At 45.0% G+C, this 123,790-nt stretch overlaps 5 protein-coding genes and 1 long non-coding RNA gene across 9 annotated transcripts in view; 2 read left to right on the forward strand and 4 right to left on the reverse strand.

Moving 5' to 3' along the window:
* Positions 1-4,241, reverse strand: part of CLNS1A (chloride nucleotide-sensitive channel 1A) — an 8,776-nt gene extending 4,535 nt beyond the window's left edge. Inside the window, exons 1-4 of one of the 2 annotated variants that reach the window (XM_035330013.1) lie at positions 4,067-4,241; positions 2,570-2,706; positions 1,225-1,329; positions 370-480 (exon numbers count right to left, since the gene is read on the reverse strand). In XM_035330013.1, coding sequence (XP_035185904.1) covers positions 370-480; positions 1,225-1,329; positions 2,570-2,706; positions 4,067-4,185 — 472 coding nt within the window. In that variant the 5' untranslated portion in view covers positions 4,186-4,241. Of the gene's footprint in view, positions 1-369; positions 481-1,224; positions 1,333-2,569; positions 2,707-4,066 lie in introns of both variants that reach the window. The other variant, XM_035330004.1, reaches the window with a different exon arrangement.
* Positions 4,242-10,572: 6,331 nt separating this feature from the next.
* Positions 10,573-67,559, reverse strand: RSF1 (remodeling and spacing factor 1). The gene is made up of 16 exons (XM_035329955.1): positions 67,337-67,559; positions 47,953-48,044; positions 44,226-44,318; positions 43,737-43,942; positions 41,597-41,754; positions 36,539-38,271; positions 34,201-34,398; positions 32,855-32,959; positions 31,163-31,242; positions 27,146-27,200; positions 25,684-25,793; positions 22,747-22,814; positions 21,419-21,626; positions 19,985-20,208; positions 17,412-17,603; positions 10,573-15,882 (listed from the first exon to the last, which is right to left on the reverse strand). The coding sequence occupies exons 1-16, from the start codon at positions 67,521-67,523 to the stop codon at positions 15,308-15,310; spliced, it is 4,284 nt and encodes a 1,427-aa protein (XP_035185846.1). The 5' UTR covers positions 67,524-67,559; the 3' UTR covers positions 10,573-15,307.
* A 1,998-nt stretch (positions 67,560-69,557) lies between these two features.
* On the forward strand, positions 69,558-75,800 carry AAMDC (adipogenesis associated Mth938 domain containing). The gene is made up of 4 exons (XM_035329992.1): positions 69,558-69,746; positions 71,065-71,215; positions 73,986-74,081; positions 74,775-75,800. The coding sequence occupies exons 2-4, from the start codon at positions 71,084-71,086 to the stop codon at positions 74,913-74,915; spliced, it is 369 nt and encodes a 122-aa protein (XP_035185883.1). The 5' UTR covers positions 69,558-69,746; positions 71,065-71,083; the 3' UTR covers positions 74,916-75,800.
* A 2,765-nt stretch (positions 75,801-78,565) lies between these two features.
* LOC118169089 lies at positions 78,566-79,721 on the forward strand. Its single transcript, XR_004751917.1, has 2 exons — positions 78,566-78,974; positions 79,442-79,721. It is a non-coding gene; the product is annotated as an uncharacterized LOC118169089 (long non-coding RNA).
* A 449-nt stretch (positions 79,722-80,170) lies between these two features.
* Positions 80,171-110,881, reverse strand: INTS4 (integrator complex subunit 4). Of its 2 annotated transcripts, XM_035330024.1 has the most exons (24): positions 110,713-110,880; positions 109,987-110,181; positions 107,432-107,549; positions 106,955-107,061; positions 106,216-106,401; positions 105,185-105,235; positions 104,049-104,137; positions 103,663-103,783; positions 103,083-103,154; positions 102,074-102,248; positions 99,180-99,385; positions 97,903-98,045; positions 96,736-96,851; positions 95,349-95,482; positions 94,420-94,577; positions 91,548-91,641; positions 88,901-88,981; positions 87,400-87,530; positions 86,831-86,890; positions 84,049-84,208; positions 83,528-83,671; positions 83,216-83,336; positions 80,461-81,155; positions 80,171-80,319 (listed from the first exon to the last, which is right to left on the reverse strand). In XM_035330024.1, exons 1-23 carry the CDS (start codon positions 110,764-110,766, stop codon positions 80,962-80,964), a joined length of 2,910 nt encoding a protein of 969 aa, XP_035185915.1. In that variant the 5' UTR covers positions 110,767-110,880; the 3' UTR covers positions 80,171-80,319; positions 80,461-80,961. The 2 variants fall into 2 exon arrangements, with proteins under 2 accessions (XP_035185915.1, XP_035185925.1); XM_035330034.1 differs by lacking the exons at positions 80,171-80,319; positions 80,461-81,155 and adding an exon at positions 82,557-82,707 and having other exon boundaries at positions 83,177-83,336; positions 110,713-110,881.
* A 2,317-nt stretch (positions 110,882-113,198) lies between these two features.
* KCTD14 (potassium channel tetramerization domain containing 14) lies at positions 113,199-117,420 on the reverse strand. 2 transcript variants are annotated; one of them, XM_035330043.1, is made up of 2 exons: positions 116,892-117,420; positions 113,199-114,775 (listed from the first exon to the last, which is right to left on the reverse strand). In XM_035330043.1, exons 1-2 carry the CDS (start codon positions 116,958-116,960, stop codon positions 114,104-114,106), a joined length of 741 nt encoding a protein of 246 aa, XP_035185934.1. In that variant the 5' UTR covers positions 116,961-117,420; the 3' UTR covers positions 113,199-114,103. The 2 variants fall into 2 exon arrangements, with proteins under 2 accessions (XP_035185934.1, XP_035185942.1); XM_035330051.1 differs by having other exon boundaries at positions 116,901-117,408.
* Between the last annotated feature and the right edge of the window lie 6,370 nt (positions 117,421-123,790).

Below are 123,790 nucleotides of genomic sequence, written 5' to 3' on the forward strand. Positions count from 1 at the left end.
GTTGGTCTATTCTCTCACGTGCCTGGTGTCAAGATGAGGGGGAATGGGCTGAAGTTGCGCCAGGGGAGGTTTAGGTTGGATATTAGGAAGAACTTCTTTACTGAACGGGTTGTTAGTCACTGGAATAGGCTGCCCAGGGAAGTGGTTGAGTCACCATCCCTGGAGGTCTTTAAAAGACGTTTAGATGTAGAGCTTAGGGATGTGGTTTAGTGGAAGATTTGTTAGCGTTAGGTCGGAGCTTGGACTGGGTGATCTTGGAGGTCTCCTCCAACCTAGACTATTCAATGGTTATGAGATCAAAACCTAACAAATACCACAGAAGAAGTTCCACATGTCCCAGGGATTCTGAAAGAAACAACTCTTACGAACCGTGTGCCTCAACGTCATACTCCTCCCCTTCGTAATCATTGTCCGAATCCTCATCTTCTGGGTCGGGGTGCAGAGCCTGGCATTCGCACATCGCTGAGAACATGGCTTCCACTGGGGAAATAAAGCAGAACCACCTTGTGAGCACGGGGCCGAACGAAGGATGCTGACAGGTCCCCTCCAGTTGGCTGCCGTGAAAAAACCTCCTTTGTTTCTCCACCAAGACCCCACAAGAAGCAAGAAGTCCTGGACTGAGGGATCAGAGAGACTGAGAATATTCCTTTACCAAAACCCACTGAGTTTGTACTTAATAACATCATCCAACAAGCAACCAGGCTAGGAAGAAATCAGATTTCCCAGATCCAGCCAAGTGCAGTCCCCTTAACCCAGATCCAGCCAAGTGCAGTCCCCTTAACAGCACTCCTCCTTTCCTTCACTGATGTAAAAGGTTAGAGAGGCTTATATCTGGACAACCCCGGCTGTGGTTATCACCTCGGCTATTAGATTCTGAAAGGAACCCTAAGGTTCTTAAAGCTTGGATACAACAAGCTCTGCACCAGACAAATACATACACAGTTGCAGAGAACTTGTGAGATTCTTTGTGTTGTGTTTATACTCAAAAGTCTCAGTTACGAAGCACTGGAATTCTCCTTGCTGCTCAAAATACTCCAGCTTCGAGCAAGTTAAAACACTTTGCTTGCTCCTCTCAGCAGAGGGGAATGGAGCAATTCGACCAGGACACTACAGAACCACGTCATTTATCTCTGTACCCCAGCAGCTTTCACTTGGAGCCAGCACTAAAACTTCAGCCCAGCAATCAGACCTCAAAGTTAACACACGATTTCCCTCTTCACTTACGGGCCGATTTGTCGCTCGGTACAAATCTGAACTCCGCAATTGGTTCAGCATCATCGTCGCTGTCTTCCTCCTCCCCTTCGGCCATGGGAGCCTCTTTCGTCTCCTCTTCTTTAGAGAAAGGCAGATGTTAGAGAAACGTGTTTATTTTGTCCAGAAGAGTCGGGTTTATTCTTTGTAAAGGATAAAACCAGAAACCTGGACACAACCCGCGAATGGCACAAAAAACACACTCCCACCCGCACTGCAGAAAGGACGCTCAGAGCCAAGGACAACTGAGAGTAAAACCTCGCTTCCTGACCTCTGTGCCCCACGTACTTGAATAATGGAGCAACAAGGTGGTGTTCTGATTTCTGTACATACAAAATCCATGCAGAGGATGGCTACAGCTCATCGCTTCGTGGCTGCGGTCACGGAATGACAGCTTCAAAATTGCCTTCTCCAGAAAAAGGAGCATACAGCGAGGCCGTTCCACAAAGAGTGGCTTTTATCACACACAAAATTGGCAACGCCAAGCGCATCGAGAAGCCAAGAAGCTGCCAGCCTGTACCCCAAAAATAAAGCACCCAGGGAAGCTCCCCAGCCCTCGTCCAACTGACATCCACAGGCTCAGCTCGCTGCTGCTCCGTCCAGCGCTTTGTTTTCAGGGAAGCCAACCCCCGACTGCCTTTTTCTACGAACAGCGTGAGGACAAGGCGTATAAACACACAGGGAACTGCAAAAACTTTCAGAGGAGGAACAAAATGTACCCTGCCCAGCTACGAAATCGAGACTCCTGCAGCTAACGAAGTGGAGAGGTTGGGATTTAACTCGGCAGCTAAAAATTACAGGGCAGGGAGAGATTTGAAAACTAAATGTTTGGGTTTCTTAGTTTGGGAATATTAGTTGTAATTTTTGTAATAATAGACTGACAGAATATTAGCAGCACGACAGAAGCAAATAACGAGAAGTATTAATAGCATACAAACAGCTGCAGCTGTTTTCCTGGAGAGGGAAGCAACAGTGGCAGAAATTCACTAAGGCACAACTGATGCGTAAGCACTGGAATCACGGGGAGACAGCAGCCAAACAAAATTGTTTCAAATCAGCGTGAGAGAGCAGAGAACCAGGCTGCAGTGGCTCTACCTGCTCCTAGCCACGTGCCGAGATGCAGAATACAAACTGACTGCACACAACGAGAAAACTTTCCTTTAAAACAATCGCCCTTCAGGGAAATGAAAAGGGAAGTAGAAAATACCCCCTGAACGAAGCAAAAATAAATTACATTTGTTTTAAAACCCAGATGTCTCCCATCTGGAGGATGGGATGGCACCGCTCAGAGCGGGCAGGAGCCCTGTCTGGGGCGCACCTTCAAAGTTGGCGTTGACCATGACGTACAGGTGCTCCCACGGGAAGGCGCTCAGGTCCCTGGAGACGGCGTGCAGGCTGATGTTGGGGTAGTCCAAGGAGAACCCGACGCCAGAGTTTTCCACCCAAGACAGGCGGCTAAAAAAGGGGAAAGAAAAAAAAGGAAGTTAGAAAGTGATAGAGGAATTGAAGGTACTTGAGTCCCACCTGCAGAGAAGCAAAATGACACCACAGTAATTGAGAGATCCCACAGCATAATGTGCTGCTCAAGCTCTCAAATGCTCTAGGGTTTTTCTGGGGGGTAGAGAACACCCTTTTTGTGGAGCCAGCAGCTGACTCGATGGTCCCCGTGGGCCTCTTCCACCTTGCGGTATTTTAGGATGGAGTGAGCGAACAGAAGTATGGAGCAGCAGAAAACGACAGGACAAAAACCAATGAGAATGCCACAGAAGGCTCCTGGTGTCAGGAAACCAGGCGGAAAGCAAGAGCTGGTGAAGTGGGGGCGAGGAATTCCTCCCCCTCCTCAATCAGGGAGCTTTCCACGCTCCCAGCTGCACCCTGACGAGGCAGCACGAGCACCCAGAGGCTCTTTGTGCTCTGGGCTCTGGTTCTGCCCATGAGGCGCTCCTGCAAGTGCTGGCATCTTGGGATGCTGGTGGAAGCTTCGTGCCGTGCCCTAGACACACGGGAGCTGGCTGGGGGACTCGCAGGTGCCTCACGTGAGGTTTTGAGATCCAGTTCGGAGGAAACTCGGTGTTATAAGTACTGAGAGCAATCTCTCTGCAAACAGAAGCCCTTCTGTCTGCGGGCAAGCAGCTGAGCACAGCAGCAACTGGAATTCCGGGGAGATTCCTCTCCTGGAGGAATGCAACAGCACCAAGTGCTGGTGGCTTCCAGCAGGGGTGGTTCGGAGTCAGAGTCAGGAGGCAGCTCACTGCTCCGTGCAAGTTTTAGGTCAAAACTGGCTTTCTTGAAGTGTATGACTTGGGGTGAGTTTAAAAAGAATTATAAAGAGGTTAGAGAACATGGAACCATTAGGGTTGGAGAAGACCTCCAAGACCACCTGGTCCAACCACCCCCCTACCACCAATGTCACCCACCAAACCATGTCCCCAAGCACCACGTCCAACCTTTCCTTGAACACCCCCAGGGACGGTGACCCCACCACCTCCCTGGGCAACCCGTCCCAATGCCTGGCCGCTCTTGCTGAGAAGAAATGTCTCCTCATTTCCAGCCTGACCCTCCCCTAGCACAACTTGAGGCCATTCCCTCTGCTCCTATCACTGGTTACCTGTGAGAAGAGGCCGACCCCCAGCTCCCCACCCCTTCCTTTCAGGCAGTTGCAGAGAGCAATAAGCTCTGCGCTGAGCCTCCTCTTCCCCACCCCAACCTCCCCAGTTCCCTCAGCCGCCCCTCACAGGACTCGCGCCCCACGGATCCCGTTAAATAACGCCTGCCCCGTACAAACACACCAGTACCCCCCCGGGTCCCCGCGCACCTCTCGGCGATGTATAGGGTGCCGGCTCCCAGGGAGCGCCCCGCCAGCAGCGCCTCGGTGTCAGGCTGCCGGTGCCGGACGCCCTGAGCAGGCGGCGGGAGCCGCTTGAGGAGCGCCATGGCGCCGCCACCGCCTCCTCCTCCTCCTCCCTCAGCCGCCTGCGGAAGCGGAAGGCGCGGCGCTGCCGGGCGCTGCCGGGCCGCTCTGGGCGCCACCCGGTGGTGCGGGAGGGAGCGGCGCCGCCGCCATCTTGGAGTCGTTCCCGCCTTCGCTGAGGGGAGCGGGGCTTCCCCTCAGCGCCCGTGTGGGGACGAAGCGGCGTGGCGCCGTGCCAGGCACCGTGGCACCGTGGCACCGTGGCACCATGTCGGTCACCATGGCACCACGTCAGTCACTATGGCAGCGTGTCACCGTGGCAGTCACCGTAGTGCCATGTCAGTCACCGTATCACCGTGTCAATCACCATGGCACCGTCCCTGGGGGTGTTCAAGGCAAGGTTGGACGTGGTGCTTGGGGACATGGTTTGGTGGGTGACATTGGTGGTAGGGGGATGGTTGGACCAGGTGATCTTGGGAGGGCTTTTCCAACCCTAACGATTCTATGATTCCATGTCACCGTGTCACCATGTCTGCCACGTCACCATCTCAGTCACCATGTCACCATGTCCATCACCAGTTCACCATGTCACTGTGTCAGCCACCATGGCACTATGTCACAGTGTCACCATGTCACCATGTCACTGGGTCAATCACCATGGCACTATGTCACCATGTCAGCCATCATGGCACCATGTCAGCGTGTCACCGTGTCAGCCACCATGGCACCGTGTCACAGTGTCACCATGTCAGTCACCATGTCACCGTGTCACTGTGTCAGTCATCACAGCACCATCTCACTCACCATGGCACCGTGTCCATCACCATGGCACCATGTCGGTCACCATGGTACAGAGCTGCTTCTCAGCAGCCATCCCTGCATGATTTAAGGGGAATTTCAGAGGGTGGCTGCACTGCAGTGCCTGAGCGAGGCACATGAAGAAAAAAGTGAAAGGGGCCAAGTACCTGAGCTGCAGGAATGGTGTCGCGCCAACCTTCCCTCAGCTGGGTGGTGGTGTGGGTGCAGGGCTGTGCTCAGGAGCCACCACAGGGCCACAGTCAGTGGCAGTGTGTTTCCTGGGGTGCCTGGGGTGTTCAGGGCTGTGCCCCCTGCTTCTTCCCCTGGATTCACGCTGCTTCTGCAGAAAGCTGCCTTTATGGCTTGTGCTACTGCTGTGAAAAGCAGGGCTCACAGCAGGGCAGAGTGAGTAAATATGCAGTGGCTGGAAAGCTGTTTAGAGGAAAAGGATCTGGAGGTGCTGATGGATGCTCGCCTGAACATGAGCCAGCCATGTGCCCAGATGGACAAGAAGGCCAATGGCATCATGGCTTGTGTCAGTAGTGCAGCCAGCAGGGCCAGGGAGGTGATCGTCCCCGTGCTCTGCTCTGGTGAGGATGCATGTCGAGTGCTGGGTTCAGCTTTGGGCCCCTCACTACCAGAAGGACATCGAGGCCCTGGAGCATGTCCAGAGAAGGGCTACAAAGCTGGGGAAGGGCCTGGGACACAAGTCCTGTGAGGAGTGGCTGAGGGAACTGGGGGGGTTGGTCTGGAGAAGAGGAGGCTCAGGGCAGACCTTATTGGTCTCTGCAACTGCCTGAAAGGAAGGGGTGGGGAGCTGGGGGTCGGCCTCTTCTCACAGGTAACCAGTGATAGGACCAGAGGGAATGGCCTCAAGTTGTGCCAGGGGAGGGTCAGGTTGGAAATGAGGAGACATTTCTTCTCAGCAGGAGCAGTCAGGCATTGGGACGGGTTGCCCAGGGAGGTGGTGGAGTCACCGTCCCTGGGGGTGTTCAAGGAGGGGTTGGACGTGGTGCTTGGGGACATGGTTTGGTGGGTGACATTGGTGGTAGGGGGATGGTTGGACCAGATGATCCTGAAGGTCTTCTCCAACCTTAACGGTTCTATGATTCTATGATCACAGCCTTCAATCTGCAGCAGTGGAGTCATCTCCATCTCTTGAAAACTGTCACTGAGGCAGAACCGCTTTGAAAGTCTCTTCTCCCTCAGCACACGAAGCTCTTCAGGTTGGCAAATCCATCAGCTGCAGCAGGGCAACGTGTTGAGGAAGAACCCCTGCAAGTGTCAGCCTGCTACCATGGTTTGTAGCCTTCACTTTCATCACTTTAAGGAGTTAATTACTCACGTGTGCAAACCCAGCATCTCACAAAGAAATCATTAACACAATTAGGTCTTCAACTTGAGGATAGGATAGGATAGGATAGGATAGGATAGGATAGGATAGGATAGGATAGGATAGGATAGGATAGGATAGGATAGTTCAGTTGGAAGGGACCTTCAAAGATCAAGTCCAACTGCCTGACCACTTCAGGGTGAACTGAAAGTTATCCAAATCCTCTTGAACACTGAAAAACTTTTCCTTCAAAACACTGAACATTTTTCCTTCTCTGGACTTTTCTAGTCCTAATCTTGGACAGCAAAGAGGCGAAGCGGCATATTCTGGAAAAAGAAAATGTGTGAAGAAGCCAGTGGGAATGAGAACATACGCAGCTCTTCTACGCTGAGTCTTTTGAGTGCTTTGGAAAACTCCTCAGCCACTCCTACCCATTTTGGACTCTAATTATGCAGATAGCTGTAATTCATACAAATAATCACCTTGACAGAAATCAAAGAAATGTCCACAATGAGGTGAAATTTAAACATCGCTAGAATAGATTGAATAAAATGCCAGCGGCAGTAGGAGATGAGGAAAACAGAAGTTTCTCAACCTTCTTCAAGTTCGTTGTGCCAAGACATTACCAAAGTGCTCATCTGGAAGTGAAATCCTACAACTTGTCCACAAACACAGACCAGACTGCAGCAGGTGTTAGGGTGAGATGGAGTGTGTGAAAACGCCCATTCACCACACTTGGCAGTTATAAATGAACATTTCTGCTCGTGCATCTGCTGATTCCTGCCTGTATCAGCCACGGAGAGTCCTCAGCTCTTCTCCAGCCAGCTGGAAATCATGTGACAACTCCTTCAGATGGCTTTAGGTTCATTTTTCTGAATAGTTCAGGTTGAATTAAGGCACTGCAATGGAGCAATACAGAGTTCATTTCTCCTCCAGCACACCAATGTGAGTTGCTCTCATGTTGCAGACCACTCCTCCAGAGGAAGACAGGACGAAGCATGGTTTAAGCCGATTGGGAAGCTGCTTTTGAGTCTAAGGGCTTCAGGAGGAGCAGAAAGCCACATTCTCCTCATTTACAAGATCCAGATACTCTATACCCCAGTGCCAAGTCTTGAATCTAAGAGAAGTTTGGGGTGAGTAGGCAGATGTTCCTTAAGTTCACAAATTAACTGGTATGGCAACCCTTTTCCTCAGCTGTAAGAGCTTAAGAAAAGCACCTTGGGATCCACCTCCACGCTGCTGTCTGAGCACTGCTTGTCCAGGAGTGGTTCAGGCAGCCCGGGCTGTGTTTAGAGCCAGCGGAGAGAGGCAGGTACCGGCCCAGGGCGGTGAAGGACATCTTAGGACACCATGCAGCACTTGCCCCCTGATGGAGCCCGCTTCTCTCCCCGGACTCCCTACACGGCACTGCCTGCTGCGGGGTGGCCGGTTCAGACGTTAGCTTTTACTGCAAGATGATCAGAATCACACTCAGAGGCTGCTAAAAATGCAAATGTAAAATTTTGGCATTTCATTTCCAGCAAGAGGATTCGGTTCACAGCAATTTCTCATCGCTACAGGGATATACGGTAGCTCAACTGTAACCAGACGCTGGAAAAAATATATATATTTACGGGCTTCAGTGATTAACACGGAGAGAAGTCATCCTTTTCCCAATTCACACCTATCTCCCTGATTTTTTCATGTTATCAGTGTTCGCTGCCATAGCCACGTGTCAGAACATCGACGTTTTTAGTGCTTCTCTGCAGGCATTTAGTGGTTTTACACGTCTCGGCCTCAACAAACGAGCCCAGCTCGTAAGAATTCCCCACTGCAGCGTTTATGTCGCTCCACCGCAAACACCAAACTCCGTCCGGGCTGCTGTCCGTTGTCAGCCGCCTGCAACATCATTGAAGCTGGATGTAAAAACCACGGAGCAGAGAGCAGACGCACGGGAAATCATCACCACTGCACAAACAAGTCCATCCGACCTTCCCCGTCGTCAGGGTCAGAGAAAGGAAAACTCAATTTTAACGAAATTGGGATAAAACACGAATTCTCCGTTCCCGTGGCAAGGACAGGCAGCAGCTTCAACACACATTATACGTTGTACGTCGAGTTATTTCAATTTTTGTTTTTATTATGACAATTTACATGTCATATTTATATGAAAGAAATGACAGTAGATATTATAACAAAAACATTATGAAAGAAAAGTTACACAATTAGGCCTACAAGCTATAAAATGGCTTCAGGCCCAGCTTATACACAAAGAGTTCTGACCAGAAGACTGTAGTGAGACAACGCGGAACAATTCATTAACAAAAATATTGGCACCAGCCTTAACATTTTTTTTTTTTTTACTTCATTTACAAGGAATACAGTATTTAAACAGTTGTGTACTGCAAATCTAAAAACATTAGCTGTTATTAAACTGCAGTTAACCCTTTGAGCACTGAGGCCACCGTGACTTCGGTTTCGAGAAGTTTTAATTCTGCGTTTCGCGTGCGTGCGGTGTTAGCGGTGGGAGGGGGGGGGAAGACAGTGAAAGCACCACCCAATTTACGTGCAACGAGAAGAACGCTTCCAGTTTGTTTGTTTGTTTGTTTTCAGCTCATCTCCCCCCCTCCCACACACGCAGCGTGTGTCCCCTCAGCCCTTTTTTCCCAAGCCACGACCGAAGGGATTTAACAGCGAGGTTCGGGACTCGCGAAACGCACGGGTTAAACTCTACGAAGAGCTCAGCCTGTGGGACGTTACCGTGTCAACTCTAGAGAAAGGAAACAAAAACGAGGCCGACTGTGAACGAGACCGTTTTTAAGGAACCCAGGGTTTCTTCGCGACAGCACGCAGGAGTAAGACAAAACTGTATTTCGTGTAATTATCTCTTAAATTCCTTAATAACCTTAAATTTTAAGAGACCTATCTGGCAGTTTGCATCTAATTCTCACCGGAGGTTGGAGGATCATCCTACAAGCAGGTAACCCGGTCCGTGCCGTCAGGGGCAGCGAACACACCCAGCGTTTGTCCAGCAGCTGTCGAAACCTCTGCGCTACTCGGGACCCACCGTGCACGCTGAGAACGGCGGCGTTGTGCCTTTCAGACACCACCTCGGGGCTGCTGCGGGTCTTTTAGGGAGGGCTGTGCAACACAGGGGGAAACCAGCAACCCGCTTGGCATTCAGACCCAATGCAACGAGGGGGGGAATACCATTTTAAGGAGCATAGCATAAGACACTGTACAAGATTTTAGAGTCCACGTAAAGAGTATGAAATGGAAAACTAAACGAGGCGTTATGATTTGATCTCCTTTTCTACCACTAACTCGAGCAGCAGATTAGTATCTATTACGGACTTTTAATTGCTCTAACTAACAAATGGTGCACTGGTAACTAGGCCTATTGTGTTTTAGTAGGACTTTATCCCCTTGGAGTCACTGAAGTCAGGTTCTGATGGACTAACCTACGCATCGCTGATCAGTTCAGCTGTGCGGGACACGAGAAGAGGAGCAAACAACAAAGCAAACTGCGCAGCCTCCGACCAGCGTCCCCAAAGGCAGCCGCCGCCACGGTTCTCTGCGGACCGATCCTAATTTCCTCCGCATCCACGCTGCGCTGGCGGAACGGTTCCCTCGAGGGAAGAGGCCATGAGTGGATTTTTTTTCTGTTGCTTTGAAGGTCAGGGTGAGAAGAGGAGGACGTTGGGATAAGTCTCTCAAACGGAGACCTTCCATTTGAAATAGTCTTTAAAGGACAAGTCAGAAGCAGATCTGGGGCCTGTCCAAGACCCGTCTTGCAAATTGCGGGGGTTTGCATCCACATTTTTCTGCTCCGCTTCCCTCCACCCATTCCCCACCTCCTGCTGCCGCGGGAAGAGCACTCCGGCAGCGGGAGAAACCGACTCGGTCTGCACCTGGGGAACCAGTGAGACTGACTATACACAAAGTGCTGCAAAGTGCACGAGTAAACCAACCGAAGGGCTGGAGCAGCTCCGCCCTTCGGTTTTCGTTAGTAACCTTTGGGGTTATACGTAGCAATAGGAGATACATTTGCAGACACACCTGCCTTCGTTAAGCATGTGTCCTCTCTAACTGCTATACTGTCCCCTCTCCTGCTCATAAGCTCAGGGGCAGGGCGCCAGCATTTACAAAATGATAGTCAAAAACCCAAGTGGTAGGACTTACTTTTAATCGCAGTTACATCTGGAGCCTTTACACCGCATAACTCAATTATAAAAACTTCTCATCTACTTTAGAGTGTTCTAGTCTCTCCTCCAGAAGCTGTACACAATCTTTTTTCTCTGTGTCATACTAAGCAATATACATCTCTTGCAATATACAAAATAAGTTAAATTACTCTGAAGCGCTGGGACAATCAATTCCCAAGCACACGTTTTTGCCGTTTGGAACTATCTCATTTAGTTACACCTACTCTAAAATAAGAGCTCGATAAGTGATGCACGGTTTCAGAAATGACAAGTAACCTTCAACACCCCAGTTGCCGGGTGTCCAGCTTCAGAGATCGTTTTCAACTCAGAAACATTTCTGAAGCCAGAGCTTTCCATGAGGGCTCAGATTGGGTACCCAACTCTAAAAAGCATCAAAAATTAGTCATTTAGAATTTTTTCTTACATCGGTATATGCTGGAAAAAAAAAAAATAAGTATTGTTTCTGATGTGTTTTTTATTTCCTGTCTTACAGCATACGAAGTGATCTAGTCCCTGCCCCACCTGTTACAGAAGGGGAGGAAGAAAAATAAGACAACCGGGAGACGTGGGCTTGATCCTGCACATCCTGATTTCAGACCACAGTCCTAAATGCTCCTACAGAGGTTTTAAATGCTCTCAGAATTGCAGAACTGTGCTCTTCTCACACGAATTGCTGGAGTTTCCCTCACCATACTCAACACGTTTTGTTTTCCAGAAAGTTACTGTACTCAGGTATTTGCTATTTTCTCTCTGTATTTCTGCGTTAGAGGATTTTACATACCCAGTGAATTGGAAGCACACTTCAAATGCAAATAGGTACCACGGGTGCGCACTGCACATTACATCCACAACACGAGCCTCTGAGCAGTAGTCACTGCACATCGACCACACCAACCCTCAGGGCCCACCTCGCGCTGTTTTGACCTAGATGACACAAAACTCTTGCTCGGATCGAGTCTGGGGGCTAGCGTTACTGCCGTCAATCATTTAAATGACTGTGTACAAAGTGGATTAAAAATGCCACAAAAAAAAAAAAAAAGAAAAGAAAAAGAAAAGTCCTCGTTTACTTTTCAGAAAAGAAGTTTGTGAAAATACGTAACTTGAAACAATTACTTGGAAGCTGAGACCAGGCCTTCCTACTGAAGAGCATCGAACACCAAGCTGTAAGTGCCTGAAAAGAGAGGTAAGTAAGGGACACCCTGACTGAGAACTATTAAAATCATTAAATGATTGCAGCATCCGGATAGCAATAGCGTTCAAATGATGGATATTCAGATAAATCGGAACAAGTGCACCACCACCATACAGTTTTCTTTTGGGAACATACATTTTTGCCTTGAGGTTCTTTGAGGAAGACCTCTCACAAAGCGTTCAGACAGCGATTAGAAATCAGGAGTGAACAGACAGGCCCCCCCAAGCCTTTAGGTCCCGCTGTACGAAGAGTAACTGAAACATTTTAATCCAAAGAAATCTTGAAGGTGACCAATTTAGAAAAAAAAACATCTGTTTCTCTCAGGTGCTGGTAGAACAGAGCGATCCTTTCATTAAAAACATGAGGGAGATGCTGTCATTTTACAACAGAATTAATATCGACGAAGGCAAACTACGGAGGAGCTCAGAGCTGGTTGTTCAGCGCCGATCTTCCTACAGGATTGCATCACCAAAGGGCTTTTGGTAGCTTGGTGATGTTGCTTTCCATTTTTAAATTAAGAAGGTGCTCGGGTTTAGGAGATTCGATAACTAAAGACAGCAACAGCGGTGAAGTTTTGAGCCCTTAATTCTGCCACCCTTCTGGCGCAGTTACCGCCCCGCATTCCTTATTGCAGGGCTGCACCACGCGCTTTCTGTCTCACACCCCATGAGCTGTGTACGGGATGACAACTCGCCATCGCGCTTTGTGGCACACGACGCCGCCCGCTCCCCACGCATTTACAGTTCCTTCTCCTCTCCGGTGCTACTTGAAGCTCAAACTTCAGATATTTAACTTCTGATCGCAGGACGAGGACAGAAGAGACACCGAAACACCCGGAGGACGACCCCACACACGTAACGCAACGGCACGAACCCCGCGTGGCAGCCAGCTGGCCTCAGGCCTGAAAACAGCTTCCCAAACAGACCGCACATTTCCCACCAAGCAGGAAGCCTCAGAAAGGAGAGAAAAGGTAAGTTTTAAAACGTTAGCCTTTCTAGGACTTTTTGGCAGATTTTACTGGCACAACCTAGCCGAAGGGAGAACTCTGGATCCTGGGGGACGAAGCTCTCTCAGGAATCAAAGGTGGCTTCTGAGAAGACCGAAGAGTTGGTTTTCTTAGCGACCTACAGACAGTAAAACCTCGTGACAAGTTGTCTTCCCCCATTTATAAAACTCGGCGCTCCCAATGTAAGCTTCAATGCTCCACTTCTGCTTCCTGGGCTCTCCTGCTTTTACACCGCTCCCTAACGCAGCGCTCCATTTTTTCCCGGTTGGTAAATTCGGTGGTTTAACTCCTCGGTGTTTTCCCACAGGCACAATTACTTGCTCACTAATTATTTAACATCTGGGCTGCCTCTACAAGCAAGAATGTTCGCTACAGCACCGATCGGACACTAAAAGGCTCCGTCTGGCAGCAGAACAGATTACGGCACTGCCAAAAGAAATGAGAAATCGCTGGTTGCTGCACGGGAATCAGACAGTTTGCACTGCAAATATTAAAACCGCTTAGCAATTATTAACACTAAAAAGTGGAAGCCATCTGTTCTTGCTTGTTTTAAAACATGGGTATGTTAGAAACGCAGAAGCGCTACATTTAGGCATCGCCTAGGCAAAGACGAACGCTCTGGGAGCCCAAATGCTACAAACGCTTTTAAGAACGTTCTGACCTCCTGTGGCTTTTCACCACCCCGTCTTAATGTCTGCTTGTAAAAACTGTTAAGAGTTGATAAGGTGGGAAAGTATTTCATCTTAATGGCATTGAATTCATTTAGAGAGCGATTTCTCTGACCGAACTCGTGGAGAGGGAGGTGGGTAAGAGAAAGAAGACTCCCAGGACCAGAAGGCAGCTGTTCGGGACCTAGGTTTTCTAGAGAGGTATTTAGTAAAGGCCTAATGCCGGTTTCAACACAAGAAAACAGAAGTGCTCAATGACTGACTAGTAAATACAATACAGTGGAAGGGAATCAGGTGGGGCAGGAAAGGAGAACTCACTCCTCAGTGGCAGCAGCAGTTTTGGTGCATCCATTGCCGGCAACGGACATAAACACCAGTCAAAAATCCAAATCTCAGAGCGAAAGGATTAATAGATGTGACCCTTTTGGATTTCAACGCTTGGCAGATCTGTCTGAGCTGTCTGTGTGCTACAACATGTACAAATGCTACAGCCTGCATCTTAAATCAGAACGAAGAGAAAACTCAATGCTACCCAAAACAAATTTCAGCTCTGCTCTTTCTTATGTGCCCCATGGTGGTTTTTTTTTTTTTTCTTTTGTAGTTTCCATTTTTTTTCTTTTTTTTTTTTTTTTTGGTGAATAAAAGCACATATCACTTCACGCCCACTCAAAAGGTGATGAGATGTCTTGGAGTCAAGCGTTTTCTCTCAGGAACACTGCCTTCTTGAAATCGGTTGGTCACATGGCAATTATTAAAATGTATTTTAAGAAAATTCTAACGGCCAAAGGCCAACACTACATTCAAAACCTGCTAATACATCCAGGCAGATAAGTAAAATCAAAACAAAAACACACACAAACCCCAAACAGAAAACCTCCAAAAGGAAAACTGTTCCATTTGTTTACTTCAATTTGAAGTAGATATTAAGGACATGAATGGACCAGTCACGGTTTATTTGAAAATCCCTCAATCCTTTGATGCGCTGTAATTCTGTGGTCAACGCAGTTTGTACAAACACATTTCGTTCAGAATACTCCGACAGAAGGTGAAACTCAAGTGGCCAGGCAGCTACTGCAGGGTTCTTTTCTCTGTCAACATTTGCAGCACGTCAAGATGCCTTCCAACTTACAGACTAACTTCGTATCAACGCGTCCTCCCTCTAGACACCGTGCATCGAAGATCGTCTGACGGGCTATGCGTGAGATCGCCTCATAAAGTCATCGCTAGCGTGTTTCGACTGTCAAAAACTTCATTACAGTACACTTTACTGTACAAACACTTTAAAGGATGTTTATTAGGAAAGTCTGCAAGTCATAATGGATAGCAGAGTTCTTGTTTATGGTACCTTCTTGGCCTCTAGTAATTCTGTTTGCCTCCAGTATTAAAATCAAACTGCTTCCATGAAGGTGATTACTAAAATGAGCTATGGTATGTTAACCTACAACTCACAAAATGCGACAGTACAGACATTAATTTTGAGACTGTCTGTTAAGTTGTAATCTAAGTTGTGAACATTTAAATATAATATATATCTCATATGAAAAAGCTAAAGCACAAGTGCTTCTGCATCCCCCCACCCCGTGAGCCAAACCCACCCCAGTTCCGGTTTGGGCCCTGACCGATTTGGAATGCTTTCTTAGGCCACCCATTTCCACAAATTTGTACGCACTCAGGAAATATAAAGTCAAAAATATACAAATCTCTTGTTGTTATAAGGTTTTTGTGAGTGAAATTACCCAGGACCATGGACTTGGAAGGAGAAGGGGGGGAAGAGGGAATTTACAGCAATTCTTCTTCAAAGTTCAAAACTGGTCACTTCACAGAAAGACTGCAGGACTGGTGAAATTCTTGCTTCTAAAAAGTGATACTGTAGTGGAGAATTTTCTAGGAAAAATAAAACAGCTTTAATAACTGGCCCGCTGGTATGAGCTACCGTGGAATAAATTAGCACAAAAATGGAAGTCTTATAACTGTTCACTGTTACAGACGTAATCAACAAGGTCAGTCACTCTCAAAAGTTCATCTTCGTCTTCCTCTGGCCCTACCGCTTCCTGCCCGCTCCCCGTCCCGTTGGGCGCCAGGCTGGCGCTGGCTGTGCTGTCCTTGGGGGCCTGGGTCTTCTCACTGGGTTTGCCAATCAAGTTCTCAATGGTTTTCCCTGGGCTCTGTCCGTTGGTGGAAGGCAAGTCCACCAGGCTGTAGTCCAAAGGGCTCTCTACTTTCCCTACGTTATCAAAGTCATCTTCTTCGTCGCTTTCTATCCGGTAGCAGTGCTTCTTGGCGTTGTCTTGAGGAGCCTGGGGTGCCGGCAGCTTGTTTGCAGGAGCGGGGTTCTCTGCGTCGTCGTTCGCATTCTCGCAGTTGTCTTCGTCGTCCGTTTCGATCCGGTTTAGCCGTTTGCGGACAGGCCTCTCTTCGTCTTCCTCATCCTCTCCTTCCTCCTCGGAGTAGTCGTCTGTGCTTCGCCGACGTTTTCGAATCAAGCGCTTTGACTCCTTTGTGGAATCGTCATCTTCCGAGTTCTTGGATGTGTAGCTCTCTGCAACGAGCAGCAGACTTAAAGCCGTTAGCAAAGGGGGGCATGCACAACAGCCACGTGTTCTTATTCTCTCATCTTTCACCCTCAACGAAAAGCCATCCCTCTCTCACCATGCACATTCAGTCTCCTTCCTCAGTCCCCAACCCCAGCAAAATGCTTGCTTGCTTTTAAACTTCAGAGAAACTGCCCAAATAGCAAAGCCCAACAAGCTGTTGCTGTTCTGTTTCAGGTCTGAGAAGTACCAGAGGCTCTGGAGGCCGGTGTCAACACCCCCAGGTGGAAACTGCACGTCAGGAATGACACACAACTGCATCCCTATCTCAGGACACCTTTTTACACCTTTCCAGAAACTGAGGGCCCAAATAATGGCTGTACTACCTTCAAAATACATAAAAATATATATATACATGCATACTGCTATACTATCCCCATACACAACTTCTTTCCAAGTCTATGAACACCGCTGAAATGCCCCCAGAAGGCTGCTGCCCTTCAACGGGAGGCCTTTGCAAACTTAGAACCGTGGGAAACCACCTGAGTGGTACTAAGTGGTGTTGGGTTTAATATGCTGAAAGCCAGTACCAAAAGTAGCCGAGGAAAGGGGCTTTCGCGTAGGACAGACACCATCAGTCAGGCACGGTTTGAAGTCACGATGCAGGCAGCAAAACGCTCAGCCACCACAGAGCTGACAGATTTTTAGCAGCCAACCTGCACATCCTATTTCTGAGGGCAGGCTGCATATCGAGGATGGAGTTTTCGAGGCATTACGTCCTTATTTTCCGTCAGGGAAGAGGATCCTGTACCACGCTGTAAACTCAGGCTGGCACTTCCCAAACTTACCTACAAGTCAGAGGCACTCAGCCTGCCGAGTGTGGTGGATTTTCTGAGGAGCCCTGGCATCCACCGCAACCCGCAGGGCTCGGCGTCTCTGAGCACCAGACAGGAGGTGTCTCACGAGCGAGGTGTCCAGAATGCAAAGGCCCCAAAACCAGTGGTTGTTTTGGTAAGAGATAACAGGGCAGCTAAATGCACACCGGGTGCCCACGAGGTGATGGACATTAGTGGGAGCAGGCTTCCTCTGTAGCAGCACCCGGTGATATACCAGCGCTTGGCACAGCTCCTTCAAACAGGACATTGAGTAGGGACTGAAGAAGGCTGAGCTGCCAGGGAGAAATGTAGGGTGGCCCAGATACAAGCAGTACCAGCCTTTCTCTTACAAAAGAGAATCTTTACATACCCAGAGGAAGACGTTTTGTGACCTCTTAACAGAAAAGTGGCCAGATAGTTACATTAAAGATAGTGTCGGAATCCCAGCAGTCCTTGCCAGACACAGAAAATCCCACCTGGAAGGTAGGAGTGGGGCAGCAATGGCTTTGAGAAGTAACTGTAACAGCGTGTCATAGTGGGCTGTTTCAGAAGGAAACAGTTTCTGAGAAACATCAAGGGAACTAGCTGAATTACACCGAGTTTTCTCCTTAGGCTACCGCTGCCATACACCAGCTCCTGCAATCACAGACTGCTCATTTTACCTTCGCTGTCCGAAGTGGAGAGCCTGCGTTTATGAACTCTTCTCAACTCCTTTCCATATCGGACACTTTTCTGGGAGCCATCGCTTTCTGAATCTTCCTTGTAGTTAACTTGTCTCTTCTGATTCCGTCTGGATCTTCTCCTCCTGGTTTCCAGGTAATCGTCGTCGCTGTAATCTGTGTAATCGCCGCTCTCTGTGCAGGAGGAAACAGCCAGGCCCGTTACTCCATTAAAGCAAAACTCTGCTATTTAGATAAGCTTTAGACAACAGCAATAAAATCACGCACTCTTCCAGCACGGGAGAGTCTCAGCCAACACGCCTCATTACCCTGACCTGTTCCAGGCTCACTCACCAGTTCCCCCCCTCACTGCCAGTGCAGAATTGCTTACTTTTAAAATCTCCTCGCAAACCTTTCTCCATCAAACTCCTCCAGAACAGGTCTGCTTCCTGTGCTTTTGTTCCCCCTACTGGTGCCAAAGCTGCCTCCTCTACAATTCCTGACAGCTGCAGCAACCGGCGTGAATCTGAGTGACGACACACGCATCACTGCTTCCACTGGGAAGTCCTTCCTGGCTTTTACATTTAAATTCAGTGTGCTCTACGCAAACAATTTTCAAGATAGGTAGATGAAAAAATAAAACAACAATGACACGGTGAGAATCCAGGTAAAATTTGACTTTGAAATATTAAATCGTCAACAACAAAAATCAGGCTTAAAAGTTTGCTTACAACAGAAGCTGTAGAGAAGAATCTTAAAGCCATTCCCAGTTGTTCCTGCCCCAGACTACTGCACCTACTGTCTCTAAGAATTACATTGATTTAGATTTTCAGTACTTGACAATAGTTTTTACAGCGACTTTTGCTGCTTTTTCACTGAGCTGTGCCAGAACAATTATTCTGAGGTCACGGCACATTTCTATGTGGGTCACAAAATGTTCTTAAGTTGCTGACTGGCATCAGCCACAGGTCAAAGTAGCAATTCTCTTTACCTCCTACAATGTTAGAGAAAGGATCAGAGCAAATCGGCAAAAACAACCACCTTCAGAAAAAAATCTCCATCTCTGGAGACTGAAAACAAAGCCACTCACGGGGCATATTACTTCTTTAGATCAAAATAGGGTTAAGGCAGGATCCTGAGGGACAATAACAGGGGTAAAGAAAAACACAGTTAGGAGCGATATTGGAAACAGTGAGGCAAAGCTCCACCAACGGCATTTTGCCAGAAAAGTTAAGAGAACTTTATTTGTATTTAGTGTCTCCTTTTTCTGCTCTTTTTTTTAACAAGATGCTTAGGGAGGTTGTGGAGTCTCCTTCTCTGGAGATATTCAAGGCCTGTCTGGATGCCTCCCAGGGAAACCTGCTCTAGGGGACCTGCCTTGGCAGGGGGGTTGGACCCGATGTTCTCTTGAGGTCCCTTCCAACCCCTACAATTCTGTGATTCTGTGATGGTACAGTGCAGGGTGCTGATTTTCTCACAGATACGTGTCCGCAAGCAAACAAACAGATCTGCTCGCAGGCATTACCAAGTAGGTGATCAATCTCTTTAGATCCTCTAGCTTCTGCAAATATCTTCATTAATAACAGCTTATGTTTAGGGCCCTGATGCATTTGGGACAGGGAGACAGCAGGTGGATGCAGCTGCCTTAACCTGCCCATGCATTAACCCTCCTTCTGGATACCAGTACCTCAAAGCCGCCTACTCCAACACCCTTGTCTATATCTGAGAGACAGATAAACCACTGCAAAGGTGACACTCTGTACGACAAGTTAACACCCCAGCGTACTTACTAGCTTAAATTCACAATAAAATAAGCAAAGGTGATTATGTATCTGGCACTTTCTAGTACTGGATCTCCAATGAAGCAGAAACACGGAGGGCGGTCTTCAGAGAACGACGCAAATCACCAAAAGGTGTGCATGTTGTATAGATATTATTCACACGCCTTACACTGTGCAAACAGAAACTGAACTGCCTGAAGGACAAGCAGAATGAATTATTAGGTGTGACAAAGTCTTTAGTTACTACAGATCAGAAAGGATAAATGCAGAAGAGACAGATTCAAGGTGTTACGGTCCGCTTTCATGCCTGCCGGAGAACACAGCATGCCATACAACGGCTCACTGCAGCTGAAGGAATTATTTGTCCATACAAAGTGAGGGAAAATGTTTCTTTCAGAAGAAGCTTTTTCAATTTATACAGAAGGTCTTCAAACAGATGTAAAGAAATGTGTATATTTGTCTCCAACCTCTGTTCTCCCTGCAATCATGTTCCAAACAGGAAGGTACAGGATAGCTGAAGCTGTACGCAAAGGACATACCGTGACAGAAGCATCCATTTAAATACGTATTTATTTAAAATGCCAAGAAGCCAGTACTCTGGAGTAGTTTCCTTCAGAATACTCACAGCAGAAGAAGCAGCAAGCTGCTTTACAGACAGGGAGCAAAGATGACATACGACTTGACCAAAGCAACCAAACCCATTAATGTCAAAGTCATGACAGGAAACTGAGCCTTCCACTCCTCCTCTCTCCAGTACAAAGTATTTAATGCCTTTAGAGGACTACTTATACTCACCAGATTCTCTGCTTGAATTGTCTTCAGAATCTTCCTCTTCATCATCTTCAGAGTATTTTTTCTTGACTGTTTTCCTTCGTAACCGCCGGCTTTGCCTCATGGGCCTGGAGAGGTGTCGCCGGGATATGCGGGCGCAGAACTCGGAATCGCTGTCCTCGTTTGATGGCGGGTCGTCTTCACTTTCATCCAGATTTTCCTCAGATATAACAAACTCGTCCTGAGATCTGTTCAGAGAGACCACAGACAACAGAGATATCTGAAACAAAGGATCAAAACACGGCCTCCATTTTATGAGCAAGTCATAAATGCAAAGCAAGCGTTGTCTTTAATAAACATGCACAAATCTTATAGAAATAATGTGTACTGAAGATCCAGAGAGAGCAAACTGCTGTCACTGGCATTAAGTTTCAGTTGTATACCGGGGAGGTAGCTTTACGGGGTGTGACATTACAGAGCAGATCAGAACAGCAGGTGACTTTGAACACAACATCAAACTGAGACTCCACGTGGCCGCCAGCTGAATGTGAATTCCAGTACAACATTCAGAAGGCGTTCAGCAGAGAACTGATTTGAAAATGCATGAGCACACTTTAACAGACCGATGTGCTGTTAATTCAGTGAGATTTCTGAACACTACATTGATTGATTGGAAATTTCCAGCACATTTTGCTGAACTATTCAGGGTGCCGCTGAAAACTCCTCATCACATGTAAAGAAAAAGCTCAAGAGACATTTGCATCTGTCTTGTGTAGGTTATCCATAAACTTAGTAAATTGACCATATGACTTTATGACCGTAAAACCATATGACCATATGACCGTAAAACTTTAAAAGTTGATGGTAAAGAGACTAAACCTCCATTATGGTTTTCTATTGAGGCATAAAAGGGAATCTAAAATTATTAATAATCAGTTAACTTTAGGAATTTCCCAGTCTGAAAGATGAGAAATGCCAGGGAAAGAGAACTTGGGTCAGCTAAAGCGATATTCATTTAGGGCCTACACCTTCGCATCATTGTTTTCTGTAGTATAAACCTCTTGCCTGTGTTCAAACTCTACCTTTTAGAAAGCAAAAATCAAGAATTGATTTCAGAACCCCCGTGTCAGGGTGGAGAATTTCACTCTTCTGATTTCTAAATGGCAATCACGCCAAATAAAAATCCCACAAAACATGACATTTTCAAAAGGAAAGAGCCTGCCTCATTTCAGCTACGTCTTTGTTAAGGATACGTTTTCCTTAAAATGCAGGTTGGATGATTGCAGCAAATGGATTTGGAGTGCAGTTTTTCCAGCACAGTTATGCTCTGCTAGGCCAGGAGTACTTTTTGCTCCTGGCCTAGTGGAGTACACACACCCCTAATGACCATTTTAGGGGCACTGCAGAGTCACAGAAACCCATAGCAGCCAGGGAGTGGAAGCTAAACTGCAGACCTACCCATCGCTGATCTTAAATTCATCCTCACTCTCCTCTTCATCCAGGTTACTGTCACTATCCAGGTCGTTTAGTCGCCGTCGTTTCTTGCGCCGTGCTGCAGCAGCCCTTTGTGGTCGCTTGTTTTCTTTCCTTTCTTCCTCTAGGATTGTGGAAATGTCTTTCCCACGGTGACCCGTGATGTTAGACATGTCTTTGCCTCTGCCGATGCCTGAATTCAGTGAGAGAAAGGGGAAAATAAGAACAAGTTTATTTTTATTTAACTTCACACACATCTTTCTTCCACATCTGTTTATTTTCTGTAACACAGAATATTTTTTGTCACGCAAGACACTGGCGGGAGTCTTGTTCCTGACACACACAGCCCCAGCTGTGGGCACTTGGAAATACTGAAGTCAACGTAGAAGAAGCAGGTAAATGTCAGCATTCTGATATGATCCACATCATTCCCAATATGGGTGCTTTTTGAGTAGGGCAGGTATCAAAAAAATACATCTCCATAATGCTTAATACCCTTCCGGGGAGATGTGGTGTTTAAGTTGTTTGACCAGTGAGTAGAGTTTCAGACAAGCTGATTTTACTGTTGAGAAGCTTAGTTACATTTATTTAATGTGTGTAACACACCACAGACACCTGATTTTCAGACTGTCTGCATACAGCCACCGGCCTTCTGAGAACTGCTGTCTTTATGGAGATGCCAGAAGCTGTGCAACTGAGGAATTAAGTTTCACAGCAGTTCTCTCCACACAAGTTAAGGTGATGTAGGAGCACAAATCCATCTATCTCAGATACTCCAGAAGATCTCTCTTTCTGTCCCCTGCGGTGTCTTAACAAGCAATAATGATTGTAACTTCACGCTATTCATTCTAACTGAGAAATGCTTGCAGATCTGGATGAATAATTTCAAGACAACAAATGTATTTGTAGACCCAGTCTTCAGAGCATCCAACTGCGGACAACTTCATGAACCCAATTTTTACAGGTGTCAGCTGCCAATTGCACTAGCCGCCACTCCATTCGGAAACTCAAAACTTAGCAAATGAATTTTAAAAACTTTCTCGTAACGCTCATTCACTGTATTCATATATCAAAGCATGTACAAGCTGAATTTAACTATCAAGACCAAATACTTGTTGGTACTCTTTGGCAGCCTGGAATGGCCATTTCCAAGGGAAGTTATTTAGTTTGACTCTAGAAGAACAGTAGTAAAAACTGTAAACTATGTTGTTTTAAGGGAGAGGATTGTATTTGTTGCCTGTCATATCAAAAGAGATTTGGTCTTAATCCTCTTACCCCGCTGCAATGAAAAACAAATAAAGTCAGAAACATACCTCCTCCATCAGCTTCCTTGATATCATCTTCAATTGCCTCATCAATTGCCTCATCAAATTCATCAAACCTAAAAGCAACATCTTTCATTTATGACTTTATTGGATATTATGAAAACATACCTCAAAATCTAAAATTGCCTTAAGGAATCACACTGCATAGGAAATGGGCTGGATATACGACAAAACAGAAAACAGTGGGCCAGATATATGATAAAATAGCAAATTTTTAAAAGGTGTGGTTATTATTTTGACGTGCTAGCAGAATATTTATCATTGCCAGGCTGTATTACTATTGATTTATAAGAATAGAAAACCACCTTCATTTTACATGGCAGGATTCAGCAATATATAATTCCCAAATCATTTTAAATGGTATCAGCATTTTTCAATCAGTCATTTGTCACACCTTTTATCTGGATGACAAATCCACTGAAAATTGGCAAAGCAGATTTTCTGAAAAGCACCTGAGAAGTTTAATTATTCACCCTAATTTTTCCTTGAAAACTTATTCCACATAGCTTCTTTTCTCCTCTTTAAAGCTCACAGTAATCACATTTTATGGATCTGCAACATTCTAAGCCGAACAGATAAAATATACCATAAGGACTTCATAATTACATACAAATAGACATAATGTGATGCTAGATTAAAAAAAAATAGGAAAAGCAAAAGCAAAATACTGGAGTATGCTTTTGTAAAACTCCACAAAACCCTGCACACTGCGTAACTCATTTAAAGGGAACTGCAAATGGAGGAGAAAGGATCCAGCCCTTTTACATGGAAGATGACTTCTTTGCTCTGTTTCTTCCGTTTTGAGCCCAAATCTTGCAACAAAAGACTGTTACCTGCATTACTAAAACGATGCCTTGAGATATTACATGCAAAAAGTAGAGATTTTATTAATTATATAGAAAAACGTTTTATTTTTTTTTCTTCTCATTTGTCTGTTTTTTTAATACAGATGACTAGTGACTGGACAATACTTCCATAAAAAATTCAGCTTGCCAGTCACTGAAGATTACAGCTATGTTTATCTCAGTCCTCCATTGAGAACTCCATGACAACAAGATGAAAATAAATCTGGCAATTGCTCTGTGTTCCAATAGTAACCATAAAACTCTTCTTTAAAAATAACATGATTGATTTCTGGTCTCCCTGTACATCTAAGAACAACCGTATGTCATGTTTAAGGCAGCTTTACACAGTAAGAAACTAACTCTGAAATTATTCCATCAATAAGATTTATTCCACATTACTCAAACGCTATTTTCCCTCTGCAGCACTAAAAACACCCTCTTTAAAATGTGAGAAATCACTTAAGGCTTTCAAAACACTGCTAACAAGTAACCTGAAGTCAAGCATGAGCTGATAACTGCTTGTCCGTGAGGTGTAATGGAACGTTTTTCCTTCTGCTGCTGCTTTATTTGTACGGCAGATATTCGCTAACCTGCTCAGGAGAGGAAGACACAGATGACTCACGGCACAAAGGAATGAACCTGTCTTTGGAGAAGCAGAATGCTGCACGGTACAGATTTGTCTGTGAGCGGAATGAGATATTTAGCATTTATTTCCCCACTCTGAAGGAATGCATACACAATTCTCACTGACAGCGGTCAGACTTCACTGCAGACACATCAGTCTGAAGTGACACACTGACACGTGTAATATTTCCACCAGCTCAACGTTTTGTGTACGACGGAGTCCGTAGGAAAGACTGCCATGTTGTATCAGAAGACTGATTTTCAAGAGCAGCGTTGTATTAAACATTATTTCAGATAAAAATTCCTGTCTTTGTACCATGTGTGCCCTGCTGAAGTCACGCCAGATATCCTGCAGGCACCGTTTTTTTCTCCTGGTCAGCTGCTGCCTGACCTGTCACACACACACAGCAGCAAATCTATGTCATGGTGCCCGTGGCATAATGTTCCTTACAGAAATACCTGATTTTGCAAACCAGCAATGACATTTTCCTTAGTGGGGCTTCTGCTGTTGATTTTAAAAGTTGCTGAAAATCACCAGCTAAGTGAGGTCAGGCTGAGTTTTCTGAACAGGCTGGAAAACTCACCAGACACAAAGGCTATGCCTCTCGTCAACCAGACTGAGTTTAATCAGGGTTATTCCTGGAGGGTTTTGGAAATTGTAATGTTCTGATTTTTTATGATAAAGGTCTACACAGAACAAGTACTGAGGGAAAGGCAAGATTTTTTTATATATATATATTCTTAATGCAGCTGGGACCGAAAGCACGAGCTCTCAGGCAACCAACCACAGCCTTCTCTAATCCCCTGCTGGCCTGGGGAGGATACTGGGCATATCTCAGGGTACTGTTTAGAAAATCGTTTATAAAACACTCTGATAGTACACGGAGAACAAAAGATAACATGAAGATTGTGCTGAATTTTGGAAACCTTAGTGGCTCGTTCTACTTTTACTATCAGAATGCAGAGTCTAAATGCCTTGGGTTTTTAATTTACTAATTGCATTTTTATCATCACAATTACTCTGCAGAGGTATCCTCTTCTAATTGCATATTAAGCTTCATGCCCCTTTTGTGTAAAGTAGCAGTAAAGGGGAAAAAAAGAGGGAGAGGAATTTCAGGCCTTCACACAGAAACCTAAGTTTCTCTTTCAAGAGAAAGGAGGGGCATAATTGGCCTGCTTTAATTTGCTGCAGAAACTGCAGTAACACCAAAATCTCCTCCGATATTCCTGAGCAAAGAAAGTACCGTGTGCATTTTATATTTCTTACGCATCTGCCCTTCACTATGCTATAAAAATATATCAAGCATCAGCAGTATTCAGAGGAAAGAACAAAGACACTTCAATTTGGTTGCTCTTTTAAATGTAAATGTCTGCTTGAGAAGCTTTGGGTTGCTCGAGAAAGAAAATGACAATGACTTTTTTGTTGTTTTACAAGCTATTTAAACGAGCTGCCTACCTGTAGCTTATGCATTTCCGGGTTCTGGTAGACCTCCTTTCAAGTAGCTTTGATTTGGGCTTTTTGGAATCTTTCTTTTTTTCTTCCTGACCTTCAGGTATTTCTGGCTCCTGTTCACATAAGACAGAGTGTCAAAACGTTTTCTCTTCCCTCCCTCGCTCCAGACTTATTATGACTGACCTCCTACCATGCAGATTTTTATGTAAGATAGGAAGTTTGTGTGTCCAACACAACACATCTCGATTTCCAATGCAACGACTCGTTACAGCGCAGATTTCATGGGAAGGCTTGCTGACAGTGCCCTTACGGACAGCCTAATTCAGGTTATTCTATCGCTGTGTTTACACTGCAACACTCAGGTGATCCTCCCAGGATTGTAAGCAGCAGCTGAATACATCGTTGCTTGCGTAAGTCGCTACCTACTAAGCACAGGGACTCTGCATCTGTGCCCCCGCACCGGTCTCTGCCTCCAGACAGCTAACGGCACGGGTGGTTTGCTCAGGGGCTCCCCTTGGTCTAAGCCATCACAAACACCTTTACCCGGTGCAGTTTCGATGAAATTCCAATGAAATTCCACGCAGTTTAAATTTCAGACATCGTTTTGAAGTTATTAAGTTAAACAAACAAACAAAATCTGTCCCTGGGTAGATATTTTTTAAATGTTTTTTTTTTTTAATATTTGCTCTCAGCCAGAGAGTCTTTTGCAGGTTTGTAAAATCTGTTATCATGTGTCTGAAATCCACAGACCTGGGGAGAAAATTAGCTTTACCACAGCCAGAATGGAAAGTTTGTATTTAAAACAAACTGAAGTTTCATTTTAAACTTTAAAGCAAGGAACAGATTATATAGTTTTGGATAAAGGCATTTGGTTATGACATGAAGAAATTCACTTTAAAATGTATTCAAGAAGTGAAAAAGGGCGAGCACCAAATAAGTAAAAATATTTCTCCTATTCTGCAAAGGGAAACCATGCACAAACTCTGCTTATAGAACACTAAATGCCTATAGTTTTTCACCAAACTTCGATATGAACTTGTTGTAGGCAAAGGAGCTGCATAACCTCACCCCCCATAGGCCAGAAACACCGATTTCTCTCCATCAGCTCTAAAGGCTGTAACGATTAGCTCAGAGGTGACTGTAGAGCAGACAGCAGAGTTAATTGCACTGAATCCCACCTTTGCAACTGACAGAACGGCAGAGAACTCTGCTCAACACCCAAGTGTGACAGGGGGAAGGTAATCCTGCGATCTTTACTGACAGAGGACTCTGCGTAGCACCACGAGGCTCTAATAACCAAGAGACAGCTCCCTTGGCTTCAAATTCAAGTCCAGTCTAAACTGAAGGCCACAGATTATTTCTGTCCTGAATATATGTTGATTTTTCTTTCCAAGATGCCACTAGCTCTCTTAACACACCATTGAGGAAGAATAAAGAATGCTACAGCCTAGATGCAGTGACTTACCTGCGGTGGAATGATGTTCTCAATACTGATGCCCACGTACACCAACCGCTCTTTCCTTTAGGAGAGAAAAAAGAACATAAGAAAGACAGTGGATATCTAAAATAATGCTGCAATTAGCACCATTTGAAGGTCTTACTATCACTTACAGGAGCATCCAAAGAAGGGGTTCCAACTGAAAACCGTTACTATAGTTGGAATCTGAATACTTAATATCTAAATACTAAATCTCATGTGATTACATTTTCCTGTATGCATAATTTAGGTGATTTCCAAAGAGTTCTCACAAACAACATTTGAAGGTTGCAAGCACCCCAGAAATGACTGAATTTGGATACAAAAAGCAATTAAAAAACAACTAAAAAACCCCTAATGTTGTGATAAAGATAACTCTACCAAATCCATAACCACCACCGACCTTGGAGGCAGTGGAAGATAAAATGGGAATTTAAACTCACACTGAACTGGAAAAATGAGATGAAGACAGGATGAAATTCAAACAGGACAAGTGCCAGATTTCAGATGCGGGCAGGAACAATCAGCTCCAGAAACAGCAGGGCCCAAACAAGTGCCTGTGTAGCAAGTCTTTGCAAGAGGAGGACAGCCCGAGCAAAGATCACCGGAGTCAAGCTGCTGCAGAAATGACATTCCACAAGGACACACGAAGGGAGAACAGCCTACAGGACAACTGAAGAAAGCCTTCCGCAGCAGTCAGCACCATCCACAGCACGCTGGAGTACTCGGTGCCATCTGGGCACCACAAATACATCAAGAAAGATGTGAGCCAGCCGGTAGGAATTATTGGAGTACAGCGGATGTGCCCTGCTGAGAAAGGCTGAAGGAGAAGGGACAACTGGTCTAAGAAGCACAAGCTCAAAGGTCGGAGAGAGAGCAGTGCTCAAATATAGGAAGAACGCCTGGAAGGAGAAGTAGGCTGTCCTTCTGGACACCAGTAGGTAAGAGGATTAAATCAAAGTGAGTAAAATTGAGTTGAGGGAGCAGCAGCCAGCTTAGCTTGCTTCTGAGCATCTTCTGAATTGCCCTGGACACAAGTCTAATGCCTGGCCTCTGCTTGCTGCTCCAGCCCCACCAGGAGATGCCTCCAATATCCCAGCACCTCACCGAGCGCACAAGGTGCTGACCTCTGGGCTACCGAACCCAGCTATCTAAGAGCAGTCTCTGGTCTTCTTTCTATGAAAACAAGGGATAGTTTCGATAAATGAAGATAGCAAAGAAAGCTGGTGGCATTTACTGGATCCTGCAAGGACTCTAAAAGCAAGCCACGTCCCTACAGAATTTAAAATTAATTTGACTAACAGCAGATTTGAACATACACATCACAGACCAATCCTGCGTGGGGACAAGGACGAGCTAGACATTCACCAGCAGACGTCCAGCTTTCAAGGCCCAGTGAAGCTCCATTCTAGTTGAAAGAAAATCGTGCAGGAACCAATGCTGACTTCTTCTGATTTTCTGAGATAACAATTCCCAGTCAGTCAGCCAGAATCAGACCTGTGCAGTCGCACGGAGCAGCTGTACTGAGCCCGTGTCCTGGAGTCACAACAGGGTGCATCAGGTGCCCAAGGACACAAAGGTCTAAGGTGCATATTCACTTGAGATGCCTTTACTTCATTATTCTATGCTCGCAGTTACAGGCTTCTATGAGTCAAAAATTAGTTCCTAAAACTTTGATTGGTTTATAAAGAATCTAAATAAATTTTACAACCGCCTTCTGACCAACCTTCTGCATTTTTATCCCAATAACCCTCTGAAGAACTGTCTGCTGAAAGAATTGAGCAGAATGTTCTTAAATGACACAGACTAGCATAGTTCCTAAAGTAATACTGACAGAACGTAGAAATTTTAGAATGTTTTACAGCCAAAAAGACCATGAGCTTTGACAACTCTGTATGATTAGACCTAAATTGAAAAGTCTGGCTTTGTATTAAAGTCATTGTTTGTGTCTCCGACTATCAGCTTCCCAAAATGAGAGCTCAAAAGAAATTGTCTTTGTCCATCTGAGCACCATGAGATGGGTAGGGTGAGAGGGATTTTCTCATACATTGTGCAAAGTCACAGTGTTCTTACAAGTAAGTTTAAATAGCATCTTAAGGCAAGGACTGCAACTCCTCAAATCAGAAAATGTCTTTTATAGTCTGTCTCTTATTTCTTGTAGTGCAAAACATCAAGAGATGGGAAGAGATGAGAAAAATTCAACTGGTTTTAAATGTTCTGGGGGTCTGCTTTACCTCCCTCTGGTTTTCATAAAAAATCCGTGATGTGGCATCTGGGGGATGTGTGAGGATACAGCTGAACAGCTGAGTCAGTTTCAAGCAGATTCTCGAGAAGCAGAGAATAACCAAAGCACAACGGTGTCACTAGTTCAAAAAGCACGATAACAACACCAGTTCAAAGAGCTGTGTGTGCCCGTGATGAGATAACTGTTTGTCTTCTCTTTCCCAAAAGGGCAGATAGGAGATACTGTGATGTTACAGAAATGGTACATTAAAACATTTCTGTGCCCTAAACAACCTACTTCAACTTGTACACCAAGCTGTAATTAAAAAGGCCAGCATTTATTGTAGCATTATAATTCTTGTTCTTTTCAGCCTTTTTATCTTAGAATTTCCTAAAATATACCACCACGAAGCTGAAGAACTCTCTCTTTAAGAGACTTAAGGAAAAAAAAAGCCTCTTACGGTGTACAACAGAAAACTTTAGGTTAATTTGATGAGGTACGAGGATCAGACTGCAAAAGGGCTGTTAAACATCTGTTTCAGCCCCTGAAAAGTGCTACGGTATCGATTGCACGCTCTCCTGTAACAGTTAGGAGGCCGTACTCTCATGCAACACCAGTGATTGCAAGGAAGCAAGACAGACTGGAAAAAAACCTGGCACTCCAAGTAACGGTTGCCAGCAGAATATTTACCAAAGTAGGTCCAAAAATATTGTTCACCAGCAACGAGGCTTCCCACCACAACCCAGAGCAGCAGACACAGTTCCTCTGTGTCCCATACTCCTGCACAGATGGAGTAAGCTGAGCTCACTCGTAAAAATAGCTAATTGTTTCATTCCCAAAGCTACAAATGCACTAGAATTGGCAAGCCGAGGGTAATTTTACCACAGTGGGATCTAAATCCATTCCGAGCAGAAGCGAGGAGCAGTTGGTACCCGATCTGTCACTCTCGTTGCTGCTGCTGCAGCGATAACAAACGGATCTGAAGGAAGCCGAAGGCAGACAGGGATTGTGCTCCACTCCTGAGCACCAAACCACCACACCCCGTGTGGTATTACTGCGGGTGCGAGAAATACGAGCCTGCTCCACCACTGCCTTTGCAGGGGTCTCACCTTCAGGTGAATTTTGCCGTTTATTGCACAGTTCATGCAAAGCTGTGTTTAATAATGCACGCAGATGGTATTAAACGTTGCAGAGTACTCGGTGAATGCCCTAAAGCTGGCTGTTATGCAGATTGTGTTTCACGTTCCTCATTTTCAGGTCTGAGAACTGCAGATAGGATGTTCCAAAGAGTAAGGACGTTGGCCCTAAGCACAGCAAACTGGTTTGCATTTAGCCTTTGGTAACAGCTGAGGTGAACCCAAAATTTCACTCCAAATCGTGACTCAGCTGCGCTACGGTAATTGCATACCCCTGGAGAACAAGCGAAGTCTAACAGAATCTAAAGTAACAAGACTCAAAAACACATTCATCTGGATTACCTTTGTAACAAAACCAGGACTTCACCTTGTTTATACCAGGAAATTTATAGGTGGCTGACAGCATTATTAACACAGCTCAACCTGTGCTGAAAACCATTTAACTACAGCTATGGCAAGCCATAATTGTCCTCAGACACCCTGGCTAATTACTGGACTTCTCCCTTCTTGCAAGCTCTCCCAGCACTGCACCACCAAAACCTCCGTAACCAGTGGGAAGACAAAGCTGGTCTCACCGGTTTCCAGTTTCTTTTATCCCTTCCTCCCCAGTCCCGGGTTCGTCAATGCAAGTTCAAAGAGCAGTACCTGCGTTCTGCACGCTCCTTCTTTTTTAAGACAACATCCAGATCTTGCAATTGTTCTTCTAATTTCTCACAGAGTAATTTCTAAGGGAATGAAACACAGCATTAGCTTCCTTCGTAACCATTTTGGTCTACTGTTCAGACACTTCATTCACTATTTCTGTGTTTGTCAAACTGATATCTGGAGGAAGGGTGAATGCTTCTACACTGGAGGCTCTTTGATGAACAAGGCTCAAAGCAAAGACTGTCTTCCTAAAGCACGTGTGTGCTTGGGCACGAATGTCTTTAGAGAAGCATCCTTCCAGTAACAGCGATTTACTGTAGGAAGCAATGCACCTAAAACAAGTATTAAAGACGTTTAACATAAACATACTTCCATATTAGTATCACATTTTGTTGGTATTTATAACACAGCCTCAGAGAAACCTAAAGATTTCACAGGCAGACATAACAGACAGACGTGAAGCTGAGTGTGCAAAGAGTGATTCTGTTTGTCACTGAGTCTCTGGACAGCACGCGAGTCTACGGGCACCACAGGAAAAAAGTAGGGGCACATTTCAGCATCACTTTCTCACCAAATATTCCAGATCGCATTTAATAAGCAAGGAGCAATATGTAAAAATGACTTTTTATGGACAAATTGTGCCTTGTTTTATGAACATGGCCTTATTGCGCTATGTCCAAGGATCTTCACTCTTTCACAGATTTGTTATTTTTCATATTAAAAAATACCAAGCAGCAACAAAGCAAGGAGATGTTTTAACCACAAGCTGCAATAGGAAATCGTGTAAGGAAAACATTATCACTATTCCAAATCATGACTACTTAAATAAAAACACTTCTCAGAAGAGAACTGAAATATCATGCCATGGTTGGTGTTGCTTTTTGTAGGGCAACAGCCCTTCTGGCAAAGGACTTTTCCTCTGCAGATGGGCAGATTATGCTGAAAATGCGCACAGGATGGTTCCCCATTAATTTAACAAGAACAGCATCACACATTCTTTGGCTTATTCTTCCAAGCATCGTCACTGCAAATCTTGCTTTTTATTTTAGATGCATTTTTATTTTAGAAACTGGGCATGTACACTACTTTTTGTTTTTTGTTTGTTTTTTTTTTTTTTGTTTTCCTTTTTCTATTTTTTTTTTCAAAAGCAGTTTCTAACCTTCAAAAAAGTGGCCATTACTTGACAGGGACAACACGGCCTTTCTCAGCAGAAGCTAACTAGATTGTGAAACCCATCAGAAAGCAGCTTTCTCTACCAGCTTTTGAGCAAATGTCTCTGGAGAGCAGCACATCAAAAAGAGCTGCTTGCTGTGGTCACTTTATTTTATATATATATTCCTTGATGCTTACTGCTCCCCCTCCCAGTTGCCAACACCATGTTTCTTTTGGGAAAAAAAATAAGATATTATATTTTTAGTGTTATATTATTCTCGTTATTTAACAAACTCTAGGAAAACACAGTGTGGCTGGAGTAAACACCAGCTACATGCAGTCATTCATCACTAACAGAAGGAAGAAAGGGAAGGGGAAAACACCCCACAAAACTCAGTTTTACTAATGGCAAAGGGGAAGATCATCACACCATCATAGTCTACTTTAAAACAGAAAGAAGATGAAAGAAGGAAACTTGTTAAACTCCCAAGAACCCTCCACAAGCGCAAAGCTGAAAGGGAAGTCGAAGAGGGTCCGTACGTGCTGGCAAGGTGGGCAGAACCATTCTCCGTCAGGAATTATCATCAAAGGAGGGCGAAGGCAGGCTGTATGGTATCCGCTGTCACAGGAGTCACATAACAAAATCTGTTGAAACAAAACAAATCATGAGTATCTTTTGGCATTCATAGCACGTAACAAGCTCCAGAAGTGATTTCCCTGCCAACACAGAAGCGCTTCATAAATGCTTTGGGCTGTGCCAAACCCCCCCCCCAAATCCTCTGTCGCTTATTACTACATGTTTCCAGGGCCAGGAGTGGTTTTTATGGGTAAGTTTATGTATCACAGTTTTCCACTTTAACACCAGATTCTGTCTCGTGTTGTGTTTGCAGGCACTTTGCACTACTGGGCTACGCAGAGCGTGTGCCCGTACTGTGGAATCTGGTAATGCTTTCCAGACCCCGGCCTAAGTGGAAAACTACATCTGGACAAGATGTGGTGTGAGCTGCTTTCCCTGCGCGCTCACGTCTACACGAGGGAAACCTGGCCATGTGGAGGGAGCCTGAGCAATCTGAGGCAATTTCCTCAGACAGGATGATTTTATGTCCAGGATGGTAGAGATAAAAGCTAGAGATAAAGCCTCGCAGGCTCTCAGGGATATACAGAACTAGGCAGCTATTAGGATTGCTGTTTAGCCGGGTAAAAAAATCTCTGGAGATCCCATTCCGTTAGAACTGACGTAAGCTGTGTGAGTATCTATTGCAATATTTACCTCGAACATTCTAACGTTCTAACTTTGTCTCAGCTATACTAGGACTCTGTCACACACCTGAGAACATGTTTATTTTGTGGAGTCATAGCAAAACCGCACACTGTGATTTCCCAGATAAACAGAGGAATTCATGATGGTATCTACTATCGACGAACCAGAACCACAAACATTAGAAACGGTGAAAGCTTGTTGTGCTCTTTCTTCAGGTGATTTTGCTGTATCCAGTCCTCAGGATGATGTACAGCTTTATCCAGCTGAAGCAACTACGTAGCTCCAACCCCGTCACAAGACACTGGATTCATGCATTGCACTGCTTTTTTTTTAATGTTGTCTTTTCTGTATTCACTGAAGTTGCAGGAGCAACCTCAAGCTTCACCCAGCTTAATTCTCAGTGTGCTAAGTTGTGTTGTAGCTCGTAAAAGACATTTCAGAGGTGGTAAACAAAAGAAGTCATGTCCTTCTCTCCTTGTTAAAGGTTAACTCATATTTCATCATGGCTTTTTTACCTAAAACCTAGAGGGTATTCCACATACAGACACCCCAAAGAATGATGTGCCTTCAGATACTCTTTTAGTCTACCACAAACACTCAAGAGAAGCTTTCCCCCAAAGCCTACCAGCTCAGGGTGATTGGGAAGGCCACACTTCTTGCACGGCTCATCATCATCAGCAGGTGCAGCTTCTTCTTCCTCTTCTTCTTCCTCTTCCTCCTCCTCATCAGAGTTTTTTTCACTCTCTGAGTCCTCACTGTCTTCATTACTTGAGTATTTCCACCTGCCACGTGTCCGTGTACCCGTCCACCGAACTTTGCTTCTCTAGGAGCGACACCATTTCAAAGAGAAAACACAAAGGAAACTTACAGTTTCTTCCCAGATCCTAAAAAAATATTAGGCTCAATAGTGAAGTGATTCATCTCAGTCACAAGAGTTTTAAATTCACAACAGAGCATTTCAATGAATGATTACCATTCCAAGAGCCTTAAAGTTCAACAGGATAGCGAAGGGAGAAAAATACTATCTACCTGTGGAAAGAGATTTGCAAATGAGGTTTAAAAATAGGAAGACAGATTGGTGACTCAGCCTCTTTTCTCCCACTTTGAAAAAGCAACCTTGTTTGTGCACAAGGTAAATTCCACATTTAAAGTTTCTTAGTTTTCCCTCAATCCAGAGTATTTGGTCATTTATTTTTTCTTCATACAGTTTCTATCTTTCACTTTACTTTAGGAAACATGTTTGCACTCTAAAAAGCGTACCAATTGAAGTGCTTTTCATGCATTTTTCTAAGAAAGGCACAGTTTTCTGAAATAAAAGCAGTGCACCATCCAAGTACATATTTATATAATTTTGTACGAGTTCAAACTACATTCTACAACCAGGATATTTTAACTTTAAAACAATGTAAGAAAAAAAAAAAAAAAGAAACTTTTCTTGCAATTAACTGTCTTGTTTCTCATAAACATGCTCTCACAAATATATTTTACTTCCCAGACATTGAAAAAGGAAAATAACTTTTTTAGGTTTTTCAGTTCAAATCATTTTTCAGCTTTCACTAAACTACTCATTGATCTGAACCAGCTAAATAAACTGAAATGTACAAAATATTCCAGTTCTCCTGCAGGATGCACTTATTACATAGCAGTTCTTGTCATATTGGTCAAGTTTCAGTTTGGGTTCTTAACATTCATTTCCTGATCTTAAGCGATTTTTCTGTTCATTAAAGCTTAGTGGCAAATTGTGCTCTAAATCCATGAGAGTATTAATTTAATTTTAGGCTTCCTCATATGTCACCATCACTTCAAATCTCTTTTTCAAGAGCCTTTTTAGAAAGAAAAGGAACACAAAATATCCAATTAAAGATTTGGGTATTTTCATAAAATGACAGAGGCATAGTATTATCAAGCTTCTTCCTCTGTCATGATTTTTTTAAACTCTCTACAAAATTAAGCATTCTCTGTATCCTGAAAAAAAAAAGATCAAATTATCAAATTATAGCAAGAGTATTTTGAAATTTAAACTACTTGTAAAACTTAGAATCACTACTATCGTCTTATTTTACTTTCATTATTTCATTTAATTATTTTGGACATACGACAGAGTTTTTCAGTATAAATGTTATTCACAGTAAAATGAGCTGTTCGTTTTAGGAAGGTTATTCAGCATTGCAGTATGTGAAAGAATTTTCTAAATACATGAATGTGCTGATAGAACTATAAAATCAGTAAGGAAACATGCAGTAGTGAAAAAATTAATAGGATTTCAAGAGTATACTTAAAGCCTCTTTATTCCCTCTTTCTCTTTTGCACTCCATATCCAGAAACATATGGAAAATAAGTTAATAAAAGGTGTTTATAATTACATAGATTTAGAAGAACTATACATACACACATTTAGCTCCTTGCATTATATTAACCTGACATACTTTTAAGATCTATGCCCCATAATGACAAGTTTGTCATGAAAAAAAGACCCCCATCCATAGTATAAATTGTCTATCCCATGTATAAGAGCTAATTACATCATGAAGCCGCCACAACAATAACTTTAGCTTCACCTAGAAGCAGAAGTCCTAACATGTTATTCTTCAGCATTTTTTTGCTTATGATCTTGCTTATGATACTGACCAAGTATCCCTCTAGAAAATCCACAGGACCTACACGTCCCCATGCAGCCACTCAGACTGACTTGGGTCTGATTTGTCAGGAGAATTCACTTCAGGGGCTTGGTTTTTGCTTAGCTTAAATGAAAGATTTTATAAGCTGGTAAATCAACAGATATAATTAGTGCTCTCTTAGGGGATGTTTTTAGATTGGTCGAGTCCAATGACTGGATCGCAAAGCTAGTTCCTTGCAAAAGTTGACCAAAGGAATGTAATCCTTCATATTCTTATGTAAACTCATATCCTCCTTACACATAAAGCAGTGATCATCTCTATTCCCAAGAAGTAAAACCGTATTACCTTGTTAACTTTAGAATTTGACTCCTTCTCTTGTTTTTTTGCATCTTCTTTTCGTTCCTGCTTTTGTGCTGCTGCAGGTTTCTCCTCATCCTCTTCAGGTCGTTTTTTCTCAGATTTCTGATCCCGAGTCTCCACAACTTTAGGGGTAGGCTTGGATATTCTCGGAGATCGCCGTAACGTGCGGCCAATGCTGACCTCTTCTGGTGGCGTTTCTGCCTTTCTCTTCCTACTTGAGATCCTAATTGTTAATTTAATTCCTTCCTTCTGTCTTTCAGAAGTTATTTCCTTATTATCTGTCGTACAGCTTTCCTCTTCAGAAACTAGTTTATATTTAAATTTGCTTTTAGGCACAGGAGATTCCTTTTTACTCTCCGAGGAGTCCTCTAGATTAGAAGCGTGGGCATCATCTAATCCGTCAGGCTCTGCCTTGGCAGCTTCAGGCTCTTCCTCTTGTTTTTCAGGGCTGGCTTTTTCTTCTGCTTTGCTCTCCTCAGGGGGAGCAGGCTTAGTATCGGAGCCCTCTGTTTCTAAACCAGACTTCTCCAAAGTAACAGGCGAAGTAGATGAAGGAGGCGTCTCAGCAGCTTTCAGAGAATCAGGTTTCTCCTCAAGCTCGCTTCTGCTTTTCAAAGCCTCCTCATCAGGCAGTGCAGGCTTGGGCAGTTCTGCAGGAGCAGATGCGTTTGTGGCCTTTTCTAGCTTCTCTAAACACTCTTTGGGTGGCGGTAGTCTGTCCTTTTTGATTATCACGGCTAGCTTCTCTTCAGTATTTTTGGCACAGTCTTCAGAGTTGGAAGATTCTTCCACTACTGTTTCAGCAGCTGCATTGTCGAGGGACTCTTTTTCCACAGGACTAGATTCCTCCTTGAAAGGCACTTTCTGATTAGAAAGCTCAGAGACCACAGCCCCTACCTCTTTCACCACAGTTACTGCGTTTTTCTCAACTTCACATGCTTTTATAATTCTACTAACAGAATTTAGGGAGTCCGAGATCTTTTCACCACTCTTATTACCATTTTTCTCTTTTAACGAGTTGCTGTCTTCCTTTGTAATAACAGAGTGCTCTGACTTGTTGTTTTGTATGACACTTGGGGTTATTTTTTCACTGCTAACCTCTCCGTTCACTAGTATTTTCCCATCAGGACACAAAGCAGTAATTGTAGGGACTCTCTTAAAAGTTTCCTCTTCTGGTTTTCCTTCTTCCTTCAAGACATCCTTTGTTGGAGTAACGCATTTACATAGGGAGCCCTTTATCGGACTGTCATAGTCATCCGTCAGCTTGATCTCTCGCTTTTTAAGTGGTATTTTTGCCTGCTGGTCATTTTTAAGTTTCTCGCTTTCTTCCACAGACTTCTCCACAATTTCCTGGGGAGTTTTGACATTAACACAAAATTCTAACCTCTCCGGCTCGTGAACTGCTATTTTGTCAGTACAACTTTTTACATCTTTTAAGTCTTTTGGTTCTATTTTGTTTTCCTTCACTTCTACTTTAACAGGCTTGACATTTTCTTTAAAGGAGTCGCTTTCCTCTTTGACAGTTTGCTTTTCTTCATTGTATTCTGAAGGTTTCTCTAATTTTACTATTACTGGCAATTTTATAATTTCTTTTTCTTCCACCTTCTCAATTTTCATTGTGTTTTCATCTTCTTTGACCGCAGGAAGAGGAAGACTTTCCAGTTCCTTGGGCTGTTCCTCCACCTCCTCTTTTTCTTCTTTGATTTTTAACTGATTTTCTGTTGACAGAGAAAAACAACTATGAAACAAAACCAGGGGACATACGGGATTACAAATAGCATCCATCAAAATGAAGCTGTATCTAAAAAAAACAACAATCCAAGTGCCCCACAAACAAATCTTCTCTCCTGGAATGATTAGGAGGCTGGTTTGTCTAATGCTGTGATTAAACAAGGAGGCTGCCAATTTTTAGAATCATGGTTCAGTTTAGTTATATACAGAGAGAAACCTAAATTACAGAAGGTATCAGCAGAATTCTACGCTTATCCTCATTTGTACAGACATCTCAACTCTTCTTCAGCAGCATCACAAGACCTTCAGAGAACTGACACGTAAAACCTCAGCAGAGAGCATGTGAAGCATCGACTTAGAGAAGTCTTGTTTGAGTTTCTGATTTCTTTCAGAAACCAGAACACGGTGTGAGCTTCCATGTTCTTCAAGTGAAATTCCACAGTCATTTCAGTTCCCTGTTGGAACAGATTTTTATTTCAAAAAATAGCTATTATATTCTAACATTTCAGAGAAAATGGAAAATATCGAACACTGTGGCTGATGGCAAAATTCACCTGGATTCGCCATTCTTAGGCAATGAATTCATCTCCTACAACTGTCAAAACGCACGTGACAGGTAATAGTCCACATTCACTTCATTTGCCATTTCTCAGACATGCACAGCAAGTAGTAGCATATACCAGAAAATCCTGCAGAGCTTAAAGAATTAGATCATGCCTGCTTTGCTTAGGCAATTTGGGATCATTAGGGCTTAAAGTACGCTTCCAGCATCCAGAAGAAACCACACGTTTATTGTGTTGCTCTGTAGTTCAGCCTATTACTTATCACTACTAAAGCCACTTAATATCTTGGGGTTTTTATTTTGCCGTACTTTTTGAGTCAGCTAGGGATAGAGCTAATTAGAAAAAGCAAACATGATAGCTCTGCACACACTGTAACAGTATCTTCCACCACCTGGAAGATGTTATTGCAAACATGTCAAAACTCCAAACAAAAGGATGCTTTTTCTTTCTTCTACCTCACCCCTCTCCCTCCACACTAGTGTAATTCTTCTCCAAGATGAGAGCTTCACAAAGCGGTTAGAAATATGCAAAGTATGTGACAGTTGAATTAGTTACATTTAAAGAAAACAAGCATTTTACAAAAGAAAAGAGTGGTGAGGAGGAATTTGTACATTTTATCATGTTTTCAAATGCAAAGCATTGTATCCAAATAAGTCTCAGCAGTTAGCAAAGGAGTGAGAGATGCATCTCAGCACACCAGAAGCAGTAATAGTCTGAAGGCTCAGGACTGTTTTTCCCCCCCTCCTAGAGGTGATCACCACTCTGAGCTCTTGTAATATAAAAATAAAAGCTGCCTCTCTGAAGACGTTTGTCTGCAGCAGCATGAGCAGCACATTTTCTGTCTGTATTCTTCTGTCCTCTCTTCACTTCTCTCTGGATAAACTTCGTTCAACCATTTCTTCCCGTCACCTACTGCTTTCTCCCAAACTTCTGACATCAAGAACCTCCAGAACCCCAAAGCCTCTCTATCCTGAAAAGCAACGGTTGTTTTAAGATCTAGTTTTTTAACTCCCCAGGCTGCTCGTAAGGCATTTTGCGTGCACAAAACGACTCAGTAGATGCACAAGTTCTCTTAACGATACTTGAGTCAAACAAGTTAAGCACTGGTTCAGTTCATTTCTGAATCAACTGATTTAATGCTATTTGGAAAGCTGCCAAAGCAAATGGGTATGAGTCCTTTGGATAAATTTCCATAGTACCTGTGAAGGGCTTTAAGGTTTTCCTAGAATTTGAGTACAGTCCATAGATTAATAGGAAGAATTACTAAAGCTTCTCAACTGAAATATCAAAGCTCTGTGTATACACTGACTGCTCTTACATCACAGCACAGGGAAATAATTTCATTACTGGTTACATATAGGGGCTTAGTGCCTAGGAGTGATTTTGCATGCTAATTAGTGTAAGCAGTGATCCAGGTGACACTGGATGGCTGAGGGTGCTCTAGGACTTTGGGACTTATCCCAAAGTGGGATCATTTATTAAAATGTTTTCAAATGGCTTCTCTTGAATTCAATTTAAAGTAAAATCATATTTGAAGTGGAGATCGCAATTAAACGATTTAAGTTGGCTTGACTGATTTTTAGTGAGACAAAGACAAGATCAGTACTCTGCATAATTAATTCTGCAGTAACAGTAACTACACAGAAGGTGCTGTCACTTATATGCAAAGGTAGATGCTGGAAACATTTTAGACAATTCTGGAGTTTGTCCCAGTTTACTACAATTTCTACCCTAGCCTTTACATATTTCCAAAACAAAACCAAATATTTATCTAAATGTTGCATTTATTTCTTCTGTTCTACATTGTTTGCAAAGAATGGGAATGAGACAGCAAGCGTTCATCTTTGCTACTCAGAACAATGACAGGTCTTTGCCAATTCTGTATATCTAATTAAATTAAACAGATGTGGAATCCTTAAACCTTGTTTCTGATTGAGCAAATCTTTTCCTGTAGTTTAACAAAACGTTAACACCAAGTAGTAACTGGTGTAAAATTACTTGGGATAACAAGCTTTTAGTTTTTCCTAACCTTTAAAAGATCAGATTTTTGTAACAAAATATTTCAGGCTAACTGACAGCTAGTGAAACCAATGCACAAACCACCGAGTCAAGCAAGATACTTAATATGTGCAATGACATGATAATAAGGAAGGAAAAAAGGTTATTTGCTGGTAAAAACGATGTGGTGGAGGCAGCTAAAGACCACTTCATATAGAAATATTTTAGTATTTCAAATTGATTCGACTTAAACTCATGTCTTCTTGAAAAATCGTGTAGATTGTGAAATAATTGAGGAAAAAGCCTATTTTTTGATTCAAACTTAAAAGTAGAAATGAACCACATACACAATACTCTATTGACTTCAATCATGGCATTGCACAAACAGATTTTTTCTTTTGAAATTTTAATGTATTTAGAACAGGAAAAGCTGGGCAACAGTTCGATGCTCCACAAAAGCATACAATGACAAGTATTTACAATACTACACAAAATGTACAGCATAAATAAAATTACTTGGAAAACAATTTACACACATCTCTCTTTTTATAAATAACTCTTGAGCCTAAATACGCACTAAAAAAATTCAGTAATATTTCTCAAAGTATTCAATATTTACTTGATTTACTATGAACAGAAATATGCATTTTTTAAAAAAAAGGTCCTAATCTAAAACAGTAACTTTTCAGCAAGTTGAAAATTCTGACACTGCCACAGCACTGCATTTAAAATTTGAGAAAAGGCAGAAAACCTTGTGTAGCTGCTTCTTCACCCTTTTTGGTGTCTTCATCTTCTATGCTTGGGCTTTCACGTGATGAATTCTCCTGCTGAGAATTGTTGTTTTTCAACAGGGCAGGATCAATTTGTGCTTTCAAGAGCTCAAGGGTCTCTGCAAGCTCATTTCGGTTTCTAGATGATGGAAGAAAAAACATATTGTCTGATAAGCCACTTACTCACTCACCCCAAAGGGATTCATTAAAAATAAACAAACACCATCTGCTTAAATAAAGGCTGCCCTGAAAACCTTCCACACAAGCCGAGTGAAACGCCTGTCCTACCAGCGTCTGCAGTTTGGCATTCAGAAACTTTCCAATTTATCCCTACCAAAATAAAACTACTTTTTTTTTTTTTTGGAAGGACTTTATCTATCCCAACTCAAGTCCTGTTGGCCCGGATCCAAGCCGCTCCTATTTGTTATTCTTTTATTCATCGTTCTCTTACGATCCTCACTGGTTTTTCTTTGCAATTTCTTCTTTATCTCAGCGGAGGGGAAGCTGTAAGCTTTCTGCCTGTGCAGCAGAAGGGCAACCACATCATTCAGTGAAATTTTCAAAGCAATTAAATAATTTAGATGCTTTTTAAAACAGCCCATTCTAAATACATTTGGGAAATGATACAAAGATGTCTACAAAACTCCAACTGCTATGATAGTGAGAAAATACTTGTGTATCTGTGTGTGTGAATCCCAGTGTACTTTAACTCCTTATTTAAACTGGTCATCTAACTAGAAAAAAAAAGCCTTAATAGATAATGAATTTGAGTGATCATTAAACACATTCATCGTTTTCATAACAGACTAGAATAATAAGACTCATTTTCTTTTTCAAAATCAACATCCACAACTAGTCAACTACAGAAAGAAAAGGAAGACTGGAAGTGCAACAAGCCTGACATGTAAAATCTCAGGTTTAAAGGTTTCATAATGCATTTCTGTGTTTTTCTGCTCTATGTGTGTCAGAACCTTCCCAGCAGAAGCCTGATTTTCTCAGCTTTTGGCGTTGACCTCTGGAGTCTATAATGTGGGAAGAGGATAAACACTGCTCAGCTCCTGGCTGGCTTGTTTAGACACTTTATTCACCCACAACAGCTGTCTAAATTTCATTGGTGGTGAGGCTTATCACTTTATGGCCCACTGACAGTGATTCAAACCGTTCTGAGTGACTGCCCTGGTTACCAATGTTACTAAGGTTATGGATATGTGAACAAGCTATGGCCATAAAAGTTAAAATTTACAAACAGAAAAATAAATACTTAAATAATGTGTATTATATTTATGATCTATTTCTGCATCTCTATGTATTTTTTAGTCAGAGTTGATTCTGTTGAGCCCAGTTCTAAATCCACTTGCAACTAATCAGCTGAAAAAAGGAAAGTTTGCACGGAGATAAATTAAAAATGGGTAACTGGTAGGTATGAAAAAAACACACACAAAAAATAAAATTAATTATTTTTTCATTAGGAAAGATCTCATATATACTTTGCATTGAGTAGGAAAGTGTAAGAAAAAAGTATGTAACACGAATCACAAAGGAAGATGACTAAAATATTAACAGACCAATTTGCAGCAGCTGAGACCCAGGGACACTGAGTCATTTATGTGTCAGCCTGCATCTCCATCACACACCTCATCTCAGTGATCTATGAGCTGAATTCTACTCCAAAAAGGGTTTTGTACCTATCTGGATTGCCAACGATGCTTTTAGCTTCATTAAATTAAAACTGCAGCGTAATTCTCATTAGAACAAAACTGTCCTCCTGTAATTGACTTAATAGGGCAGAAGTTAAAGAAGCAACAGTGCCCCCTCCATCTCCCAAGGCCCTCAGCATGCCAGGAAGCAATACGGAGCTACTGTCCTCAAGGCAGCCTTCTCTCGGTTCCTCTTCCATACATCCTCTATAGCTTGATTGAGCATAAAACTCATTAGCTATTACCCACAGATCAGTGAGCCATTTCTGTACGTGTTCTTGCACTAAATCATACCTGTGAAGGCAGAAAATCTGGCTGTTATGAGCCTACTCTGAGAAATGGAGATTTATTGAAATAAATTTCTGAACCCAGTCAACAACAACAAAATACAGGGAAAAAAAAAGGGGGAGGAAAAAAGGAATACCTAACAATGCACTTCCATGTGGATCCATCCTGGTCATCCTGTTCTTCTATGTACATCCTGACATTATGCTCTTGATCTAGCTGATACCAATACATCAGTCCATCCTTGTCTCGACCAATGGGCTGAAGACGCATGGCATCAGCATCCTCCTCGTTAATTATATTTTTAAACTTTAGATTGTCATCAAACTGACATTCACAGAGATACTGGAAACATGAGAAAGTAGAAAGACTGTTAAAACATCAAAATATGAAGAGAAATAATGTATGAAAGTCTGAGAGGTACGCAAGCAAAGCATTTCTGTTTGGGCCTGTCCCGCTACAACGAACAGAGCACCTGGTACAAGATCAGCTCCACATTTAACATATCCAGTTAAGGTTCCGTCAAGCTAAATTTGCAAGGTGCTTCAGTGAGTTGAGAAAGCCAAATACCCAGGATATTCAAGCAAGTGAGGAAAAACGACATTTAGAAAGTCAGTTGAACGTGTACCTTCAGAATCCCCAGTTTGCATTCCACACTCATTTCTAGGTATCCTTTTTTTTCCATCTCCCAAGCCCACGTGCTGTTGAATTCTTGGCATATCTGTCACAAACAAAATATTACGGTTGGGAGGGTTAGCGGATAAAAGTAAACTCTAAAATTTAATATTAATAATACCTTACTGCAGTAAAAATTACACGTGATCTCTTCAGGACTGCAAGTGAAAAAAACCTGGCACAAAAATCAAACCAAAACTGGGATAGGTCAGCAGGCACTGGCAAATCTCCATGGAGGAACGTATCATTATGGCCCTGACCAATACCAATTTCTCTAAATCTCTTAAATCAGGCAGCACAACCCTGAACTGGGAAGTTATTCTCATCTTTGCTGTGCAAAATCTTCTGTTTTTCTCTGTTTTGTCTATTTAGAATACAAATTCTCTTGAGTGGCCATGGTTTCTTAGTACGTCTTTGCAGAACTTACCACGTAAGCTGCCAGGCTCTCTTGGGACCTACGTGTCCTACAACTGCACTGCAGATAAGAAATGAAACTGATATTCACTCCACATTGTGAAATTATTTGGCGTAAGTATCCTGAGCCTCAAGCCATTTAATAAATATTTTAAATTATCGTAAGCGTAGCCAACCTCAATTTACGAAATAGCAAATAATTCAGTGCCACCAATGCAGACAAAGGCCAGAACATGGAAAAAGCAGCAGGAGAGGACAAGAAGACTGAATCAGGGGGGTGTTCCAATAATAACAGTGCAGAAGGAATTCCCTCTCCTCCCTGAACAAGTTAGGCATGCTTAAGACAACTCTTGTGGAAGAGAGGAGTCACAAGCAAAAACCCAGCTGCTGCTATCAGCTGAAGACACAGCAGGGGGATCTCCAGCCGGTGAGGCTGCTCTGGTGGGAATATCCATCAGAAGGAGGTGAGAGCTAATCACGGCCACATCTCCAGGTGAGAAGGTTTCGCAGTGCCCTGCTGAATGATGACTGTCCGAACTAGTACACGAGGCACTTCTGCACTCCAGTCTGCAAGGAACCACAGCCTTGATAACATCCTCCAAGAAAACAGCGTAGGCTCCTGATTTATCACCACGTACGAGATGGTGTACTACTAAAAAGCTTGGAAATCACATCTGAAAGCAGCTTTCTCTGGAAACAGAAGCAAAAAGTAACCCTAAATTTTCACCCACAAGCTCAACGTGGGATACAACCAAGCAAGGTGGTGGTGTGCCTCCTATCCCCACCGCCACGCCGTCCCTACTGCTGACACCGATTGTTAAGTGACCCAAGCTTTAGTTAGTTAAGGCAGACAAAATAGCAGGAAACTGTTTCTCCTTTTTTGTTTGGAAACTTGCTTTTCTGCAGGCTGTGGTGCCTAAACCAGCTCACTCTGGGGTCAGCAGAGGTAAGGTTCAGGACTGCCCAGGAAACGGAGATTTGGGGCATCAGCTTGCAATTAGATCAGCTCAGCCACACCATGAAGCATCCTCTGGCTCTGCGACCTCCAGAGAACGGAGAAGATGGTGCTCTGATGATGGTAAGTCTGCTGAGGAGCAGTTTTCCCTGCTCTGAGGCTAAGGGACATCACGCAGGTACCTCTCTGGCACAGAGCTGACAGTCACAAAACGAGGTTCCTCTACCTTCTCTCTCATTTTCTATGCTGTCACGTGAAGAACGCTGGGAAATCATACCTCAACCCCCTCGCTAAGGGCACGTGCCAGTCACCATTCATTGCCTGCTCATTAAGTATGAAAGCAATAATGAGAAGTTTTGTGTGCTTCGGAAGCAAATGACTGTGAAAGCAACAACTCAAGAGATGTAAGGGCCGATGAGGCATCTGCTCCACCTGAACCGACTATGTTTTGACAATTAAAAACCAGATGATCACGCTTTCTCCTGACAAGTGCTGTCACAGCCCTGAAATATAGATCCCATGGATTCAGACTCCGCTGCAATGTTGGTCTCTGCCTTCACAGAGGAGACATTTTGCACCGATCAAACTCCTGCTGCTGGCGGGAACGGCTGCTTTCCGCAGGCTACAGACAGGCCAGTACCTTCCCACCCTGTAAAAGAGGCGTTGAGACACATCTCTCAAATATTTCCCAAGCAGCTACGATGGCAGCCGACGCTTACTGTGACCGTGCTCCACACGTTCCCTTTAAACAAGGAAAACAGGGAGGTGAAAGACACAGCAGGGGAGTCTGCTTGGGCAGGACTACAGACACCTGGATTCTAACAAGCGGGGCAGAAAAGACAGGGTGCTCAGATACACGCCGATCTACGCTCCCATTTTCTTGGTTTTTGTGGCATTTACCAATGTTCTTGGTTGTTTTTCTAAACTAATTATACCTTTTGGAAACGGGGACAACATTAGCATACCTTTCCCATTAGTTATATTCAAATTCCTTTGTTCTCGAGACTTCTTTGAACCGCTGGCTAGAATAAATACCAAGTTAGCTGTGGAGACTGCTAAATGAAATAGAAATTATTACTGATTATTGGCCTTAACAGGGGTGGGTGGGAAGGTTTCCTTATCACTCTCCCATCCTTGCTGAAGGAAGATTTTCCAGACTATTCCCTCATGAACTTGTTTTTTTTCCCCCTCTTTCTGCTTGCCACACAACTGCTTCAGTGGGATTTACCCGTTCTCCAGTCAGAGTGAGGTTTTCTCAGCTCGCTGCCATGGCCTTTGGGTAAATTAATGAATTTCATACAATTCGGTAACCATGGAACTTGGTAATACACGAATGCGCGACAGTTGCATGAATTATGTTATTATTGCAAAACATCAGCATAAACACTTCACAGCTGGTGAAACGGTGAGATTTAACCTCGGGCCCTTCGGCAGGCTGTTTCCTGACAAGCTCCCAGTCCTATATACACCATCACCCTAAGACTACGCAAACCTGGGGGCAAATTCCTGCCTCGCTAAAGCTGGCAGATAGCACTTCAGGAGGCAAACCGTAACCGGAGCTGCTAAGTGCCATTATTTGTTTTGCTGCTATTACCGTAACGCTGTATTTCTGAGTAAGATGCAGTCCTGGCTGTGCAGACAATACCAAGCCTACTTTTCTGTGAATTAAAAGGCTCGTGGAGCAAGGTCTCTGGAGGGGAAATGCCAATCTATTCGACTATTTGTGTATTTTTATTTTATGAAGCAGCATAAATGCTTTAAACTAAGGCCTATTTGCACGTAAGGTGCCAACAGAGGCACAGCCACGGCCAATATTCCAGTATAGAATTACGTAATATAACGGGATGCTCTATTTTTACTAAGGCATAACTACATTTTCATCTTAGCTGCACCATTCTGAGCACGCTGACATAAAACACTGCAATATTTTCACTTATTATCAGCACGTGGTAGAAGAGCTCCACGTAGTTAGCCCTGTAACTACCACCCAAACCACGCTAATTCAATCGTGACCGAACAACTGATATGAAAATGAGGAGTTACTGCGTTAACCTCCTGCTCAACTTAGCCTGGTTGCAGGCTACTGAATCTTTTACACCCAGAAGATAGCGTCTGTTTTCAGAGCTTTTTGTACAAGCCCAGGCAGACTGAAAGTTAAGCTGGGATCTTACGCAACCGAAGTCTGGGCACCCACACAGACGTTGGCCACAAGGCATCCCAAGGCTCGCTGTAATTCATACCAGGGCTTGCTGACACAACAGCTCATCGTAACCGTACCGCAGCAGCGCAGAAGACGACGTGCATATTGTACCTTGATCAAATATTTTTCCCATCTGTCTGCTGTGACAGACTTCCCAATCTTTCTCATCAGTTTCAAGTGAAGCTCCACCAATTCTTTTGGAACTGCAGTATTGAGAGAGAGAGAGAAAAAAAAAATGTTATGAAGACTGCTGCAAATAAAAGTTCAATGCTAAACATTGAAACACTGCGATAAATAGAGAAATTTTAATAAAACATAGCAACTTGAAGTCTGACTAAGAGCAGCACAGCAACTAAAAAAGAAAACAGAGCAAGATTAAATTAATTGCATGGGTATTTTGTTTTATTTACATTTACAATGACCATTGCCCTTCCTGTGGCCTCCCTTGAACTCGAGGAAGCACACCTTGATGACAAATACTTAACAACCCAGCAGCATTAAAATAGAAACCACACAGGAACTACGCCAGTCACACCCGTGCAGAAATCACTTGGTTACTGCGAGCAGCACACCTGCAGCAGCCTCCACGACTCCAAAAGGTGCCTTCTGCACCGTGCCTGGAATATCACCGAATCCAGGCTATTTTTGGCTGGCTGCAGGGCCTGGGAGATGTTCTAGAAGCATGGTCCTCATGGATGCAGAGAGGCTCTCGTGGCATCGATGGTCCCAGCTTGGCACGCTCGGAGCTCTCGGCACGCACCTCGGGTGCGACTTCAGCACCTCCTCTCAGCTCCCAGCTGGGATTTATAAATCAAGCTGGCACCACCAAGTGGCAAAGTTGTAGAACGTCAATTTTAGAAGCAGGAGTACCATCGCTTCTTAAAGCTAAGGAAATGGTAATTATTGACGCCACTACACACAGCTAATGAAATGAGCTGTCTCATTTATATTTTATTGAAAAAAAATAAAGAAATTAACTTTTTTAGTATTTTTGCTTACACGCTGTTTGCATACAACTTTATTTTTGAAAGCATTTTCATTCCTCTACACACACACATTTACAGAGTTTTGCAAACAAGAACTCTTACAATCATCATTCATTATTACGGGTTTTCTCCCGGTCTGGTAACATCACTTGGCACATGATAAACAGCTGGGACACAAAATGCATTTGTTCTGAGCGAGGCATTACTGAGGTAGGATTTCTTTCACTGGTCTATGAAGTGTTTTGAGTCTCTTTGTGTGCTTTTTCAGTATTTAACTTGATTTCACCCTGCTGATGCTTGTCCTTCAATCCGACGCCTCTATTTCCAGGTGCACACGAGTTGGTCTGATGAACCTGACACGCCGGCCTGATGAAGATGCTTGCATTGTTTCAGAAGACGACCGCAGCTCCTGGTTTGCAGCCAGCGAGTTAATGAACAGCCACAGTCCCTCCTTAAACCCAGAAAGCACCAGCCTGGTAGCCAAGAAGAGACCTTTAAATGTGGATAATTCTCAAGCGACTCTGAACCAGCCCTCGCTTTCTCTCTTTTATTCGTGTTGTTTCCACCACCGTTGCGTGCTGAAGAAACCTCACGTCTCCTCCTCGGCTCTCCTGAAAATGGATGAGTTTCACAACTCCAACCCACCAAAAGGAACGGGAGCAAAGGTCTCAGCCCTGCTAGGTGCCGAGCACTTGGCACTGACAAAATTAAGCCCAGAGCACTTTATACACATGAGCAGTTCTATCAAAGTCGACTCACACAATTTAACCTCAGCTTGTGTTTGTGTAATGTGGAGCTGAGCCAGAGTATTCAAAACCTGACTGGATCGAAGCTTTTGTTCTGCATTTTCCTTTTTTTAAAAAAATCTTTTTTTATAGGTACACACTGGTTGGAATCCTGGTCTGAAGAAGCACGGACGATTTGTTCCAAAAGCACCGAACTCCCAGGCACCAAAATATCTTTGCTGGAGCGTTGCTCTTTGAAGAAACTGAGAATGTTAAAAATCCAAACACTGGGCAGCAATTTTGCACACCCACCCTTGGTCAGCACTTACAGGGACGTGTTGGCAGCCACTGAAACCCCACTTGTTTTCTGAGGCTTGAGCATTGCAGGTCTTGCATTTCTGGGATCTCGGGGATGTATTGACACGGTTCTTTTCACAAAGAAACTTCACAAACATTCCTGATCCTTTTTCACTTATTTATTACCTTTTCAAAACATTCTTCACGCGACCAGGTATCTCGGCTAGCTTTTTGCCAGCTCCCTGGTGAGCCCTACGAGGAATTGTGTTACACAGGAGCCCAGGAACGAGGTGGGAGCTTGGGAGAAGAAAACCGAGGTCCAGTTTGCAGGCAGAAACTGTAAATACCGTACAGATCCCACGCTGCAGCACACCCCTGGCTCGCAGACAGATAGCAGCTCAGCGAGGAGGTGGAAGGAAGGCTGAAGAGCGGTGGAAAATCCGTCCCTTGCTGGAACACCTCGCTGGCAAGGGGAAGAAGGGCATCAGAAAGCGAGATGAATATTTCAGTCATCTCAGAAACGCAATGAACCCGCTGATATTTAAAATAATGAACACTCCCAAACTTCTATGAAGCTTTGGTTTCTCTGTCAAGCAAACTATGGTTGCTCTCTCGAACCATGAGGGCCACTTTCACAGAATACACTTAGATGGTAGAGAAGACTTCGGCCCAATAAAAATGGAAACGGTGCTATTTTTAATCAAAACAGCTTATTTTTAGGAAACTAGTAAAAATCAAGCTGTGGCCATCTGCTAGATATTCAGAAACACAGACTTTTGATGGGAAGGAGCCATGAGTCAGGACGAATGAGTCACTGCACATAGAATTATGGGGCTTCGGGTGCACTTTAGGGGATTTCGTTATGTCCTGAGTTTTCCTGGAGGGCAAACCCTTGTCTGGGCATCGGGCAATAATATCCTTTGAATACTTTTCTATCTACTCCAGCATTTCAAGGAATGTCCCATACATCAGTCCCACATTTCTAGTAAATTCGGAAAAGACAAAAAATCAAAATGGAAGAAAAGAAGCAGGAACCCGTGGAAATCCCATCCCGTGGTTAGAAAAGCTTTAATTTCCAGCACCTGCAGAGCCACGGATCAAAGCCCTGGTTGTGGCTACCCATTAACACCTTCCCATATAACCGTAAACTCAGTTGACCTCAGCTTCCATTCACTGCCAAAATTAACATGCTCCCAGCTGAATACGCTCCCAAACAACAGCAGGAGGAGGAAAATGGAAAAAAAGCCCTGGGTGTGGAGGGACGATGGAATTTGTTATCACGAAAACGATTACAAATAAAGTGTCAGAGATCTAGGGCGTGAAGAAGAAGATGAGGAGGAAGGGAGAAGCACAATGAAGCCCTCGCAATGCAGGGAATAACTTTTGGGATGCAAAGAGTGCCAGCAGCTTGCATGCTCTGTGAACTTGAACAGGTCCTCCCAGTTATACCAGTAAAACCTTTTTTCCATGCTAACTTGCTTTGGCAAGCGGAAGGGAAAAAAAAATGTGCCTCTGAAGATAATACAGGGCAAGTATTTCCTTTAACTGCTGGCTCTTTTTGTCTTTCTCCCTTGACCATAGTGACCTCTGCTTGTTGGCTTCACCATCAAAGCAAGCCATGCTAAGCAGGTGGATGGTGGAGATCAAGGGGAGCTTTAGGGACATCCCACCTCCCCTTCTCATCCACTCACCACGTACCACTCTACAAACCTGGCTACCAGCACCCTGTGGTAGGAGTTTCACGGCAAGGAAATGCCAGACGGCTTCCATCACCTTCAGCCTCCTCATCCTCCGCTGGAGGGATCAGCACTGGAGTGCCCACGGGACAAGCGACCACAATTTTATCTTCTTCGCTCTTCTCTTTTTGTTGTGTACCGAACTGAAGGTCTGTGGGCAGTTTGAGGCAGCCGACACCCCGTCTTCTAGACTGGTTTCACCCCCGGATAACTTCATTAAATGGCTAGCGAAATACTTCAGAAGGGAAAGAGGTGAGGATCTGCTTCAGCAGCAGCTCAGGCCAAGGTAAGCCTTCCTCTCTGGGAACTGCTTGTTTCTCACCTCAACCCTTCGAAGGAAAATGGGAGACCCCTACAGCTGGGATGTGTTAGTACCAAGCTGATGGACCAGACAGGAAAACGATGGTGTTGGTATGAACGTGGCACGCTAAAGAACTGGAAGGACACAGCCTCTGCTATGCACCAGGCAAGAAGTTACAGCAGACCCCTGAAAAATAACCAGGATAAGGAGATTCAAGCAGAATATTGAGCTCCATTCACATTCAAGCTTCTCATAAAGATACTTATTTGACGCCTATACTGTTTCCTAACATAAAAAGCAGTAGTTTCTGTTCCAAAGGACAGCCTAAATATCTTGCAGCTGATTCACTTGATGAGTATAACCAGCCTACCTCCAAGCTGCCTGCCCATAAAAATGACACGGAGGAAAGGGGGGAAAACTCAACTGCTCTGCCTCCTGAGCAGAAGCAAAAGAGCAATCAAAGAAGCTGTAATTAAACTGAAAACGCAACCAGAAAGAGCGAGTCACCAAGTAGCTTTTTTATATCCTGTTCCTCGAAAGATTTTGGCAGGCACGAAGAACAAACAAACCGCGCTCCCATTTAAATGACACTGTTAGCCTAGCGAAGGGCTCTGAGATCTGGATGCTCAGCAGCTCGATCGGTTTGATATAAATATCGAGCACCTCTCCACCTCTTATCTGCACAAACACCGCCCAAAAAGGCTGCTTTCCTGGGCCGTTCAGAGCCCCCATCCATCCCAAGCACAGATCCCAGTCTCTTCCAGTGCTGCTCGCAGGTGAATCGGGACCAACAGGGTCACTGCTTTGGACCATGAAAGCCTTTCCCCCTGCTTCTTTCACTGAGTTGTGTCACCAGCCTAAAGGACCTTGCTGCCCTAGCTGCAATCAGGATGCGACCTTCAAATCCTCCTTGACTTTTAGCCGTGAGATATTCGGGCGTTTGGAATTTACGACCCATTTCTCCAAGTTGTTACTAAGCTCCCCTCCCTTACTGCCTGCAAATCCATCCTGTGATCATGCTTGTGCTCCTCATGCCCGCGCTGCCACCTCCTCTCCGTACACCAGAAACCCCCGTTTGCATCGTCGTCAGCGTGGCTCTGGAAGCTGGAGGTGCAGAAGAGGACTCATTGTTCACCAAGCAGCTGGAACCATCAGAGATCCAAACAAAATCCAAAACCAATCCAAAGAAAATCCCCGCGAGAAACTTCAGCTTTTTCAGCAGCCCTTTAGCAGCTAGAGGCTGGTCTAGTTTTTCACCTGAACAAGTCCCCTCTGTTTCTTTCTCTGGCTACCAAGTTCCTGGCAATGCCTTTTTTTTTTTTTAATTATCTCCTTAAGCAACAGCAGAAAAAAAACAGTAAGAAAATCAAGACAGACAGACTAAGACATAAGATTGAGAAATAAAAGGATATTGCACTAGGCAAGGAAAATGAAATGAGGGTAAAAAAAGAGAAATGACTTTGAAAACAATGCAGGAAAAAAATAGCACATGGTCTATTTTAGAAACTGGAAATAGCCCAGGGAAAAAAAAAAGACAGCAAATAAAAGCCCCGTTTACTGCCTCAAAAATGTACTGAATAAGAAATGGGCCCAAATCCACAAACTCCAGATACATGAAGAGAGAATGAGAAAAATCAGAGCAGAGCAGCAACGTGCAAACAAGCAGGCGGCACTCAAAAACAGGGAGGGAAAGCCACGTGAAATTGTCACAGATTGCTGTTGTTCTACGGTAAATCACTTCCAATGACCACATCGTGCACTTCAACTATTTCAAATCAAGACCACTTGACTTGCTGATTAACTATCAGCAAGTCAGAAGCAAGCACTTGACTCCCTGAAGCTGCTGGGCCCGCAGCCTATAACCGTGGAGACCCAGCAGCTTTCATTCCGGCTGGGAAAAATCAGCAACTAAGATCCTCAAAGACGACTCTGGGAGTCTCTTTCCTGCTGAGTCTCTAAGACATGAGTGATGTCTATCCGAGACTTCCAGACTGTGAGCAGGAAAGCCTCATTTCCCTCTTTAGCACTCAATACCTCTCAAATACAGGGCATGTGTGATGAAGGTGAAAGGCAAATGGGCAGGGTGCGCCCAAGAACCACGCAGACCCAGCCACAGACACCCGTTGTCGTGACTCTGTTAGGCATTCGTGTGTCTTCCGGAGTTAGGAAGCAGCAGCAAACTTCACAGCGGGTTGGTGAGCCGGGATTCTTGAGCTGTACAAGAGGAGATGCTGAAGAGGCAGGCAGCTGGAAGCAGGACCCGGTTCTGGAGAGGTGAGCAGCAAAATGGAGATCTCATCGGGTGGGATGAGGCATCTGCTGGCTGTTACAGTAATGGAACAATCACTCGCCAAAAAGGAATCCATCACCAAAAAGAAAGCAAGCGAAAAGAAATCAGGATGGCAACGTTTGCCTCTTGCACCAGCACTAAGTAGTTCCATAAGCATTTAAGAATGGTGACGTTGAATCCAATGCCTTCTTTCAGAAGGTTAAAAAAGACCACTGACTCCTCGGAGGGTGTCCTGGCCGCTGAGCAAACAGCGAGAAGAGAAACACAAGATCCAGGGGCCAAAGAAAGGACAAGAAAAGGAAACATGACTCTGGTTTGAGTGAAACAGGAGCCTGAGTTTTAGACCCTACTCCTAGCTCCCAGGATTTCTTAGGTATCTGCCATTAAACCCAAGGAAAGGGGAGCAGCACAGCAGGATTCATCCAAGCAAGGATAGATGTTTACACCTGAGCAAGTTGCAGATAATCCATCGAGAGCCCCGGCCAGAAACGTGCTTCTGGAGCCAGCTCATCCTAAAGCACGCGTCTGAAAGAGGTCGGAGGGACTGTGGTCAATAAATACAGTCAGATTAATTCTGCTGCTGAGTTTCTGGCAAGCTTTTCAGTGAAAAGCAAGGTATGTAAGGTCTTGGGGACACAGGGGTGTTAGCAGCTCCTGGGGGTTACCTCTCATCCTTAAACAGCCCCCTAAACTCTCACGCTCCCCTTCAGACACAGAATTGCCATTGCACATCCAGCCTTGGGTCACGAGGTTTATCCGTGCGCAGACATTTCTGGCAGACAAAATCAATTCTTCGAGCATGGCAGCATTTAACTTGGAGAGAAAGAGCACATACCCTCTTAAAACTAAATAGGTGTCCTCGGTGCGGCGAAACAAGTGAAGATCAAGATAAACCACATCAACAGTACTGCACACTTCAAGAGTTAAGAAGGCTTCAGCTTCATGTTGGAGTCCTCTTTATTCACGTAACAAATGAGATGAGCTTCTTTAACAGTGCTCTGCTAGAGGATAAGCTGAATGCAAGTCATTTTTTAGTCCATTATGTGAAAACAGGGACAAATTTAAATGCTTTTTAAATTCCTCACTTTGCTTAGTTACTTGAAATGTCACTCTGGTGTGGGTTTTGCTGAGTTTCTCAGGTGCTGAGCTGAGAGTTTTCCTCAGCATTGACAGAAGAAGGATGTTGATGATCCTCTAAAACCACTTTCTCCTACATCTCTCACTTGAATAAAAAGGCAATATTAAGAAAGAGCAGGCTGAATCAAATCACTTTTCATCACCCAGGGTAGGATATCATTCCCCAGCCTTCAGTGGAAAAAAATATACAAAGTTTTGTGTTTTTTTTTTTTTAAATCATCTTTTTTGATTGTTGACTTTAGTTTTCATTTTTATATATCAGCTTAAGTCTACCAGGAAGATATTTCTGCCCTTTTTAGGGTTCAGCTTTTAAGACAGCATGGTTTTTTCTCCAGTCATTGTGTGGAGACTTCACCCGAATCCCATTTAAACACCTTCAGGCTTCATTTCCCTGCATCGAACTCGCTATCAAGCCTAGTAGTTAGCTACAAAACTTGCACCGTGTTGCATTTAACAGTAACTTTACGCAGCGATGCCAACAGGTGAATTGTTTCTTGGCAGTTTCCCTGTAACTGTCAAATATTGCAGGTACCACTTCTGGAAAACCCACTCTTGCAAACTTGGGGCTCGCAATACAAGAGATGTTTTTAGTTTACTGGACCCTAAAGAAACACAAGAACATAACCATGCCATAAAGACGTACATCTGATGTTGTGCTGGATGAAGTGATTCTACAGACGAACTCACAAGCACAAAGTTTACAAGTCCGATCTGGTGAACGCGGGATTGGAGGCTGTTCAAAAACAGTTCCACCAGCGCTATTTTTAAGAAAACCAGGGAGCGAGAATAGAAATCTGAGAAGTAGAACTGCCCGAGACAATTGTCTGACGAAGTGTTAGCAGTAAATAAGAACCAGGTGTGGTTTCTGACCAATTTCCTTAACCTTACGTTGCAAATAAAGACATGATGCAGACGTAAGACGAGCAAACTGTGTATGTCCTTATGTGAGCTGGTAATTGAACCGCAGACAGCGCAGGGATTCACAGAGGCTTCTTTCTTGGAAACATGGAGCTCCAAAGTATAAAGTCCTCCAAGCAAACTCATGTTTTGACCTGCTAACATTAAAATATCTACCCCCGTTAACGTAATCCTCTTAATTGCAAGGAGCGGTTATAACTCTGGGGCTGTTGCAGCCTCACGCGGGTAGCCGGGACTGCCAGCTGGGGGGTCGGCACTACCTACCGCCCCGCAGCCACGGAGCGCTTTGTGTCTATGCAGAAAACGTCTTTATGCCAAGCACTTGGAAAGGCAGACGATGAAATGTATCGGAGCCACGGCGCCGATAATCCAGGACTTGGGTTTGACGGTGACCACGTCAAACAGAAGCCCCACGGCATGCATCTGCAATTGCCCACCCCCAGGTTAGCTTTAAATACTCTCTCTCATCACAGCCTGGTTTAACTTAGAAGCAAGAAACTTCATGTTCTTAGTTTTACTTTTAAGTATTTTACTGCAATTCAGCATTTACTATCTACGTCTTGTTGAGCTCTGGCCTCAGCAATAACCTGCAGCAATCAGCTGTAATTATGCAACACGTGAAGGGCATTTCATTTTTTAAATTATTTTAATAGACCATTTTGCTGCTTCTACAACACGAAAGGAACACGGACCTCCAGAAGCCTTGCTTTGCACACGCTTAAAACCCTCTGAGGTTAACAGCACCCATCTTTTCAAACTTCATTTTTTTTGTGGAAACTTTCCTACTGTTCTCCCTACCCTACTGACCTGTCCCCATCACCCTGCCAGGTGAAGCAGTCACCACCGAGCACTAAAATCAAGCTGAAGGCAAGCAAGAACAGACCAGATGGGACACAGACACACATATCCCAAATAAAATATCCCCGCATTTAATGTATGATCCTTAATGTATGATTCACAGCCTATTCTTCATGCTGGCTGGTACTCTGGCTGGTCTGTCACCAGTGCCCAGAACCTTTTCTCAGAACTAGTTTTAAATATTCTGTGATGCATTCATCATAAGCATTTCCCCTTCTAATGCAAACTTACAACTGTTTTGCTTGCAGTTTCGCTGTCTGCTCACACCACGATTTTATCCACAGCACTGTTTCCCCTTGGCCTGGACCAGCCATTTTACAAATGGATCTGTTTTCTTAAGGACTCATCTCCTTCCTGTTTCCTTAGCAAAAACGATTAACTGCCCATGGCATAAAAAAATAAAAATCAAAGGAATTCCACTTCACTCATTCCACGATGAGGAGAATTCACTTTCTTCTGACCCGCTTCCCGGCGGTTAATCAGTTTAAGGTTTACAACGATGCTTTCCCTCGGAAGTGATTTCTCCTTGGGCTGTCGACTCCCGGGAGGTTGAGCGATGCATTCCTCCACGTCCTCTGCCACGGAGGATGCGAATCAGTGGAGTGGAGGAGGCAAATCCACTCCTCACGACCCGCAGTGTAAACACGGACTTCTGGCAACATCAACTTGCGTTAACACGTTGGGCCGTGAGCTCCCCGGCTCACCTGATTCCTCCTGCCACGAAGGATCACGCCAAAGAAAGGGCTGGCCATGATAGCTTCTATTTTGGTCCTATCAGGAAAGGTGCTGCGGAACACAAGCCAACCGTTTCAGTCCGTGACCTCCTTAAAAGCCTTTCTGCACGTATACTGAAATATTCTGCCAAGCACCGGCCATGTATTTGTGCTTCAAAAGCAGCCAGAGAAAAGAGCAGAGCATTTTTACTTTGGAGGATAACCTAACTATCAGAAGTATGGAACGACAATTTCCTAACGTTTATCAAAACCAGATGTAAGCGCTACTTGCGTTTGATTCCCTACATCGCTGCTGGGCTCTTTAAAATGTGCCAGTCCCCCCGTTTTCCACTCCTGTCCTCCGAGCTCCAGGTTGTATATTTTTACCAGCTGTATTCCCAAACTCTGCCAGAAGGCCCAGGCAGTGTGAGCCTGGCAACGCAGCAGGCTCTCGTATTCTTTGGGTGTTCCAGGACATCATTTCCTAACACGTCACTTTTATCATATTTCGGCTTCGTTGCCAGAAAGGCGGCACAACGAGAAGGAGGATGTCACAAATTAGCCTAATAATGACTTATGCAAATGAGTTACTTAAGTTCTCAGCAGTGTCCTTATGTTAATTAGTGTAGCTAATGATTTTAGCCCCCCATTTCCCAGGCTTTCTTTTCTTTTATGTGGGACTCTCCTCTCTCCAAAGCCACCCCAGGCTCTGCAGCTCCCTTCCTTCCACCGCCAGCTCTCAGCACGCTCTCCCGGGCTTTGCTGGGGTTGGATTTCCACCTTTCACACGACTTCTGCTTGGCAGAGCAACTTGGACGCTCAGCCCTCACGCTTATCTTCACCACCCTACAATCATTTGTCAGGGAATCGCACTGAGAGCCCTCTACTAACTTGACGAGCGTGCCACAGCCAGGACGTGGCGTTTTTACCCCTTGGCTTAGGGCTGGTTCTTCTGCTCTCCCATCTTTTAAGGGAAACCTCTTACAAGGGTTAGGTTTTAACGCATCCAACCTCGCCACTTCAGGACAGCTTAAACCAGCTCCCTTTCGAGCACCGCTGCTCCTTCTCGATGGAGGTGAAGCTTTGTGGTGGATACCCCAAAGCCGCTATCCGATGAACGCTGTTTTCTTGGAAACAACCAACAAAGAGGCTGAGGCTGGCGAGGTACGACTCAATTTTCCTTCTCCAACCATCAAGCCAGCCTGCGAGTCCAAGGATAAGCACAAATTCTCTCCGGGGTACTACAAGATCTACCTGATCGCAGAGGAAGAGAAACCTGACGCTAAAACGCAGCTGCCAAAGCACCGGCGCCGTCAGAAGCACGCCTCGCCTCGCTTTGGGGAACTGTTTGTTTTTCCCCAGACCGTTCGAGGGCCACAATTTCTCCTGGAGTTCTGAGAAATCCTCCGCCACTCCAGCTTTAAGAGCTTGGTTTCACTCCTGGGGAAGAGAAATAGCTGCATCAGGCTGACGGCAAAGCGCGTGCGAGACTGACAAGTGCTAGAGGCTACTGAAATACTTGTTAAGGCCAAAATGGTTGTCAGGCTTTGTAGAACAACTGAAGCAAGGGAGAGTTCATTGATTTGGGAAGAAGCAGGGAGAGGAAAGGAGCAGGGTGGAAAGAACATCTTGGTGTTATGAGCAGCCACAGACCTCGCTGTATTCTACAGCTGGAAAAAAAAAACACGCTGTTATTGCAAGGCTTGGAGGAAGGAAAAATTACACACCTTTGTACAAGCTCAATTATTTATTTCTCACTGCGATCTGAACACAGAGCCAAAGGGATCATTTATTCAACTCCAAAGCCATGGATGCGTTGCTCTGTCCCACCAGGAGAACCACGAACAGCCCCGGCAGCTCGTCCCAGCCAAGGCAGTCACAGGAGGAGAGCTGAGTATCTCCGTTAACTCCACCGCTGTAAATCTGGAGGGAGGCAGCTGTACTGCTCGCAGGCGTTGTGTGGCCCAGAAAGAGCTTTGGAAGTGGAAATGGAGGCTTCCAGAGATCTGCAAGGCACCAGTGAGCGCACAGCCACGATTCTCTTCAGCAGGACGTCTGTCCTGTCGTCTGTCCCTTCTTGCCAGCTCCTTCAGTAGCTCCTGTCCCCTCTTTTGCACCACACAAGGGAATTTCTGCCATCCCTGTCCTGTGCTGCCAGCAGGATCTTGTTTCCAAGTCACTAATGCCAAAAGCTGCCAGGTATGCAGACGTTATTTCTGCCTGAGGGATGCCATCCATCAGCTATTGCAGTGCTCAGAAACCCCACAAGTAGTTATCCTGTTTTAATCTTCCGATCACCAATGCTATGAGATTTCCAGAAGTTCCCATGGGCTTCTCAGTTCAGCACAGGCCACGAGGAAGCCAACTTAAACATCAGCTTCAGGATGGGCTCAGAAGAGTGGGCACCAGGTGGGGGCACTGATAATTGCACACATATTTGTTAACTATACTTCAAGATAATACTGTCCGGTGTAAGAAATGTCAAACTAGAGAAAAAAGCTCCATTCAAAGAAGATATAAGAAGAAAAAACAAGCCAGGAAACCCCTGGGCTACAAACCACAGGAAGCAGGGAGGATATGCCAAGAAACCCGCAGCTCCTGCAGACCCCTGCAGCTGACCAGTGCCGAGGACAAGATGCCGATGGGTTGCTGCCTTGATCTGGAGCAGCCTTCCTGGTGCCAGCGAGGCACGTCCTGCAGCTCTTTTCCTGGATTCCCACCAACACGCCCAGCTGGGAGAAGCAGCCCCTATCTCTCCAGCACTATATTGGGTACTGGCACATGTTTTAGACATCCCAAATTCTGCAATTCTGAGGATTAGGATGAAATGCAGCTTAGATTGCTTTAACAACTTGGACGTTTAGTCCTTCAGGCAGGGAAGAACCTTGCTGAAGCTCAAGTTTTCCAGGGGGGATGCTATTTTGAGCAAGCCAAATAAAAAAGGACAAGGGCTAGACAAAACATAGCTCCTAGCTTACACGTGATGGTGTCACACCCTGCTCACTTTGATGGTTGTGAAGGTCCCTCCTGCAGATTTACCACGATAGGATTATGGGGCTTCTTTCGGTAAACATCTCGTGCTGGCCAGAAGAACTTCCACGTGCGTTCTTGAATTTCACACACTTGTCTAGAAAGAAGCCGTAATTACTTGGGAGTAACAGCAGCTTCCCAGAAAAGTTTTTCTCCAGTTCTGTGCTATCCAAAGTGAATTCAACAAAGCCGCCGACCAGGCACCTACTGCCATTCCTCAATGGGGTGCAGGGTCCAACAGAACCTGCGAAAGGCCTCAAGGGGTTGATTTTTAGCAGGGGGCCTCCAATGTTCCCCACAGCTCATCTGCACCCAGAAATCTGCACTCCGAGTTCCTTTTGTTTACCCAGAAGCATGATTTGCCCGTCTCCCATGTAGGTTTGGGTGATGTGGAGTCTAGCTAGGGCTCGGAATGGCGTTCCCAGCCTCAATCCCAGGGCACACTCAGGTGGGATGACGTGCCAGCTCAATCTTCAATAAATACATCAAGCCTTGCCACGGAAAAACTAACAGAACAGGGTAAGATCAGAGAGATGCATCCATACTCTATTACGAAGCAATTAATTCCAAGACATACTTAATTCACTTCTTAAATGAAGAAAAGTGCACGTGGACGGGCACGCTGGCCCAGTCTTAATCTGAAAGGACTGCAGTGTAGACCAGAGGAGTTTATTCTGCCTTAACCTTGTTTGCCACAAAGTCAGTACAAGACCAGTTATTTGTGCTGCTTGCTTGCTCCAAGTCTAAGCCCATTAAACTCTGACCATTCCAGCTACACGCAGCGGGGTCTACCTCCACCGAACCAGTTCACCTGCCGACTGGAAACACGGAGCTGCAGAACTTTAAACAACCCAGAGGCGCAGAACCCGATATACTCAAAGGTGAAGCAACAAGAACAGAAATTCTTGTTCAATATTCAAAAGTTTACTAGGTACACCCTTATTTGCAAGTCCACAGAGCAACTTTAATACAAGCACTTTTATTCCCCAATATTTTATTAAGTTAAGCACACTGCATTACCCTACCAGGTTTCTTACCAGGTGGGTTAACGGCTTTGACAGGTGTTTAAAAATTTGGTTCAGTCCCTAGGTACAGCAGTGATCCACCTACACTCTTTTTATAAACGCAGGTGAGCTTGAACTGCACGTAGGGATGACTACCTGATTCCAAGCAGCAGTTACATTTCTGATTCATCCAGGAAAGGGGAAGGTGAGATACGAGCTCCTAAAACTATAAAAAAGTTACTTTTGACTAGTTGATGGATCTTTACAGCAGCAGCACGTTTATAATATTGAGATATCCACACTTAATGTTTGATCAAGAAATCGGGCAGCACCTTGTGTGAATAAAGCCCACGCAGCCAACAAAACACACACCCCCAACACGGGATGTCAGAAGCATTCATTTACATGAAGACAGCGTATTAAACTGCCCTTTCCCCACCAAAACCAGATGATAAATCACAAGCACACCACTTCAGTTAAAAATTCGTAATTAATACCATTTAACTACTTCCATATCCCAATAATTTTCTATTCTAACACTGACCAAACTGCAAATTACTGCAACGCATCTTGACTTTTGCCTGAAGGTCACATCGAAGCCCGTAACTTCGGATCAGCAGTACACAAACAGGCCGGATCTTGTTAAACAGCAGAAAACCAATCACATCAACGGAGCAATCTACTTTATTCCCCTCTTCATTAGGAGCATTCCTAATCTTGAGCTTGAAAGTCTCCCTCCTTGTCATCAGATCTCGCCGGCTTTTGTTTGCTGCATTAAATAGCCACAGAGCTGCAGGTACGCTTCTCGCAGCCAAGTATTGAACAGCACTTTAAATCATCGCTAATTGTTAATTTCTTCAGAGAATGGTAAGAACCCGTAAACTGTAAAGCTTTGCAACGACAATAAGGGAACTGACACCGAAACAAATGGCTTCAGCACCCAAATTCCTTTGAAAAGAGAGAAGAAGTGAGGTGACCAGAAGATTTAGAAAAATAAAGTAGCTTATAAATCCTCTGAAATCTGCTAGAGCCAAAGAATATATACTTTTTTCAGTTCTACAATGTAACCTTTAAGTGTACTTGATACTAATGAAACCATAAGTAACTTCCGTGGGTTTTCCCACAGCCTACCTGCCCCTAACCTCAGTTCTGGATATAAAGACAAAAAGGGGGAAGGGGAGAAAAGACTTGCAAAATCGGACCTACACCCAGGCACCTGCACCTCACACCATCTTTCTTTACACCACCTAAACCCGAGCCAGCATGGAAAGAGAGTTTTACTACCAAAGTCCAAACCCAACACATCCACGTGGTGATTAAGAGATGGACTTCTAGGCTGGCTCCATCTGTCAGCAAGAATCGAAGGAGATCCAGAAGCTCCTGGGGAAAAGGCAGAAGACTCCCTCAGCCCAGAGATGTACCCACCAAAACATACTTGCTGCTTTCAAGCCCAACTTTCGCATCACCAGGAGGGCTTCGATGCAAGTTTGCTGTTTGGCTGCAATATGCAAAGCATGCCTACTTGTTCTAATTTCAACCAGGAACAAATCAAACCCCATACTGCTCCGAAAGCCTGCAGAAAGGGATGAGCTAGTGGAGCCGAACGCTTCTGAGAACACGATTCACCTCCGCGCGAGGTTCTCCCATTCACACACCAGGGAACCTGGCAAACTAGCAAGTGTTTTGCGTAGTCATGTGTAAAATTGGATCTCTGTTGTGCAAGCGAACGTTCTACTAATATTTCCATTCACAAGAGACCGAGTGCTTAATTAACATTTATACCAATTCTCGAGCTATTTACCAACACAAAGGAGGCGATGTGATATCATGGTTCCTTAAACACAGCCCTCAGTGCAGGCAGAGTTCTTGCTCCCCTCCATCACGTGTTGAAATATTATTTTCCATCGCTGTGCTGCTACAAGAGAAACTTGGGAAAACAGGCAAGGTAGGTGCGTTAGAACTAGGAGAACAAGCATTGTTTTCTTGGGATTGCTCGCTCAGTTTGCACCATTTTGCCTCTGTAAGGAAGGAGGTGCAGCAGGACCATGGGTATTGGCTTGCCACCTCCGAGCGCAGTGACACGGAGGGCGATCACATCTCCCAGCCCTCATTACAAGTCCCAGGTAAAACCATCTATTCAACCACTTTTTAATAAATCCTAGGAGAAGCAATTTGCTCTGAGGCATGAGAACCAGCAATTGCTGTAAGCTAGGACTCTCACCACCCAAATAACCACAGATCTCTTCTTGGTAGAAGAAGCTTAAGTCAATCCAACCCAAGTCACGATACGAAACAAGGCTCAAGATAATTCAAGGCCAGATAATTATTCTTCATAAAGCAAAGAGTTCACCAAATGACCCCAGCTCTCAGGACTTGGACCAGTTACAGCTTTCTAGCGAGCCACCAGCGGGAAGAGCTGCGCCCCCACGGGTCCATGCTTATCCCTCTCCTCCCTCTCTGACCACCAAATAACAACCTGCAAGATCACCGCTTTAACATTTGACCACTTAAAAATGAAGCAGCTCTTTGTTCGACTAATTATCAGGAGAAAATAAGACTGTTATGCAACAAGTGAGCAACATTCAAACCTGAGCTCCTGGTGCTCCTTGAGACACCCAGGATAAAGAAAAAGAAGTTTTTCTGACATCTTCCAAAATTAACTCTTCAGACAAGAGAGCCTGTGCTTAAAAAACAACCCAAGGTATGAAGCAGCTGACCATCAGAACAGGTTAAAGCTCATCAACACGACCCCCAAGCTATCGATTTCCTTCCTTGATTGCAAAATGAGCATGGAGAGAAGTTCCACAGAGCCGTTACCTGGCAGCTTAGGTTTAAAACTTGGTCTAGATTCTAAGAGGTTCCGTAAAAACACCTTCAGCTAAGATGCTTTTATATGTTTCTGTCTAAGCCCACTGGTAGCAAAAGTGAAACTGCGTACAGCTTAAATCCAAACCTTTTTTGCTCTCCAAGGAAAGACTACATATGGTTGGTAAATTATGGATGCTCAGAGATAAAAGGACTCGTTCTCCAGTTTTCAAACACTGCTTAGCAACTTTCTGCTTTATACCCTTACAAACATCACATCAGGAACCAATATATGTAAAAAACACGCAGAAATCCAGTCTTTGCATTTGTTTTTCCGAGCGCATAGACACACTAACAGCTACTGGCACCACAAACCAAGCTCAGCGAGTTGGCTCCATCGGTAAAACACAAATCCCCGTCACGCAAATCATCACATCAAGCTCCGAGAGCCACCTAAATTTGGTTTTCCACACTTCCACTCTCATCCTGTTCTTAAAGATAAGCAAATGCAGGCGAGTGTTCTCTACACCAGACACAAGCAAAAATCAAGCAGGTCAGAGGGAGCATTATCAGAGGGTAAAGGAGACCCCATTTGTGGGGACTGCTGGACAGCGGTGAGAACAACCTGTCCTAACCCCAAATGGGAAGAGAAACGTGAAGAGTCTAACTAAATGGCCCGTAACACAAACATCACAACGCACAAGTCACAAAAAGCTTTTCAGGGATGAGTTGTGCTGCAGTTATTGTCCTACTGACATCCACCCCCCCACCCCCCGCAATTAAAGTTAGCAGAAAAGTCAGATTTTTATCAAATGCACGTAGTTCCGACACAGGTCACAAGCTCCGCCTTGACTTTTAATTTCTTCCGCAGTCCACACAACCAATCACTCTTACACGCTCGTTCACATTTGGCCACAGGGTAGAAGTGTTAGTTTTCTTTACGGACATTACTTTAAAAGGGGTGTTTTCATCACAAATTCAAACTTAAGCGCAGCGGCGGCTTTTACTCCGAAGTTTTTGCACAACTTTGACAGAACAGGACTTTGGCAAACGAATCCTTTTACGTAACACCCCAGGTACAGGAACACGGGGGGGGAGCTGATGTATGTTCCGGGCGGGTAGCCCGGCTTTTAGGAGTTAGGGGAGCTCGCTTTTCCTTTGCACGCGAATTAGGAGCAGGAGGAGGCGGCACGCGAGGCTTTTCTCGTTACATCTCAGCTGGTGCGAACTCAGACAGGACGCGTGCGCCCTGCAAAGGACGGCTTCCTTGAGGCGAGGAAGCGCCCCCGCACCGATTTCACCCCAAATCCCTGCGCCGCGGGGTGGGTTTGATGAGGAGGGAGTCGATTTGGGGGGGGGGGAAAGGGAGGAAGGAGGGTTTGGGGGAGCAAAATCAGCCCTAAGGCTGGGATTCTCCAGCAGCAGGAAGTTTCTATGGGGCCCGGCGAGCATGCGCCGTGAGCCCAGCGGTCTCCCTATGTGGCAAGAGTGCAGAGGCAACAACCAAAGCAATAATCGAGACAGAGACCGAGAGCAACAAGCACCTTCCCCTCTGGATCCCCGGCTGCTGCTGCTGCTGCTGCCACCTCCTCGCAGCCCCCCCTCAGCCTCCCCCCCCCCCTCCCCGGCTGCTCCGCTGCCCGGGGCCCTCCCACAGCCATCGCACAGGAATTGGAGAGTCTGGCAAGCAAACCTTCGCTGCTGCTGCTGAAGGAGAGGAAAAGGAGAGGAGAGGAGGAGCAGCTGGCAAGGGAACGGCGGAGTGGCCGAGCCACCCTCCGCCTCGCCCAGCTCAGGTGGTGGGGGGCTGGAAGAGGGGGGTGGGAGGGGAGAAGGGCCAAGCTTTTAGCCCCCTGCCCAGCTGGGAGAGAAGGGAGGAGGGGAGAGCAAGCACAATGGCTGGCTGTGTGTGTGGGGAGGAGATTTCCTACAATAGCAGCACTGGGGGCTCTTCTGCACCCCCCCCCCCCCTTTCCCCCCCTCCCCCCCCCCCCATAGGCGGGGGGGAAAGGAGGGGGGAAGATAAAGAGGCGGAGGGCATTGCCTGGGGTGGCGTCCCCCCCACTTTTTTTTTTTTTGGGGGGAAGTATAAAGGGGCACAAACTGGGGGGGGGGGGGGCACAGAAGCAACCCCCCCAGCTGGGGGCAGGGGGTGGCAGCAGTGGAGGAGACCCGCTGCCAGCGTTAGGCTGAACAACAACAAAAAAATAGTTCTTTAAGCTGATTTCCCTGCACGAATCAAATCCAGGGGTGCTGAAGAAGGGGGGGGAGGGGAGGGAGGGGGGGGGCACAGTCGATATTGGGGGGAGGGAGGAGGGGGAGCCCCCACCTTCTACTTGTGGGGGGGGGGAAGGAGGAATCTTCCCCGTTCTCCAACCAAGTGCTCACCCCAAAAAGGCCACGTTGAAGAGGGGGGGAAAGGGGAAAGGCCACAGAGGGAGGCTGGCTGCCCCCCCGGGGCTTCACGCCGGGAATCCCAGGCCCCTCCTCTCCCTCAGCGCGCTCCACCCCCGGGGCTGGGAGGAGGCGGGGGGGGACCAGCCCCGGTTCCCCCCCACTTCAAAACCCCTCACAAACCTGCCCCCCCCCCCCATCGCCCCCCGTCCCTCCTCAGAGCCGGCGAGGGAGGGAAAGGAAAACAGGGAGGAGGGAAAAGGCTGAGAGGAGCTTGGGGGGGGAGGGGGGGGGCGCTCACCCTGCTCGCCGGGCTCCTGCAGGACACGTTCCAGCTCGGGGAAAGGCAGCTCGGGGAGGTCCAGCAGAGCCCCGTATCGTTCGAGGAAAGAACAAACGACGGCGAAGTTAGGCCAGGAACCCGGGCAGCCCGGGCCGGCGGCGGGAGGGGGAGGCGGCGATGGAGGCGGAGGAGCCGCCGCCGCCATCTTGGGGCCGGGGATGGAGAAGGAGCAGGGGAGGGGGCGGGGAGGGAGGGGGCGCTGCCGAGCCGCGCGCCGCCACGATCCCACAGTGCACCGCGGCTGGGGGGGGTGGGGGGGGGAGAGCGTCGCCGGGCGGCTCCTCGCCGCCGCGTGCGGCACGGGAATGAAAACAAGGCGGGGCGGGGGTATTTATAGAGGGGGCGGGGACAGGGGTGGGGACGGACGGGCGGGTCGGCCAATGGAAGTGTGGGGGTGAGGTACCGGCAGGCGGCGCTGGCCAATGGGGGGAGGGATTTGTTGCTCCTGCCGGGCGGGGGTCGCGCGCGGTGAGTGAGTTGCGGGCGCGTGCCGGCCGTTAACGGCCGCCCCGGCGCTGAGGGGAAGGGGCGGGAACAGGCGGGAGGGAGGCGCTGAGGTGTTGAGGGGGACTTCGGGGGCTGTGGAGAAATAGAAATAAATTTCCAGGTGCCAGCCTGGCCCCCGGCAGCTCTGAGCCTCGCTTCTCTCTTGTCCTTGCACCCTGCCTTCCCTCCTGTCACAAGCTGGCCGCACGCCTCACCTCCTCTTGCGCGCCGTCCTGCGGCTACTCAGCAAAATATTTTGCTATTTTTTCAACTTTACCTCTGACCCGCTTCATTTAAACCTCTCATATCCTCCCCCCTTATGCTTCTACTGTCGGTTTTTGAGTCTTTGTCTGCTTTTCTATCTGCTGTACCCCTCGTGAAGTTGCTTTGATGCAGGGGAGTTTCTTACTTTTTGCTTAACTTACCTTGCTCACTGTTAGTTTTGGAGGACTACATCGCCTTTGGATACCTTACTTATTTTTTGATGCCTGTATACTTATTTTGATACCTGGATTTATTCTCTTACCCTCTTTGACCTCAGGGCATGTCTTTGCTTTTATGAAACGTTTCCTTTTTCAGGCTCTCAATACAGTGTTTTTCCCCTTTTTTTGTTTCTCCCCTTTTTTATTCCACCTGTTCCTGGCAGGTGCCACTTTGCAGAAATGTTTAACTTCACAGAAGACAGCAGCACTGCCAGTTTCTAAATCCACCAACTTGCCCATCTATACTTCTATGTCAAGTTTCTTTAGGTTAATCAGTTATTTTTTCCTCCACCATCCTAGCCATTTCTTCATTTTTCTTTTTTTTTCAGTACAATCTCCTTACATAAGTTGGTATTTTGCCTCTAAAGCTTTTCTGCTTCCTTTATTTCCTATGTTTTCTGTAACTTTGCTTACAGATTCCTCAGCCATCTCTGCTCCTTGTCTCTTGGACCTCCCTCCCTGTCACGTTTGGACTACAGCTTGCAGTTTGTGGCGTACAGTTCATTCGATTCTTACCTTGCACTCTGTTTCAGCAGATATCACAGTGAATAATTAAAAAGCAACTCATTTGTCGGGAAAATATTTCCCCAGTCCTTGCTGATTAGTGATTGGACCGTGCCCTGTGTGAAGAAGGTCCAAAGTCCCTGTTTAAAAAAAAAAAAATTCATTCTTATTCACTTCAATTTAAGATACCTTCGCTAATTCAAATAACCTCAGGTTTCTGGTATTCCCTGGCAGTATTGTGGGAAATGCTTTCAGACTACTAATCATCATTTATGGCTTTTGAGTTATGTCTCTTAGTCCCTGCTGCTTGTTTTTGTGCTGGTGGAAGAAGATACGACAGAACCTGGATGCTATGGAGCTAAGCCATGCATTCGCCATCCTATTTGCAGTTTGTGCTTGCTTGATTGCATTAACCCAGCCTTGTAAATACCATTTCGATTGGGAGATCTGATATTCCTAATTTTATTATTGTTCATTTACCTCACTGCCATTCATCTCACTGCAGCCTCTCCTCAAAACTAGCCCAGGGAAAGTTTATTTGAATTCTTCGGAGCCAGGTTCTGGGTAGTGGATTCTGCCTTTACCCTTTGGTTGATTTTACTCTGCTGGGACTAGCGATAGCTATTTCTTCTGCTGTAATCTTGCTTCACTAGACTTTTGGAAAAACAGTCTGATGACCCTTTGTGTGTCAATCCATTGCTCTGTAGGTACGTGAGGAGAGAATCCAGAGCATGTGAATCCAGGCACGTTTCGCTCCCCCGTAGCTGCTTGCCTGGCGTCCTCTTTGGCAGGGTGCATGTGCCACCAGCTTCACAAAGGAGCAGGAAAGAAATAATTGCCCTGTTCTTCTGTGGAAGCAGCAGCTCTGGCAGCCTCAGTCCTGTGCTGAATCCAAAGTAACGCTGTTTCTACGTTTGAAGCAGGGCACTGAGATTCATGACCTGGCTGGAAGGGATGCTGCCAGGAGGGCTGGAAGCCTGCTAATCCAAAGATTTCTGTTTTGCGAGTGCTCCTTCCTTGATCAGCACCACAAGGGTTCTTACAATTGATTTTCCTGGTGAATTTGGATTAGTAAAAAAGGGAAAAGGATGAGAATCTGGATATCTGGAAGGATCTGCCAGAGGTTTTCTGGATCAGCCAGGAGCAGAGTTCTTTTTACTGCAGAAACCAGCATCTGTCTTTGCAGTGCAGGCTTCAGACCATCCTCTTCGCTCTGAACTGGAAGGGCAGAAAGCAGAAAGGTCACTCCTGAGTCGCGTATCTTGGCTGTCGAGCAAGTCTAAAACATTTCCAAGGCATCCCTAGGACTGGTCTCTTGCCATCGAGTGCCAGAATCACAGCGGCGATCAGGTTGCAGTTACTTGAAGGACTGTGACGAGGGCGGAAACTTTCGAGGTGGTGCTTCCCAAGGCATCGTCCCTGCCTGCTGACGCCCAGCTGTCGTTGTCGGCTGTCGGGGAAAAATGAGAAAATGAGCAGAGATTTTGAAAGCATGACTGAGGGGAAGGGCAAAGGGAACTGAAATTTATTTCTCATTAAACTGAAGCAGTAAAGATTGAGGTTAGACATTAAAAATGATGTTATTTGGGTGTTAACTGTCCTGAGAAATTATACTGGGAGATTTGGTGTCTGTGAGGAGTGTCTTGGGGAAGAAGGCTTGACCCCTTTAGGTCTCTGGAAGTCCATTAGTTTAAAGCCCGCGTTCAACATTTAACTGTCTTCTCCTTTCCTTAAAGCTCATACGGCAGCACCATGCTTGTTTGGTTTTGTTCTCATCTCATTTACTATCTCAAACTAATAAACATGAACATACCGGCGTGGTTTAGAAGGCCAAAGAAACGCTGCATCCCACAAATATTTTAGGAAAATTTGATCTTCTTCATTATATATTTAGCAAAAAGATTAAAAAACACATTTGGAAAGATATTCAGGGAACTGCCCATTGTTGATTGTTTTAAAAGTTGAGTACCCAATACTATAACAGATGCAGCATGTAAAATGATTTGCTCCAAATCCTACAAGAGCCCCAAGAGGACAGGTAATTCACCAAATCTGCTGGTCCTTTGCTCAAGTCTGGTGTCGCAAAATCACACGGATCAAGCCTGTAACAGCGTTTTCTTCCCAGCTCCTTGGGGCAAGGACACAATTTTGGTTTTCTATTAATGTGCTGCATATGTTAGCCTGATGGTAAGCATTAAATATCCTCTTTTCCAGACTTTGGTTCAGCATAGCCATGTCTTCCCCTGAAATCGCTTCCCTTTCTTGGGGTCAGATGAAGGTGAAGGGCTGCTCCACCACCTACAAGGACTGCAAAGTATGGCCGGGAGGAAGTCGGACCTGGGACTGGCGAGAAACGGGGACGAACGTGAGTCTGCCTTTTCCTTTCCATCCTGCATGTTGATCAGGACTTGATTAAGAATATAGTTTTAATAAGAGGCTGGTAGCAACCTTTTTTTTTCAGACTACGTAAACCAAAGTTGTCTTGAGTAGGATAGAAAAGAATTTACGGGAAGTCAAAAGAAGTCCTCAAAGCTTTGTTTCGGGTTACACCATTTAGGAGGACATGCCTTCCTTTTACAGCTTCAGCCAGGGGATGTCTTCAGGTGCCAGAGGAAAGCTTTAAGTCCGTGAAAGTCCTCAGAGGAACGCCACAGTTGGAACAAGAAAGGCGAGGCTGTTAAATGAAAACCAGGGGAGAAAAAAAAGAGTTGGGTTATTTAGAGAGGCAGGTTTTCTGGCATCCTTTCTACGTCATCAGTAACAATAAAAATAACCTATTTAGGTTTTCCTATATAGGCTCCTTTTATAGCTCCTGCTGGAGGTCAGTCCCATCCCTCCTACTGCTACGGCAGCCACAGGGGAGTTGGGTGGTCTTTAAAACTGAGTAGCAAGCATCAAATAAAGGACTAAAATGAGCCTTTTATAGACTGCATCCCCTACTCTAGAAGGATTATAAAGGAGTTTATTCAATTAGCACTGGAAACAATAGGATTCACTCATTTTCTGCACGCTTCCTCATGGTAGACTGAAGCGTGCTTGCTTTGAGCATGTTTTACCTGGGGCTAGGGGGAGCCACTCCCTAAGACCGAGGAATAAAGCGGTGTCCCTTGTGCCCCGCACTCCAGTTGGAAACAAATCCCTTCCCTTCCTTCTCCGCTTTCAGTCTGATGCCTGGCACGCCATTCTTTCATCGGGGAAAAATGGTACAACTGGCTCTGCAAGGTTCTGTAACTAAGCACTGCTATTTCTCCTGACCTTAACCCTGGGGGATAAAAGGCAGCCTCCCGGGCTGGCAGCACATCCGTGCCACCTGCTAGTGGGAAAAAAAGGAGTCCCAGGGAGAAGACCAGACAACAACACGGGCACGAAATTCTGCTGCCCGTTCTCCTTCCCTCCTGCTGTCGCGTCAGTGGAATTAACCGCGATGATACAGTTATTCCTCCATGTTCCGTATTTCCTCTGATGACACTATTTTCCTACGAAGCAGGTGGAAGCCCCCTGATCAGGGCGTCTTGTGTAACCACAGCAAATCCTTTTGTTCCGCGGCATTAATGTCTCAGCAGCACTTATCATATGACAGCAAACCTTCCCCCAGCAAACTCATTAACGTAATTGCAGTAAACCATACCTGTTCTTTTTGTCTAAGCTTTGAGCCTACCTTAAAAACCCCCAAAGGAAAAGCATTACCTGTTTTATCACAAACACGTACTCGCAACGGTTTGGCCTGAGAAAGCTCCGCGTAATGAAGCGACCTGGGTGTTTGAGGTGGGGATTTTAACTGTAAATGTACCTAAAGGGAATGCAGCTGGGAGAACTGTAAAGGTGAACTCTCTGCTGCTGAAATCCCAGATCCCGTCCAACCCCAATACTCCGTGGTGGGATAATTTAACATGGAGGGTTTCCCTCACCTGGAATTCGGGGAGCTCTCGTGTTGGTTTCAGCTGGAAAGCTCTCGCCGCGTTCAGCAAGTTGATGATGAACAGGGCAGGGCTGGCAACAATTCTGACACCTTGTGGGAGGCTACAGGACCAGCGCTGGCAATCTGTCAGGGGAAAAAAGAGCAGGAGAGGACCCAAGGACATCAAAGAGAAAAGCTCACAAACTCATGGCACAACAGAAGCTGGCTGCTGAGCTGGTGCTTTGACCTTAATTCATTTAAAGAATGGAAGTTCTGGGGAACAGCAAGAAGTAGAGGGGATAAAGGTTTATGGGCATCTCCGTAAAAATATTCTCCAGAAGTCCACCAGGGCGTTACCTGCTTCATGTGAGAAGTTGATCCCAGTCCTCTTTATGAATCCTACCCCCTGCAAAAAAGGGGCAGGAAGAGGAGAAGAGTGTTAATGGCTTAAAAAAATTAATGCACACCAAGGAGGGGCCAATAGGTTGTACAGCCACAAGTTGTACGTCTCACTTTTAGCCATACAGAGAGCCGTGGAAATGGAAGCTGGGGGAGAAGTAGCGTAATTTTATCTCTGTGTACTACACGGTATTTGCAGATTGATATGTTTAAAGGGTACTAGCAGTAAAGGAGTGTACTTCTTTAAAAACACAATCAACGTGCTCTTATAGGTCCTGTTTTTTCTTTAAAAGGAGTTGGGTTTCAAATATTCCTTTCTCCAAATGAAGAATAGAGCAGAAATTGAAACCATCACCTGAAATGACACTAACCAACATGTTTCAGTCCTCTTTAGTAAAGGATTTAATCATTTTAATTATTTGAGGAGCTTTCTTATGATTAAAGCGAGTAAACTTGAGCTTGCTGCAATCTTTACTGCAAAAAGGGTTTGTTCGCTTGAAAACAAGAAGCAACGTATTGCAGTGTATTGATTTCACTTTTAATATTTACAAAATGCTGTCAGTCATAAATGTTTTAGGGATGTATAAGACATCATTCATTTTTAACTGGTTAATAGAGACTGTGAATATCGCCATCGATTGATTAACCATCATCCTTCACCTGCGTATAAAATACCTTCTGAAATGACCGCCGTTATCGTGTGTGTGCAGGGGTTGTGTTACATTTTGGTGGGGTACTTTACACCGCTAATTGAGGAGCAGGTTCAGAACCCGTAGCTGAAGCCCTCCTGGTTGACGCTGTCAGTACTCAGACTTTATTTTCTTCCTCTGACACTCAGCATTCTCCAGGAGTGCAGCCGGCTGACCTTGAAGAAGTTGTCAAGAAGGGTGTGCAAACCGTCGTGATCGGTCGTGGCATGAGCGAGGCTCTGCAGGTAGGTTTTTGTTCCGTGCTAAACATAAAAGAGACGGGTTTGTGTTCCCTCCCCTTCTGATTAGGGCAAAAAATCCACGATGATTTACCAAGAGGGGAAAAAAATCAGGATGCTGACTTAGCATGACCGAACTCCTGCCGGGAGTCACCCTCTTCCTGAAAGAAGCATTGTTTGGGCTCCTCTGTGTTAGTGTCAATGTCAAACAGTAAAAAGGCTTAAGTTCTGCTACAGAAGCAATTTAAACAAGGAGGATTTTTTACAATGTCATTAGTCCCCCTCTTAGACTAGGCTACGAGCCTGCTGTATAGACTCGGATAATGAGGCCTTTTTGTTACCAGCGCTGGCGGTGTCATTGCAGCAGGTAAACTAGCTACACCAGGCTCAGAAGTGCCGAGCTTCGTGAGAAGCAATTCTTTTTGGAGAGCTGAATAACACCTTGCTTACGTTAATTACCTCAACTTCTCCTTTTTGTAAGAAAAGGCTGCCCTAAACCACGTTAAGGAGAGAGGGGAGGTGTGTATGTACATGTAACTTTATTGAAGACAAAAATGGTATCAACCTTAGCACGTTATCAGTTGGGCTACTATTAATTATGCTTTACTGCATCTGCTAACAAATGTAATCAGCTTTCCTTCAAGCCTTGTGCTGCGGAGAAGAGTATCTAATCCTTGCTTTTTCCTTTTACCTTCTGAGGTTCCGTTGTCTACCGTGGACTATCTTAAGAAAAACGGGATTGAGGTGGTGGTCCTGCAAACAGAGAAGGCTGTGGAAGAATACAACGCCCTGGCTGCTCGGGGCGTCAAGGTGGGGGGCGTCTTCCATTCGACGTGCTGAAGCACCGCGGGCTCAGAGCCTGCCCTGACCTCAGCCAAGTCACGGGCAGGCCTCCCGGCTGCGTCAGGCTACAGCCAGCAGTGGGGATTTAGATGCCAAAGCATTAATGTACGCTGAAAATCTGGAGTGCAAGGACGATTTAGGAGTTCGGGATTTCAACAAACTGAGTGCTCACAAAGGGGGGTTGTTAATGAATTCGTTTAATTACAAAACCATTTGCGTACGTTCTGGAGATTGACCTAATCTTTTGAAGATTGGCCGTATTCTGGTCACCTTTCACCTCGGGGCTAAATTAAGATATTAAGTTGTGAATACTCTTATTAGGAAATGGCCTGGGATTACACGATTAGCTACTGCGACACAGTCATAAAACACCTGATGAGTACAATCAAGTGGTGGTAAAGGATCACTTTATGAGTGAGATAAAAATAAAAGAGGTGACCCCAGTACAACTCTGCCTCCTGCTGGTGACTTCAGTCAGGGTATTGGCTGTGCAGATCCGTGAGGAATCAAGACTGCGTAACTTCGTACTTCTCAATTTTACACAGAGCCTAGAAAAAGAAGTCTATGGGGAATAAATTTATAATCTGTGTCTTCAAGAATTTTCCCATAATCTGCATTGTGAGTACTGAGTTGGGAAATGTGTGTCTTGCAAGTATCAAAGAAGTCCCTCCCTGCTTAAAATGATCCAAAATCTCTGTCACAGAGCTAGCTTGCAGCAGAAAAGATGAGTTTTTAGGAAATCAGTCTAAATGACTGTTAGCGAGGTGTTGCCAGCAAGCATGGGGTGGAAGTTAGGGTTCTTCCTGAGCATCGTGTTTCCTATTTGCACATCACGACAACAAGAGCTATTACAGTGAAGGGATTAAAAGTTCTTTTAGTTGCTGTTCCACTGTTTCTTTTCTTTGGTGGGCTTCTACTAACGTTACCAGTTACAAGTTAATGGGTTCCACGAGGCTCGCTTAGTCCTCATCTGTGCACATTACCAAAAGTACAAAGATGCCTCCTGTAAAACTCTGAGGGACTTGGAGCTATCCAAGGAGCAGCGGAGAAGCTCAGTCTGGTAACGAGCACTGGGTGACTTTCCCAAGAACAGCCCTTTAAAAAATACCACAATCTCTTTCTGTTTATTTGCTCCCCTAATCGTTTGAAACCTTTTATCTGCTAAAATACAACGTGGCATAAAAGCAAAGGCAAAGTGAGTACTTGTACATTTTATCTTGCAATCTCCTAATTACAGCGATATTTTCATGTAGCTACATTTAAGGTAAAATCTTACCTAAACCAGCAAGAACTCCTTTTCAGCCGCTGCAGCGCCATGACATTTTTCGGAATAACTTCCGTGGTGCGAAGTGGAAGACGAACGAACGACTGACCCAGAAGGCTGCGGTCATCCCAGGGGAATGCCAGCACTCTGCACGGAGCACAGAGATGTAATTTGTGTTATGTTAGCTAATAGCAGGGGGCTGCCTCTTGAGCAGTGATATATTTGTGTTATCTCATGATCCTGTGGGCCTTAAAAAGGCCTTGATTAGGCAGAGGCTTTTACGAAGGGCACAATTCCGGTTGATTAAATACTGTTACGCTGCTAGAAGTTAGGCAAACACCTCTCTCACCTACTGCTCGTTTGTTGGCTTGTTTTTTATTTTATATGGCGCTGAAGTAATTTTTTGGATGAAGCCACATTCAACAGAACTCCTTGACCCAGAGCCTGCATTTGAGCTGAATACGGTGGGCTCTTCCCACCTGCACCCCTGTTTGGTTTGGTCTTTCCCCCAGGCGGCAGCAGCACGGTGCCAGGTGACAGAGGTGTGCCCTGCCGCCTTTGTGCCTCGGCCTCTTAATTGTTCCTTTCATTTGGCCTCCTAATTGTTCCTTTCCTTTGGCAACCGGCAGGATACAGGAGATTCCACTTCTCGAGCAGGGTGCTGCAGTGGGCAGGGAAATGGGTTTCTGTTTTTAAAGGTAAACTGCTAAGTCTTGCTCCCAGCAGCACAAAAAATCGGTGTCGACAAGGAGATAATCTGCTGCAAGTCTCTTGCAGCTCTACCTCCTGTCACCGCTCCCGCCTCAGCTGCCCGGGTCGGCTTTGGCTGTTCCCACAAAACTCTGCTCCACTTGGGCTGCTCCAGCCACCGAAAGCCCGATTTCCTTCTGGGTGCCTGAAGTTGCAGTGGTGTAAGCAGCCGGGACTGATTCATCAAAAATCCAAGCGGAGCTCAAAATGGATGTCTCGTGCACGGCCTCTGCCTCCCACCAGGACAAGGAGCCCGCAGGAGGCAGCCAGCTCCCACCCTGCTCAAAGCGGAGCCGCGGCCGGGCCAGCAGCCAGCAGCTCCCAGCCCAGCTGTTCAGCCGCGGAGCCCTTCGGTCCCTGGCCCTTATCTGCGTGGAGCAGCACGCACGAGCTGGCAGCGAGGAGCAGCAGGCCGTAAAAAAGCTCCGATACGCACCGAACACAACACGAGCAGTAGTTTTAAGAGACAGCAGGCAGCGTTTATGGCTCCCCTTCCTCAGAATAAACATTCACAGGCGAGTAAAGTAAGATAAAAACAGCGCTTGTATCTCTGACTTTGTCTTTGATCTGAGAACTTGGGCAAGCAGCACAGGAATGCAGAGGAAATCCCTCCCCACGAGCAGGAACCCACAGTGACATCGTACGGTCCCCATTTAAACGCGTGCCCTGTTCTTTCTTCTTTCAGAGGTCTTTCTTTGCAGAGACTGTACCGGCTCACTTTTAAAAGCACGTAAAAACAGAGATATGCAAGCCACACCGGGGCTGAGTTAGCATCTCATGATCATCAGCTTTGTTCTGGATAAATCTATGCGTTGTTTTAAGCGTTCCTGACTCGGTAGTTGCAGTGTTCAGTTGCACAGGTCTAAGAATTAGCCCGATTAATTTCAATGCTCTTAAGTGACCTGGTTATGAACTTCCCATTAAAAGCACGCAAAAGTAGGCCTAAATACGGTGTGTAATTAAATCGGAAAAGTTAAAGGTAAACACGGTAACACGTTTTCGAACCACCCTTACACGGTTGGTCAGCCTTTGCCAGCTTCTTGACCCCTCTTCCCTGTTTAACTACGAGGCAAAATGCACAGGGCGGAGGTGAGGGGTCTGAACATTTAGATTTTTAGTAAATTATTTGCCTTCTGTACAAATTTCCTTTCATACTTCTTGCATGTTAGAATAAGGTGTGAAAAAATGCCATTGGAAGCGAACTTAAAAAAAGAGATCAAGGTAAACAGTTGTAAAACAAAAGGACGTTTTCAATAGAAAGGGAAAAGGTAGAAAACAGCAGCAAGAGTGATAGCGCATCGTAAAACCGTAGTCTGAAGTGAACAAGGCAGAGCTGCGTATCTACCATGTATACGTAGAGGATGTTTATGAGTCTGCCTACCTGCCTAAAAGGGAAACCAAAGGTACACTTGAATGCTGAAAGGACCACACTATTAAGAAAACGGCATGTGGCACGGAATTTTAAGATCATAATGGTCAGAACAGTTTTCAGTTCAGCTGAAATCATGAATTAATCAGCTGCTTGAAGAGATGGAACCTAAGAAGAAAAGGAGGACCTCTGATTTCTTCCAATACAAAGCAGAAGCCAGAGAAAGAAAACTCCAGGATGGTATCGAGAAGAGAAGCCAACTACAGAAAGCTCTTAATAGGAGGCTGGAAACATTCGAGTCATCTTAAATTTTCAAGTGATTTTAGTCACCTGAAATTACAGATGTGGAACTTTTCCGAAGCCTTTCAGTGCTTGATTCTCGGCGGCAATGCAGAATGAGCGTGAACTTTGTCTCCTATGTTGAATGAAAGGAGTTCAAGCACGGCATCTGGGAGAAAGATAGCTGAAACAATCTCAGTGCTCATGAGAAAGACGCCAAGATTTTGATATTCCCAAGGAAAAAATGTCCAGAATGGAGTAACCGCCTGATCATCTGTGGCCTGGGAGCACACGATAAACCCTAACTCCCTGGTAACCAGAGCAGGAGGAAAGGCGGAGTTTCTGCCAGAAAACTGGTGCACACAGCACCCCGAGGGTTTATCTGCAGCCCCGGGTGGAGCATGAAGATTTCACGGTGTTGCCCACCAACGTCACACCCCCCTGACACGACGCAGCGTGCGGGGCTGAGCAGGTGTTCCCTCGGTTCCTGCTCCCTGCTCTGCCTCCCAAAGCACCGGTCGTGGCTCGGAGCGTATGGACATGATCGTAAGAAGTCTTTATTGGGATGACAAACTGCACAAATACTGGTGAAGTGTAAAAGTGAGGGAGAAAAGAGTCTGTAACGAGCTAGCTCGACTCATCAAGTATCTGCCCGGGACACAGCTTCAAAGTAAGAGGGACATCAACCCCAGCCCACTGGAACGGAGCCGGGGATGCCAAAAAGAAGTCAGGTGGTAACAACCCAGCTGTTACACGTGCAGGAGGTTTTCAACCCACTGCCCTAAAGGTGAGATACAAAAACCAGTTTGTAAGAGCAGGAACATGAAGAAAGCCCGTTTAACTTAAGAATTCCTACAGCAGCTGAACAGTTTTGTGGTTAGGAGTCTTCAGACCACAACATATCAGTCCTAAACGAAATAATCATAAAAAAATATGTGAAAGCCTCACAGTAATCTCTTATTAGGCTACACCACGCAGGTTCACTCTTAGAATAAAGAGAAACAAATCTGAATCGGTTTTCCAATTTTATTGAAGGAAAGCACGTAAGGGGTTTTGATCTCTGTACAAGTGGAAAAATTCTTCAGTGCTTCGCTTAGGCACTAAGCCTTCCCCACCACTACCACCCCCTTTTCTAAAAAAACTGATTTATGAACACAGGTAACATTTGGCTGCTGCACTACAAAGTTTCACACATTAAGCGCTCCTAGAAAATCCCACCAAAGTTGCTAAAGGTGGAATATCAAATTTAGTTTTGAGGCCCTCTGTGAATAGAGGGTCACAGAAAAGGGGCTGCAGATTACGGGACCGAACATTTGGGTCCCTGACCACAAGTTCCAATTCCAGTCCTGCTGTAAGGGGCTCCCTGGCGCTCAGCGCAGCTGCTTGCGGGAACGCTGACAAGCTGCCCGACTGCTGCCTAACTGGGAGCGTGTTCAGCTACTGCAGCACCTCACACAGGCGTGAGCTGCCAAAAGTGCTGCTGAATTGAAAAACTAAACAGACTTTCTCATCGCAGTACCAGTTCAGGCCAAGACCACGACTCAGAAACAGATTCTGTACGACTTAGTGGCATGGGATTACATCGTTTTACAACCCCTGCTATTTAATTGCATTATTTCTAAAGGCATACAAGTGTGCAACAGGAGAGTGGGATTACAGTTCCGAGATACAGATGGACATACAGCTCCGTTTCACGTAAACAAAAAAATTAACACCCTGCTGTGTTGTTATCACTCAAACTCCATGTCCTAGCGCAAGTTCTGCTGCTTGCACCACCAGGTTCCTCCTCACCCCCAACCTGTGCCCTCCCCAGGATGCACAGCTGGCCAGGACGGAAAATAGGGTTTAGCCTCCAGCAATTAGCAATTCCACTTCAAGACGCCCTTCCTGAACAAGGACAATAGCACTTCAGATTTTTTTTTTGGCTAAGAATTTAGATACCAACGCAAAGATACAAGTTTTAGACCAAAAAAAAAATTATCAAGTCTCCTTAGTTTCATTTCAGAGTGTTGTTAAAATAAAAAAGCAGATTTACGCGCCTAAGCATTTACACAGTAAATAGCTTCAGCAGAAAACCAAGAGGCCTTGAGGAGTTTTGGCCCAACACAATTATTACCAGAATGCTGACTGAGAATTGCCTCGATTTTGTTGATTCAATACAGAAACAACATTTCCTCGAAACTCCTTTACTATCTGAATAACCCCTGTATTGGTCTGTCTGCTTCTTAACAGTGACCAGCGTCCTTCAGCAGCTTTACTTTTCCGGCTGACACGTTTTGTAGAAGCGTAACACTGTTCTGGTTTGGTGTCTTGGAATGCAGCCCCTGGGTTTCGTTTTTAACCCAACAGTCCCCTAAATATATTTCTCTTAGCGGTAGACTTCACCGCCTGGCAGGTTTGGGCATTATATAAACTTTGACGGGTTTGCTGAATGGTATGGTCCCCTCTATGCCATTCTCAGGCTGCGGGAGAGCCTCCATGCTCTCGTTCCAGGTAGATTTGGGAACCTTAGCAGTCGCCTTGCTCCTGTTGGAATTGTAGGCCAGCAGCAGCCGCACTTCAATCTGACACGGCTCTGAGGAGAAAAAACAGAACAAGCCAAACATGAGTCCCTCACAGAGTGAACAATAAATGCTGAATTAAAATTTATCTTACATATTCTAATTCTGGGGCGACAGATCAGAATCCAGCCTGGCGTTTGAAAATACAACCTTGTCACTGCAGGCAGCGCAGCAGAATTAAGCACTGCTTCATTCCCTTCTGCCTCTTTGCTGTAGCTCAAGAAGAGAACCCTATGACTACCTTCAAAATAATAGCAAACTTCAAATACAACTTTTAACAGTTATTCCAACCAAATAATGCTAAATGCATTAAAAAGCAGAGAAGTAGCAGGCCTTCCTCTCTATATTTAAGGCAGGATCAAGTAAAATCCAGATGATGTCTGATAAGACCCACAGTGGAGATTACTCGAAGATTCTCTTCAGCTGGAGGTCCTGACACTGGAAGACAGCCTTTTTCCCTGTTTTTCCAGCTCAGCAGTTAGACAAATATTCCTGATACTGCCCACAAGGTGATCTCACTTTGTTCTTCTCCCAGCGGTCATAATAAAAGCAGGCTTTTAGCCTTCACAGTACAATCCAGCAGCATAGCATGCTGGGCTAAATGTCAAAAATTTCCCCTTCCAGGCTGAAAAAAAATCTTCTTTTAGGTTTTTCTTACAGAGCCCATTACCGAAACCTACAGGCAACTATGTAATTTAGAGATGAGAGGCCCAGCACTGCAGTGGCACTCTAGCTGAGACCTCATCGGCACCAGATGGAACACAAAAAATAATCTTTTTCCATGGTTATACCACAGTTCAGCTAATAACACCCTAAGATCCATCGTTTTGCCACACTGTCAGCTCCTCTTCAATTTGTAGCTCGCAGTCACTGCCATTGCTTCTGTTATACAAGACTTATACCTCAATTTTCATTTGGGCATCCTCCTTCCTGAGCATATGCTTTTTACTGGTCTTAATGAGTTTATTTTTCCTGAATTACGGCAACTTTATTGAATTCTGATCCCGTTCTCTCAACCCGTCCCAGCCTGATGCCCACTCCATGTTTTACATGCCTAAGTACCGATGACAAAGTTATTAACTAAAACACTGCCTAGGGGAGACACCAGAGCAGAATCCTCTGGGATTAAAATGCTCTCCCAGTGTACACTGCAGAGAAAGAAATAAGGACCCAATTCAGCTCCCTCTGGTACAGGATCAACCTTTAAACCCAGATGCTTCCAGTTGCAGGGACAATACCATTTTTTCTTCTCCCAAACAAAGCAAAGATAAGCAGAAGGAACAAATACCCCATGGAGGTGCTATGTAAAAGGGAGTAAGCGGAAGAGAACGCTACAGAGAAAAAGAAATCCCTTCATTAAAAATATAGATCACCAAATCCTATTAACAGAAAATAAACTGCTCAGAAAAAAATCCCACATTGGAATAAATGTGAAGGGTTTAAAAGGAAACAGGAGAAAGGGAGCTGCCAAAAACTATTCTTTGCTTTTGTTGCTTGAAGCCCACAAGCCAATTACCGAAGCACTTTCACAGGGAAATATGAATGCCAACTGTGACTGAATATGAATGTCAGAGTTGCATATTTCAGAGTAAAGTGTGCGAGGTTTTTTTTTAGGGCATTAAAAGGGTAAAAGTTTAATTAGCAGTGAAATTATACTGTTAAGTACACACGGATCCAAAGGTTCTCTGCCATGCTCCAACACCTGTCAGATCTGAAGCGACGACTCGCAGTCCATCACTTTACCCCTTTAAATGAGGGTGCAGGCCTGACTCCTACAACTAAATCTTGCTCTGCACAGAAGTGGGTGACCTCGTGTTGAACATGAGCTCCATTTAAAGGCTCCCGGTGCTGGCAGACTGCATGTGCAGACTCCAGTTATCTCCAGAGATCAGCGCCCTGTCAACCAGGGAGCTGCAGCTGCTCAGAGGCTGTAAGAACAGAGTGATGCTAAGGCTCCGTGATCCTCAGAGCCCCAAGACTGGGGATGTGCAGGAGACTAGGATCGAGCAAGAGACACTCCTGTCTCAGAAACATGCAGCAACAAAACCACGTGGACTTGTTCTGGTACTGTTACCTGTCCATGCTGTATGTGAGAGGTACACCTGCGTTATCAGTCTGTGCCTTCCAGGACCAGGATTTCGAAAGTCAGCGGGTTTAGGATGGATTAACTGAGCTTGTCCATCCGGATACAATACCTATAGGAAAAAAAAGGGAAAAAAACAAACTGAATGACAACTAGATTTGTACAAGATGCATTAGGTTGGTGCTTTCAAATTCATTAGTTATTAACGCTGTTACTAATAAAACACACAATTATTTGCAGTTTAGAATGCAAACTACCCCTAAGACACAATCTTGTTTGCAGTTGTGTCAAGCGACTGCTTACCTGAACTTTAACGGTTCCTTGGGGATCCTGCACGTGCTCCAGAGTTGCGTCGACATCCAGCGCCACTACCAACCCCGACGTAAACCGCAGAGGGTTATCGGATTCACCGGTCGGCTCAATGATATTCGCACTAGCTCTGTAGAGCTGTAAGAGGCAAAACAGTTGCCAAAAATAAGGGAGGGGAAGAAAAAAAGGAAAACAGATAATCATTACTGCTCTTAACAGAGGAATTGTGCGTGAACTTTGGATCCTTTTAGATACTGCCAGGAATTATTAAGTCTTCTTGACTTTTAGCAGTAGTCTCAGAGATGCTAGGTAAGGAGAAGCGATGAAATAACACCTATAACGTGAAATAACACTCCAATGATAAAGGAGTTGGACTAAATGCTCTTTGTGGCTCCCTTCCAACTTGGAACATACTGCAATTCCCCGATAAAAACTTCATGGTCTATTAGGAACTATTTGGAAGCTAAAGACAGCCTGCAAGGCTATTGCATTTTAATTCTCTGCATTAAACTGACCCGCTCTGGAAGAGGAAGGTGGAGGAAGGTACTTTGTCGCAGCGTTGTTTGAAGAATCTTGACCACTTCCGAAGGCTTGGATGTCACAAGTCTGGGCATTAAGTCCAGCAATTTATCTACAAAACTGCCTTGCATACGCGGGAGCTCAGAGATGAAACATCTGTATTAAGGTTGATGAAAAAAAAAACACACAAAAAAACATTTAACAGTCTTGTTATCTTCAGACAAGCTAGTTAATCTTTATATTTAGTTACAATGACAGAATGAGATACTGAGATTCCACTTCTGATGCACATCTCATACATGAAATAATTTTGGTTGCTTCTGCTGGGACCATACCTTGCGTTCAAGTTGATAACATCAACGTTACGCAGGACTCATTTCTTAAGTCCTTCATCAATATAGAGCCTAGCAGGCAAAGGAATCTGGATTTGAATCTAGATTTGCACAGGAGGAGGTAGAAATGTTGAAGTGAAGTCAACAACACAGTCATGAGAACCAGCTGCTGTAAGGATGTGTCCACACAAGACTGCACGTGCCGCTCTAATGCTATTTTGACAGTAAGAGTGCTAATTAAACAAAATGACAGGTAATTCCTGCACTCTGCACTCAATCTCAGTGTCTCGAGAAAGAAACCCAGTTGGACGGAAGCACCACTCCTCTTACAGTTGCTTTGTAAGCTTTGGAGATGGATGCATCTCGGGGAAGACGTGCGTGTGCCTCATTATGTTGCACACTTTCACGTGGCTCACTAAATAGCTGACTCATTAGCGGATCTAACATAGCCACGCGCCCAACACGTGAATTGTCTGACCTCCTGCTGCAGCAAAGTTTCCAAAACGGCTTTGGTCTACCAATAAGAGTATTAATTGTTGCATTGGTGTAGTAAAATTTTAACAGTAAGCTCGAATCAGTAGGAAAAAAATATGCTAGTTTAGAGGTCAAGAACAGAATAGAATTCATTCCATAACTTGGGACAAGAGCTGCTCACAAGAAGAGAATTTGCTATTTCTTGTTCTTTATATAGAAGCAAAATTGGTCCACCACCACACATCCCCACACGCAGAAAACGCTTTGTTAAACTGACTCCCTGGGGGCTTACTTGTTATTGTCAGCAACATTCCTGCCACATTTAGCAGGATTATTTTGTAAGCCTAGTAAATGCTTTGTGCAATTTGGTGAAAATATAGAATAAAAGGCACTGTTTCTGTAGGGGAACAGCCTCTTGATCAATGGGCTCTCCTCCCTGCTTGAGGAGTCCAGTGTTGGGCTGTATTTTCACAGACAGTTAAGCCTGGACAGGAATCCTGGGCTTGTTCAAAAATCAGCTTCAGGTCCTAAAGCCCTGGAAGTGAGATTTTCTTCCAGATCCTGGTGATGCTCGACAGGAGTTCAAAATCCCTGAACAGAAGCCTCTATCACCAGCTCATGGTTGGCAAGGATGGAGAAAAATCACACTCTCCTTTGTAGATGCAAAGCAGGAATATGTGCTCTCTCCTATGGCTACCACTACCCAGACAGCAAATTTCACCTACTCCGTCGTGTGATGCAGCTCAAATCTGCCAGGCTGAGGCTGCTCAACCTAGGCACGGGGTTTTTACACGTACAATATTTTCTAGGCGACCTCACAGCTAACTGACAAGATCTATTACTATTCAGATTCTCTTCTGTGGAATTCCTCACTGCCTGTAGGAGCCGCATTCCTAAGAGAAAGTGATTCAGTTTCGCTGATCCCAAGATCTAGCGTGAGGAAAAGATTGGAAGGAAGTGAAGAGTCCTGTATGCGGTGAGCTAATTGTGATGGAACAGGTCCAACTCCCTTCTGTCAGACAATTGTCAAACATAAACAATGAGTAAACAGGAATTTAATTAAGAACTAGAGATGGAATTCTGCTTGCTCAACTCTGGATACCTGTCTCTGGTCAAGCTAATTCCCTTCTGACTCCAAGGAAAAACCTATGCATCGCTGATCTGACCCATTTTAGACCTCCAAACGAGGGTAAGTTGGAATAAGCACCTCTCTTCCTAATGCAAAAAGAGCAGTGGTCCGCGATGCAAATGTCTACACCTGGGCAAGATGATCCCCATGTTGAGCATTGTCCACTTCTTAAGTTAAAAAGTGGAAATTTGGTAAGAGGAAAAGAGAGATTCCCCTTTTGTCATACTCCTGATTCGATGTTTAGAAGGGAGTTTACTTCTTGCTTTATCATTATCTCATGGCAGCAGGCCCTAACGTGGGAGAGCAGCAGGGGAAGGGAGATGCGAAGAGATGAAAAATGAATGGAATATTCCCTGATGATAATGAGCTTTAATGGGTCCAGGTAATTTGATGGCAATCATCAAGTAAATGCAAAAGCCGTGAAGTGAGGGATCACAAAGCACCTCCAAACGCTTTGCAAAGATGCGAAAACTGCTCCAGCTACAGAAAAATCCCACGTGAACTCTGAACAGTGAGATCTGAAAGCGCCTTCAGCACAGAACGGCTAGTCCGAACACACTGCTGAAGAGGTGGAGATTCTGCAAAATAGCCTCTTTCAGAGCCTGACTTGTAGTTGCCGTGAGCAAAAGGAAAAACAATAAACACCCTATACTCAGGGCAGAATTTCCCCATTATGTGGCTATGGGTTTATTTCATTTTATTTTAGTATTACATTCTTACGAAAGCCAAGTTTGGCACATTCTAGACCAAGTTATATACGGAAGAATTGTCACCAGCCTTAAGAACATTTCGCATCAACTTCAGTTTTAAAACACAAAGCGAAGAAGCAATGGAGTTTCTCACCTCTGAAAGGCGTCTACTTCCTGCAGGAACTTCTCACACATCCCAAAAAGGGGTTCCACTCTGTAACGAAGATAACATTCCTCACTTCTTTGAATAAAGAAAACTGGCTCTGTGGTCATAAGCATTTAGGTGTTTTGAAATCCAGTTCAAGCTCCTTAAAACTGCAAGATCTTAAAGACGATTCTGAAGCCAGCAATAGATTCTCCATAGGAGAAAAAAAAAATCAGCTGCCGTTTTCCTGCCCATATCCATAAGGTCCCAAGTTTCAATTTTAAGACACGCTTGACAATGTTTTTAGCCTACGTGATGTTTTTAACCTAGTTATGTTCTTGTATGTTTGTACCTGAGAGAGCTCATCTCTCAAAAGACATATTCCCAATAATTTTGTCATCTGGTTTGGTACCGTGCCATCATACAGCTACACCAAAACAAAGTTCTTCATTCTGCAACTGGTTATTGGCAAAACAAGATGTTTTGGGTGTATATCTTAGCCTTGACGTTCTGCGAAACAAACTTTGAGGACACAAAGCTTCCAGGTAACCCTAAGAAGGTCTTTTCACCATCCTTACCCTCTAGCGGTGCGCGCAGTCACTATAAGCTGTAACGCCTTCGCCTGCAGTCTCATGTGGTGAATGATGACCACTTGTTTGTTTTCCACCCCGCTGTACATGAACTCCATCTTGTAAGTTTCTTCCAAGATCTGTCAGACAGACACCACGGGGGTAACAAGCCATCAGACTGTTAAAATTTTGATGCCCAGGCACGATCCCAAGATTCTGGTACTTCTCCCTCACGCTCAGCAACACGTGAATCCAAATAAGTGTCCTTCTGGGTTATTTTAGACACGGTTAAAAGCTGAGCACGTCGCAGAGTTTTACTTATTATAGTACTAGAGCTGCTGACTAGTAGACAAGAGTGCTTAAGTAGACAAGAGGAGTGCTGAAATTAATACCACTGAGTTCAGTAAAACTGTACAGAAGGAACAACTTCCAAGTTATTTAATAAGATTCCCTCACCTTGCACTGACGGGAAGTGATCTACATCCACAACCACAATATAGAAAATTCCCTGGGGGTCCACATGCTACTAAGAAGGGCGCCCAAGAACGACAGTTCAATTAGAGAAGATTTAAGAAGCTGATAGACTTTTGTTTCTATTCATCCCCAGGGATGACTGTCAACAGCACAGGAGGTTTTGATGCACAGCAGTAGCTGCCTCTTAATACATTTTAATTAACTGGAGACTCAGAATGTCAGCCTACCTTCCCAGTAGATCCATGCACTTGCTTTTACCTTAGATTTGTTTCCGGATTACTTAATAGCTTATTTCGTCCCTTAATATAGAAGAACTTAGCTTTGTTGTTTTTTTCCCAGGATCAGATCGTCAAACATCACAAAATAAGAACAGGCTGAACAGCATCTGTCCTACTACTGATCTGAGAGGGATGCTACTCGTTAGTGGCTGCCCACTGAACTTTGCACCAGTAGTTACGGTGCTCTGAGCCAGGCGGTCCAGCCGATTTTCCACCCACATTATCACCCATTTATCAGCCAGAATTTTGCTGTTTTGGTGAAAAGGAAATGATGGGAGACTCTGTCAAAGGGTTTGACAGAGTCAGGCTGTACAACATCCCCTGTTCTCCACGTCCACAGCACCAGTGCCCTCATCACAGAGAGGGCATTAACGTTGGTCAGGCGTAGTGCACCCTTGGGAAATGCGTTTTGGCTGTTCCCAATTACATTCATTTGTTCAGAAATGGCTTCTCAGAGGACCTACACCACAGCCTTCCCCAGAGACCAAGCAGCCCACAGTTCTCCAGTCTCACTATTCAGGAAGGCGTGTGTGCCTTTTTCCAGGGGTCATAAATCTCCCCCAGTGCCACCTGATTTGATCTTTTGAAGATGACAGAAACTGCTGTGCTTTGGGGAGCTAAGATTTACTTGCACAGACTACAGTAGAAGGTCAGAAACGTGTTATTGTTGCATGGCCAAGGAAGCTTGGATCTGAGGACTTGCCTCCAGATCTGGATCCCTGGATCTGAGGACGCAGCCCCAGCTGCTTCATCCTCACCTGTTTGGCTGCGGCAGATGCCAACGCGTTCTGTTTCAGGTACAGAGGAGCTGCCACGTTCCACAGCTTCTCCTGCAAGGCCTACAGAAGAAAACCATGAAAAGTGATCATAAATAAATACCCGGTTTAGTCAAAGCATTACAACCCTGTGCTAGATGAAATGGGCTTGGGAACAGGGAACGTGCCCTGTTTCTTGGCTATACACCAAAAGATTGTTTGAAAGAGCAGGGCAAAGGTTTCTTTTTGCTTTTAAGCACAATACGGGGAACTGAAGCTTCCAAAATACGTACTTTTACATAAGCACACCCAGACACCTACAGAACTATACAGTAAGAAACTGAAGTTGAGAATAACATTAACAATGCTGTGAATGAAGGGCTGGCTAAGCTGCAAACTCTTCTGTACTTTTTAAGGAGAACTTTATGCAGAATGCAGCCGCTTATTACAGAAACAATAACCCACTGCATTATCACCTCCTTGAGACTAAGAGCTGGGCATTCTCAGATTGCAGGCAAAAAGTGGAAACAATAACAACTGTCCCCAGAAACACACCCACGCAGTCATATTTCTGAGCCTTACTGTTGACAGTTTCCACCCCCCATTTGCCCAAAAAGATCCCGGAGTTACTGAGCGTAACACAGCTACTGGTACTGGCACTATAGAAACCCCATTTGCTTTTTGGTTTATGTTAAAAACAATTAAGAAGGTTTTACTGGATGATTTATATCACTGTTTTTGTTGTTGTTTGTTTTTTCTTAAAGCTGCCTGACCTCAGTTACAAGTACACGCAGAAGTGGCCGTAGCCAAAGCTCAAGAACATACACACTGTATCTTTCACCTACACTGGCCCCAGAATCCCATTTAAAAATGGGATCCCCTCGAAGAGCAGGGTACGTAGGGCCTTTTAGAGTCTTGGAGTTTTTGGCATTTGAGGGGCTGGGAAGTGAAAATGTTTTTTTTTCCCCTCCAGTAGTTTCTGTTCTGCTGGGGAAAAACAACCGTAAAGAAATCTACTGAAAAGGGCTGCTCTGACATTAAGGTTCTCACTGCCTAATTGCATGATATTACAAGTTACTTTTAATTCCAGCCACGTTGCTTACTCCTCTCCATCACTGATACACTGACTGTTTTTTCTACAGCTCAAGAAAAGAATGGCTTGGGCAGCGTTTACCCACTTCTTCCAGACAGAGCACTGTTTTTTGCCAGAAATACAGACTTCTACCTTCCCTTAGCTACACAGGTTGGCTCACTCCACTCAACCCCTGGAGAAAGGCTCCAAGGCCATTTCCAAATGCCGGTCCTCCACGCATCCTGCTTTGGGAGCAGCTCTGAATTTCATAGAATTGTGGAGTGGTTTGGTTTGGAAGTGACCTTAAAGATCACCTAGTTTCAAGCCCCCTGCTATGGACAGGGACACAAAATCAGCCTGCTGCCGTGGTGTCCAAATAACCACTTCATCTGCTAATACCAAAAGGATAGAGCATTTCAGCACGGTGAAGCACGACTGATATTTTGCTCAATCAAGCCTTAGGAATTCCTTTGGCATTGGTGCCACAAGTGCTGTCAACAAAACAGCCTAGAAAAACTCCACTTTCAGCAGCAGTTTAGCAAAAAGCATTCCAGTGGTCACCAGCAGAGAAAAGCTAACTCTCTTAACGTAAAAGGCTGCAGGGTGGTTGTGCCCACTGTGATTTCTGTTTGGAAATAAGCTCTTCGCTGGCAAAATGCATATGAACCAACAGAAGTTGTACGTGTGTACTGGGTCTGGCTGGGATGTTACCTTTCCCTGCAGCAGCCCATACAGTGCTGCGCTCTGCACTTGGAGCTAGAACAGCAGTGGGATCACACCAGTGTTGTGTCTGCTGCTGAGAAGTGCTGGCACAGCATCAGGACTCTCTCTGACCCTCCTAGGGGGTGGGCAAAAAGTGAGAAAGAAACATCACCAGGGCAGCTGACCTAAACCAACCAAAGGGATATTCCATACCATGTGGGGTCACACTCAGCAATAAAAGGTGGAAAAAGGAAGAAGAGGGGAGGGGTGGGCTCTCGTTGCGAAAACGTCTGTCCTCCTCCCGAACACCGGCTACGTGCGTTGAGGCCCTGCTTCAAGGACGTGGTCAAGCATCGCTCATTTGTGGGAAGTAGAGAGTAATTTCTTTCCTCTGCACTTCCACATAGCCTTTACTTGTTTTGTTTAGTTATTCCCTTTCCCCCTCCCTTTTCCCCTTTCCCTTTTTTCCCTTTAGTTGAATTGTTTAATTAATAATAATATTTCCTTAATTATATATATATATATATATTTTTTTCCCCTCTTTAATTAAATCATCCTTATCTCAACCCGTGAGTTGTTCTTTCCTTTACTTCTTCCCCTCCTCATCTGAGGAGGGGGAGTGAGAGAGCGGTTGTGGTGTTCAACTGCCTAGCACGGTAAAACCACCACAACGTGCAACAGCAAAGATCTGCAATGGTGTGTTATTTGCAAAGTTACCACAAATTATTTGCCCCAGAAGGGAAGTGGGGATATCAGAAATCCACTGAATCCGAGCTTTCATCATCGATCAGTTTTCAGCACTAAAATCTAAATTCATGAACTTCACTGCCATAAACTGGGGGCATTTTGAACAACAGCCCAAGAATGAAGTCAAACCTTGATGAGGAGCAGCTGACACTGAAGGTAAGTCGCGGTGAAGTCTGCCATCCCTGCCAGCTCCGACTGCAGCTCCCCAAGCCTCTGAAGATCACTGAAGCAAGAGAAAAAGAAGAAAAAAAAAGCGTTGAGACAGCAGGACGCTGATCTAAATGCACACAACGCAGCAGCCAGCTATTCCTGCATCGTGCTTTCTCTTACCCTTACAACGGGCAGCAGAAGCAGTAGGAAAACATGCACCACGAAACTGTTTGCACCTTGGGACCTGGCATCTCTGTTTTTCCTGGAGGCTGACAGTGGCAGCAGTAAGTCTGTCAGCCCAAGTTACTCTGCGGCCCTGTGGGAACCATCGGGCAGAGCAGTTCCAGATTTAACTTCAAACACTCCAGCTTTCTGCAGCAGCTAATCACCCGTTCGCGTTACGCTGCTGGGAAATCTAACTACTCCTGTTGGCTGGGAAAGGTTGTTTGGAACATGTCGGGCTCATGTAACCAGGCATCTCTGAAATATAGCTGCCTTTTTAAAACAAACCCAAAGCTGATGTTCTGGTATTTGCCCAACTGGCTGCTGCGTGCGGTCTGGTACAATTATTTCCTGTAAATCAAACAGCTATCTAAGTAACTTTTATCCTGACAAGGAAAAAAAAAGACAGTGGAACATGAAAAGGCTTTGGTTCTCTACTCTGAGGGTTGTTTTAAAATATGCATTAAGAAAATAAAACTCATTGTTTGTTACAGAACCAAAAATAAGTTGGATAACGTGGATTTAACATCTTTGTTCTCTGCGTTTTGCTTTGACCCAAAGGCGTACTAAAATTGTCACTCTGCTTTTGTATTTTTTACTATATTACCAAAAAATATGTTGTTTTTTTTTTCCCCCTTCAGGTAACCCTTTCATTTGGTGTATATTTATCTTCGTACCTACGACGCAATTCTGAAACTTCAGCTCTGCTACACCCAAAACGCGTCATCCGGCACCACCTCCCCACCACCACCCCACATCCAGGAGATTCTCTGGATCTGCCACCATAGAAAACCTTTCCTAAGCAGAGGGGTTGTGCCTTCCCTGAACGCAGGGACAGTAGAACCAGCCTCACACTGACTCGATTCCACCTTTTCCAGGGGATAAGAAAGAGCTAGCGTGGAGCAGGATGGCATCCCTCAGCTAAAAGCTACTCGGAGTCTCCGTTTTCCAAGTCTTGTGTGGTTCCCACCGCCACTAATTCTATTTTCTTACAGATCTTAAACAGATTTCAGCATCCCTGCGAGACAAAAAAAATCCTGTCGTACAGACGGAGGAACTAAACCACAAAGGCCAAATTACTGAAAAGCCTGCACAGTTTCAGCTGCAAAGCCTCGGGGTAGAGTGGCAGGCTCGAGCGTGGTTAGAAATGCAAGTCACCAGCAGCCACCATGAGGTCTGCATTACTTCCCCCGATGACAATAAGGAGGGAGCCGTGTTCCACCACAGGATCACGGCTGCGTGTTTCTCCTATCCCCCTCCTCCCAGCAACAAAATGGTCAGAGCAGCAAAAAATCTTCCCCTCTGCAAAATAACCTTCAGCACCTTTTTGTTTCCGTCTTAAATCCTCCCTTCTCTTAAGGGTGGAAAAAACACAACCCAGCTGGTTTAGCACAGCTCCTGGGTGGTGATGCCTGCAGACAAAAAAAGCCAAGCAAATGATTTCCACCAGCTCCAAAACGTTGCTGTCCTTTGCTGCACATCAGCTACGCGTGCAGCCATCTCAGACCCGACTGTTAGCCTCAAAATGGAAACCGTTCACAGCCTCTGAGGCTCCCGGCATTTCATTGTGCCGCTGAGATTTCGGATGCTTTGCCAAGAGATAACCTGCTCGAAGCGTTTGCTGCACTAAATGCTCCGAGGCTGCGTTTTAGGCTGCGCGTTGCAGCTTCAGAACGGCTGAGGAGAAGCCGCGTAGCGTTCACAGTCAGGGTTTCAGCGAGGAGCACACTGTTTATTCTCCACTGCAGGTGGGTGTGAAAGCAATTTACAGCTACTCGTACAGAAAAGGCAGGTTTTTTGGGAGGGAAAAAAGCTTTTTGGAATTCTGTAATCCAAATAGCAAAACAGCCTAACGTGCTCTAACTCTCAGAAATAAGACTCTTGCCCTCTTTCCAAGCAGACAAATCGCACTGAAAGGATCCTTTTCAAGTGCTTTGTTTGTGTAAATCAGTCCCGAGATGAAATGGGAAAGGCAGCATAAAACCCACATTCAGAAGCCACGCTGTAACCTTATCTATACAGAGAGCAGCACGCAATAACATTGTCCCTTCCAGAAAAAACCTCTCTGAATTTCAAACTGATGAAGAATGACAAAGTCCTTTACAAGCAGGACTGGTGATAGGAACCCAGAGCAACAGAAGCAGGTCCTCTCCCACAGAACCAAAGGCCACAGGACCCAGAAACTGGAAGACCAAAGGGAAAAACCCTACAAACAAACTAAAAAAAAACCCTGTGCACATACACCACAAATAATCTGATCAAAATGAGGCACACATACGGGGACAGAGAACTAAGAATGACACACTAGCCTGTCATCCATAAAAACAAAGTATATTTTATCATAAATGAGCAGTCCAAGACGTAGTACCCTTATCCAACTCTTACCACACCCTGCAAAGATGTCCACCTAAAACTCTCACCGATTATTCAGTGCAGCAGAGCCAAGATCATCGGTTTTATTTTAAACCGCCCATGAATTCTGTTTGGCCAAAGTGCTCTCGAGAAGGAGACTCAGGCTAAATGCCAAAGGGCAAAGGAAAACGTTGACATTCAGAAACAAAGCAGCGACTTCAGTGAAGCTGCTGATTTAAACCCATCTTCTGATGAGGAGGACAGCTTGCAGCCTTACCGAATGGTAAATTCCAGCAGCTCCTGTATGCCCTGCGGGTCGAGGTGTTGCAGGTTGTAAACCCTCTCCAGGCTCTGGTGCAAGAACTGCTGGGAAGGATCTTCGTGCGGTGTAATGCTGGGAGAGACAGGGGAGGACACCAGCTTTCGACCTGGCAACTAAGCACAAAGAAACACGTGCGTACAAAGACAAGTCCGACACAAGTAAGAGCACTGCAAAACGCTGCTGCATTATTTAACAGCTACCAACCGCGAGCTCCAATTCATTTCTCAGATTCACAATTTATTCCCAGGCTTTCGAGCCTGTAAATTGTTAGTTAACACTCTCTATTTTATGATCTGTTTGTAGCTAGAGATCTTCAGATTAAACATCAACATGCCTTTGAAGGAAACATCTTCCTCCTCTGTTAACTACGAAGCAGTGAAGTCAGGGGAAGTCCAAGACCACACAACCTGCAGTCCAGTTGATGAACTGTAACAAGATTTAGGACCAACTTCAATCCCACCTGTACTTCCCTGCAGGAAAAGCTTGCTTCAAAGTAGCAAGGAACACATCCGTGAGTAAACTGTTTCGATGGATATAAGCCAAACGTTGCAAGACCTACAAAGGCTGAGCTCCCCTTCCCCACAGGGGAAGCTTTCCAGAAAGCTCCTGGGATCCTGCCTCCTGGCATTTTTAACCAGCCGAGCGTGTGCTACCCTCACTTGAGGGCAATAACTTTATTCTCCCCCAAAATATTACAAAATCCATGTTGTAGCAATTTAATATTTGGCTCTCCTTCCTTACCATACATTTCAATATTCACTTGCTTGGCGTTGTGGGGAAAAAAACTATTTCAGAATCAAAGCATTACAGGATGACAGGCATGGAAGAGAGCAACAATATTCAAAACAAAGCGGGGAACTACAAACCTCGGTGATTCAACTTACTCTTAACGGCGGGACCAGATGAGAGAGACTGTCCCGGAGATATGCGTAGTGTCTGAATGTATGATCCGAAAACAGCGCGGGCATTGTTGGGCAGCTCTTAGCAGCGTTGAAAATCAGAACCAGAACAGCAATGTCTATTGAAATGGATTGTTAAAGAAAAATAAACAACCACCAGAAGGGCTCTGTGGGGACGGCACGTTAAAAACAACTCAACAGCCCTTTCTTTGCTGGAGACTGTTTAGGAAGTTCTTTACAGGCAAAGAATGCTGAGCAAAACCCAAAGAGGCAGCTGTCGGGGCAGACAGAAATGAAGTACAAAGGGCAAACGCTACAGGATCGGAGAAAGGATGTTACTGCCAGTGAGGGACGGCTCAGAGGCAGCTCAAGGGAGAGCCAGGGATGAGAAATGCAGAACAGGCTCAGCAAGGAGTTCACAAAAGGGACCTGAACCCGTTTCCCAGCTCCTGAAAATCTTCTGTATCTGTGAGCCGCCGAGCATAAAGGCTTCAACCTGATGAACCAGTTCCTCCTCTTTGCCCCAGATCCTTTCCAGGTTTTCAGCTGAAGCTATTCAGCTAACTTCATTCAAATCTGCTAAGCACTTTGAATGAGAACACCCTTTGTTTTTAACTAGCACTTCATTCACCGGAAGCTACCATCCAGGTCTACCTTGTTGTTTCTGGCTCCCAAGGCTTTCTTCACAGAACATTTCTCCATAAAATTTGGTGGCAATTTACGTCTGGAACATTCTCTCGAGTAACAGTCCTTGGTTCAGATCAGGAAGGCGCACGGAGATAAGTAAGGGCTTTTCACCCCTCCAAGCTCCTTCCATCCTCAACTCCTAAGACAAATTGACTCAAATTATTACTTAACTGTCTGATTAAGGATTTACCTTGCTCTCCACCTGATCCTTGCCCTTTTCAATTCTCACAAGACATTTAATCTGCTAGCTAATGGCCTCTGAACTGTGAGAAAAATAAGGACAAGCTTCACAGACTGGAGCAACTTGTCGCATGGAAACACACGGAAAACCACTCCGCTGCTAAAGCATCTTCCAAATTGGTGCAAGCTAAATGTGTGTTTTCACATCAAAGGACTCATCTACACAGCCTAAACCTTGACAAACCGTTTGATAAGCAGATCACTCATCACAGCATTAAAAAAAAAGCTAATTATACCACACCGGTGTTTATGAAGATGGTTACAGGTTAAGTTATGCCATCACTTGCTGAGTTAATAAAACTCAGTAATAAAATTGACAAAGGGATTCAGAAATAGCTACGGGATTGTCCGCTAGGCTGAAATGGTTTAATAAATGCAAGCTTCAGGAAAACACAAAGAAGTCTTTTACAGTCAAAGAGATCGTCTGGTTTCGTTAAAAAGATACAGGCTGGGTCATCCATGTCTGGTTCTGGAGTGTCAAAGAATGGATGTGTGCTCAGCAGCTCGGGGACTAATGGAAGCACCAAAGTGGGATGCCGGCTTCCCAAGAACTTCAAGCATCTGTGAACAGGTTAAAAAATTTCCTAGTAAACATGCACATTGCAAAGTGCAACATTTTAAAACATTATTAGATTGTAGGGACACTCTGAGGTGTCATGCAGCAAGAGAAATAAATCCTCCTGTTCAAGGCTATGTGCAAACTCACGGCAGCATTGTCTCTTCAAGGCTAAGGATCTGCGTTAGAGTTTGACAGAATCCAAGAAAATTGAGAACACAGCTTGAAAAAACAAGCAGAAATAAAAATAAACTGTCTGAGAGATAGTTAACAACTGGAGCTATGCAGCCTAAGAAAAACTTCCATATTAAATGATAACTAAATGGTAAACATTAAGTGTTTCTTCTTCAAAAAATGTAGAAGAGTGAGGAAGTAAAGGCTAAGCAAACAAAATAAAAACAAACAAACAAAAAAAAACACAACAAAACCAAACCCTAGTAAACTCCAAAGGCAATATAAGAGTACACTAGAAGAAAAAGCAGACTAAAAACCAGTTTTTCCAATAATAACCAAGAATTCCATCCCAGGCTCTGTGTGCTGAAGCATCACGTCCTTTGTCGCTTCCATTAAGCGACCAAACAAACCCACAAGCGTTCATTACTTTTCCTCAGACAGAAAGAAATCCCTCCACCAGCCCCATGCCGTACAGCCAATCCACTTGTCATGGCTGATCTCGTCAGCTGCCGGAGAATATTGCTATTCAATGCAGCACAAAACATTAATTGCATGGAGGAGGTAACTTTTAAACCGGAGGTTGAAACCATCTTTTTCTGGAAACCCTGGGAATGCTTTGGCTGCTTGTAATGAAGGATTTTTTCCCAGCATGGTCATCACTTCTGGATTCCCACCAGAAGTAGTGACAAGCAAGAACAATGTGGAGTCTCTACACCAGTCGTGAATATATACGATGTGTGTACAGCTGCCATTCCAAGGATTTACCCAGTAACAGGATTTTAGACCTGTTACCTTCTTAGCTAGTTCAACATTTGCCTAATGCCTCGATTTTTAAGAAAGTAGGAAACTAAGGAGACACACGAGGATGCTGAACACACTCACTTCCATATGGATTCTCTGTCTGTGGGGTACTTCGTCAGGTTTTTCAGAAGTTCCACCAGCGCAAGGTGGATGCCTTCTTTAGTTGAGACATTGGTGCAACACAACAGCTCGTGCAGCGCTTCCCGGATGTCCCTTGAAGAATCCTAAAGCAAAAAAAAACAAGAATCCTAAAACAACATCCTAAAAACACAACAACACCAAACATCCCCACCTTTGAGTGCTCAGGGAAGGCAGACCTGTGTATACACTTAAATTTAGCAGTTCCTGGACCTTGGAACTGTTCCTTAGCACTGGGAGCATCTGCAAAACAGCATGTTTATAATTATTATAGCTAAAACAGACACAAACTGACAGACCAGGTGACTGCTGCAGTCTGCTGCTGGTCTCTGCTCTCGTGTTTCATTTAACGGAATCAATTTAATCCTTTTCACCACTGACCTCAAAACAGAACAAGAATCACTGTTAGATTTGAGGGACACAGTACCCTTAAGCACAGACACTAAGAGAAACTCAGCGTGCTGGGGAACGTGAAGATTTTTGCTGGTCATCTATCTCAGGAAATTGTTTTACCTTCAGAGAAGCCTGGCAACAGCTGAAGGTTGATTCCACGAGCCTTTACCCCAGTCACCAGCCTTCAGAGGGTGTCAGGCAATATTGTGAAGAGGAGCTCATGCAATCCAAAAGGAGCATTTTTAGAAATAACGTGGCTGAACTCCAGCATAATTAATTGCACGACTCCTGCCAAAAAACACCTTGCAGCTCCATAATACATTCTACTTCCTTGCTGTCAGCGTTTGTGTGGCATCGCTGGACAGAACGTGAAAATTTGACAGGATACAAGAACTGGCTGCATTTCAATGGCGGATTCTTTTTTTTCCCTTTTCTTTTTTTTTTTTTTCTTAAATTATAATTTGCTAAATATCAACAGCACATTCATCACTGTCTTGCACAAAAGAAGGAAGAGCAGTCCTCTTGTAAAGGCTCTTAACTGACAGCTAACACACACAAATGATCAAAGGGGGAAAGCAAAGGGGGGTGCTCAGCTGGTCTTTATTTTGGTACAGGATATGACTGGAAGAGAAGATTTACTCTAAAGGCTGTAATGAAACAACTGAGGAAATAAAACACACCAGGTGAGCTGCATGGACCACTTGGGGAGAAGGACGGAAGGTGTAGTTTCTGCTCTGAAGGGGCTGCTAAGCATTATACAATTATTGTAACTCCTCAAAGAAAGCTGAAAGGCAAGGGTTTTTTTCCTCCTCCTAAGAAGATCTTACCTCCAAAACAGCTAACACAGTATCCAGCTGGTCTTCCCGAAGCGTGATGTTGTTGGAGATTTTTCTCATCGTGTGTATCGACTGCAGCCTCACCTCCTCGATCTCATCGTTAAACATGTCAACCAAAAAATCGAGACATTTCTCGGCGAAGGAAGGCGAGGACTGAGCCAGCATACAGAGGGCCTCGACCGCAGCAATGCGAACCTCTGTTAAAAGAAAGGGAAGGATTCAGCCGTCAGCGCTGTTTAAAAGGATACCCCAAGCAACAGCCAGGCCTCAGATTGTTCAAGGACTGGGCTAAGGACAGGAGTTGCTAAGGAAACACTGAGGATGACAGAGACTGAGCAGGGACCCATGACACTGGGGACCTTTTCACAGGAAAGCCTTCAAATCAAAAGCCTCACCTCTACTACAGCTCGTGCTACTGCTTTAAGCGCATGCACAGGGGCTTTCAGGTGAAAGAAGGTCTCCTGTCCAGCTATTAATATTTCACGGCACATTTTGCGAGTGTAGCTACAACCCTGGTATCTTAAGCAAGCTCATTTAGATAATTAAACTCTGCTTGCTTTATTCTTCCAGACGTTTTAATTGCTCAGAGCATTCAGTGTGTTTTTAACTCGCCATGTAGCACTTTGTGAAGTGCTGAAAAGCTCAAGAGGATCAGCGTTTGAGCAGTAAACAGAACAAAATTCCTCTGCTTCACGACTTCCTCAAAAGAAAGGAAAAAAATGCCACCTAATTATTAAAGTGACTCAATTTAAGCATCAGAAAAAAAATAGATACAAGTATTCAGAACGTGTTTATGCTGTAAAGCATAGCAGGAATTTAAAGAGTACCCAAATGTAACAAGCTTATTGTGGAGATGAGATCCTCTTCCCAGTGCTAACTTCCATAACATTTATGTGCTGGCATCGCAAGTCTGAAGATTAATCTGATGTCTAGCAAACGTTATTGTTTTAAGCACACTTCTATTTTTCATTCAAATTAGCTCATCTTGAAAGCATTTACTTAAACTTGTGCGTAGCTTTTAGGCCTATTGTTCTTAAAGCAGACTTGGTTCCTAGTTATTCTGATTAAAGCAGGAAAACGCCAACGCAGCGAGGCCTCTGCTTCTGCTGTGACAAAGCCTTCGTCACGGCTACGAGCCTCCGTGGTCATTAAGGCCAAGGTATTGGAAGGAAAACCACCACCACCACCACACGTTTGCCAATATTGCATTCATGAACTGACACATGGATTTACCAAGTTACCACATGGAATTCCAGAAGTTAAGCAGTCAGGAAGATAGCTCAGCAGGATTTAAAAGTGCTGCAGTGGAAGAAGACACACACACGACTCAGAGACCTGTGCACAGCCCTCATCTCTCCATTTTACCGGTAACCCAGAGAACGAGTTTCACAGACCAATGGATTGAGCCAGTGGAAAATTTTTATTGTTAGTCGGAAAACAAGTTGCATTTTTGAGCTTCGGGGAGAGTTTAGCTATTAGGAAAGCATGCTTTTATTTGCAGGAGTCGTGGGTTAATAAACTAGAGATATTTTTGTTAGAGCTTTTATGCTTTCTAATTTAGTTTCATCCTTCCAGCAGTGTTAGAATCAAAATCAGAATAATCTTCCGGGCTGAGCATTTTCATGGTTTTGTACAAATACCAGCACACTCAACAGCCTTTTGAAATACAAATCTCCACTTTGTGCGCAGGAAAGCTGGACTAGAAAGGCTAAAACACACAAACTTTCCTGAGGCCACCAGAATGGTCAATGCTACAGCCAAACTTAACAGCTCAAGAATGCCCGTGTTCCAATCTGATACTCATAATTTATCCTTTTTAAAAGACCAGACCAAATATAATCTGTCGTGAAGCAGATGAAGGCCTTCAAGTTCATCACAGCAGGGCTGGGAGACCCTAGTATGTTAGAACACATCAACATGATCTTAAAACATGGCTACTTCCATTAAAGAATTATAAATAAGATCAGTAAAGATACAAGCAAGACCTCACCTGAAATCCACATTCCCAAAAACACACAGAACCAGTCATCAACTTTCAAGAATATTCATTCTAACTGGCCAAGAGGAAAGCTTTTGGTCAACACTGGTGTAAAAAGAACTTAGCCTATTTAGCCCCTTGCAAAAAATCAATTTAATTCCTTAGGAAAGCCAGTCCTTGAGAGAAGCAGCAACAATTTAATCCGAAATCTACCACTGGCTAAGAACAAAGTCTAAGCTGGCCATGGATAAACTTCAGTTAGAAATCAGAAGAGAACTTCTGTTCATTGGAACTGCTGGATTCTGAAATATTTTGAGGAATACGAGGGCTTGTCTCCGCTAGTTCTGACCTTTGTGAGGATGGAAGCTGCAACGTTTACACAAGGAATTATTACTGGACTCCGTGGACGAGGTTTCTTGCAGTGCCTTGATTTAAATACCAGGTTCTATAAACCTCTCAGCAAATCTGATTTTCCTTCTTCCAGAGAAAAGCACTAATTTCAAACAACATAAACTTACGTTTTCAGTTCAAAACACATTCAACTTTTAAATTTACGTCACACCAAAAAAAATGGGCTTCTGAATAGCATAAGCAACCACTTCCCAGATATTTTATTAAAACTTTACTTCTTATAGGAAGCTGTTTGATTTTGGCTACTCCATTCAACGTGTCCACCCCAAATACTGTGCACCACTAATATCTTTCCAACAACTGCCAGATCACGAAGGAAAAAATAAAAATCCAACACCTTGAAGTCCGCAGTTAGTTTAAAAAAAAAAAAAGAAGAGAAAACCTCACATGCAGACACACACCAGCCAGGTGATCTATTTTGTTCGTTAATAAATACATGACAATTCTTAGCCTGTGTATCCTATGCAAGTTGGTCACTGCGTAAGTTATCACTTACCATACATCTCATCTTCCAGGCCATGAACAAAGGCTCCGCAAGCTCCTGATTCAATCAAGTTTACAGCACCTGTATCGATTTCCTCCTTGGGAGCATCATCTCCCCATTTTCTGCCACTTGAAAACTCCCCAGAGCTGTAGAGCTCTTTGGCTCGTTCATGCGCAGTGCGCTTCCTCTGTCCAAAGAGATTTTTCAATTACAGCCATGGAAAACTTTAAAGATGACTCAAATTATTATTTTTTAATTCAAAAATGGATGTATCTTGAGGATTAGACACCGATGTAGACATGCAAATGCTGAGGAAAGCTATTAATACCTTCTCCTCTACAAATATTTCTGATTGCCAGTAATTCTTGTATTTCTGATGTTGGGAAAGGATAACAACTAATATATTTTAATTAATGCATTCTTAAACATCTATTTTAACCAAATTGGGTCAGAGCAGAGGCCCATCTAGTCAAGTATCCAATATCCAGTCTACAAAAACAGATGATACCACAGCTCTGGCTTCATTATTGTTTTGTAGGCAAGAGAAACAGAACATAACACCTTGAGCAAGCTACTTAAGGAAGAAATTTTACTGAAAAGTGGTTTTTTTGCTCATAGGGCTCAAAGGTCCCAGTCTCCAGATGTTTATCGCTCTTGAAATGTCTCTGAGTACCAGTCAGATCTTGCAGGATGCTGCCGTAAGCTTGCTCCCCAAATCAGGATGCAATCTTTCGGTACAAAGCAGAGCTTTTAGCCAAACGGCTGTCAGAAGAACACAAACGTTTACCTCACATCTGTGAAACCTGAATAGCCCAGAGCTGTTTATTACACGGCTCAGCTAATGACATCTAGAACTGGCAATTACTTCGCTGACTTTAACCTAAAAGAAAACCTGCCATCATCAATTAACTCCCAGCGGCCCTGAGGCAAGGACACGCAAAACAAACGCGCTCAACGTTAACAGGTGTTGTGAGATTTTAGTGCACAGTGAAAAAAACCACACACACAAGCGTTTACATACCCTCAAATCCGACATGAGCTTCTTGTCAAGGGTCTGCTCCAAGAAATGGGAGCTAACTTGTTGCATGGAACCCTAAAGGACAGGAAAAAATATATCAAAAGGAAGTAAGAGGATTGTTCTCAATTTCACCATACAATTTCCCGATACATCCCAACACAGGGTCTAATCGTTTCTTTTCTAACAGTTTCATACAGTGCTTGACACTGGTGCGTGTCAAGAGTCCGGAAGAGTTAACACGAGCAGCACAGCTTATTTTCCCGCTGAATTTAATCTGGTCTTTCTTGAGTTCACTTCTTTACATGTGCTGGGGATGTAGAAGGGGAAATTATTGCAAGTACTTGCCTTTTTATTGGATACCCAACCGTCTAACCTCAAGGAAATAATTATTGTAGAGATCAGCTGAGAAAAAACAAACAAACTGAACACGATGCACTCAACCTCTCTCTTTTTTCCGTCTCAGAATTTCGGTCTGAATTTACCTAAGCTGTTATAAAATCTCCTCCCATTTCAAGTAGATGAAAAAAGAAAGGTGACCCAACAAGAACTACTTTCAGATAGAGAGGAAAAGAATGCACCTTACCAGTAGTTTCGCAGCTTGCACCCTAACAACCCAGGAGCCATCGCTAACCATGTGACAGATTTTTCCAAATGCATCATCAACCAACCGAATTTCTTCGTTAGACGAAGGAATCGGGACAATGCTAGAATAGAGAAACGTAACTCAGCTTGCTGATCTGATGCCATCCAGCATGACATAAAACAAAAAACAACTAGAGTGCGCTCCTGTGGGCCTACAATAAATATCAGGAACCAAAACTTCATCCGGATCAGTGCCTTCTCATCAGGTGTCAGCATTTTGAACGCATCAGTTTTTAAAAGCTGCTCCTGAGACTTCCTGGCACAAAACTGCCCAAATTAGGACATTGCCGTGCCTCCATTTTGAGTCGCTTTGTATCCAGCACGTACCTTTCAGGATAAAGTTGACTGAGGACCCAAATGAGCTGCACTGCAGCACTGCGCACTTGCTCATAATCGTCTGCCAACAGCTTGCAGGCCTGAAAGAAGATTTGCAACCCGATATACCATTTCCAGATTTATGATCCTCACCATAAATCAGTTCAGACATTATAAATGAGGCTAAAATCAGTCTTCTCTTCTAATCTCCCACATTTCCAAGTCTGATCAGGTAGGGAAGTCCTAATAAGGTCTGTTATGCACGTGCAGTGTGTTCCAGATATGCGTGGGAAGCACGCAGCATGAATCTTTCCTAGGACTTAGCTCCGCAACGCTACTGACATAACACGAGCAGGTCCACAGGAAGACACGAAGTTGATCAGAGAGCTGGAGCGAAAAAAGGCTGAAAGAACTGGGGTTGTTTAGCCTGGAGAAGAGAAGGCTCTGGGGAGAGCTTATTGCAGCCTTCCCATGCTTTAAAGGGGCTTATAAGAAAAAAGGGGAGAGACATTTTACTAGGGTGTGTAGGGACAGGACAAGCAGTAAGGGCTATAAACTGAAAGAGCATTGATTTAGATTAGATGTAAGGAATAAATTTTTTACTCTTAGGGTGGTGAGGCACTGAAACAGACTGCCCAGAGAAGCTGTGGGTGCCCCATCCCTGGAGGTGTTCAAGGTCAGGCTGGATGGAGCTTTGAGCAACCTGGGCTGGTGGGAGGTGTCCCTACCCACAGCAGGGAGAGTGGAAATGGGTGGTCTTTAAGGTTCCTTCCGACCCAAACCACTCTGTGGTTCTGTAACAAACCCAGGCATCAGGTGTACTCTCCAATATACAAGGGTTTAACACTTGGAGATTGCAAGATGACAGTAATAATTATGCAATGCCTTGCTCTTCCCATGGTTATCTCCCCCAGTAAACAATATACTCCAATCAAAGCACATAATTTAGTGCATCTGAGATCAAAAAAATGCAAAACAGTTTCTTATTTCCACTGCCATAGTGCAACAAAGAATACAGGCAACCTGCGTGTGAAACACCCCAGCTCTGTTCATTGACTTTCACCCCTCAAAGCACGCTGTCATAGAATCCAAAAAAGCAAGATAGATACACAAGTACAAGATAAATACAAATAAATATGAGGTTTTACCTGACCGTAAATTGCCTGCTGTAATTTTAATCCTCTTTCATGAAGCTGCAGCTACAGGGGAAAGAAAAAAAAAGGAAACAACTACAGTTTTAAGAGTCATTTCGCATCACTCTTCCTGCTTTGAGTAAAATTAGTTGCTTGTATCTGTTGGTTGCTGCTATAATTAAGATATTTCACGATCCCCCAAACTTCAAACAATCGCTTAGTGTTATTCAGTTTCATCTACTACCTGAAACACGGACCCAGAAGTAGTATTGCCGGTGAATTTTCATGCCCTGTAAATCTTCAATTACCCAACCAGACGAGCAACGAAAAACTATCATACTAAACCTTGTTTGTCTCCATTTGGAACAAAGTAATATAAGAAATCTGACAAACAAGACCAGCAGTATCAAATACAGTCAAAGGAAGCAGTTGTTTTTCTGTATTCCCTTCAAAATACAACGTGCTGGTGACACAGTGTAAAATACAGAAATAAAATAACAAAAAAACACAATAGCAATGAAAACCGTGACCAAAAACCCTAGAAGAGGTTAGTGACCCTGAACCCATTCAGGATCTGCAAACTAAAGCAAAACAGCTGACTTTGTGCTCTAACTATTAAATTCCAGGTCAGACGTTTTACTGGGGATTTAGTTCAAATGTCATTACAGAAGTCACTGAAGAGGTTTAAAAAGTTGTACGAAAAGTCAAAATTAAATGAAAACGAAGGATGAGCACAGCCTCCAGCAGAGGGAGATCCCGGACAGATTCAAGTGAAGTCTGACCCCCTCAAATGGATCTTGCTTCTTTCTTCAGAGTTTAATAATAATAATTAAAATGCCCTCGTTCACCATCACGTTAGATGGGATATTGTTGTAAGATTGAAGGGTAACAGAAATTTCTGTATACCCATCTACTCAGAAGCAACTCACATCAACCAAAATTCTCTGGTGCACAGTCACTGCTCGTATTTCTGCTGCTAAAAAATTCTGAAAGGTTTTCCTTACGGAACCCCAAACAATTTCTTCCACTGCATTAGCAATACTCACCATGGCTTTTATAGCTGCTGTCCTAACGCGAGGGTCCTGGTCGTTAAAATGATCTCCTATTATCTTCTGGACATCTTTGGCAGCCTGGCTTTCGGCTTCTTTTGCACCACCTTTCTCCACCGGTCCAAGGCAGCCAATTAACTGAAGACATTTATTTCTTACACCATGGGAAGAATCCGTCAGGTGCTACGGAAAACAAGAGAAGAATAGATATCATTGGATTTGTATTGTTCTTTTATCCCTTCTAAAGACCTACTCACAGGAGGATTTCTAGCAGTTAAGAAATGTTAGCATTTTGATGGAAAAATTTAAAATAAGTTAAGCAGCGATGATGTATTTTTTCCTCCAGCAGTGATGAAAATTTAAAAAGATTATAAACGCATTTGCTTAAATATTTTAAAGTTTTTAATTCTTTTTATTAATACAATAAGCTATTTGTCAGGCAATACTCTTAGCTGAGTTTCTAAATATCACCTACAAAACACTGACTTGCTTATAAAACATAAGAGAAAGAGAAATGTATCTTAAAAAGCTGCAAAGACACCTCACAAACACCAGTGCCATTTATAGACTTGTTAACTAGAGTCAGCGTTGTGCTCACACCACGTTCAGTTTCAAGTCACTCTTATTTAAATATTTTAATACTTCAAGCTCTCTCCCAAAACAGATTGAATCCCAAAATGAATATGCAAGAGCAGAGCTTTGCTACGGAGCTGTGTCCTCAGGGCAGCTGCCTCACCTTACAGGCTACCTCTACCAGCCTCATCCTGACAGATGGGTTCTCTGTGAGCTTTGTGCCGATCACCAGCAGGGTGTCCAGCAGCTGAGCAAGGACCTGATGAGACTCTGCAAAAGAAAAGAGCGAAAAGTTACCTGCCTCTCCGCTGAGCTCCTCACCGGGCTCAGAACCACAGAATCATTCAGGTCTGAAGGACCTCCCAGAGCCTTCTACTTTTAGGGCCAAAAATAAGCCCAGTTGCCTTGGCTTCTCCTCGCACATCGTGTCAAACAGCCTCCAGTCACCCTGGTGGTCCTCTCCTGAACTCAGCCAAACTTAGCAGCATTTATCTGGCATCAGGAGCCCAAAAGCTGATGTGGTATTTCCAGCAAAATCCAACTAGTGGTGAGTAAAGGGTGATAATTGCTTCCCTCAACCACCCGGCTACATCCACAATTCTGCCCTGACCTCAAGCACCATCTGCAAATTGTGACTTACTCTCATTCTGAAGTGTGTTAATGGCATCATCCACAATGCAGTCCGGCGAGAATCCTGCAGTCTTTGATAACAAGCCCAGCAAGGAAGCAATCTTCAGTCTTACGGAGGCATCATTCTCCTGGAAGGAACAACAGATATTTTTTTTTTCTGTTTGGAGAGCAAAAAACACTACACAGAGGCAGGACCCATCTACGATTCAGCACACGGGACTGACTTTTAATGTCAGGCTACTTCCTCCTGTCTGCTTTTTAAAGCACTCCTCATAGGAAATTAACCACACCGGAACGGTTCTGTGGCTGCTTCCAGGCCATTCCAGAATAATCCTTTTATTTATCATTTCTCAAAATTGCCTTAACGATCGTTTGAAAATTTAAAGTTTAAATAATTAGGTTTTCAAGATCCAGGAAAATTCACTGTTAGTATCTCTTAAGTTTTTAACGAACAAACAGGAGGATTTTAGACGACGAACTGATCCCAGTGGTCTCTTGACCTCTGCTAAGCATCATGGTCCACGGGATAGTGGAAATCAGTGTTTCCCTTAACAGTGGGGAGGAATCATCCCAATCTGACAATAATAAAAAGAAAATCAACACAACAAGGTAAAAAAATAAAACAAAAGCAGCATGTTAGCTGCATACATTTGTTCATTTAAGCAAAAGCTGTCACAGGTGATAATTACATAAATAAGCTTCACTAATTATTCTTAGTTTCTTCTTAAAAGTTCGGGTACTTCAAAGAGTTCTTGATCCGAGCATCCTACAGACTTGTGCACCCAACGCTTCTAGTCCTAAGAGGAAGAAAACTCACGCTGGCGGTGACATCCAACATAGGGTAGAAAGACACACATAAGTTGGGATTTGAAACCAAGCAAGCGTGCAACGCTGAACACAGAGGTGCGGCAATGTCACAGGTACAGCTATTACATCTGTCAGCAGGTGAAGTAATATTTCAACTATCACATCTTTCAGAAGCATTTAGGAGAGACTTTTAAAATGCTTCTTGCATAACGTCTGCAGTGTTATCGTCACCAAGCTATAAGCAGCCTCCCGCCGCAGCAGGTCTTTTCTCCCTCTTTTTGTGGGCAAGAAGCTAGAGAAACTTTTCCTTTACATGAAAGCTCTGATCACCATCTCAACGAGCTGAACACCGGGAAGTTACCGTGCCTCTAACCCCTCATCCCTGCCACCCTCAAGAGTCGGGAGGAGACTTTTGGGATCTCCTCAGGCACTATTTAATGGCACACCACCACTGCCAGCAACACCAGCTTATTCTGTGCCCCCAGCATGCCACCTGCTCAGCTACGTCGATTCAACTGTCAGCGTGTCCACGGGAACCGTGAGGTGGAAACGGAGGGGGAAAAAAAGGCAGGTTATTTTTCTGACCCATTTCAGGGGATAGTCCACAGAAGTCCTGTTGGCCTACCGCATTATAAAGGAGCAAGAGGCTGCAGCACGACCTTAAATAACGATCCTACAAACAAAATTCATCATCACACAACCGCCTCCACCACAGCTCCCACTTTCAGGGTTAAGTTTTTGAAAGACCAGTTCAGTGGTAGGTTTCCTGGAGATATTCAGAAACCAGTTCTTCAGAAAACGTTGACCTCAAGAACCATAAAGTCAGCTTTTCAAAAGCTGCTTTCTGTAACCGGCTGGGCACTTGAAAATCTGACCTCATCTCTAGCTTTAAGAGGCTCTTTTCTAAGATAGACTGCAACACAAATTGCAGTCATGTTATTTAATCAGGAACCATGGTTTTCTTCATAGAAAACTATGTAAAGTTAGGTTCCTTAAGTTGTTTGCTCTTTTAAGCATGGAATAGACCAATAACGAAAGTAAGTTCCTTTAAAAAAAGGTAAAACAGTTTCAAGACACAAACCAAAAGCAAGTACGGAACCTGATAAAACACAGCTTAGAGCTTTAGTGTCGATTCAAAGCGGAGTGGAGTCAATTATAAAGAAAAGAAAAACAGAACTAGGACATTTACGAAAAATGTTTCAGCTTACAGTGCAGCTTTCTTAGCTGCAATAATTGGATTTATCAAATTACGGATCAATATCCAGACAGCACGAAGCATGTGTTATTTGTTATTTATTTGTTATCTTGCTGCTATTTTTTTGTTGTTGTTGCAAAGCTTTTCCTTTAAGAGCTTTTCATAAATGACATCTTAAAGGTGGTCTGTCCATAACATAAGGATCAGTTAAAATGTTTCTCCACTCCTAGCAAAACTAGGGAATATTTAATTAAAGTTGAGCCAGCTTCGGACAACTGGGTTCCTTGGAAAACTTCTCGTCGTGTCTTCTGATGCTTGTGAAGTTAATTTAAAACTAATCACACAGACCATCTGCAGAGATAACGCAGTTCACATCCCTGCCACCAACTCCTGAAACCCTCAGCAAAGGGACCAGGTGGCATGAGCTGTAATTTTACTCACTCTCCTCATGCAAAGCAACTGAGATAGCAGCACAGGAGAATTCCTCTTCCACGTCCAACCCCGTCCCAAGGTAACAAGGCCAGAAGGATTCTGAGCGCGTGCTTGGCTGCCCGCTTCACTACCTTATAATAATGCTCCAGCAGGATCCTGACAACGCCTTCCACGCTCTCCACTTCCACGGGCTTCCTGGCAAACTGCAGCAGGTACTGCAGGGCATCCGCAGGTGAGGTGGCTTTGCACAGGTCGACGTGGAGCGCTGCAGACTTGCTGGGCTTGGTCAGGCGCAGCTTCTTAGCTGACAGGTCCTCGTGCTGCTGCTGCGGGGCACGGGGCGGAAACACTGGGTGAATATTTCCCTGAGGAAGCTCCTATGGCAGTCACTGGTAGTTCTCTTTACCCTAGAACACCCCCCAGCCCCCTGCGGTAGCTCCCACATACAGGTAAACACCGTTTGTGACAAATCCAGTCCCTTCCAACCCCGAACAGCCGCTCTTCCCTCACCTCTCCCTACAGAGCAGCTCCTCCAGCCCTAAGAAAACCCCTGCCCTCCTCCTCCCCGGGCTGGGACCACAATTCCGCCCTCTCACTGCAGCCGTGACCCTCCAGGCCCCCACACCCCGAAATAAACACCCCCAGCCCCCTCCACACACACCCAGTCCCCTCCACACCCCTAAACAACCCCACAGACACCCCCACACAGAAAACCCCAGCCAGCCCCCACCACCTCCTTCCCCAAAGGCAGCGGCCGCCTGCCTCCCCAACCCCCCCCCCCGTCCCCTCACGGTAGACTCCTGGACTCTCCACTGGACTCTCCACAAGCCTCCCCAGACGCCCCCGGCCCTGTTTACCTGGACCACCTTGGTGAACTCCTCGTACACCCGCTTCTTCAGGTGCGCCGCCATCTTGTCGCCACCGTACTGGCCTCTCCCGCCGCCGCCGCACCATAGAGTCCCGGCCTCTCTATCCCAGCTGGAGGTCCGCCTCTATGGTCGGGCGGTCCGGGCAGGGAGGGGCGGCCTCCTGTTGCCATGGAAACGGCGGGCGGGAGGCTCGCCCCAAGATGGCGGCCGCGCGGCCTGCGCCGCCTATGGGTGGGAGGGGCGCATAGAATCCTAAAATCATTAGGGTTGGAAAAGCAATTCCAGGATCATCTGGTCCAACCACCCCCCACCACCAATGTCACCCACCAAACCATGTCCCCAAGCACCACGTACAATCTTTCCTTGAACACCCCCAGGGACGGTGACCCCACCACCTCCCTGGGCAACCCGTCCCAATGCCTGACCGCTCTTTCTGACAAGAAATGTCTCCTCATTTCCAACCTAAACCTCCCCAGGTGCAACTGTGCACCCCTCATGGGCTCGTTTTACCTCAGAAATACCCTCCACATGGAGCCAAGTGGTAGCATTTCCAAAGGGGGATGCCCACCACCCTTGCCCTAGCAGGTTTGCTCCTCTGTGGGTTTATTATTTATTATAATTTTTGTGAGGAGCTTCCCTCAGGTGTTTCCCTGAGTGTGGTGAAAGATGCTGCAAACCCATGTATGTGGGAACAAAAATGTTGTTTTTGTACAGTTTCATTGTTTAGAGGGAAGGAATGTGGTATTGAGATACGCTTGCAGTGATAAGAAAGCTTAACAGACAAACTTGTAAAACGCAGAGAACCAAACTCCTTAGTGCAAATTAGGTGAAATTCACAGTATCAAGTCAAGTCTGATATGTGAAGAAACATTACCACCTCAAAGAGTAAGAAAGTCAAAAGAAATTTGAAAAATTACAGGCTGGCAACTGAAAGCTATGTATTATCTGTGAAGCATTGGATAAATTGTGAACGTAGACTACCCAGTCACCCAGTCAATGGGGAAATAGGGGAGGGTCCTGGTCACTGAGAAATAAAGTATATAAACTGTACTATGTGACTAGTAGGTGCTCTCCTGCTTGCAGGATGCCTCCCTTTGCAATCACAAATAAAAATGCTACTTCACTGAGATCGTCGCCTGAGCCTATGTTATTGGCTACAGAGTGCTTCTCACATGTAGATGCAGAAAGAGGAGCCATTCCTCCTCTTAGTTGTGATAAAACTGCATCATGTCCTCATCAACCTCTCTCAACAGGTTTATTCTGAAAATACTGAAACAGAAGAAAGGGCTGCCTATTTTAGTGCCAGCTGGAGAAATCCTCAGGCTCTTCAGTGAGTTTTGGCCCATGGAACTGATGTAAAGGCCAGTGTTGACTTGCTGCAGGCAGTTGGTTGAAAAATTTTGGAAAATACTAAAATACTAAAACTGGTTTATTCAAAAAATGCACATTCTGAGTCCCTTTCAAGGCTAGGTGTCACCTCATTCTGCTTTAGTCTAGTTATCTCCAACTATTTTAAGTATTTCAGGAAATATTTGATGTGTGTGATGCTAGATCTTGTAGAAACTGAAATACAAATGTGTCTTGAAGTTTCCGAGCCTTGCTCATCTTAAAGACAAGCACTGCATTAGGTGCACGTGAACGATTAACACAGTCTTCAGATGTGTCTCCTTCAAAGAGAGAGCAAAGAAGCAGCAGCAGTGAAAAGAACTGTCAAAATATATTTGTTTATCACCTCAGAGATTATTGCCCTTAACAGGGAGGAGTCCGTGTTCTTAGAAGTAAAAGAAATGTAGCCATAATCAAATTAGCCATCATGATTTTCAGATATCCCCAATTATTAAAACCAATCTAAAAGCCATCTCCAGTAAAAACAAAACAAAACAAAATATAATAATAATAGTAATAAAAAAGCACCAACACCAACGCCAACAAAAACAAAACAACAAAAAACATTTGGAATATTGACGTGTTTTTTAAACCTGATTTAGGACCCAACACATATGCTGTAAAGCAGAATAACTACTAAGGCCCGGCCCTTAGCTTCAGTGGCACTTCCTTCCAGTCAAATCACAGGGGGGTTCCCTATTCTTCCAGAAGCTTATAAAATTAAAAATAGTGCTGTAATAATTACGAATGCCACAATAAAAAGATTGAAGTAGTGTGACAGGAGAGAGGAGTGTGTGTCCTCAGATCAGTGATGGTATTTTTATTTTTTGTTGATTCTGGACTGTAACTGAAAGGAAAGTTATCTTCCCTTCCAAATAAATAATAAATAGCAGTAATAAATACATTGTCTGGAGAGCAGGCTAGAAAGGAATAAGAGGAGAGACGGGGACACTGAAATTCTTTTTAACATAGGTTCTGGTATGGAAAACAATGAGAGCCAGAGCTTTTGCTTTCTCATTAAAGATCCAAATTCAAGTTGAGTAAGTATTACGCAGCTTTCAGTGATTCCACTTGGAATTGCACGTGTATTTTTTTTCATAGTTCAGATGATGGCTGATTATAATTATGATTATTATTCATGAGAAACAGTAAAGTATTAATCAGAGGAAAGATTTTATGTACTTCTGTCTTCTCTCTCAAAACTGCTTCCAAATTTGATCTGTTGCTTTACAAAATTGTTTTTTTTTTTTTTTTTTTTTTTTTTTCAACACTGCAAATGTGAGCTAGTATTTAGAGGTTGGTCTGTGTCCTTTATAGTCAATACTGTCTGTGTTTATCAGTAACTGTGGCTGCTACACTGTGCAGCTTCTGGTACAGCAGATCCTAACATATGGTTGTTCAAAGTAAGGAGAAGGGTCTGAGGTCAGCATGTCAGTGTGAATAGACTCTAGGTCTTGGTATTTATGAAAGAAAATAAAGCTGACTACAGGGGACAAGTCCATGTGCTGCTCTTAACCCTAGTAACAAGCGTGGACATAAGGCAGCAGTCTGTTCCTGTTTGTACTGAGACTAATGACGCATGTCCACAAGAGATATTTGGGATTATTTATTTCCCTTAGGTTGAGTGAGATTGGCTCAACCCTAAAATCTGGCTCCCTCAATTAATCTAATTGTTGGCAACAGAATTAAATTTCCTCCTTTTCCTGGTAGCTGGGCTGGCTCTGCAGAGCGTGTTACTTCTCAATATAGTCAGTACTAGTGGCCAAAGGACACAAAAGGAATAAACATTTTGGAAAACATCATACTGCATTTCAAGACACACACCTTTAAATTGTTCTGTTATCCCCTAAAGCCCAACAAAACAGTGACTTTTACATGATCTTTAGTTTGGCAAACAACCAGAGAGTTTTTTGTGGGCCCACAGTCTCCATAGCCTAAGTAAATTTGTTTAAATAGTAGCTTTCTTCTGCTCTCCATCAGTGGTGGCACTTTGCTACCACCAGGTGAACAGGAATTTGTAGAAGAAGTCGTGTGATTTGAAGCGAAAACCTTTCTCAGCAACGTGGGGCTGAAAGGATATTTTGTACCCTTTGGCTTCAACATCCATTTGAATGCAGTCCAGCAAATCAGAAATGCTTGGCGCTGCCTTCCATGGGCCGAATTTCACCACGGATTTTTTGTCCATGTCCAAACTGTTCAAGGCATCCTGACACCTGGCTGCGTCCTCCTCCGTTCTGACAACGCACACGATGACGCCGGAGCAGCGGGACGCAACCGCCTCTGCCCTCGCGATGCGGATCATCAGTTCGATGTTCTCACTGTAGTTGGGCACGCGGGCCAGGAACTGCTTCCTCGCCACGAGTTCCCCAAAGATCTGCGGGGAGTCCTCCAGCTGCTTGATTAGAGGCTCGATGTCGTAGAACAACGCCTCCTTGTAGACGTCCTGGATGCACTGGGTGGGCACTTGATTGCTGCGCAGGTATTCCAAGATGTATTTGAAATAGGTCCCCGGCCTGTCGATGAAGAACCTTCCTTCTGAGTCTCTCCTCAGTTTGGGCTGGCCGGTGAACATCTCTGCCAGCTTGGAGCCAGGGTGTTTCTTTAAGGTGCTGAGTGTCGTCGTGTACATCTCCCCACCGACGTTCAGCTCCACGATTGGTGACAGCTGCAAGTAGCACAAGGGAACAAAAACCCACACACATTACCCATCGATGACTGTCAACGTGGAAGTATCAGGGAAAAGTGGAAAAAAAAATACAATTGCAGATGAAAATTGGAATGGCAGTGTGAAAGAGCAGGATGAACCCTTGTCCCAAGGGGGACAGATGGGAATGTCCTCATCATTTATTTCTAAAAGCAGATGTAGGATATTTATTCTTGGTCCTCATAACCAGAGAAGCAGAGACTTGGACATTGCTAAATGGATTATTCCTCACCACATCTCTGGGGCATAGCAGAGTCATTTTGACAGTAGGAAAGACAGACAAGAAGAATCCTGGGGAAGCTGTCAGTGGTTTTGGGGTTTGATGTCAACCTCCTAAGTCCCACAGAAGCATTATCCCTGCTTTCAGAGAGAGCAATCAGGGCCCTCACCCTCCTGTCGCTGCAGTGCAGAGGGACAAGGACAGAGCTCTGTGTAGCTCTGTTCCTCTCACCTGAGTTAATGTTTTCTCTTCGGAAGCAAAATTAAAGCACTTTGAAACTTTAGACATGGTGGGATTGGCTTTCAGCTGTCTGGGGGGATCTGTTATAAACCCTGAACTAGGACACTAAAATCCAGCGTGTCTGAGGTGGAGCACAGAATCTTTTTACCTCAGTACCTACATAAGACAGCATTAGATAGGAACTAAATAAAAGAATTTGTACAGCTGAGGTGGATTTAAGAAGGAAGAATGCAAAGTTTGGATTTTTATTTGTATTTATGTTAGATCACTCTGAGTTTGCTACTATCTGAAATATCAGATGAGGCCTACCCAGAGAGCTGGACCTGGCGTCACTTCTGACCTTGCTGAAGAATTTTAGCAGCCTCCCTTTGGGTTTTTTAGTGCTCAGTAGAGCGAGAAGAGGAAGAAATGAGGCACTTATTTCCCCTCACACCGTCACTCCTGTGACAAATCACATGCCCAGGACCGCGCCTGCCATTGGGAAGGAGCGAGTCAATAACCAGCCCTCTTTTTCAGGAGCTCACCTGCTCTTTCTTGGATCCGACCAAGCAAGGATCTGCTCCAGTGCTTCTAGTCACATGCTGGAAGTGAAGTGTGTACGTTAGTGCTGAGCTGGATCCAGCCTGCGGTGCCCTGTGGGTGCATACCCACGAGATAGGTGACGTGAGCTGATCTCAGTGCTCACACCAAGAAAAAGGTGGGGCTTTTCCCCTCTCCATCCCTGTACCTATCTACACGCTTCTCACCTTGTGCCAGCTCTGCTGCCAGCTCTGCTTCTCCTTCCTTTTAGTGAGCTGAAGTGGCTCACAGAGGATTTAACAAGCACCGGAGCTGGCAAAAGGAGGGGATAGGAACTGACAACTCTTAGCAGAGGCAGACCTATTCTTTTAAACAGCAGCAAGCTAAGAGGTTCAGCAGAAATGAGCTCACAGCTTAGGCAAGCCAGGGAAACGACAGGAGATGCCAGCCAAAGACCCAGCCAGAATATTGCTTTGCCCCAGCGTAGGTGGCTTCATCTCAAGGGCAAGCATCTGCGACAGGGCCAAGAGAACAGAAATGATTCTCTGAGAGTATCTGGTGATTTCTACCCACTAAAGAACAAGCCTCAAAGCTGTTTCTACAGTAAAGCCTCTAAGCTAGAAAATTTGCCATTACTCCAAGCGATAACAACAGCTTTCCACAGCAGGGATCATTTATCAGGAGGATCTCATGCTGTTGAGCCTTTGCTCCTTTTTCAGATGGCAGGTTGAGTGTTTCACAATGTTTATCACTAATACAAATGGAAAACATATTCTTTGTTAATATAGTAGCCTCACTAACAACCCTCCCAGCATGCTGTTATTTTAGGGATCCAGCAAATTGAAGTTAACATCAAATATCAAATTAATTCCACCGCTTGCCAAAAGAGAAAAATAGCCACCTAGGTTGTTTACTGCTGCCTTGTATGCCTGCAAGGGACATGGCCCTTCTGTAACCAAAGTAGAATCCTTTTCTTGGCCACACATCTGGCAAGCTGTGAAGTCTTCAAAGTAGCAGATGGGGGACAAAGAACCTATAATGAAGCCCAGAGGAGATGCTGTGATCCCAGAGGAGGGAGCTGTGCCCCCGAGCCCGTACCTTACTCACCGTGTGCAGGCTGCCAGTGACCTGCTTCCCGAGGGGCTTGTGCTCCGACGAAATGCTCATCTCCCCGAGACCCACGGTGGGAAGAAGGCAGGCAGTGGCTCGTCGACACGACAAAACCCGATACTTTCTGCTCAGCTCCTGCCCCGCATGCAGGGTGGCCCCTCCAGCCCTCCTTCGCTCGGTTTTACTTCACTGGGTCACTCTTTTTACCCAAGCTGCTTCCCCAGAAGTTCCAGTTTGTCCCTAACACAGCCTTGGGACAGGTTGCAGGTCCAGCCGGAGGGGAGGGAACAGCATGAAAGCGGAAGTATTTGCTCGTTAGTTTTCTGGCAATCAGCGAGGAGCGGGGTGGACTCAGGCTGGCTGCCAGCGCACACCTCCTGTAACACTACCTGCGCAGTGACTAAGAGCAAAATGATCCTTTCCAAAGAAGGCCCCGCACCCAGAGCACCTCTGGGGAGCCCAACAACCCGTGCCTGGGCTGGATTGAAACCAAATAAACATTTTTTACCACTTTTTGGCCCCCATGTGCTGCTTTTTTAATGATATAATTGCCCCAAACCATCTCACCGATCCCGCTATCGTATCTGACGCCGTCGGCTCAGGGTGCCTACCATCTGGCCACGGCGGTGTTATTTTCCTCGTTGCCAATACAATCCCCGGGTGCTGAGTAATTTGTGCCAGGTAAACACAACCAAACCTGAATCTCTGCTGGAGCCTGAACCATTCTTTTCAATCGGCCGGAAATATTTGGTTAGTATCTCTGCGTGACATGTTGGTTTGAGATATCCCGTGTTCAGCAAAGATCAGAAGTGGGAAACACCGCAGACTGCGTGGCAGTGGGGCTGTTTCTCGCAGAACTGAAAGAACAAGGAAATCTGTGTTCATTCATTTTCTTTTTTTTTTTTTAATGCAGAGTGTTTCTGAGTGCCCTGTTGCTTACAGATTTGTCTTAAGGCCACTGATCGCTCCTGTGTCTTCATTTCATTATACTGGCCAAATTGGACGTGGTTGTCCAAAGCTACAAATCCAACTTTGTAAAGAGGGGCAACATCTTTTATTAGATCAGCTGCTGGAGGTGGATAAAAACATGCAGGCTTTGGGGCACATGGGGCTTCCTCAGGTCTGTCAGCTCCTGTTTCAGCTTGCCTCTTTTTTCCAGCTTTGTCCGTAAGTCTAATAAAAGGCTTTGTCTCCTCTACTCACCTTGCCTCACTGTCGTTCATTTCAAGCTCCTTTCTGATTCCAGCAACCAAAAGGAAAATCTCAGACAAATACAGTGCTTCCTAAAAATCTCCCTGGGTGAGATTTTAATGATGAAAAATGACAGCGTGGTATGTAAGGAAACCATATGCACAAAGTCGGCATTGTGTTCGTCACAACCAGCTTTGCTGGTTTTGCGTCCTCCCAGGATTTTGCTGGATTTATATCCGCCCAGAACATAGCACCGGTCTGAACAGAAGCTCGAGGCACAGGGCAAAAAATGTTATAATTTGCACTGATTCACTCACCTTTAAAACGAATCCAGTCCTCTTTCACAGCTCCATCAAAGCTGGACTCAGATTCTTTCGAATGCTTTGTGCTTGTGGGTGAACCTCTCACCGAACCCAATGTACATTTTGCTTTTGCTGCTCTAAAGCATCCTGAGGGATGCTCAGAAATAATAATGTCTGAGTTATCCCTCCTGCCTTGAATAGAAGGGTTGCCATTTCCCCTCTGCCAGACCTGGAGAATGAATAGTGCTGGATACAATTAAAAATGAAGTCTAATTGTGACCTGTAATCAATTTTTAAAAATAGGTACTTACTGGGAAAGAGGCAGAGCTGAAGGTCTGAATGTTCTGAGTCTTTGATTCCTGCAAATTTCTAATTTCTAATATTTTCATTCTATGGGCTTGCTCATCAGGAAAATATCCTGACAGAGGTGGAGTCCATACTTGCTCGACACAGCACGTCTTTGGTGCTGGAGGTGGTAACCTTTCCTTCTGCAGCTGCAGAACGGGATAGATGGGTGGGCTGTCGCCTCTCCGCTCACACAATGGAGGGGTGAGGAGCAGTAGAAGAGGCTGCTTCGTGCAACACCTTGCCTGGAAGATTTCCCCCTGCCAGAATCGAGGGTGGCTGATGAGAGGCAACGAGAGAGAACAAACCCTCAGTGCCACAGCACAGATCCTTGCCACTTCAGCAACAGGAATTAGCTGACATCCACAGCGCTCTTCTGCTACGAGGCCCACCACAGCTGGTCCTTTGGCCTGAAGAACATCCTGGTTTGGTTTCTCCACTCTCTCCTGTTTTTTACATCCTGGCTGCTTTTGCTGACACGTTATGGGACAAAGAATCAGCATTTTGAGATATTTGGCTGGAGGTCACCATGGATGTGGAAAATCTGATTGTTTTTATTCGTGCTTCTTCTGGGACTTTTTAATCCCACCAGCTGCATGACTTGCTGGAAGATGGCATTTTTCAGTCCTGCTATGCAAATTACTCCCAGTTGGATATATTTTTTTTTTCTCCTTTTTGGTGAGGATTCACTTTAAACTGCCAAAGTCATCTGATCTAAAAAGGGTCCTTAAGGAAAAACTTTCTCACAGCCCAAACCATTGGCATATCCCTGCTTACCCGCGGGGATTTGGTGCCCTTTTTTTGGCGGTCACACCAAATCCATCGTGGATTACTGGGCCCACACATCTGCTCTGTTTGCTGTCCCAGTCGAGGAAGGTTTTGCAGGGCAGCGTCTGACTGCATCAAAGCCCTCTGAGCCTGCACTAAGTGGAAACAGGCGCTCGTGTCCCTCCTTTTACCCCACGGTCACAGCAATGCTGGGGAAAGCGGCGGGTGGGGAGCAACCACTGAAAGGCAGAAATGGGATCAGGGTTTCGGAGGAAGGCTCTCAGCACTCCACACTGCTGGTAACAGCTAGCCCAGGCTGGTTTGAATTTCATTCTTCCCTTGGGAAAGAAGTAAAAAGCCAAGAGCGTGAATGTCTCCGTAGCCTTGGGCGACCAGGGTCTTGGGATTCCCACAACCAGCAGCCGCATTGTAGCTGCTGCTCCACACCCCTGGGAGGCTTTGGCCACCACCGTGCTGTTTTAGTTGGGGTTAGCTGGGTTTCTCCCTTTGAGGGATGGAATTTGCTTTGGATTAAGCTGGAATTTCTACCCAAGATCTCTGCTGGGCTTTATGTCTGTTACCACTCGGCCTGCATCCCCAAAATCCCGCACCCTTTTAGCCTCTTAAAGCTGCATCTGATGGTCTTTTGGGGACCCACCTGTTGCTGCTGGGTGAAAAAGGAGAGCTCTGAGGGTGCTTGGGGAATGGCCAAGGTAGAAACAAGATGGGGTGCTGGGGAAAGGTCCCAGTGCCTATTTGCTAGAGCTGCCATTGCCTTTCTTCTGGAAAAACACAACCCTCTCTGGGCCTTCAGCAGTGTCGTAGCTGGTTCCCTTTGCCCTGTTGACCACGCTGGTTCCAGCTCGTGCTGAACACCCCATGCTGCTGAGTTTCCACCGGGATTTACGAGCCATTTGGGCATGGCCACACCATTCTTGTAGGGCACGGGTGGCTTTGCTTCTGCCGCTTTTCCGATGGTTGCACTGAGCTGGAAAGAGAAATCCTGGAGGTCTGATGGATTCGGGGGCACCCTGCCACTGAAGAGAGGTTAGTGAGAAGCTTGAAGTGTCAGAGATCTCTTCCAGTTCTCAAAGGGAAGGTTGCGAACACCTATCGGAGAGGCCAGATGCCAAAAGGGGTCATGGAGCCGTGAGGAGGATGCCCAACAAGAGCCAGTTAGATGTTCTCCACTCCTCTCCTGGCTCCTCACACACAGCGATGCTTCAGGCCTCTTGCCTGTTCTTGTGGTGGCTGCTTGCCCTGACATTTCTTCTGTAGACACTTCAGAAGTAGATCTCCCACTGTCCCCAGCTTTCGAATGGGAGAAGAACATCTCCAAGACTCCAAGGGACCATCCTTTTACTGCCTAAAAGGATTACCCTACGCCTGGGCTGTATACAAGCGACCTCAATATGAGTCACAAAAATAATCCTAATAAATAACTCGGTGTCTGCTGAGGAATGAATAACTTGACAATGGCTTTGCGGGGAATAAACACGTTTCTGAAAATTGTGTAAATATGTATGTAACAATGAACTGGAACAGCTCTACGCTCGTACGTACATCAGATCGGAAAATAGCGTTGCCCATGCAAGTATTTATAACAGCTTTATTTCGTTAACACATTCAGTTGGCAACTTCTGTTAAAGAGAACTGGGTCAACGACATTCATATCTGGGTTTTGTACCCCTCTACAAGTAAATACACGAAATCCGAGGGGAAAAAATAACTGAGCGATTACAGAAAGCAGCTGTGAAAACAGAAAGGGAAATGAGAAGCTTGGATGTGGGGAAGCAGCTTGGAAGCAGCATTGAGCGGCTCCTGTTTGCCTTTTATTCCCTTTGGCCTGGTGTAGAAGTTACTTGAGGAGATAAAGCCACTTTGCTCCGTTTGCCTGGAGTGTGTAGGAGGCGATCCATAGCTGATCTCCACCCTTCGTGTCATATTCGAGTCATATTGCAGGCGTATTGCCTATAACCAGCGTTGGCGCTGCTGGGAGCGAGGATCAGCCGGTGCAAAGGGCACCTAAAGAGCCCAGTTCCCAGGACCCACCAGCTCCAGGGCATCTCAGGGAAGGAGATTCCCACGGAAAGCTGGGAAAGAGCCAGCGTGGCCACATCCCAGGGATTTGCTCCTAGTCCCACACTGGGGACGAGGCATAGCGTGGCCGTCAAGCAAAACCAGCAGCAGTTTGCTCCGGGTCTGCTGAGAAATTGCACCGGTGCTGCTGGGCAGGTGGCTCTGCGCGGCAGGAGCCACCCCTAAGTCAAACAGCCACGTGCTGCGCAAACACCGACGGCACTTCCAGCCCTTTCTCTCCTCCACCCACCTCTGCGTGCCTGGGGAATGTGATTCCCCTGAGGAGTGGTGTGAGCCATCAGGTCCTGGGGTCCCTCCTGAGCAAGGACGGGAGGACATCAGCCTTTCCGCGGTGTTTTTTGAGACTGTGCAGAGATTTCAGTGGGGCTGATTTCGGGATAGCCTTTACCATTGCTGGAGATGTTAAGGCAGGGTGGGGGAGGCTTTGAAGCCACAGTGATAAAATGTGAAATGGGTTTTCTATCTATGGGTTCCTTTAATCAAAACTGAAGCCTGGTGGAGCGCCAGGGTTTGTTCTTCCAAAGTATTGGCCTTTCAGCAGTCGTGTTTGTTTCAGAGGCCTGAAGAGGCAAGGGGACACCTCCCTCTAGTGCCCTTCCCAGGGAAGGGAAGGGAAGGGAAGGGAAGGGAAGGGAAGGGAAGGGAAGAATGCTGGGGGACAGATCAGGCTCCCAGCACCTGGCACAGGAACAGCCATCCCAGCATAAACCCAACTCCCACTCCCCACATTGGCCTCGGTGACCAAGACATCCTTGTCACCGTGGGCTTGGGGACAGCAGCTATATAGACGCACCAGCTTGTAGAAAACACACTTGCACATTTGCTCGAGGCTTTGGATTTTATTTCAGCTCACCCTTGGGAAGCGGTTACATCATCAGAGACTGATGGGGAGGTGGTTTAGACACACACAGAAAAAAAATAAGCATTGCTTCAAAGTTACGGATACCTTCTACAAAGCAGTAACACGGAACACTTGCTTCTGCCCTGCTGCAGGGAATTTTCACTTCCAGGGGACGGAGGTGAAACGAAGCCGGCAGGATCGGCCGCGGGGCAACTTGGATGGTACAGGCAGCGCCCGGCGGGCAGGCGGCCAAGCTCTGTGCTGGTCACGAAGGATGTTCCTCGGTGGGACTTGGCGCAGGAGAAAAGCTGCCGCTGGGCTGTGGATGACAGATCACCCTGCGGGGAGAATGGACATGGTTTGGCTGGAAAGTCCTCGTCCCTGGTTGTGTTTCGTCTGAAATTAGGGTTGACGTTGCTGAGTAGGGCATCCTTCCTATACTCTGTTTCCCTGTCAGAGCTCTGTTTGGTCCTGAGCCCATGTCTGGGGTTGGGTACAGGGGCCAAAGGGGCTGAGGGATTGAAGTCCCACCAGCCCAGAGCCTGGCTTTGTTTTCCAGGCTAGGGGAGGATTGAGGTAGCTGAGCTGTTGGCAGATGGCACATCACATTTAGACATTTGGAGTCCAAAAAGGGCCAATTTACACCCTGAAAAATTAATTCTAGGATTTTCCTCAGAGAGGAAAGAGAAACAGCTGGAGCACTGGTGTCTGGAAACTCCAGGAGTCCAAAACTCAGGGTCCTCCAAGCACCCAGCCCTTTCCTCCCTGGAGATGCTTTGGGATATTTTGAGTCTGCAGGGCAGGAGCCAGACATTGCCTATCCTGCAAGCTGGGGACTCCTGGGGACAACCTGGAGCTCACTGGGTGACCTTTGCTCAGCGGCACAGCCTGTGCCAGCTGGCAACTGAGAAGAACAAACACAGGGGGATCTGTTGAGCAATGAAGTACAGAAGACTGAGGCTCAAAACTCCTGGGGTTTTGGGGAGTGATGCAAACACTGGAAAGACGCCCAGCTGATGGGGCAAGAAGACAACACGTGTTACCCCTTGACCAGCTCCTCCTCGGCTCTGCATCTCCCCAAAATCTTACCTCGGAGGCTGGGGGTGCAGGCTCATGAGCTGGACTGATCGTCACTGAGGTTGATCTGCTCCAGGATCTGGCTGTACCTCCGGGTGAGGGCTTTGGTGTTTTTGGTGAGGTCGGTGAGGACCTGCTGCAAGCCGTTCACGTGGTGGGACAGGCGCTCCTCCAGATTGGCGTCCGCTCCGTCATCTGGGGCCGCGTTGCTGTCGCCGTCGGTGTCCCCGCTGGGGCTGGGGTCGGTGACGGAGGCCAGGCCT

This window comes from Oxyura jamaicensis, chromosome 1 (genome assembly GCF_011077185.1).
Source record: "Oxyura jamaicensis isolate SHBP4307 breed ruddy duck chromosome 1, BPBGC_Ojam_1.0, whole genome shotgun sequence".
In the NCBI taxonomy this organism is placed as follows: Eukaryota; Metazoa; Chordata; class Aves; order Anseriformes; family Anatidae; genus Oxyura; species Oxyura jamaicensis.

What these genes read in the sequence shown, in the direction of transcription:
- KCTD14 (XM_035330043.1), bottom strand. Translation starts at nt 116,960, where the DNA reads ATGAGCATTTCGTCGGAGCACAAGCCCCTCGGGAAGCAGGTCACTGGC. An exon ending in GCCTGCACACGGTGAGTAAG is followed by an intron (nt 114,776 to 116,891) that starts GTACGGGCTCGG and finishes TGCTACTTGCAG; the next exon opens with CTGTCACCAATCGTGGAGCT.
- AAMDC (XM_035329992.1), top strand. Translation starts at nt 71,084, where the DNA reads ATGTCTTCCCCTGAAATCGCTTCCCTTTCTTGGGGTCAGATGAAGGTG. An exon ending in GGCGAGAAACGGGGACGAAC is followed by an intron (nt 71,216 to 73,985) that starts GTGAGTCTGCCT and finishes TCTGACACTCAG; the next exon opens with CATTCTCCAGGAGTGCAGCC. An exon ending in GCATGAGCGAGGCTCTGCAG is followed by an intron (nt 74,082 to 74,774) that starts GTAGGTTTTTGT and finishes TTACCTTCTGAG; the next exon opens with GTTCCGTTGTCTACCGTGGA.
- RSF1 (XM_035329955.1), bottom strand. Translation starts at nt 67,523, where the DNA reads ATGGCGGCGGCGGCTCCTCCGCCTCCATCGCCGCCTCCCCCTCCCGCC. An exon ending in TGAAGAAGCAGCTACACAAG is followed by an intron (nt 38,272 to 41,596) that starts GTTTTCTGCCTT and finishes CTCTGTCAACAG; the next exon opens with AAAATCAGTTAAAAATCAAA. An exon ending in CAAGGAAGCTGATGGAGGAG is followed by an intron (nt 21,627 to 22,746) that starts GTATGTTTCTGA and finishes CACTGAATTCAG; the next exon opens with GCATCGGCAGAGGCAAAGAC.
- INTS4 (XM_035330024.1), bottom strand. Translation starts at nt 110,766, where the DNA reads ATGGCGGCGCACCTGAAGAAGCGGGTGTACGAGGAGTTCACCAAGGTG. An exon ending in ATCTGGTCCCGCCGTTAAGA is followed by an intron (nt 94,578 to 95,348) that starts GTAAGTTGAATC and finishes CTTTGTGCTTAG; the next exon opens with TTGCCAGGTCGAAAGCTGGT. An exon ending in CATCTGCCGCAGCCAAACAG is followed by an intron (nt 87,531 to 88,900) that starts GTGAGGATGAAG and finishes TCTGTCTGACAG; the next exon opens with ATCTTGGAAGAAACTTACAA.